Here is a 104667-nt window from a genome sequence, read left to right as displayed (position 1 = left end):
GGCTGATACTGAGGATACTGATTCAACTGCAATGATGTCAGTGATAAGAAGCAAGGTGGGTAGCATAAGGTCCTTTCTCCCTGAGTTTCTGTTTGGATTATAAGGCAATCCAGATTCCGCTTGCCATGACACCATTGACATTTACACAACATGTGTTAGACACTTGCCCAACCATAAACCTAAACCCATAGACTGCTGACATTGTTCCTTATGGGCTCCTTCATCTCCTTATGAGGCACATCACCTCCAGCAATGGGCATTAACAGATTGATTAATTGATCACTTAAGAAACTGCCTGCACATCCACAGGAATTCTTACTCAGTTTGGGATCGAATGTTGCATTTACCTTGTGTTCTTTAACAGCAATATTAATATTTAAAGATATGTAAATGATTGCCATTAGTGGAAATTCAACAGACTGTTGGTGAAATAAAACTGTGGATCGAATATATCTTCCTTTATTCTCAATCTGTTTTGGATTAAAGACAAGAAAACACCACATTAGCAAAAGAAAATTTGCCCTAAATGTGAGAACAGTTAGTGTATATATATATATATATATATATATATATATATATATATATAATTGTTAGGTATTCACAGAATGGCAAGGAGCCAGGAAAGCACTCAGTGGAGTTTTCCATTGCACTCCCCACGTCTTGCTTGCAGAGTGTGTATTTTTTGTCTTAAAGTGCCATGCTCCCAGGCTGAGAGAGATAGTCTATCTTTCTTATTTCTGTGTAAATAAAACAGTTAAATATGAAACAAGCAGAATTTTGATTTGAAGAACAGATAAGTACGTTAATAAATGTTAAGCTAATGGAACTGTTTTCCATCAAAGACCTTGTCCTTGTTAGGGCTGACAGTCTGGTCCTATCCCCAACACAGCTGAAAGCTAATTGACTTTGTCATTCCCCAAGCATGAGAGCCAGGCTGTTGAAAAGACCAGGCTCAGAATTCATGCTAGGGATGGAATGGGTCTATGTTTCTTCTACTATAAGTGTGAGATTTAAAAAATTCCCTTTGAACTAAAAGAGATGTATATGACACAGCAATAAAAAGGATGAGAGCTACTGATATATGCAACAAAATAGCTGAATATCAAAAGATGACACAGAAGAGTGTATACCAGGGATATCAAACTCATCTTCACTGGGGGCCACGGCAGCCTCTTGGTTGCCTTGAAAGGGCCGGATGTAATTCTAGGACTGTAAAAATGTCACTACTCCTTAACTAGGGGCAAGGGGCTCGGTGCTGCTGCCAGGTAGAAACACGGTGCGGGGCTGGATTCAGCCCAAGGGCCTTGTGTTTATCACCTGTGGCATATACTGTGTGATTCCATTTATATGAAGTTCTAGACAAGACTAATCTGGAGAGTTCAGGACAGCAGTTGCCTGTGGGAGGGGCGTACTGACTGGAAAGTAACACAAGGGAACTTTCTGCAGTGATCTGGGTGGTAGTTATAGAGGTGTACACACATAAGTGAAAAGTCATTGAGCTAGTCCTTAAGATTTATGCATTGTATGGCATGTAAGTTTTATCTCATTCATTTTTTTAGAGAGCATAACATTTAGGAGCCATCTGAGTACACATTTGTAACAATAACTATGATTAATATATGAATAACATTTGCCAGGTTGCAAAAGACTTTCATATGCATTGTCTCTTGATTCTCAAACTCTTTGAAATTAGATGAGGAAGGTGAGACTCATGGAAATTAAGTTCACAAGGGTGTCCCCTCTACTCCCCATTTCACCTGCTCGGGGACACTGGACTGCCTCAGCAGCAGTGTTTCTCAGTGGGAGTGCTGCTGATGGCATTTGGTCAGGACATGTTTTCAAAGTGTAAGTATGTTCCATGAATTGCAGAACATGTGCCATCCATGGCAAATGCCCTTTCCTAAAGGCCAATGGGCTGACCAGAAACACATCTGCACATTTTCAGATGCCTCTGGAAGGATACTATAGGCTTTGGTTGAGAGCACTGATGTTTACTGTATCCTTGGATAGGGGGGCTTGATTGCCAGTTAATTCCTAACTCCCAGAGGACCTGGAGCCCTGAGGAGGGCACTTGTGTTTGGGCACAGATGCAGAATGAGATGTTGGTTGGGTCACCCAGTTAAACCACTGTTCCTGCATTGGCCTGAGATCCACTACACAAGTCACTTTATCCATGAGCCCACCACTGCACATCCATAAATGTGGCATTGGGGTAGGGCTTGAGCTCACAGTCTGTTCCCTGGAGGTCCAATCCTCTAACCATGTTTATTTTCTCTGTTGCTCCACTAGGATCAATTATCTGGAACTCCTTCTATCCCTGGAACACAAGAGATTAGCCAGGATCCCTAACACTGCTCACCTCCTCCCCAGAAGTGGAGCCTTCATTGTCACAAAATCTCTAGCAGGTCCTTCTGTGCTAGAGGAAACTGCTGAAGGGTACATCACCAAAATGACCAAGGACTTCAGCCCAGTTCTCCTCAAATTTTGCTCTTAATCCACTACCACCTGTGTTGGCAAACTATGGCCCATGTTCCAAATCTGGACCCCTGCCAGCTCAAGGCTTTTTTAAAAAAATGTTTTGATAGTTATATTTAAAATGGTTACATAAATATCTACACAAAAATATCCTTGATTTTGCCTCTTGGTCCACAAAGTCTAAAATATTTACTATCTGTCCTTTTACAGAAAACTTTTTGTGACACTTGCATTGCCACTAGGCTTTATTCCAGTGGGTATTTTGTAGATTTCTGACAGGGTTTATGAATGAAAGCTCCCCTTTTGGGGGCAATTGTGATTTCTGTTATACTGTAAGAACTAGACAAGGGGCATGAAAGAAATCAACTTTATTAAGATATCAGCCAAGCTTATTAAGAAACAGAGGGTTAAATGAGGGTGTTGAGATAATCGATCACAGACATGTCCTATCATTTTAAATCAAATGATTGTATGGGGCCATCTCACCTGTGCCCTTCTTCCCCATGAAAGCTTGATGACCAGATTCTATACTGACATGATTGACATTAAGAAAATCACTCGTGTCAGGAGAACACTGATACAAAACTTTAGCAATCTGCTTAACTGATTAGATTTTTGCCTTGGGGTTCTTGAGGCCACAGACCATTTGTTCATCCATCAACAAACATGAGGATACAGTAAGAGAGAAAAGAAGAGACCCCTCTTTTGAGGAACTTACTGACAGTAAACAGATGTTTCCCTAGTAGATGAGATAGGAGTAAGAGGAGAGGCACATGACCTCACTGGAATGGAGAAAATGAAGCCCAGTCTAGGTCTTGGAGGATGAGTTCATCTGCCAGGTGAGCAAAGATGAGGAGAAGGGCATTCTAGGCAGAGAAGAGTATGAGCATCTATTATGTAAAAAGAAATAAAGGCATGGTAGCAAGATGAAACATGAGGTGATAGAAATCAGTGAAGAGTCTGGTACAGCAGGCACTAACAATGAAAGTGAGAATAAGAGATGCTTATAGAAATAGTCAGGGGCCATATCCTGAAGGCTTTTGTAGGCTGTTGTCTTGGGTTGGAATCCCCTAGAAGCAGACCCTGTTACAAGGTGAGGCAGATTAGGGGTGGCCACAACTCTTTGCTACTTCTTTTGCTGACAAGTGGAGGCTTATTTTTGACCTCTTGAACCTGGGCTGAACTTAGTGACCTACTAGACCAATAGAATGTGGTAGAAATGACATTCTGGAACTTCTGAGACAAAGTCATAAGAAGCTTTTCAGCTTGTGCTTGGGTGTCTTGGAACACCTTCTTTCTGGGACCTTTAAACTACGTGATGACTCTCAAACTTCCAAGTTAGGCCCTCTGGGTAACTGTTCCAACTGAGTCCAGCCTTCGAGCCATCCCTGAATCCCTGCCAAAGTGCCAGATACATGAATGAAGGTATCTTGGATACTCTGGGCTTACCCACTTGTCAGTGTAACCTTAGTCAACACCACATGGGTGAGAAGGCTTGCCCCACTGAGCCTGGCTCAAATTCCTGACCCAGAAAGTTGAGATAAAAGACAATGGCTGTTGTTTTTCTCACTAAGTATTGAGGCAGCTATGTATAGCAATAGATAACTGCATTAGTTTCCTAGGGCTGTCGTAACAAAGTGTCAGAGACTGGGTGGCTTAAAAAAACAGAAATTTATTGTCTTATAGTTGTAGAAACCAGAAGCCAGAAACCAAGGTGTTGGCAGTGTCATGCTCGTTCTTAAGGCTCTAGAAGAGGATTTATCCATGCTTTTCTCTTAGCTTGTGGTGTTGTTGGAAATCCTTGGAATTCCTTGGCTTGTAAGACATAGCATTACAATCTCTGCCTCTGTCATTACATGGAGTTTTCCCTGTGTGTGTCTCTTCTTATTATGAAAAAAGTCATTGGAGTGTAGCCCACCCCATTCAAATGTGACCATATCTTAATTATGTCTGTAAAGACCCTCTTTCCAAACAAAGTCACATACACAGGTACCTAGTTTTTAGAAATTCAATATATATTTTAGAGGGACAAAATTTAACTTACAACAATAACACAAACAAAGATTTGAGCACTAGTGGCTTATTGGAGAATGTTTCTAGGAAGCATTGGTGGGGGAGTGGAGAAGTTAAGACAGAAAAGAGAAAGAATCCAGAATAATGTTCATTTTAGAGCAAATGGCTACTGTGGGCAATTAGAGTCAATTCCACTGAGAATCTGAGAGATAGTATGGAAAATACCTCAACATTATTACCTCCCTATTTCTCACTCAAGGGCCAGGAAGATGAAGAATTTATCCTTCGATTCCCATCCATCATGGGCTGAGGGCTACTCCCTAGGAGCACCAATTCCTGGCATTTTTGGCCCACTGCCCACAACTAAGAGAAATCCCTTAAGTGAAGAGTAGCAGATGCTTGAGATAGGATGCTGTGGGCATGTTCTGGAACAGTGGGTGCTGAGGGGCACGATATGAGTGGGACACTTGCAGCCTTTGCTATAGCCAAGTGAAGGAGGTTGAATTTTATTGAGGTTGTGGGGGCTGGAGGGAGTGGGGAGTTGAATGATTTACTGCAGCAGAGCTATGTGTTCAGCTTTGAATTATAAATTGCTCTGATGGGAACTGAAGGGAGCTGGACACTCCAGTTAGGAAGCTGTGCCTGTAATCCAGGAAAGAACTCATGAACGCACAAATAAGTACAATGGGAGGTGTGATGGAGGGGAAAGGATAGACTCAAGATGTATTTCATAGATAGAATAAACAGGACATACTAAAGAAAGGTAAGGACAAATTTGAGGAGCTTCTGGAAGCCTAAAGGAACTTTAAACACTGAGCAAAGGTAAGGTGAAATCCTATCTTTCATACAGATAGAATATAGATGTGATAGCAACCTGCTGCAGGGCCCTTGCATAGGCTGTCTCTTCTGTCGGCAGCATCTCCCCACAATCACAAGACCCCCCTCCTAGGCATGTTGTGGCTCTTTGCTAAAAGAGCTTCTTCTCAGTGGCCTTCCCTGACTACTTAACTTAAAATTGTAAGCTACTACCCCACCACTTCCCCTTATCGTCCTCTCTGGCTTTATCTTTCTCCACTTGTCACATGCTGACATATATTCATTTTAATTGTGTGGTTTTGTCTGTTGTAGTTACATCTCAGCGACTAGAGTCACAATGAAGTTGGTAAGTACTTGTCGAATGAATGAACAATTCAAAAACTTGTGGGTAAGCACAAATGGACTCTTTTGTCTCATCAGGAGTGATGGTGACACAGCCTTTACTGCAGCAGAAATCAAATTTCTATATCACTCCCTTTCTTCTGTAAGGACTGTGGGATGGAGAAAAAAAGGCAGGGTTCTGGCAATGGCCTCCCACTTGGGCAGAATGAAGGCAGCACTTTCAAAGGTGCAAAGGGAAGCCTATTGTTCAACGGGTGTAGCACGAGAACGGGGGCTTGTGTGCATTGTTAGTTTTGAGAAGGAAATAGTTCAAAGAGATCAGTGAGGGAACCTTCACTCAGTGTGGTAGATTGGGTAGAATTGCCACAGGGCTTTGCAGAACAGGTGTCTCAGACTTGGTTTTATGGCATTTGGAATTTCTACTGTGTGAACTCTATCTCCTCAAAAACCTACTACAAGTGCAGGCCTTATGTGAACTTTTGGAGGAAAGTGAGGAAAGGACCTGAGTTTGACACACTATAGATCAGGAACAGCCAGCAGAGAACTTGAGATGCTACAAAAGTGGGATTCAGAAGAATCAGAAGAATGCAGCCAGGAACAACCCTCAGAATAGAGGGTGCTGAGACTGCAGAAATTTTGAAAATTGTTTTGGAGTGAACAGTCACTTGTTGGACCAGTCATGTGGATTGCCATGATACACTGCATTCACATGGCACTTCATCATTCACAAGACATTTTCACAGATATTATGTTATTTGTATCTGTGTTCTGTACAACAGAGCAGTCAGGTCATATGTGCAAGACCCACCTGAGCGTCAGCTGGAGTTGAAATCAGACCTTTGGACTGCAATTCAAACATGTTATTACATTACTTCTGGCTTTTGCAGATTTTAGTTAAACTTTCAACTATTTGAGAGGTTCTGGTGGTGCAGTAACTTGATGCCTTTACCTGGGCACAATTGGAATCCTCTGTCCTGGGAAGGTGTTCAGCAGGAGGAAGCCCTGAGCTGGTATGTGAGCCTGGCTGCTTGTCCAGTAAGCACAGCTCTGCTCCCCTCTGTTTTTTACCCTGGGCAGCATACTGGAGGTTTTGTGGAGTTAAGAGGGTCTTGGAATCTAACTAAGGCAAAGGGCAAAGGGCTAAAACTTTTCTTTTTTCACATGTTTTCAGAAGGGGAACTTAGAGGGTGGTTTTAAAGAAAAAAGCGATGTCCTTTTCTCATGCCATATTTGGGTCTTCTGTGGCTTAGAGCATGAATGGAGCCTAAGTCTGGGTTTGGAAAGTTCAGGAAGCTGTATTTCCACAATCCTTTCTTTAGTTTAAGCTGTTGCTATGACATCTTACCCAAAGTATCCTGACTCTCTTTTAAGAGATTGCTATATTGGGAAAAAATGCAATGATACCCGCATTAGAAATTGAGTGTGCCATAAATTACTCTTCACTCTGCTTCTTTGGGCTGAAGGGAGGAGGTATTTGTAGTTCTGGTTATAATTGAAGCAAAAATATTTTATATGGACTCAAATTAAAGTGAGGAAGAAATGTCACTTGAAATTTTCTGTTAACATAATATGCTTATGAATCAGGTTTGTAGAATGAGAAATGAGCACACTTATTTTTTCATCCAAAAAATAATCCACAAATAGAATCCAGGGTGGCAGTGGCATGAAATTTAATTATTTACTCAGAACCATTACAACTGTTTTCTCCTCCTTTTTGTGAATGGCTTTGGTGTGCTCTGAACCCCAAAGGTAAGTTTGTAGAAAATTAACACTAAATCAATTTCTGGTTAGTGAGATCGAGTAAGTGGGATATGGGGTGACTTTGCTTTTTTTCTTTGTCCTTTTCTGTATTGCTCAATTTTAAAAATTAGAAGTATGTATTAAATTTCAAAACGACAAAGCTATTACAAATTAAATTGTTACCATTTCTATCAGGGTGCAGTCAGGAAGGCAGAACCACTCTGAGTTATGGAATGCGGATCTGATACAGGAAGTAGACCTTACAGGACAGCAGGACTGCTGGGAAAGTGAAAGCTTAAAGGGAGGGTGGGGGATCATAGGAGTCAGCCTGCAGTCAGAAGCCAAGTGCATCCAATCCCCCGAGGTGAGACCACCAGGAAGCAGAGGTGGAGAAGCTGCTGTTTTTGAGCTCTCCACAGCCAGTCATCTGGTGATGGTCCAGAAAGCAGGAAGAACAATTAAGTATGGAGTACAGGAGACAGAACAACATGAAACCCACCAGCCCCTGTAGGAATGTCTGTCACTATGTCTAACCTTGATGACCTTCCAAAAGTTATGGCCATTGCTTCACTTCCTCATGCAAACTCCTTTTTTGGACAGCTCTAACCTGGACCCACACAGGGAGGAGATGCTGGGAAACAAGCTTCCATCTTAACAAAGTTGACAGCAGATGCCTGTCACAGACACCATAGAGCATCATATGTATTTGATTCTGATAAAGACCTTTAATTAAATTAAGCTGGTGCCCTGGCTGGTGTGGCTCAGTTGACTGAGCGCCAGCCTGTGAACCAAAGGGTCACCAGTTTGATTCCCAGTCAGGGAACATGCCTGGGTTGCAGGCCAGGTCCCCAGTAGAGGGTGTATGAGAGGCAACCACACATTGATGTTTCTCTCCCTTTTTCTCCTTCTCATCCCCTCTGTCTAATAAATAAATAAATAAATAAATAAATAAAATCTTAAAAAAAAACAAATTAGCTGGGCATAAGAAATTCCTCAGTTTACCCCATTCTTTATAAATTTAAACCTCTGGCACAGAATCTCATATGCATACACCTTGTCTGTCACAACTTGTCATGATTGGAAAGAGGCAGTTATTGAACAGTGGCTGTTTCTATTATGGAAATAGCATTTTTTTCTACTCATTGTGTGTAGATGAGGAAAATCTAAACTGACAGACTCAAGTTTTTACCCTCTTAATGCTGTAGAGTCAAAACCTCATTAACTCCAAAGCTGTTTCTATTTTGTTCATATATCATCTACCAATCAATGTCAGATCACAGGAATTTCATCATAAGATACACAATGGGAGTAGCCAGAAAAAATGTCTAACTTCTGCTTTATTTTCATCCTGCTGTTTAGCACAGTGGTCACCCAACTATCTGATAAAATAACAGAAAATAGTTGGTCTTTCAATATCACTCATTTGTTCCATATTTATTAAAGCACCATGCAAGTGTATACATTTAAGATTAAAGAACTGAGGATAAGGAAAAATTTTCAACATGATACAAAATAAGAGAAAAACCCCAACGATTCAGCTTGGTTGTGTGTAAAAGTCATTTCCATCACAGTCACTTGAGAAATCACCAAGACCATTATCTCACTATGATATAATTAGGAGTGTCATTAGTACATATCAGATTAATTTTAATCATGTTTTCTTTAGTTACTCAGTTATACTTACTTTGTGCTTCATCTACTCTTGCTTGAGAAAGCATTGCTATGTACTTAGAATTTTAAAAACTTTAGGAGATTCTAAGTGTTGTCATAAAGAGGGACTGGCTTTTGCTATGAAAAGAGCTTTATTATTTTATAATTACATAATGAGTTCTTGAAACATTCTCTTTAAAAGGATAGATGCCATATTGCAACAAAATAACATTATTAAAATTTCATAACCTGAAAACAGCCATTTGTGGTTTTTTCCATACTTAGGGCTCCTTCAAGATAGTACTTGCATTTCTCCTCAAGTGCATCAATTTATGACCATAAGGGAAGAGTAAAGAGCTCTAAGTTATTAAAAGAAATGTTGACCAGTACAATACAAACAATGTGGTAGCTTATGGATTTTCCTAAGCTTCACCTTCTTTCTGGCCCCACAATATAGTGGAAAGAATGAGCTTCAGAGCCACGAGATTTGGCTTCAAAATCTTCTACTCCATTCTTTTTTAGCCAAAAGACTAATGGCACATTATCTGCTCCAAGGCTCAGATTCCTTATCTATAAAATAGGAATGATTGTTTTTAGTTTGAGCCAAATGATATTGCTGCTACTCAACCATTTTGACCTACAAAAGCTACAATTTTATGTGGTTCAGCCTAGTATATGCCTTGTAGATTGATAGGAGATGAAATAAATGTTCCAAAAGATAAACCACTCGACTTCCCACCCAAGTTGTGGTCAGCGCTCACTGGATGTTAATTCTTCTGATGGTGCCTTTTAATTGGCCCGACTTTGGGAACACTTATTTGTGTGTCTGCATGTGTTTCTTCAGGTTAAATCACCTCTGAGCTTCTGGTTCCTTTGAGCCTTACTTTGACCTCTTCCTATCTATTAAGGCCTCAAAGCAAAACCTTTATCATCATCTTGAAATGATCTTCCTAAACCTATGATCAATTTCACTCCGAAACCCAAATCACAAGTTATAGGATCAGAAAAAACAGAATGTCAAGCTGGTGAGAGTAGCTACATAGTCTCAACTTCAGAGGATATAAAGTGCAGAAGACATAGGAGCATTGGTAAAATCTAAGTACAGCAGAACCCACCCCATGCTGTAAGTGTGGATAAAACATTTAATTCCATAGAATGCAGGCTGTTATTGGAAGTCAACAAAGTGAAAGCCTCTGGGCAGGATCCCAGCCCCTAACCAGCCCCCACCCATCTCATTTGCATTCTGTCCATTTTCTGTTACTAGGAGGTTCATTCCTCAGGGTATCTGAGAGAAACTTCAGCCAAAGAGAGGAGACCTTGGCTCTTCCTTCTCCTCAGCCAGCTGTGGAAGGCGGGCTTCCAATTCCTCATCTGTATTGGGAGTTAGAGACTCTCTTACCTCCTTCCGATGCTACCTGGGTTTTCTAGTTCATTGCAGTCAGTATGTGTTTTGCCAAAAAAAATGTAGCAGTCCTCACAGTTATTCAGAAGGTAGTAATTAGGCTCAAATCTGCTTTGTGAAACTCTAAGTGCTGGGGAAGGCCAGCAAGTATTCATTCATTCAGTGAAATGTTTGTGTGCCTGTTATTTGCCAACCACTATTCTTGGGACATATTAAAGTGAACCAAACTCCCTGTTCTTTATATTTGGGGGTGTAGAAAGTAAGCCAGTAAACAATAAATAAACTTAGTAAACAAAGGGAAACTATATTAGAAGATGTTGGGTACTATGGTGAAAATAGAGCAGAGTAAGGGGCAGGAAGCCTAGCAGTGACACAAACACTTCTGGCCACTTCTTGTAGCATTCCCAAGACAGGTCCTTGTTCTAACTGAGCTTCCCTTCTAACCCCACTGTGCATTCAGCAGCCACCAGCTCCTGGCAGCAGCTTTGGTGAGTGTGCAATGCAGGCACCATAAGGCAGCAAACATTTGTTTACACGAGGCATTAAGTATGTGTGCTCAGCAAAGACAAGGACATCATTTCCTAATATTGTGAAAAGAATGCCCTTAATTTTGAGTTAAAAAAATAGCCTAGGGAGTTCTAAGGAAGTTCTTAGATAGTCTCAAAGCTACCAAATCGTCTAAATGTTGCTCTAGCCAGTGGTTCTCAAAGGGTTCTCCTTCCATTAGCAGCATCAGCATCACCTGGGAATTGGTTGGATCTGCAAATTCTCTAGCTTACCCCAGACTAACTGAATCAGAAACTCTGGGATGGGGCCCAAGAACATGCTTCAAAAGCCCTTCAGGTGATTCTGATCCAAGAAAATGATAGAAAGCACTCTTAGATCATACTTAAAAAATAGATAAAAAAATATTTATCATTTTAGAGAGGAAAGATGATGGAAGAATGAATGGTAGCCATGCTAACCTTCTCCCTGGACCAATACGGAATTATGACTAAATCATAGAGAAATCACCCGGAACAAACAACAATAGCATGAGAGAAGCCTTATGACCTCGGACAGACAGAAGAATCAGTTTCAGCACAACCTGTCTAGTAAGGAGCGAGGTGGAGACTCAAGAGAGCTAGCTGGGCACCTATAGGCAGCAGTGACAGAGGGATAATTAAGTGGCTGGTTGGATCCCCCTGAGAAGGATGGGGTCTAAACCCTAAGCTGGGATCATCAGCCTAGAACACCAGAGCCCCAAAAGTACACAGATAAACTGGCAGCAAAAAGCAGCAGGGTTGATTTCTCCAGAAAAGGACAGCTGGGGACGTGAAGAACGGTTTAAAGGGCCAATGCACAAATTTTCATTTGCAGCCACTAACCTAGGGCTCTGGCAAAGGTGGGGCAGAGAGGACTAGAGACTAGTGAGGAAAGACTGGGGATGGGAGCTTTGGAGAGAGAACTGAGAGAGTAGATGCTGGGATACCAGTGCTGAGTCATCACCCCTATGGCAGCAGCTATCCTGTTCTGGCAGAGCACTCCCCTCTGAGTGACAGCAGCCTGAAGGGAAACAGTAGTCCTAACCTATGGGGCTTAAGCCTTACAGCTGAGTGCAGAGTGACTAGATTAACAACTGAAGGAGATAGCCACAGAGAGTGGACCCCTGGCAGTCTCATAGTGGCTACCTAAGATCACATGGCATCAACATCTGACATCACCAGTGGCAGATACACAAAGAAAAATCAGTGGAAAATACTAGAGGCTACCGGGATGAAATCCACTGTGGTATTCTCCATGGTTAGTGATATTTTCTTTCCTGCAAAGCTTCTTAACATTCATTTCTTGTCCAGCAAGTTTGTGCATATTAAGTCAGCAGAATTTATACTATAGTTTATTTTCCTCCTTTCTTATAATAGTCTCAATATCTTCACACCCTTATTAATATTTGTTCATTTGCTATTGATACTGAGATTTTGGGATAAGGGGGAGATATTTTTGTGAATGTGGGTTTGTTCTCTGGGCTTTGTGGTTTTTTTCTGGCAGCACCTACCCAACCGCATACAAGATGTGGTGGGTGGAGTGACCCTCAGTCCACCAGCTGGAGGGAAGGACCTGCCAAAGAATGACCCCAAAATGATCAAAACACAGTCACATCCAACAAGAGAGCCAACATAAATGGCATAAAGGGCAAAGCAAGAGCACCAAGTTCAGGAGAACAAAAAGACTGCACCACTGAATCCCACAAACTTCCTACCATGTACGTTCACACCACAAACTTGGGGAGTCAGAATAGATCAATTTAAAAAGCACAGGCAAACAAGAAGACTCTCACAAACAACAGGAAGACAAAGAAACAACCCCCAAATGAAAGGAAAGGAGGAAGCCTCATAAAGAATGCTAAATGAAACAGAGGCAAGTCAACTATCAGATATTGAGTTCAAAGCAATTGTTATAAGGAAATTCAATGAGCTCACAGAAAATTACCAAAAACTACAGGGAAACTACAACAGAAGTGCTGCAAACTATATTGACATGAAAAAGGACATAGAAACAATCAAAAAGAGCCAAGAGGAAATGAAGAATACAATTTTTGAATTGAAGAATACAATTTCTGAATTGAAGAACACAGTCAAAGGAATCAAAAGCAGGCTAGATGAAGCAGAGGATCAAATCAGCGAGCTGAAGGAAAAGGTAGAAAAAAATTCCCAGAAAGAGCAAGAAAAGGAAAAGAGACTCAGAAAGAATGAAGAGGTATTAAGGGAACTTCAGGACAATATGAAATATAATAATATTCATATAATAGGGATACCAGAAGGAGAAGAAGAAGAGCAAAGGATAGAAAACATGTTTGAAAAAATAATGATGAAAAACTTCCCTAATTTGATGAGAGAAAAAGTCACACAAGCCCAGGAAGCAAAGAGGGTCCCAATCAAGAGGAACCAAAAGAGGTCCATGTATAATTATACATTATAATTAAAATGGCAAAACACCAAGACAAAGAGAGAATCTTAAGGGCAGCAAGGGAGAAATGGGAAGTAACATAAACAGGAACTCTTAAAAGACTAGCAGCTGACTTCTCAATGGAAACACTGTAAGCCAGAAGGGAATGGCAAGAAATATTCCAAATAGTGAAAAGCAAAGGCCTTCAAACAAGACTACTGTACCCAGCAAGGCTCTCAATGGAAAGTGAAGTAAGGAGCTTCACTTTGTTGTCTTCACTTCATTTTGTCTTAAACAAAATAAGGCTGAAAGAGTACACCTCCACCAGACCAGCACTGTAAGATATGCTAAAGGGAGTGCTTTAAGAAGAGGAAGATAAAGATTGAGAGAAACACAGGTATGAAGGGAGTAAAATGGCAATGAATAAGTACCTACCAATAATAACCTTAAATGTAAATGGATTAAATGCTCCAATCAAAAGGCACAAAATAGCTGCATGGATAAGAAAACGTTAACTGCACATATGCTGTCTACAAGAGACCAACCTGAGAACAAAAGACCTACACAGACTGAAAGTACAAGATTGGAAAAAAATATTCCAAACAAATGGACAGGAAAAAAAAAAAAAAAGCTGGGGTAGCAATACTTACATCAGACAAAACAGACTTCCAAACAAAGGCCATAAAGAGACATAGCACTTCCAGCTAAAATAGAGGCACAGGTAGACACATTGTGCCTCCTTGCATAACCAAAAATAAGGACAACAACAATTTCAAAACAAAAACAACCAGAACTGACAGAAAATCAAACTATATGGAAGTCTGACAACTAAAGAGTTAAAGAAGACACATTCATCTAGACCAGTAGGAGGGGCAGAGATGGGCAGCTGGGGCTGAGAGGACTCCCAGCAAGGCAGCAGCTGGAGGACCCAGTGGTCCCACATTCACGTGCAGATGAACCAGGTGAAACTGGGGAGCAGGACGGACCACACAACCCAGGGTCCCAGCTCAGACAATAAAGCCTCAAACCACTGATTGTAAACACCTGTGGGGGTTGAGGCAGCAGTGAGAGAAACCCCTAGCCGCACAGGAGAGTTTGTTGGAGAGACCTACAGGGTCCTAGAACATATACAAACACACCCACCTGGGAATCAGCACCAGAAGGGCCCAATTTGCTTGTGGGAAGCGGGGGAAGTGACTGAAATCTGGCAGAGAGGAACAAGCAACATTGTTCCCTCTCAGACACCTTCCCCACATACAGTGACACAGCCCAGCAAGATGGGTTACCCCACCTGGGTGAGTACCTAAGGCTCTGCCCCTCACTATGTAACAGACCCATCAAGACAAAAAAATGGCCTAAATGAAAGAACAGTTCAAAGCTCCAGACAAATACACATAAGCAACCAAGAGATAGCCAACCTATCAGATGCACAGTTCAAAGAACTGGTGATCAGGATGTTCACAGAATTGGTTGAATTTGGTCACAAATTAGAAGAAAAATGAAGGCTACACTAAGTGAAATAAAGAGAAATGTACAGGGAACCAATAGTGATGGAAAGAAAATGGGACTGAAATCAATGTTGTGGACCAGAAGGAAGAAAGAAACATCCAATTATAAAAGAATGAAGAAACAAGAATTCAAAAAATGAGGAGAAGCTTAGAAACCTCCAGGAGATCTTTAAACATTCCAACCTCCAAATTATAGGGGTAATAGAAGGAGAAGAGGAAGGGCAACAAATGGAAAAGTTATTTGAATAAATAACAAATGAGAACTTCCCCAATCTTGCAAAGGAAATAGACTTCCAGGCAGTCCAGAAAGCTCAGAGAGTCCCAAAGAAGTTGGACCCAAGGAGGAACACACCAAGGCACATTATCATTACATTAGCCAAGATGAAAGATAAGGAGAGAATCTTAAAAGCAGCAAGAGAAAAGGATAGAGTTACCTACAAAGGAGTTACCATAAAACTGTCAGCTGATTTCTCATAAGAAACCTTACAGGCAAGAAGGGGCTGGAAAGAAGTTTTCCAAGTCATGCTACATCCAGGATTGTTCTATCCAGTAAAGCTTTCATTTAGAATGGAAGGGCAGATAAAGTTCTCAGATAAGGTCAAGTTCAAGGAGTTCATCATCACCAAGCTCTTAGTATATGAAATGTTAAAGGGATTTATCTAAGAAAAAGAAGATAAAAAATATGTACAGTAAAATGACAGCAAAGTCACAATTATTAACAACCACACCTAAAACAAACTAAGCAAACAACTAGAACAGGAACAGAACCACAGAAATGGAGATCAAATGGAGGATTATCAACAAAGGAGTGGGAGGAGGAGAGAAGAGGAAAAGGTACAGACAGGAAGTGGCATAGATGGTAGGTAGAAAATAGACAGGGGAAGGGTAAGAATAGTGTGGGAAATGTAGAAGCCAAAGAACTTATAAGTATGACCCATGGACATGAACTAAAGGGGGAGAATGTGGGTGGGTGGGGGTGTGCAGGGTGGAAGGGAGTGAAGGGGGGAAATAGGACAACTGTAATAGCACAATCAATAAAATATATTTTTTTAAAAAAGAGACACAGAGGGACACTTCATAATATTCAAGGGAAGAATCCATCAAGAAGACATAAACATTATAAACACATTTGTACCCAACATAGGAGCACCTATATATAAGGAAAATCTTGGAAGACTTCAAGAAAATATCAACAGCAACACACTTATACTAGGGGATTTTAACATCCCACTGTCAAAAATGGATAGATGTTCTAAACAAAATATCGACAAAGATATTGTGGAATTGAACAATGCCCTAAATCAAATGGACTTAGTTGATATATATAGGACCTTTTGTCCCACAGAAACAAAGCACACATTTTTTTCAAATGCACATGGAATATTTACAAAGAGAGACCACATGATAGAACACAAAACAAGCCTCAGTAAATTCAAGGAAATTGAAATCATATCAAGCGTTTTCTTGGACCACAAGAGCCTCAAACTAGAAAAGAACCTCAGGAAAAAAACACTCAAAATCATGGAGATTGTATAGCATGCTATTAAACAATGAATAGGTTAAGAATGAGAGCAAGGAAAAAATAAAAAAGTTTATGGAAACCAATGAAAATGTACTCACAACAGTCCAAGAATTGTGGGACACATCGAAGGCAGTCCTGAGAGGGAAGTTTTTAGTGATATAGGCCTACCTAAAAGAGATAGAAACACTTCAAATAAAAAACCTAACCCTCCATCTACAAGAATGGGAGGAACAATGACAGACAAAGCCCAGGGTGAGTAGCAGGAAGGGAATAACCAAGATCAGAGCAGAATTAAATGACATAGAGAGTAAAAGAACCATTCCAAGGATCAATAAACCCAGGAGTTGGTTCTTTGAAAAGACAAAGAAAATTGACAAGCCTTTAAGCAGGCTCATTGTGAAAAAAAGAGAGAGGACCCAAATAAATAAAATGAGAAATGCAAGAGGAGCGGTCACAACTGATACTACAGAAATACAAAGGATTGTAAGAAGTTACTATGAAGAATTATATGCCCAGAAATTTGGAGCCTAAGTGAAATGGACAAATTTCTAGGAAAATATAATCTTCCAAAACTGAATAAAGAAGAAGCAGAAAGCCTGAACAGACCAATAACAGCTGACAATATCAAAACAGTAATCAAAAAACTCCCAGCACACAAAAGCCCTGGACCCAATGGATCACAGGAGAATTTTACAAAACATTTCAGGAAGAGCTAACACCTGTTTTTCACAGGCTATTCCAAAAAACTCAAGAAGAGGAAAGACTCTCAAACTCTTCATCTCAGAACCAGATAAAGATGCAACAAAGAAAGAAAACTACAGGCCAATATCGCTAATGAATATAGGCACTAAGGTCATCAAAAAATATTGGCAAACTGCATCCAGCAATACATTAAAGAGACCATACACCATGGTCAAGTGGTATTCATCCCAAGCATGCAGGGTGGTACAATATTTGTGATGTAAATACATCACATAAACAAAAGGAAAAACAAAAATCACATGATCATATCAATAGATGCAGAAAAAGCATTTGATATGGCTCAGCACCCATTTATGAGAATAAGCCTAAGCAAAGTGGGAGTAGAGAAAGCATATTTCAACATATATAGGGCCATATATGAGAGACCTACAGCCAATATCATACTTAACAGGCAAAAACTAAAAACTTTCTCACTAAGATCAGGCACAAGACAAGAATGTTTGCTTTCACCACTTATATTCAACATAGTATTGGAAGTCCTAGCCATACTGATCTGACAAGAAAAAGAAATAAAAGGCATCCAAATTAGAAAGGAGGAAGGAAAACTGTAATTGTATGCAGATTGCATAGAAAATCCAATAGACTCACCCCAAAAACTACTTAACCTAATAAGTGAATTTGGCAAAATAGCAGGATACAAAGTGAATATTCAGAAATCAAAGGCATTTTTGTACACCAACAATGAAATAGCAGAAAGAGAAAACAGTAAAAAAAAATCCCATTTGGTATAGCAACAAGAAAAAGAAAGTACCTAAGAATAAACCTAACCAAGAAGGTAAAAGATCTGTACTCAGAAAACTACACAACACTGAAAAAAGAAATTAAGGAAGGCACAAATAAATGGAAGCATGTATTGTGTTCATGGATTGGAACAAGTAACATCATCAAAATGTCCATACTACTCAAAGCAATTTATAAATTCAATGCATCCCTATTAAAGTACCAGTGATATATTTCACAGATATAGAACCAACATTTCAAAAATTTATATGGAACTATAAATGACCCCAAATAGCTGCAGCAATTTTGAGAAAGAAGAACAAAATAAGAGGAATCACAATACCTGATATCAAACTGTATTACAAGGCCACTGTAATCAAAACAGCCTGGCATAAGAATGGACACATAGATCAATGGAACAGAATAGAGAGCCCAGAAATAAACTCAAGTCTCTATGGTCAATTAATATTTGACAAAGGGGGCAGAAGCATAAAATGGAGTAGCCCCTTCAACAAATGGTGTTGGAAGATCTGGACAGCTACACGCAAAAAAATGAAGCTTGACCAACTTACACCATGTACAAATACAACCTCAAGATGGATAAAAGACTTAAATGTAAGTCAACACCACAAAAGTCCTAGAGGAGAACTTAGGCAGGAAAAATCTCAGATATTCCATGCAGCATTATTTTCATTGATATGTCTCTTAGCTCAAGGGACATAAGGGAAAGAATAAACAAATGGGACTTCATTGAAATAAAAAGCTTCTGCACAGTTGAAGAAAACATCAGCAAAATGAAAAGGGGACCAGCTATATGGAAAAATTTATTTGCCAATGATACCTCAGACAAGGGTTTGAGCTCCAAAATATGTAAAGATCTCACATGAGTCCACTCCAGGAAGACAAACAACCCAATTAAAAAATGGGCAAAGGACCCAAACAGACACTTCTCCAAGGAGGACATACAAAGAGCCCAGAGACATATGAAAGGATGCTCAGCATCACTAGCCATCAGAGAGATGCAAATTAAAATCACAATGAGATACCATTTCACACACTTGTCAGAATGGCCATCATAAACAAATCAATAAGCAGTAAGTGATGGCGAGGTAGTGGAGAAAAGGGAACCCCAGTACACTGTTGGTGGGAATGCAGACTGGTGCAGCCACTGTGGAAAACAGTGTGGAGTTTCCTCAGAAAACTAAAAATGGAACTGCCTTTTGACCCTGAATTCCACTGCTGGGATTATACCCTAAGAATCCTGAAACACCAGTTCCAAAGAATCTATGCACCCCAATGTTCATAGCAGCACAATTTACAATAGTCAAGTGATGGAAGCAACCTAAGTGCCAATAAGTAAGTGAATGGGTGAAAAAAACTATGGTACATTTACACAGTGGAATACTATGCAGCAGAAAGAAAGAAGGGGCACCTACCCTTCACAGCAGTATGGATGGAACTGGAAAGCATTATGCTAAGTGAAATAAGCCAGGAGGTAAAAGACAAATACCATATGATCTCACCTATAAGTGGAACCTAATCAACAAAACAAGGAAGCAAAATATAACCAGAGACATTGAAATAAAGAACAATCTGACAGTAACCAGGGGGGAGGTAGGTTGGGATAATGGGTTAGGGAGAACAGGGAAGAGTCATCAAGGAACATGTATAGTGGACACATGGACAAAGCCAAAGGAGGACAGGATCAATTGTACTTGAACAACAATATAAAAGAGAGAGAAATAATATTTTATCATTTTAATAGTTGTCTCATTTGAGCTGTATTATGACAGTGCAGGCAGCCTAGCAGACATTATGCTCATGAAAAAATAATAAAATAAAAAGAAGGCAAACTTAGGCTCAGAGAGGCTAAATGAGTAGCTGTAGATCAGATAGTTAGTAAGCACTGGAGAAGTAGTGCTCTGTTTCTTTGCTCCTTCCAAGCTCTCTCCCTTTGGCTCTTTCTCAGCCCTTGCATCTTTTATCTACAAACTATACACTGGAACTTAGATGCCTGCTTTAAACCCTCAGATTAACCCGGGACACAATATAGAGGTTATAGTTGATATATTGATACTGTAACACAAATATCTAAAGTCAGAACTGTTAAGTCCCTTTAAATGGAGAGTGTAGAGTTGCATTCCATTGTTTCTGTCTTTACCAAGAAGAAAGGACCTTCCAAAGTGGGAAAATATTTACTACAAGTGTCCTTCCCAGTTATTTAGTGGTCTGACTGCTGTATCTAGGATCCTTCACCAAGGCCTGGAGCCCAGGATGTTCCCTGTTCTAGAAGGCTTCACATGCTGCAGAGGGGATGATGTGGTTTTTATGATCCACACTGCCATCTCCTGGGGAATCTCACCTATAGCCAGCTGTTCAAGTTTTAGTGCCAGTGCTCTAGCTTAAAGGTGGGTCCACTTATCTCCACTGGACCTATTCCAAGGAGCTGGAATGATGATGATGATGATGATGATGATGATGATAAAATGCTGGGAATTCTGAGGTTTACAGCTGTTCTCACTGTTTTAAAACCACCTCCCATAGGGTATAGCTGATTAAACAATAAAAGAGAAGAAAATATGTAAGAGAGTTGTCACTAGTTTGGGAAGGCAGGAGTGGCTGGAATGGCCATGGTGAGTAAGTGAAGAAAACTTGAAAGTATACAATCCACAGTGATTGGCTGTGGATCATGAATGCCCTGCAAACTCTTTTCTTTGTTTTCCAAAATTTGTACAGTAACAGGTTGAGGGATATATTGAGCTGTATTAGTTTTCTAGGGCTTCCCTAACAAACTACCACACAATGGGAGTCTTAAAACAGCAGAAATTTATTGTTTCACAGTTCTGAAGGCTAGAAGTCTGCAATCAAGTTGTCAATAGGGCAGTGCTCTGTCTGAAGGCTCTAGGGAAAATCTGTTCCATGTCCTTCTCTCAGCACCTGGTGTCACTGGCTGTCCTCATTGCCCCAATCTCTGCCCTTTCCATCATCATGTGGCCATCTCCCTGTACTTCTCTGTCTCTTGTCTTCTCTTTTCCTCTTATTAGGACATCAGTCATATTGTAATAGGGGCCAGCCTACTCCACTATGACCTCCTCTTAACTAATTACACTTGCAATGACCCTGTTTTCAAATAAGGTCACATTCTGAGGTTCTGGGAAGCACAAGAGCATTGGGTTCAGATCTTGGCTGAGCTACTAATTAGCTATTTAACCTTGAGCAAGCTATTGGCTTCTTCTGAGCATTTATTTTCTCAAATATAAGGGGAGGACCAACCGCACAGGATTTAGCTCAGGAGACAGTGGGTTGTATAGTTAACTGATACTTTCTCCTGTATGTGACAACAGTTGGGTCTATTTTTGTCTTAAGTGGTTGCCTTGTGAGAGTGACGTTATTTTAAAATCTAATAGTGCCTATAGCTAGCTAGTCCCCTCCCACCCCCAACCCCCAGCTCTGTGCAAGCCTGACTTTCCAGGACTTGACTCCTCAACTCCAAGTATGTCCAGACCTTGGTGTTAATAGAAGGGGGCTGTAAGATCTACTGGGCAGAAAGCAGCTCTCTCTTCAACCTTAGTAAACTTCTCTTCATTAAGGATTTGTATGGAGAGCATGGAGATGTTTTCTGGGAAGGCCATGATATTGACTTATTAGAAATTGTTAACATTTAAGATGCATTCATTTTCCAATAAATTAGAAGTACAAGGGGCCAGGACTTTCTCATGGGAGGAAGGAGGCTCTCCCTGTGGGGGACATTTTTACCTGAAGGGAGGTAGTAAAAATGAGCTACCTAAGAATTTCTTAATGGTTAGCGATTTGCCAGCTGAAAAAAACGGCCCCGAGTCATCAACTTTCGTATTTGCATGAGCAAAATGTTCTATGTGCTTCCCTGAAAATGTGCATGTGGCTCTGTGTATACATGTGTTTACAGAATGTGTAAATAAATATGAGTAGAATATGAAACACATGGACCTGTGTTTATAAAATATGCATCTACTTATGCTAATGAAAATACTTCCATCTGAGAACAAATGGTTATTATCTACAGAAGTGCTATGAACTAGGGAGATTACTGTAGTTTTTGTCCTCATACATGGAGAAACTGAGTCACTAAAGAAATCTTTTTGTCATAAAAGGAAGGAAATGTGGCTTATGTCAACAATGAAAACTTTATCGTTTAAGGAGCATATAAGGTAGAAAGAAAGTTATCTTCAGACATCTTATTTTCACAACAGAGGAACTTTGATATCCAAGTTCACTTCCAGTGTTCAGTGTAATTGACATCCTGTGCACTAATGTCTCCAGTTTTAGCAAACTTCTCCAAATCTCCCAACAACTTGGTGAGCATTTAAATCTTTAGGGAGCTTAAAATGTTTAAAATGCATATTTCTGAACCCACCTCCCAAGAGTCTAATGAAATAGGTCTCAGTGAGTACCAGGAACATGTCTCCTTAGCAAGTGCCCTAAGTGAGTTGTATGTGAGGGTGAGACCATGCTCCAAGAAACACTGCTGCAATATTCCAGGGGTGGAATGAGGAAGAGTTGTCTTTTTTTTTAATAGGAGTGTGGGTGGGGTGACTCAATGCAATCTCTGAAATCAGACTTCATTGGTGGCTCATGGATTTGAAGGATTTGACATTGCAGAGTCCCAGCTGGTGCAAATATAGGTCTGCACAGGCCAGGGGCTTCAGACAAATCAGTTCATATAGCCACATCCGCCTGCTGAGCCAAAACCCACCCTTGGTGAAATAGAGCTTAACATTTCAACTATGGGTTGTGACCTCATGATACCAATTAAGTGGGTTTTGAGTAACTTTTTTTATCCTCACCTGAGGGCAATTTTTCATTGCTTTTGGAGAGAGAGGAAGGAAGAGAGAGCAACATTGATGAGAGACAGACAAATCAGTTGGTTGCCTCCTGTAAGTGGCCTGGACTGGGGATAGTAAGTGTCTGGACTTGGACCAGGGATCAAACCTGCAACCTAGGTATGTTCTGTGACCAGGAATCAAACCTACAACCTTCTGGTTATGGGACGATGTTCCAACCAACTGAGCCATACCAGCCAGGGCTTGAGTAACATTTTTAAAATCTTTTGTTTTTTAAATAATTAGAGATGTACAAGAAATAGCAAAAAATAGTTCAGATAGGTTTTATGTGAGGTCCCATGTTGTCATTCATCCAGCTTCCCCCAATGGCAGCATCTCACATGAGTATAATATTTTATTAAACCCAAAGGTTGACATCAGCATAGTACATCTGGCTACCACCAATGACTGACCTTGCTCAGACTTCACCAGCTTTTGCTTACACACCTTTATGTGCACGTGTGTAATTCTATCACATGTGTAGATTTGTGTAACTGCCACCACCATCAAGACACAGAACTCTCTCTCACCACAGAAGTTGACGTTACCCCTGTATAGTTACCCTCTCCTCCCACCCATCCTGTTCATATCCCTGGAAACCAGAGATCTGTTCTCCAGTTAAGAACATTTTAAATAATGAAACAGAACAGAGCAAATGGAAGATAAAATATCAGAGTGCATTTCAAAGTGGATGGGGAAGTATTGATTTGGGTAACTTTTGTTCTGTTATATACACATATGGATATGTATTGGGTTGTGTTAGGAAATATAACACTTATGGAGAGTTGCAGGTAAAAAAAACAATGGAGAAATACCACAATACAAGACAGCCTGCAGCATCAGCAAAACCTTCCCAGCCCCAATGGGGCTCATAGTCATGGAGTAGAGGCTGTTTCCCTCCTCTGAGAGCAGCTGTTGTCCTCCAGGCCTTTAATCGATGACTATCTTCTTCACATTTGGGTAGAAGGTCACCATCTGCATGCTAAGTGTTGTGGATTTTCCTGCTTTGACCTGTGGAAGGGGGACAAAGGGAACAAAGAGGCAAAGGGGCTTAAGCACTGTACAAGGCTTCCCCTGGCCCAGCCTCTCCTGGGGGTTAAGAGCTAACAGAAACCAAGTGATAAGCCCCTCAGCTCTGCTGACTCCCCAAAGGCTGTTCAAAGGAGCAGATAATCATGTCCCTGGGACATTTTTTCATCTATGAGCCATTTAATGGTATGCTGTGCACAGTCAGGTGATTTCAGAAAAACCCGATTTACCACAATTTTATATAAAAATATTTGTTAACCTTTGTATTAAATTTAAGAGAAGTAAGCCTCTATTTTCTTGTTTCACAAATAAAACTGGCTATGTCAGTGTTTTTGATGATTAAAGACCAAATCCCTTGTTCCTGTCCCACTCCTCTGACTCTTCCTTTGCTTCCATGTTGGTTGGGGCTGCAGCAGCAGGATGGGCAACAGTGGTGGCAGCAGCCACAAGGGCAGCGGCTACAAATGCAGATGGATCAGCCAAGAGGGCCTTGGACTTTTCAACAAGTGGGAAGGTGTAATCTGCCTCCAAAGGCAAAGCCTGAACCCACTTGTATTTGTTGATGGTAGAATGGGGTACTGATGCAACAGTTGGCTAACCAATCTGCAGATGTGCCCCGGGAATATTTCCAGCACTCTGCAGGAAGTGAGAATGCAGAGGTTCCTCAGGGATGTTAAGCACTTCTGGACTGTAGATGCCGCCATTGTCAAGCACCTGCTGATTGATCTGCTCAAGGGAGAAGGAGAAGGCAGGGAGGTGTTCAGCAGTGTGGTCGTACTGGTTCCACTTTGTCTCCAGTTTTAAAAGCTGCATGTCACTCAGGATTTTAATGGTGTTTCTGGGGATTTTAGTGGTGCAGCCTAAAGCCTGGGAGAAGGAGGTCTTCTCGGGCCCCCAATCAGTGTTCTGAGCTGGCACAGTGACTTCACATTGAGGTTCTCCCTGCTCCACAGAAAACTTACATTTCTCCAGAGCTGAGTTGTTTTCCTATGCTTGGGACAGCCCCACACATTCTGCTTCTTGCCCATCAGGATCACAGCCTTCCTACTCAGGAATGTGCAGATCTGCTGCATCTGCTTGCAACCATCATTGTCTGTTCCCACAATGAGGTGTTTTGGATAATCATCCAAGAACTAGATCTTAAAGAAGAAAAGGGCTTCCAGGTATCCCTGTCTTCCCTGAGCATCACAAAGGTGCATTTGAGATTGTCACACAGGTTTAAAGGAAATGTCACTCTCACAAAGATGTCTGGTAAGAGGAGGCATTAACATTCTAAATAACAGATTTCATATTAAGGATAATATTTTGTAATATTTTACAAAAAGTACATCTGGCTAGAAAGTAAATGGATGGACGCATGAATGAGGTTCCCATTGATTTTCTTTCTTATTCCTTATTTGCGATGAATTAAAGCATCCTGACTCAAAGGCATAGGTCATTTCAAATGGCAAGTGTTTGGTGAATTTGTCAAATCCTTTCAAAAACTATGAGAAGCTGTCTTCCTAGGATGCCTCTTAGCATCCTGTAGTTGTTAATGGGCTTGTCCTGCTCAAAAGCTGAGAGATGGACTGTTTCAGCTTGGGAGATAGTGGTGAATTAATGGGTGCCTAATCCATTCTTAGGTTGCAGATAGCCCTGAAAATAATATCTTCATGTTCTGTTGCAACATTGGGATATGAGTTTTAAACATGTGCAACCATATGCCTTTGATCTATTTCACCAATGAGCAGAGTTGGAAAGAGTCCAGCTTTCAAGGCCTGAGCCATTAGCAATAGATCTTGGTTGTCTTATGAAGTCTGGACAGCCTATTATCAAACCTAAGAATTTTTATAGTTTGGGCCTGAAATGATTGATTCTGGTCTCTCAAGATATTAAAAATTTGCTGCCAGATGTCAGTTGAACCAGTATCTTGAAATCACAGAAATGACCTTTAATACAATTACCATTCTTTACTTTAAAACCTCATGTGAGCATTCTCTACTTTGACAGCCAGCATAATTCATTTTGGAAAAGCAATGTCTCATGTTGGTTACTCCATTTTTCCTATAACAAAAATTGCACTGATAATCCAAATGCATGTACTGAAAAAAAGGATATTCATGTGGATGGTTGGTACGATTTTCTCCATTTTCTTTTCTTTTTTTTTAACTTATAAATCCTTTGATTTTGTGTAAATTTGGTACAGAATATTTTTTTATTTTTGTCAGTGATTTTCTTTTTTTAAAATATATTTTATTGATTATGCTATTTCAGTTGGCCCATTTTCTCCCCTTTATCCCCTTCTGCCCTGCACGCCCCCTCCCACCCACATTCCCCCACTTTACTTCATGTCCATGGGTCGCACATATAAGTTCTTTGGCTTCTACGTTTCCTATACTATTCTTAACCTGCCCCTGTCTATTTTGTACCTACCATCTATGCTAGTTATTCCCTGTGCCTTTTCCTTCTTTTTCTCCCCACCCCCTCCCCACTGATAACCCTCCATATGATCTCCATTTCTGTCATTCTGTTCCTGTTCCAGTTGTTTGCTTAGTTTGTTTTTGTTTTTGTTTAGGTTCAGTTGTTGATAGTTGTGAGCTTGTTGTCATTTCACTGCCCATATTTTTTATCTTCTTTTTCTTAGATAAGTCATTTTAACATTTCATATAATAATGGCTTGGTGATGATGAACTTCTTTAATCTAACCTTATCTGGGAAGCACTTTATCTGCCCTTCCATTCTAAATGAAAGCTTTGCTCTATAGAGTAATCTTGAATGTAGGTCCTTGCCTTTCATGACTTGGAATACTTCTTTCCAGCTCCTTCTTGCCTGCAAAGTTTCTTTTGAGAAATTAGCTGATAGCCTTACAAGCACTTCTTTGTAGGTAGCTGTCTCCTTTTCTCTTGCTGCTTTTAAGATTTTCTCCTTATCTTATTCTTGGGTAATGTAATGATTATATGCCTTGGTGTGTTCCTCCTTGGGTCCAACTTCTTTGGGACTCTCTGAGCTTCCTGGACTTGCTGGAAGTCTATTTCTTTCACCAGATAGGGGAAGTTTTTCTTCATTATTTGTTCAAATAAGTTTTCAATTTCTTGCTGTTGTTCTTCTCCTCCTGGCATCCCTATGATTCAGATGTTGGAACATTTAAAGTTGTCCTGGAGGTTCCTAAGCCTCTCCTCATTTTTTTGAATTCCTGTTTCTTCATTCCATTCTGGCTGAATGTTTATTTTGCCCTTCTGGTCCAAACTGTTGATTTGAGTCCCAGTTGCCTTCCTGTCACTGTTAGTTTCCTGTACATTTTCCTTAACTGCACTTTTCATAGCCTTCACTTTTTCCTCTATTTTGCAAGCATATTCAATCAATTCTGTGAGCATCCTGATTACCAGTGTTTTGAACTGTGCATCTGATAGGTTGGCCATCTCTTCATCGCTTAGTTGTATTTTTTCTGGAGCTTTGATCTGTTTTCATTTGGGCCATTTTTGTTTGTTTGTTTGTTTCAGCATGCTTGTTACACAGTAAGGGGCAGAGCCTTAGATATTTGCCAGGGTGGGGCAACCCATGTTGCTTCATTGTGGTGCTTTATATGGGGAAGGGGTCCTAGAGGGAACAATGGCACTCGTTCAGCTCTCTCTTGGCTTTCAGTCACTGTTGCTGCTACCCACAAGCCAATTGGGCCCCTCTGGTGCTGATTACTGGGTGAATGGGTTTGTGTACATTCTAGGACTTTGTGGGTCTCTCCAACAAACTCTCCTGTGAGGCTGGGAGTTTCTCCCACTGCCTCAACCCTCAGAGGTTTTTCCAGTCAGAGGTTTTGGGGCTTTATTGCCCCGCACTGGAACCCTGGGTTGCATGGTCTGTCTAGCTCCCCAGTTGTTTCTCTTGGTTTATCTGCATGTAAATGTGGGACCACCCACTCCTCCAGCTGCTTCCTTGCCTTGTCCACCAGCCACCACCTTGCCCACCCTGGTCCTCCATCCACTGGCTTGCTGCAAATCCTCTCCACCCTGGCTGCCCATCTTTGCCCTTCCCACTGGTCTGGATGAACATTTCTTCTTTAACTCCTTGGTTGTCAGATTTCCATACATTTGATTTTCTGTCAGTTCTGTTTATTTTTTGTTTTTTAAATTTGTTGTTGTCCTTCTTTTGGTTGTGAGAAGAGGCACAGTGTGTTTATCTATGTCTGCATCTTGGCTGGAAGTATTTTTTTCATTTTTTGTTAGCTCTATTGTTTTCTTTTTTAAATTATATTTTACTGATTATGCTATTACAGTTGTCCTAACTTTTTCTGTTTGCCCCCCTTCACCCAGTACCCTGCACTCCCTGAGGCAATTCCCCCCACCATTGTTCATGTCCATAGGTCTTGTGTATAAGTTCTTTGGCTACTCCATTTCCTACACTGTACTTTACATCCTGATGACTACTCTGTAACTACCTATTTGTGTTTCTTGATCCCCTCACCTCTTCATCCATTACTCTACACTCTCCTCCCATCTGGCAACCTTCAAAATGCTCTCTGTATCCATGATTCTGTCTTTCTTGTTTACTTAGTTTATTTTTTTAATTCAATTGTTGATAAATTTGTATTTTAGGCAGTTTTATTATTCATAGTTTTGATCTTCTTTTTCTTAAATAAGTCTCTTTAACATTTTATATAATAACGGTTTGGTGATGATGAACTCCTTTAGTTTTTTCTTATCTGGAAAGCTCCTTATCTGCTGTTCTATTCTAAATGATAGCTTTGCTGGGTAGAGCAATCTTGGTTGTAGGTCCTTGCTTTTCATGACTTTGAATATTTCTTGTCAATCCCTCTTAGCCTGTGAAGTTTCTTTTGAGAAATCAGCTGACAGTCTTATGGAAACTCCTCTGTAGGTAACTAACTTCTTTTCTTTTGCTGCTTTTAAGATTCTCTTACAATCTTTAACCTTTGACATTTTGTTTATGTGTCTTGAAGTGGGCCTCTTAGCATCCATCTTGTTTGGGACTCCCTGTGCTCCCTGGACTGGCATGTCTATTTCCTTCACCAAATTAGGGAAGTTTTATTTCATTATTTTTTTCAAATAGATTTCCAAATTTTTGTTCTTTCTCTTCTCCTTCTGGCACCTCTTTGATGCATATGATAGAACTCTGGGAGTTGTCCCAGAAGCTGCTTATACTATTCTCATTGTTTTGGATTCTTTTTTCTTCTCCTTGTTATGATTACTTGTTTTTTGTTTCCATGTGTTCCAAATCATTGATTTGATTCTTGCTTTCATATACTCTACTGTTGTTTCCCTGTAAATTGTTCTTTATTTTAATTAGTGTATCTTTCATTCCTGATTGGATCTTTTTTATGCTGCTGAAGTCCGTGCTAAGTTCTTTGAGCGTCCTTATAACCAGTGTTTTGAACTCTGCATCTGATAGATGGCTTATCTCCATTTTGTTTAGTGCTTTTTCTGGAGTTCTGATATGTTCTTTCATTTGGGCCATGTTTCTTTGTCTCCTCATTTTGGCAGCCTCCCTGTGTTTGTTTCTATGTATTAGGTAGAGCTGCTTTGACTCCATGTCTTGGTAGTGCAGCTTAATGTAGTAGGTGTCTAGTAGGATCCAATGGCACAGCCTCCCCTATTACCCAAGCTGGGTACTTGTGGTGTCCCTTTGTGTGGGCTGAATACATCCTCTTCTTGTAGTTGAGCTTTTGGCATATCAATGGGAGGGATTTATCCAGGCCAGTCAGCTGCAAGGATGGGATGTGAACACTAAACCACCACTCTCCACCCTCCATGGAGGATCAGCTGTGCAGGGGCAGGGTGGTGGTGCTCTGACGTGCTTTGTGGCTGTCCACTGGGTGTGCTGACCCTGAGGTTTCCCTGGTGGTTCAGGACAAGGTCAGCCCCAACCTGTGTTTTGCCCAGGGCCACCCTGCCTGAGCTATAAAACAATCTGAGATGGCTGCTACTTGTTCTGGGCTTAGAGATTCCTAGGAGAAGCCAAGCTGTGAATCTAGGCTGGTTGCTGCTAATGCCTGGCCTGGGGCTCACTGAGGCCAGGTGTTGCTTGTTTGATAGGATTTAGGAAGTTTTGAAGCATGAGCCAAGAGCAGCCATTCATATGGAAAAACAACTTGGGTGGGCTCATAAACTGGGTGGAGTGGAGTCTCTGGGGATCTCCAGGGCAGGTCAAACCATGTTAGCCAGGCTGATGGAGTCTCAGATATGACAGCAGCTTGCTGACTCTGTGGGGGGAGGCTTTAGAAAGGGGACAATGGTCTCTGCTTGCCTTGATGCCAGACACTTCAGTTTCTCCCTGTTTACCACTAGGCCTTCAAGCTGCTACCCTGGTTCTGGAGCTCAGAGGGAGTGAATCTGATTAGGTGAGTCTTTTTGTGGGTTCCTTAAAAGAAACTTCTTGGGAATCCAGCAGTTTCTTCCATCACCTCAGTCCCTGCTGGTTTTTGCAGCTAGAAGTTGTTGGGACTTATCCGCCTGGTTCTGGAACCTTGGGCTGTGGGGCCTGGGACTCCTCGTTCCTGAGATACCCCTCCTGAATTTATACCTACCACATGCAAGCGAGGAGCCAGCCTGTTCTGCATCTGCATCCCTTCTACCAATCTGGATGGATTTGGTTTGTTTAATTCCGTAGTCTTCAGACTTCCATTCAACTTGATTTCTTATTGTTCTGTCTGTTCTACATTTCAGTTGTAATTTTTTTTAAAGATTTTATTTATTTATTTTTAGAGAAGGGAAGGGAGGGAGAAAGTGAGGGAGAGGAACATCAGTGTGTGGTTGCTTCACACACCCCCTACTGGGGACCTGACCTGCAACCCAGGCATGTGCCCTGACTAGAAATTGAACTTGTAACCCTTTGGTTTGCAGGCTGGTGCTCAACCCACTGAGCCACACCAGACAGGGCTTTAGTTGTAATATTGATGTGGTTGTGTAAAGAGGTGAACCATGTCCGCCTATACCTCCATCTTGATGGGAAGCCCATCCATTTTCTTATACACTGATTCAAGATCAAGAGAATGTCATCAACCATTGGTTCTCCTGTGGGGATAACTCTGGTGTGGATTGACATTCAGATGTACCCTTTTTTCTTTACCTGGTAACACCCCCACATGTGGACATGCCAAGATTTGCCATCATCAGTAATGATTCATGGCAGGTCTTTTAGGTCACATTACATCTTTCAGGTTATTTAATCTAACACATGCATGTCAGTTCCCCATAGTGTGGGTTCTCACTGGTAACTAGCAATGACAGTTGTTAATTCTTTTTCCTTGTGCAGGCAAGTACTATGGCAGGGACAACTGTCCCCACGTAGTTTCCTCCTGGCATTTCCCAAAGTGTCATGTGCAGGCCAAAGTATGTAAGAGCAGGTATGCCTTCTCCGTCTCTTCCCATGCTGCAATTATCTTGGAAGACCTGCTGTACAGGCCTAGCCACAACACAAAAGGGGATAACCCAGCTGCATCAGGGTTAATAAAAGCATGGTTTCAAGGTGTATCTGTTGTTCCATGTAGTCTAGCCTAGCTTGACTTGTACACTTGTACACGCCAAAAGTTGATTCTTACTTTGGACATGGCATTTTACTCCAGCTATATAGTAAAATAGCTGCTCATACACATATGATAGTGATGGCCTTTCTACGTTATATGCCTCCACAGTTTATGTGATGTTCACAGACATGTTCTATACAGGAATTTTGTGAATAAATTTTTTTCCTGGCATAACATTTTAAATTTGGGTACTGGTTTTATCACAGTCTTGAGAAGAAAGCAAATTACTTATTTTTATTAAAAGGAGTGGGACTTTGAATACTGTCTCTTGACAGTTTTGGTTTCTTCTTTGTCCTTAACAACAATATTATGTACTGCAAAGCATTATCTTGTACTTGTCCTAGAAAAACTCAGTTGTTCTACCAGAAAGGTTAGAGTATGGTGTCTGAAAATAATGCAAAAGTTTGACAAAGTTTCTTAGAAGAGAGTACACATTCGACTTGACTTTTCCTTTTCTGTTTCTTAGAGAAATAATCATTTGTTTGGTTCACACAGACTCATATTTCATACTCATAAGAGGTTCCTACCCACTGCTTATATGTGGGGTGATTTTCTGAATTGTTGTAGTTTATATTACTATGCTCATTACCCTCTTCATGCCTCAGGTGACTATTTTTAAAACAGTAACCCAGTGTTCTAAATTGGGAATATAACGTAACTGTCTTACCCCAGGTCTTCAGGAAAGCAGAGCCTGAGGCAAGGATTAAAGTTCTGATATTTTCTTTGGGAGGAGCACACCTAGGGCAGTGAGGGTGAGGAAAAAGGGGCTGAGCCAGGAAAACAAGTGAATCAATGTGATTTATCACATTACTGTCCTGGCTATGGCATCATTATCAGCCAGGGAGAGAGACAGTGGACTGTGCAGCAGGCACATCCACTCCCCATGCTGGACTTCCCCAAAAGGGTTATAACTCCATGGAAAAGATGGAATTTATCTGCCAACTCACCCTGTTTTCTGTATCCCTGGGTGGGTATACACCCTCCTGGTGGTTGTAGGGCCCTCACTACTGGGTTGCAGCCACCCCTTGGTGGCTTCTTAGGCTCAATTCTGTACTCTATTAAATGAAGATAATGTAAGACCTCCCTTATGAAGTTCTTTGAAGATTAAATTGGATAATAAATTTAAAACCTTAGCCATCACATGTACTCAAATAAATAAGTACTCATGTAACAGGGTGCAGCCAAGGGGGGGCAAATAGGGATTTTTAATGGGGTCCAGAACTTAGGGTGTCCAGGAAATACTAGAAAAAAATATAGGATGTCCTCACTGCCCACCCCCTCAATAAGTCTGAGTTGGGGGATGGGCCACATGGAGCAGGACCATTGAGAGCTGTTTTGCATAGCAACAGCTTTGTAGCTAACCTCTGGAATGGTCATTTAACATATCTATAACCTTTAACTGGTTTCATAGATAAGTTAAATAGCTGTGGCCATGCTTTGAGCCAGGGCAATGGAAGTTACTTCCACCCAAGATGTAACTAGGAGGCAACTTCCCCTGGTTACAGCACCTGTGGGAGAGCTTGGAGATGATCAGCTCCAGGCTATGGGGCCATGCCTGCCCGGACTTACTATGGCAGCCCAGTAAAGCTGGAAGAATAGGGAATGCTGGCAGGTGTAACTGATTGTGAGAGGAGTTGGAAATGGGGCTGCAGAGGAAAATTGGCATGGGGATTTAAACCCAGGTGCAGCAGCCATACCAAGGGAGGATTATGCAGCTTTGGAGGAGTTTGGACCACACAGCTTTGGCAGAGTGGAGACCATGTGGCTTGGGTGAGAGTTAGGACCATGCGGCTCTGGGGTGCTCCCTTTTGCCACATGGCCTAGGAAGGAGGACAGACTTTGCCTGGAAGAAAAGGGGTGAAAGGACTGTTGCTGGTGGGCCATGAGAAGGTGCCACATGGCTTTGAATTAATTGGAGATCATGGTGGCAACACAGCTGATGGTGCTGGGAGCCTGAATCACAGACTTCTACTTTTTTCCTGAGATATGGTACCCCAGACTGGGCAAAGGGGAGGAGGAAGGACTGTGTGCCTTTGTGAGTATTCTAAAGAACTTTAGTATTTTAATGAAGACATTAAGTCATTACTCTAAGTCGGTATAACTTTTAAATAAATAATTCCTTTCCTTTGCACTAATCTCTGGCATTGAGAGACGTCTTTCCTTTGGCGACAGGTAAATTGAACCTAGTCTGGGGGGGAACCCTCAGAGAAAAAGGGGGGATCCTTTTGGTAATAGTATATCATTCAACACCCCTCCCCCTGGTCTGTTCTGTAACACTGAGACTTGGACCACAGAGTTCCCATTCATCTGTGAAATGACAAGGAACTTGTGATCAGCAGCCTGAAAGGAGTAGTGGAGACAGCTGGGTGTGGTGACAGACTTAGAACTTGGTCCAATACTGATGGCAGCTAGTTTGACCACATTTGTGAGAGTGGAGGGAAAGTATGGAATCCAAAAATGTTTCTGCAGGAATAACACTAAGCAAAAATTAAATGACTTAAGATGGAAAAGACCAATGGCCAAACACAATAGCTTATAATGGCTCCCTCAGGAAAAGGTCTACTTCAATACTGTTCCAGGAATTCAGAGAACGTTGGAAATCATTTATTCCACTTTTTTTCTTTTCTGTAAGTATCATGTGGACCAAGAGTAAAAGTTGACATCTCCATCTGTTGTCTCACTGGGGCAGTTACTCCTTTAAGTCTGGGAGGTAAGAAAATCAAAGTTCCAAGAACTGGCCCTCAACTTTTCCCCACAAGGAGTCCTCTTATTTTGAGTGGCACAGTTACAGGTTTCACTACAGAGCGGCAACCTCACTACATTTCAGCCAAGAAGCTGCTGCTTAAGAAAAAAAATCTCAAGCCCTTCTGAAAACAGATCCAGTGTTAACAGAGTTGAACCCTGAAGCCAAGACATTTAAAAATGGTTATTCTCATGTTGCTTGTTACTTCTTCACATGGCACACAACTGAATACCTTAATTCTCTGTTGAGTCCCTTAAGGATGCAATTTTTAAAATATATTTTATTGATTATGCTATTACAGTTTTCCCATCTTTTCTCCCTTTTATTCCTCTCTGCCCTGTACCCCCCTCCCACTATCATTCCCCCACCTTAGTTCATGTCCATGGGCCATATGTATAAGGTCTTCAGCTTCTACATTTCCCATATTATTCTTACCCTCCCCATGTCTATTTTCTACCTACCATCTATGCTACTTATTCTCTGTACCTTTTCCCCCTTTCTCCTGCTCCCACTCCCCTGTTGATAACCCTCCATGTGATCTCCATTTCTGTGGTTCTATTCCTGTTCTAGTTGTTTGCTTAGTTTGTTTTTGTTTTTGTTTTAGGTGTGGTTAATAATTGTGAGTTTGCTGTCATTTTATTGTACATGTATTTTATCATCTTTTTCTTAGATAAGTCCCTTTAACATTTCGTATCATAAGGGCTTGGTGATGATGAACTCCTTGAACTTGAGCTTATCTGAGAAGCACTTTATCTGCCCTTCCATTCTAAATGAAAGCTTTGCTGGATAAAGCAATCTGGGATGCAGGTCCTTGCCTTTCATGACTTAGAATACTTCTTTTCAGCCCCTTCTTGCCTGTAAGGTCTCTTTTGAGAAATGAGCTGACAGTCTGATGGGAATTCCTTTGTAGGTTACTGTCTTCTTATCTCTTGCTGCTTCTAGGATTCTCACCTTCATTTTTACTTTGGCTAATGTAATTATGATGTGCCTTGGTGTGTTCCTTCTTTGGTTCAACTTCTTTGGGACTCCCTGAGCTTCCTGGACTCCCTGGAAGCCTATTTCCTTTGCCAGAATGGGGAAGTTCTCCTTTATTATTTGTTCAAATAAGTTTTCCACTTGTTGCTCTTTCTCTTCTCCTTCTGGTACCCCTATAATTTTGCTGTTGGAATGTTTAAAGATGTCCTAGATGTTTCTAAGCCTCTCCACATTTTTTTGATTTCTTATTACTTCATTCTTTTCTGATTGTATGTTTTTTTCTTCCTTCTGGTACACTCCACTGATGTGAGACCCAGCTTTCATTCCATCACTATCAGTTCCCTGTTCATTCTTCTTCATTTCACTTATTGTAGCCTTCATTTTTTTCATCTAATTTGCGACCAAAATCAACCAATTCTGTGAGCATCCTGATCACCAGAGCTTTGAACTTTGCATCTGATAGGTTGGCTATCTCTCAGTCACTTAAAAGTACTGGTTCTGGGGATTTCACTTGTTCTTCTGTTTGAGCCATCTTTTTTTTTTCCCTTTGGTCTGGTCTTGCCTGTTGCATATGAGGGGCAGGGCCTTAGGTGTTCACCAGGGCGGGACACCCCAATCACTGGGTTGTGACGCTGTATGTGGGGGCAGGGTCTGAGAGGGAACAATGGCACTTGCTCTGCTCTCTGTCAGACCTCAGTCCCTTCCACGGCTTCCCCCAAGCAAACTAGGCCCCTCTGGTGCCAATTTCCATGTGGGTGGGCTTGTTCACCCTTGTGGGACTTTCCAACAACCTCTCCTGTGAGGCTGAGAGTCTCTCCTTGTGCCTCAACCCCCTAGAGGTGTTTTGAATCAGTGCTCTATTTCTCAATGCTGGGCTCCTGGGTTGCACGCAGCACCTTGCTTCACACTGGCTGCCTCGCTGGGTCTGCTGGTTGCCATTCCTTGGCCAGTGTCTTCCAGCTGCTGTTTGCGCACCCAGGGTCTGCCAGCTGCGGTCTTGCGTGCCCTGGATGCCTTATGCGCCCAGTCCCAGCTGCTCTCTGTGCCTGGACCCATGCCCGCTGCCCAACTCCACCCCTCCTACTGGTCTGGGTGAATGTGTCTATTTTAACTTCTTGGTTGTCCAACTTCCATACAGTTCAATTTTCTGTCAGTTCTGGTTGTTATTCTGTTTATAAATTGTTGTTGTTCCTATATTGGTTGTGCAAGGAGGCACAGTGTGTCTACCTATGCCTCCATCTTGGCCAGAAGTCTAAGGACGCAATTTTTCAGTCAGCGAATACCTCTTGAGATTTGGGGTAGGACTAAAAGCATTAATATGCAAGCATTGCATGAGCTTCCTACACTCAAGGAGCTTACACTTTGGTTGAAAACATGTGAATTAACTAACACAGTGGTGAAAAGGATATTCTAAGGTTGTATAAGATTCTGAGCAAATGAGTGATAAAGATAGCTAAGAACAAGACAAAATCAGTAGAGATGTAGACTTGAGGCAGATTTTGAAAGGATGGAAAGAGGTCAGTTGGAGAGAAGGGGTTGAGAGAAGCAGACATTCTAGGCCTGGGGAATGTCATGAGTAGAGGTATAGAGGGGAAATGTCATGCCACAGTCAAAGAGCAGAGTGGGAAATAATATCAGCAAGTGTTTACTGAGTGCTTACTGTCCATTTGGTTGTGCCAAACCCTTCAAAATTATTCTTATGTAGTCCTCTAATAGCCCCACAAAATAGGCATTCTTAATCTCATTTTACTGAGGTAACTGACCTTGGAGAGTGCCTTGCTCAAGATCAAAACATTAGTTACTAGCTGGCAGGGATTTGAACTCAGGACCAGGATTCAGGTTAGAGCTAGACCTAGGTGGGGTAATGGGTTTGCAGAAAGAATACAAGGAACAGTGAGCCTTGGTCCTCAGATTTATAGCCTAGTTTGGGAGGAAGATTAGGTCTCCAAGCAATAGAACAGTGGAGTGCAGGATGGACTGGGGCAGGGACTCTAGGGCCAATGAAGGTTTGGAAATCAGATTATCAGGCAGCACCCCAGAAACTCTGGGGGTGGGTGACCAGTAATTGGTGTTTTCCCAGGCCCTCAGGTGACACTGGTGATGCTGCCAGCTGAGAACCATCTAGCAATAGCTGTGGGAATGAAAAGGGCCAACTTGTGAAATGTTACCAAGGCAGGTTAACAAGAAATCTGTATCAGTGGTGAACGTCTATCAGCTCATGTAGTCTGCAGCTTGGTGACTGGCTGGCTATACAGAAAAAGAAAGGGAGGGGGAATCAAAGTTCCCTCAGGCTTCAGGTCAGGGTGATGGAAATAATCATGGTCAGATTTGGACCTTTTAGACCTGGGTTTGAGTCCTGGACCTGCCACATTTCTTCACCTCTTTGAGTCTCAGTGCCCTCATGTAAAGTGGAAATAGCAATAACAGCCACCTCTCAAAGGTCTTGTGGGTGTGAAATGAGGCCACACAAGAAAACATGCTAACTAGCACATGTAAAAATATAGATTGTTATTAGTGACATACAGGGAGGTAAAGGGAGGCTATGTTTATGACTTCATTTTATAAAACATGAACTCTCTGTATGTATAGATAAAGTGATGGGGTCTTCACTAACTGTGAATGTCCTTGTAGACAGTTAAGGATCCCAAAGTCAGGGGTGAAAATACAGATTTAGGAGTCATTGGCAGAGAGATAAGCAAGTGCAGGGTTGCTTTTTGTCAGAAAGAGGGTTAAAAATAGAGAGTCTATATTTATATAAAATATCACACCTCACAAGCTTCAAAATTGTGGGAAGATAAGGCACATGACATCCCCAAAGTTGCTTTTGGCACAGCTAGGGTACCCTGAAGAAGGAGATGGCTGGGGAGAGCAAAAATTATCATATGATAATTTCTGGCTAGAGGATGAAACAAGATTTTTTAAAATTCACTTAGGATGGTATTCAGAAATGCTGGTAAGTTTTTTTATCCCTAAAATTACCCAGAAACTCTAAATATAACATAGGAATCTTGAGGATGCACAGTGCTGCTGAAACCATTGAGGGAATGAGTTTAAAAATTAAAATAGGGGATGCAACAGAGTAGACTGATACTCTGTAATATAGTTGTAATTAGTATAGTATTCAAGATACAAACTCAGTCTGCAAGAAATGTAACATTTAATTAATTTATTTTTTGCTTGTCTGGTTTATTTACTATTAGAGCTTAATTTGAGAAATGTTTTTGGAATAATAATTTAAATATGACTTGATACAATTCAGAGGTTTGTAGTATAGTCACACAGTTGAGCACCCATTACCGCTATCTAATTACTGAACATTTTCATCACCCCAAAGAGAAATACCATACCTTTAGCTGTCACTCCATTCCTTCAACCCTCAGTACTTGGCAGCTAGTTACTTATTGTGGACATTTTATGTAAATGAAATCAGTATGTGGCCTTCTGTAACTGGCTTCTTTCACTTAACAAATGTTTTTCAAGTTTTTCCATATGGCAGCATGAATCAGTACTTCATTTCTTCTTATTTGTGAATAATGTCCCACTGTATAGTCATCAATTTAAGTAGTCATCAATTCATGAACATTTGTATTGTTTACACTCTTCGGATATTTAGAATAATGCTGCAATGAGCATTTGTGCACAAGTTTTTGAGTGGACATATGTTTTCAGATTTCTTGGAACTGAATATCTATCTAGGAGTATATATCTAGGAGTGCAATTATTGAGTCACATGTTAACTCCGTTTAACATTTTGACTAACTGCCATACCCTTTTCCAAAGTGGCTGCACTATTTTACATCGCACAAGTAGTGTATGAGGGTTTCAGTTTCTCCACATGCTTGCCAACCTTTATTGTCTATTTTTATTTTTATTATAATTATCCCAATAGTTGTGAAGTGGTATCTCATTGTGGTTTTGACATTCCATTTCCTTAGTGACTAATGCTGTTGAGCATCTTTTCTTGTGCTTATTGGTCATTTGTATATCTTCTTTGGTAAATATGTGTATTAAAATCCTTTGCTTATTTAAGAAAATGGGTTATTTGCCTTTTTACTGCCAAATTTTAAGAATTCTTTTTTTTAAAGATTTTATTTATTTATTTTCAGAGGGAAGAGTGGGAGAAAGAGAGAGAGAGAGAGAGAGAGAGAGAGAGAGAGAGAGAAACATCAGTGTGCAGTTGCTGGGGGCCGTGGCCTGCAACCCAGGCATGTGCCCTGACTGGGAATCGAACCTGCGATGCTTTGGTTCGCAACCCGCGCTCAATCCACTGAGCTATGCCAGCCAGGGCTTAAGAATTCTTTATATACTTTTGATATAGGTACCTTATAAGTTATATGATTTGCATATATTTTCTTCCATTCTATGCATTATCTTTTCACTTTATTAGTACTGTCTTTTACATTATAGCACAGAGGTTTTTAATTTTTTGTTGAAGTCTATCTTTTTAAAATATTGCTTATATTTTTGATGTAATAGCTTAAAAAATTGCCTAGTTTAAAGTCACAAAGATCCATACCTATATTTTCTAAGACTTTTGTACTTTCAGCTCGTACAGTTAGGCATTTGACCCATTTTGAATTAGTTTTTGTATGTGCTGTGAGGTTGGTCCCAACCTCATTGTTTTGCATGTGGCTATCTGGTTGCCCCAGCATCATTTGTTGAAAAACTATTTTTGACTCATTGAATTGTCTTAACACACTTGTCAAAAATCAGTTGGTCATATATCTAATAATTTATTTCTGGACTTTTGATTCTATTCCATTGATCTATTTGTCTGTCGTCAAGCCAAGATTGTACTATCATGACTACTATAGTTTCCTTTTTTCCCTTATTTTTTTGGTATATTTTATTGATTATGCTATTATAGTTGCCCCATTTTTTTTCTCCCCATTATTCCCCTCCACACTGCATCCTCCCATCCTTAATTCATGTCTATGGGTCATACATATAAGTTCTTTGACTTCTCCATTTCCTATATTATTTTTAACTCCCACCTAATTTGTACCTATTAATTATGCTTTTCATTCCCTGTACTTTTTCCCCCATTCCCTTTTCCCCTTCCCCACTGATAACCCTTCATGTGATCTCCATTTCTGTCATTCTGTCCCTATTGTAGTTGTTTGTTTAGTTTGTTTTTGTTTATGTTCAGTTGTTGCTAGTTGTGAGTTTGTTGTAATTTTACTGTTCATATTTTTTATCTTCTTTTTTTTTAGATAAGTCCCATTGACATTTCATATAATAAAGGCTTGGTGATGATGAACTCCTTTAACTTGACCTTATTTGGGAAGCACTTTATCTGCCCTTTCATTCTAAATGATAGCTTTGCTGGATAGAGTCATCTTAGATGTAGGTCCTTACCTTTCATGACTTGGAATACTTCTTCCCAGCCCCTTCTTGCATGCAAAGTTTCTTTTGAGAAATAGATGAGTCTTGTAGGAACTCCTTTGTAGGTAACTGTTACCTTTTCTCTTGCTGCTTTTAAGATTTTCTCCTTATCTTAATCTTGGATAATGTAATGATGATGTATGTGCCTTGGTGTTTGCTTCCTTGGGTCCTACTTCTTTGGGACTCTCTGAGCTTCCTGGACTTCCTGGAAGTCTATTTCCTTTGCCAGATTGGGAAAGTTCTCCTTCATTATGTTTTCAAATAAGTTTCCATTTCTTGCTCTTCTTCTTTTCCTCTGGCACCCCTATGAGTCAGATGTTGGGATGTTTAAAGTTATCCTGAGAGTTCCTAAGCCTCTCCTCATTTTTGTGAATTCTTGTTTCTCCATTCTGTGTTGGTTGTTATGTTTATTTCACCCTTCTGGTCCAAACCATTGATTTGAGTCTCTGTTCCCTTCCTGTCACTGTTGATTCCCTGCACATTTTCCTTAATTTCAGTTTTCATAGCCTTTACTCTTTCCTCTATTTTGTGACTATACTCAACTATTTCTGTAAGCATCCTGATTACCAGTGTTTTGAACTCTGTGTCTGATAGATTGGCTATCTCTTCATTACTTACTTGTACTTGTTCTGGAGCTTTGCTCTGTTCTTTCATTTGAGCCATATTTCTTTGTTTCAGCACATCTATTAAGTAGTGAGGGGGGCAGTCTTAGGTATTTGCCAGGGTGGGGCCACCCAGGTAGCTGTGTTGTGGCACTGTAGTGAGGGTGGGGTATGAGAGGGAACAATGCTGCTTGCTTAGCTCTCTGTTGGCTTTCAGTTACTTCTGCTGTTACCTACAAGCAAATTGGGCTCTCCTGGTGCTGGTTCCTAGGTGGGTGAGTTTGTGTATGTTCTAGGAACCTGTGGTTCTTTCCAATGAACTCTTGTGAAGCTGGGAGTTTCTTCTGCTGCCTCAACCCCCACAGGTTTTTTTCAGTCAGAGGTTTTGAGGCTTTATTTCCACACAATGGGACCCTGGGTTGCATGGTCTGTCTCACTCCCCAGTTGTTTCTCCCAGTTTATCTGCATGCAAATGTGGGACTGCCCACTCCGGCTGCCACTACCTCACCCAGTACTCCAGCCACCATGTTGCTGAGTCCTTTCCACCCTGGCTGCCCATCTCCATCCCTCCTACCAGTCTGGATGAATGTTTCTCCTTTAATTCCTTGGTTGTTGGACTTCTATACAGTTCAATTTTCTTGCAGTTCTGGTTATTTTTTGTTTTTAAATTTGTTGTACTTCTTTTGGATGTGCAAGGAGCAAAAGTGTATCTACCTATGCCTCCATCTTGGCCAGAAGTCATAATTTTTTTTTTTAAAAAGAAGGAGATATATCCTTTTATTTATTCATATATTCTTTAATTTATTTTTTCAATATCTTAGAGTTTTCAGAGTACAGGTTTTCACATCCTTGGTTAAATTTACTGCTATGTATTTTATGCTTTGATATAATTGTAAATGGGATTGTTTTTTAAATTTCTATTTTTAATTGTTATAGAATAATAATTATTATAGAAACAACAGATTTTGCATGTTGATACAGTATACTGCAACTTTACTGAATTCATTTATTAATTCTAATAGATTTTGGTGAAGTCTTGAGGGTTTTCTACATATGGTATCATGTTGGGCAGCTTCTTAATTCCCTACCTTTTTGGTGATGACTATGAAGGTGCAGCAGCTTCTGGAGGGCTGTTCTCCTAAGCCTTCTGGTGATTTTGTAAACATATAACTCACAGTATTAAACTCCTTTCTGCTTAAAATGCCTAGGGTACTTCTGTTTTCTGTTGCTGAACCCTGACTAATACATTTCACATTTCTAAGTGTGAAGCATACATTTACAATAACTTATAGTAGGAAGGAACTTTATGAAGAGCTAATTTTTTATTCTCTCTGAATACTAATGCAAATTATTTAAAACATAAAAAAACATTTTTTATAATGTACTCTCATTTTAGTATGTACATTATGCCATCACCTGGACTTTCTGGAACTGTAGGATATTAAAACATAAATATTGTCATAGCTCAAAACTCTTTGCATCAGAAGAAAATGCCAGAGGTTTCATTCAATTTGAAATAGAGGTGCTTGCCAAAAAAACAGTCTTGACTCAACACGAGTTACTAGGGATTGGAAAACTTTAATTTTTTCTTCTTAAATTCTATATGCAACATTTCTAATGTTAAGTAATTTCTTTCTTCACCACTGTATAGCTTGCATTCATTCTTAAGACACAGTTGGCACAGAAGATGTTCCATAAAAAGCCCATACAAAGTTTCAAATTAATTATTTAGAGAAGAAATTATTGCAAAATTCTAGCTTATTTTAATAATAATAATATAAATAACTGCTATATAGTATGATTTTTTATGCTCCAGCTGCTATGCTGAATGTATTTTATCTCATGTGCATTATAGGCTTGAAAGTTCTCATAGTAGGTGTTATATTTGTATTATTTGTATTATTATCAGTACAAATGATAACTGATATTCAGTGATTAAGCATCTTGCCTCAGGTCCACACAACTAGTAGTTGCAAAGCCGTCATTTACACCCAGATCCTTTTGAATCTGAAGCTCATAGCTTGCCCCACCTTTTTTTCTCCCCATATAGAAACACCTGAGATACCAGGACATTTAGGGGTTCATGTAGCTTTAAGACATGCAGGATGTCTGCTGCAAATTCTAATGTAACTAAAGGATGATAAAGGGATTTTAAAAAATCTCATTTTCTTTCCTGGTGAAAATTTGGTCACGTAAAATTTTTATGTCTTAATTCATGGAGTCTAGGGAAAGGAGCCAGTAATGGGTACTCACAAAAAAGGTAAATTTTACTACCTGAGGGTTCTGTTCTACCTTTTGTCAAAGTTTGTACAAACCTGACATTTGCTGGGTCTCACTCCTAGTGAGAAAAAGACTCACACAGAGAAGAGGGTATGGTAAATACATAACTGTCATCAGGAAAGCCCTCTTCCTCATTGTCACCCCTCCCCAAATAGCTGTGCATACATCCCTGCAACATTCCATGTTCTCAGTGCTGTGCTAAGAAGCACATCAAAGTCTCCCTTGTCTGTTCAAATGATATTTCCTGTTTGCTCAATATTTATGACAAAAGGGATTGGAGAAGGCAAAACTCTGCCACCCACAGCAAAGGACTTTATTCACCTGGGCATTAGATTCTAGGCCTTGGCAACTGGTGCTGAAAGACTCAGGGCTGGGTTTAATTTTGAATGTTGCCCAATCCCCAACCTAAGCAGTTACCTGGTTTGCAAACAAATGCTGGCTTCCCTTCCCTGGGTACAAACGTCATGGAAGGGTCAGAGGTCCCAGGTTGTTCAGTGGTGGTGTCATCAGCTTTTCTCAGGAAGAACTGAGACCAACTGCTATTTCTTGGAGCACAGCCTCGAGGCCCCCAAAGCAATGAGGCCTCCAGAAGCTCTACAACAGGACTTCCGCCCTGAATCAAATACAACATGCTCGGCAGCCAGAAATCAGCTGATTCAGCTTTTGCTGACTCTTCATACTGGACCTTCCTCCTATAATCTCTAAGCTTGTTTTTAATAAATGTTTAACTTCTTGGTTAATTTCCTTGATTTCAGAGGGTAATTTTTTACAATTCAGATAAATGCTTGCTGAGCTGTTGGTGCATTAGGAACAGTAAACGATTCAGACAACATTTTGTCTCCCTGACTCTCTCCCTTATTCTGTGGGCTTGCATCATCGATGAAGTTTTTTCTTATATTCTTCCTGCCATCTGCATAATTGCCAACATTTCATGAGGCTTGTTTCTCTTTCTTTGCCTCTGGGAAAAGAATTGTTTGTTCAGCCATCACTAAACTGATATTTTCTGGCTTCATATCTCTCATTTCTTGAAAAGTGGTATATAATCAACTCTAAGATTTTGATGGTTTTCACACTACTGCCTTTTCTTTGGCAATTCACCTGCTTTCTACTTCCTTCCCCACCATCTGTTTATTATAAAGAGGGGGACTTCTCGTCCACATTCTTATTCCATTTACTTTTTAAAAGGCTCTGTGGTTCTTTGGAAAAAGAATATATTATCTGCTGCCCTAGAGCCTGAACTGTCTCCTTTGTCATTTTGCCTGAGCTCCCAGTGGCACATCCCCCAACCTCGGTACTTGGGTATTAGACTTGGAGGTGCCAGTGTAATCCCATAATGGAACCACATTTAAAAGCTAGATAGATTCCTCAGAGTACTGCTGCTCTAATACATTTCCATTACCGGTATTTGTCAATATGTGCATGAAACAGCAAAACTACTGGGAGGATTTTTGAAAATGGGAGAGGAGGGCCAGGATGATATGGATCTTGGCATATTTTTTGCAGTGTTTTTTTCTTCTCTTGCCATACCTTAAACAGGTTTTCTTTCATTTTCTTTTTTTTGCTCTCCTTATTATGTTGAGCTTTTTAATACTAGCAAATGATTTAAACTAGAAACCCTGTGCTAAGATTTTGGACAATGGACCCTTTATAGTATAGGCTGCTTCTGCTAGGTGAGTGTTCTAGGCACCCATCTGTATCATTGTATCAGCTGGCATCGTTGTGAGAGGCTACATTGAGCTTCAGTGAATTTTTGTTTTGAAGACTCTTTCAACGCATTTTCCTATTTTATCATGGGTAATTAATGAGTGCACCTGCTCATACCACACGTGTTCAGCAGTTTTTGACCAAAAAATGGTGTGACCCCCATGCCCCACCCTCCCCATTCACCTGATGTCACCCTGCATGGCTTTTTTTGTTGAGGATGATGAGGATGAAAAAAGTCCTTGAAGGGAAACATTTTGCTGATGTGGAAGAGGTGAAAAAAAAAAAAAAAAACCAGCAGAAGCACTAAAAGGCACCAAAATTGACGAGTTCAAAAACAGTTTTGAGCAGTGGAAAAAAGTGTCTTGATAGGTGTATTGCATCAAATGAAGAATATTTTGAAGATGGTTGAAGTTTAAACATGTAAGAATAAACACACAATTTTTAATAAATCAATTCCATTTTAGGGAGATATATACATATATATCCTTTCACATAACTTTTCAGAGGCCCGATTTTCCATTTTAGGACCTTGTCTCGGGTGTCAGTAAATCCCCTGTGCTGGCACAGTGCCATGCCACTGGTTGTTCCATCAACATTTCTGGACTGGACTGGAATGGAAGTGATGCATTTTACGGAAAAAGTCCAATAGTAGATTGGGATAGCCAAAGATTTAGGAGGACTAGATTCTGAGCATCCAAAGGCACTTAGTTTCCTGTTTTTCCTGTTATTGTTGTTGAATTTCTTTAGAACAACCTAAATCATTTTCAAGCCCCTGATCAGAGTAGTGCTGAGTATTCTCCTCTCACCAAGGGAGACAGGAAACTGGCCCTCAGGGCCAGCATCAACATGTAATTTAGATTTTCTGTCTCTGAGATGACTGAGGTGTGGACCTGCCTGGAAGTCTGCAGGTTGGACTAGACATCCTATTGAGGCCTTCACCAACCCTGTGGTTTTATAATTCCAGGGCAAAATGGTAGAATGACTAACTCACACCTGCTTTAAGATAAAACTCAGAAGACAGTGGAGATATGAAGAGCAGTTAACCTGGGTGACCTAAAATCGTACAATGTGACTTTCTTTCACAAATGAATAAGAATATTGCTTGAGTATCATGATATATGCCTCCTATCCAGGGCAAGTATCATGATATTTTAATAGCTCTGGAGATTATAACTTTGAAGTGTATATCATATCTGTCTTCATTTATAATATTCCACTGCCTTCTCCTTGCCAGTTGGATAAAATCTAAACACTTCATCATGGCTCTGTATCAGTGCTTCCCCTCCCCACTATCTACATTTTCCCATCAATGGACCAACACCTCAAAATCCAAGCCAAGAACAGAAGACACAGATAGAGGGAGGACTAACTCTCTCATCCACCCAGGTCCTACCATTTGACTTCCTGCTTCCTGTCTGTGGATTGCCTGCTTATCCAATAGTCAATCCCAGATACAGACTCATCTTTAAGAGAGACCTCCTCCCCACCCACAAGTGTGCCTGCATGTGACAAGCTCAGCAGGGTGACCATGTCAGTACATGAAAAACACAGTCCAGTGTGCTCAGCTCCTGCAAGTTCTGAATACTTGACAGGTAGTCTAAATTTCTGACTACTGCTTTCCAAGTGTTATATATATATATATTTATACACTTACATAATATATTGTTATATATACTAAGCATCCCTATGTGCAGAGCTCCCTGTGTGTTAAGCACCCTTGGTTGCCCTTCTGACCTTGCTGGTTTTTACAATACTGTGGAAGCCCCTTTCCCACATCTGGCAGTTAAGCACCAACACCCAACCTCTCTTGTTTCAAGACCCTGTAATCCCCACACAGACGAGTTCTGTGACTTCCTCTTCTACCCTCAGCCCTGCCAACAGGGGTGACTACATGGAACTTCATCCTGATGCTGGTGTCCCCTCACCAGTCTGTGCCTGATGTGAAAAGTGTGCCCCCTAGGATCTTTCATGGAACATGGGGCTATCCAGGGGCTATCATGACCTCACATCCATTCCACACTTACTTCTTTGACTTTTATTCTTTAGTGGAAATTCACAGAATGTGAAATCCACCGTTTTAAAGTACACAGCTCAGTAGCATTTACTACAGTGATAATGTGCAACTACCACCTTCCTCTAGTTCTAAAACATTTTCATCTCCCTGAGAGAAACCCTGGACCATTAGGCAGTCACACAACATCCCTTTGCCCTGCAGCCCCAGGTACCACCAATCTGATTTGTATCTCCATAGGTTTACCACTTTTAGACCCATCACACTGAGTGCAGGAATTGCACTGGCCTGGCTTCTGCACTGCTTTTGTAGGAGACCACACTATGGCCAATTTACTGGAGTCAGCTCAAGGCTGACTTGTTAAAGTCACACCGAGCCAATGAACTTTGGCTAGGTGGGGGGATGGGGAGATGCTGAGGAGGTAGACAGGGTCATAGGGCCTCCTAGGCAGGGGCTGTGGACTGTGTACTTTCCTTTGGAAGGAAGCATAAGAAAACATGCCAATATGATATCCCTAGAACAACACTTGAAAATAATTTGTGCAAGTCTCTTTGCTAGGGTGAGAACTGAGAAATCTAAGAGACAAGTAGAGGAAAAAATATGAAGAAAAGGAATACTGAGGAGAGAAGTTTTACAACTTAATATTTTTCTGATTGCCTGGACTGGGTGGTCCACAAGACCTTTCTACCATGAAAGCTTCTAAACTTTGGTATACATCAGAATCTCTTGTATAGTGGCTTAAAAATGCACTATAGGTTTTCCAGATTCTGATTCTTTGGGTTCTAGAGATGATGTGTTGGCAATCTAACTAACATATTTCTAAAATATGCTCCTCTGATGATTATGATATACATAAGAATTTAAGAACAAACCTATAGAAATTTTCAATAAGAGGATAATGAAAAACAATAGAAAATCAAGCCTCTTTCCTGGTCAGAAAATTCCTTCTCAGCTGCCTCCCATCTGCCCTGGCTCTGGAGGGTAATTGTCACAAATGTGAAATTATAATTCATTTCAAAGCTTAATAATGATAATAGTAATAACAATCAATAAATGATATAATAAAAAGGCAAATAGATTCTAGGAATGGAAAGGGATATAGTCATGCAGGAGAAGAAAGGAATCCAAATTTTAATTAGGAACTTTCAAAGACAGTCTTTGGACTTCCAAGCCAAAAAGGAGTAACAGAACTGGGTTTACCTCTCAGCTGAAACACCTGGAAAAATTTGGACAAAATATCAAGGTTGCAGGATATGAGATCAATATAAAATCTCAGATTCTCTATATACCAGCCATGAACCATCAAAAGTTGCAATGTAAAAAAAATATTATTTACTATAGCATCAAAAATTATGAAATGTTGAGTAAATCTGACAAAAGTTGAGTAAGACAGGTACATTTGAAAAATACAAAACAATGCCCTGGCCAATGTGACTCAGTTGGTTGAAGTATTGTCCTATAGCCAAAGGGTTGCTGGTTTGATTCCTGGATGGAGAACATTCCTGAGTTGCAGTTTTGATCCCTGGTCTGGGTGATCGATGTTTTTCTCTCACTTTAATGTTTCTCTCCCTCTTTTTCTCTCTAAAAGCAATGAAAAAAATATTCTTGGGGAAGGAAGGAAGGAAGGAAGGAAAGGAGGGAGGGAGGGAGGGAGGAAGGGAGGAAGGAAGGAAACATTGCTGAGAGAAATTAAAGGATATCTAAATCAATTGAGAGTTATGCTGTATTCATGGGCCAAAATATCAATCAGAATTCTTGCAGAATCTTGTAGAAATCGATAAGCCGACTCTATAATTCATATGGAAATGCAAGAAACTAGCATAGCCCAAACAACTTTAAAAAGAACAAAACTGGAGGACTAACATTACCTGATTCCAAGGTTTATTTTAAAGTTACAATAATCAAGACATGATATTAGTGTAAGATAAACAAATAGATCAATGGAACAGAAAGGGGACTCCAGAAATAAGATGTACACATACATGGACAACTGATTTTTGAGAAAGGTACAAAAGCAATTCAATGGAGAAATGTGTATGGGAGGGTGCTCTGCTCACAGAGCTCCCTCCCCCATTCATCTACCATGGATGAGAATAAGTCTACTAAGACATGATCTGCTTGGGGAGGAGAGGTAGCCAATCTCTCAAAGGAGAAGGGCCAGGAGCCTGTTCCTCAATGGGCTTTTATTGGGTTCAATTTGCACAGGAATATAGGTAAAGCTCATCAATCATTGTCAGGCAGTAAGAATCAAACAATAGATAACATATAAAGAACTATGAGGGCTTACTCTGAGTCAGGGTCAGTTAGCTAAAAAGCCATAAAACTTTGGGAAACAAACTCATTTCATGCTTGTACCCTTATCAGAAAATTGAGAACATTCTCAGCAAAGCAGTTTTCACAGGGTTAATGCATTCTTTCTTAGGCCTGATTGCCCCAGGGAACCAGCCCTTTCCAGCACAGGGCTGCACCTACGTCCAGCATTGTTTCAGGCTTAAGTCAGGCAGGGGAAGTGAAGTAGCCAAGAGATTAGGAGACTTCTTACAAACAGAATGAGGACTCAGGCTATATCAAAGCCGAGGGGTGAGGGTCCATCACCCCCTTTTTCTATAGCCCCCCAAGTCCTTCCTTGAGGGATCCTTCATGACCATGCCTGTCTTAGGTCATTCCTTCCTTGGGGAATCTAACCCATCATTGGCTAACCAGTCATCCACCCAGGGCCAAGCAGGGTGAAGTAAAAGGGGGCAGAGGTGGTGCCCCTATAAGGAAGATAAGCTTTGTCTCCTTAGTGGCTTATGGTCCCAAGGTCTCTTTTTCAGACTTAGCCATGGGGAGGTTACAGCTTCTGAAACCAGGCAGGCAAGTTGCCAACAGAGAAATGAAGGTGCTAGACAATTTCCATGTACAAAAAAATTGAACTTCAATATGTACCTTGCACCATATATAAAAACTAACTCAAAATATATCATAGACCAAAATGTAAACCTAAATCTGTAAACTTCTATAATAAAATACAAGAGAAAATCTTGTGAATTTAGGTTAGGCAAAGATGATTTTTAGAGATTCCAAAACACAATCTATTTAAAAATATTGATCAATAGGTTTTCATTAAAATTAAGAACTTCAGCTCTTCAAAAGACACTGTTAAAAGAATAAAAAGATAAACCACGGTTTTGGAAAAATATTTGAAAATCATATATTTAATAAAAGACTGGTATGCATAATATGTAAAGAACTTTCAAAACTCAGTAAGAAAACATTCAACCCAATTTTAAAAATAGGAAAAAGATAAACAGAAAGTTCTCCAATGAAGATATATGGTTGACAAAAAAGCATGTAAAAAGATGTTCAACATCATCATCATTTTGGAAATCCAAGTTAAAAAGTCACAATGAGATACCACTATACACCTAATAGAATGGCCAAAACTAAAGACTAATTAATTAGAGACTAACTAAACTAAGTTCTGGAAAAAATGTAGAGCAAATGGAACTTTCACATACTCCTGAGGGGACATAAAATAGTACAATGGCTTTGGTAAATGGTCTGGTGGTTTCTGAAAAGGTTAATCATACATTTACCATATAATCTAGCCATTTTACTCCTAGATATTTTCCCAAGAGAAATAAAAGCATGTGGACATATAGCCTGTAGCAGCCCAAAGTAGCAACAACATAATTATACTGTGAGAATGAGCAAAACAAGAGTATATACTGTCTGATTCCATTTAAATGAAATCCTAGAATATACAAAGTAATTAATAGTGACAAAAAAACCAGACCAATAGTTGCCTGAGTTTGTGTGGGGTGGGAGAGAGAGAGATTATAAAGGGGCATGAGAAGTTTGGAAGGACAGTGGATATGTTGATTATTTTGATTGTGAAGGTAGTTCCTCAAGTGTGTATGTGTGTGTGTGTGTCAAAATGTATCAAATTTCACATTTTAAATGTGTGAAGTTTATTGTCTGTTAATTATATCTTAATGTAAAGTTGTTTTTTTAAAAAGCAAGATCTTGTTAGGATTCCTAAGTTCCTATGACTCTTCCATAGGAGCTGAGAGAATTGGTCTAAAGCAGAATATGGTGACAGAGTAGCCTGGGTCACTTGCCCAGCTGCACACACCACTGAGCATCTCTCAGGATCCAGTCACCTTCAGTACCTGCTGAATGGAGAAAAAACTACCAAGGATGGCTCTGGTAGTGTCTGGATCATAATTAAAGCTGCAAATAACCCAAAATGAATTAAGTCACTCTGGCTAATGTATCTTTCCTAATTTCAACAATTGGATTCTGAATGAGAGCCTCAGCCTGCCTCAGAGGCAAAATTGTCCAAATGAAGTGGACTTAAATTGCTAAGGAATTGCAAACTGGGGGGCTTTATCTTGGAAATAATTGCTATATTTCTTTTATTCCTTGCTCAAATGGATTATTAGCTCACTATCTTTACCACTATTGGACTTTTATGTGGTGCCCCATGAAGCACATAAATAAAGTATTTTACAAGACAGACCAGGGCAGAGGGTGCACTTTTCTTGGCCTAGAAGAACAGTTGATTATTTTAACTTTCTCAGTGTTTGCAGAACCTTAAAGGATATTTCATGAACAAATGAAGAGCCTGTGCCATTCATTTAAACAATTAACAACTTACTACCCCTTGTATTTGGAGACATCAAAATTTTTTTAGCACCAGGATCTAGGCTATGAATTTTGAGGTCATCCTATTAAACCAATCTCTTTACTGTTAAACAGTCTTGACTTTGAGAAGCAGCTGTCTACCGGGCAGATTTCTTGAGCAAAAATTGTTGGGGAGGGTTAACGAGAAAGAAACCTGCATTCTAGACTGTTTCTCATCAGCTGTATGATTTGGGCATATTGTTGGACCTCTCTGAACCATGACAGACAGATTCCATGGGCAAAGTATGAGCTTTGCAAGAACCTGCTGCTGCTGTGCTCAGCTACTTATTCTCAGGCAAATTACTGAACTGCTTTGGGTTTCACTCCCTTCCTCTGGAGCTTCTGGTGGCTCCAGACTTTTTGGGGCTACCTTTTAGAGTGGCTGTGGAGTGAGTGCAGTCAGCTATGTGAAACATTTTATACTTGCTAAAATTATTATTTTTCTCATCTATAAAATGAAGGCATCCATCAGGGGATTCAATACTCCCTGTATTAGTTTCCTGTACCTGCCATAATTAGGTACCACAAAATGGGTGGACTTGAAACAACAGAAATTTATTCTCTTACATTTCTGGAGGCCAAATCTGAGATCAAGGTGTTGACAGGGCTGTGCTTCCTTTGAAGGCTTTAGGGGAGGATCTTTATTTGCCTTTTCCAGCTCCTGGTAGCTCTAGGAGTTCCTCGTTTGTTGGCTACATCACTCTAGCCTCTGCCTTCTCCTTAATATCACCTTCTCTTCAGTGAGACTCAAATCTCTCTCTGCCTTCCTCTTAAAGGCCCACCTGGGTAATCCTGGAGGAGCTCGTCTCAATACCCTTACATCTGCTAAGACCCTTTTTTCAAATAAGGCCACATTCAGAGGTTCTGGGTGGACATATCTTTCAGAGGCAGATACCTTTAAACCTACTATAATCCTCTTTAGCATAATTACCCTAATATTTTATTCTGGATACCAACATTTGGTCTAAATTTAAATGAGTTTGACTTGAATACTGAGTGGTATGAAAGCTATGACCAAATATGACATTCTCATATTATCTGAAAATACATATTTTTCAATACTTCTACATAAAAATGTATTCAATAATTTGCTATGGTGGGAGTAGGAGCATATATAGGACAAAACCTTATCAATGACAAGTTCATGCCATCAAGACTAAAAATAAAATTTTGAAGCAGTGTGTGGTACCATAACAACAACAATAACAAAAATTTTGGCTAACAGGGAGTTGGATTTAATTAAGACAGTTACAAGAGTGACTGTCACCACTGAGCCAAGTTTATCAGAATTGGTACCCCTGGGTTAGTGACCTTGGATTTTCCCTTCAGCTGGTAGATGCCTCCCAGTCTAAAAAGTTACATTTGAGGGTAGAAAGAGAAAGATGTTAGAATGTTCCTCATAGACAACAGTGGCTCATTGTACTTCCTTTGCAGATAGTCATTAAAATTATGCAACCATTGAGATATCCCCATGTTCTCTGATCCTAATTTTAGAGATTGAGCCACTGAGGAGATCTAAGGATATGTCATCAGAGCCACAGCCACCAGATTTAATTCTGCATGAAGTGGACCATAGGTGAACTTGTCTATTCTCAGAAAATCTGTTGTAAAGTATAGAATTAGGTCAATAGCATAAGTCATCAAGGCAGCCAGATTTCATATTATCTGCAGCGTGTGGACTACTAAAGTCAGGCCAGACTCTCCTTCCTCTTACTCTAGGTCCTCCAAGGCACAGATAAGTGGAAGTTGCTGGGTTGGTGACCTACTGATATGACCTTCTCTGTACTTCCTGTGTCCCTTGGACCACTCCGTAGTTTCAGAACATTTACTCATCACTAGTTAGCTGGCAGGAGAATCTTAATTTCTCTGATGTCTGTTCCATGAAGGTGGTATAGGCACAGTCAGTCTGCATTCTCTGAGGGCAGTGGAGGTGGCAGCCTGGACCTGGGAGAGCAGACCTTTGGCTCTGAAGGTTGTGCTCATGGGACTCATGCTCAGTGTCTTTAGTTTGCACTTACAGTTCCATTCTCTATCCTTCTCCAACTGCTGTAGGCCCTGCAGGCTGGCATCGAGGGTTCATTTGCCCTCTGCCTTCCAGCTGGGTGTGGCCAATGCAGAGCCTCAGAGAGAAATGGAGGAAAGTGAGGTCAGGGCATTTTACTTATGTTACTTCAGGGTCACCATGGGCAGGCCACATGCTTCTCAGCCCAAGATCACAGGTCTTGACTGGCAGCCACTTCTACCCTGTCCTTTGTGTGTAGGTTCTGGTAACCTTCAGGCCTAGGGGTAACAATGAAGTCCACCCAGCCCCTACTCACTGTGGGGCATTGGATCTTCTCTTGTATCTTACTTTCCCCCTGCCCACAGCCTTGCCAATGTCCCTTTATGTAATTCTTCTGAAACCTTCCTACATTGAGTGTGCCATCTATTTCCCATAGAGACCTTGACTAATGCTATTCCTTCATTTATAAAAATTAAAAAATAATGCCCATCTTTGGTGTCTTCAGGGTTAAACAGGATAACACAGAACAAGCACTTAGCATAATAATGAGCGCATAGTTATGTGCTCTGTAAATCATAGCTCAAGATCTATTTCAGAATGAAGCAGATATTATGCATCAATTCAAATAAATTCAATTTGGTCCTACCAATATTTATTAGTTCCCCACTAGGTGAAGTCATGAAACCAGCCATTTCCCAGGTTACAAAGGTGCATTAGCAAATTCATCACAGCCTATTCCTTCAGAGAACTCATGACCAGCAGCTTCATTTGTCTCTTCCCCCCACCCCCCACATTCAGTCATCATTTGATAAATACTCATTGAGTGCCTACAGTGTTCTGGGTCCCATGTTAATACTTGGGGATAAAACAGCAAAATAGAGATACCTCTGATCATAGAGAGTGAACAGTCTAGTGGGAGGAGAGAGGCATCAATCATAATTACATAAGCGGGTCTCTTTTGCAAACTGATAGTAAAGGTTCTGAAGGAAGAAAGCTTGTCTCTGTAATGTACAAAACCTGGCCCGACCTATGTCAGAGTATACTTTGCTAATGACATGATATTCACCATGATAAAAATATGAGTAAGGCTGAGCCAAGCAAAGAGTAGATATACCCAGAAAAAAAAAAGCCATGTATAAAGACCCTGTGGAGGGAGGGAAGTACCATTGATGTGGACTAGAAATAGGGAAGGTGGAACTGGTGGTAGAAAATGGGAGAGATGACACTGGAGAGGTGGGGAGGGGCCAGGTGGCTCAGGCTCTATAGGCCAGGGTCAACATTTTGCTGTTTATTTAAAATAAACATAGGAAAAACAAACCTCTTGGGATATTTTGAACATAGGGGTTTCATGATCATTTCACGATTTGAGAAAACATCACTTTGGCTGCAACAACGATAAGGTAGATATGAGAAGACCAGTTAGGAGGCTTTTGCCATCGTCTAGGTAAAAGGTGATATAGCTTGGGCTAGAGTGGTATCAGAGGAACTGAAGAAAACTGGACCAATCCAAAAGACATTAAGAAGTCAAAATGAAAAGGAAAGTTGGTGGTCAGTTACATATAGGGGATAAAAGAAGGAGATATCAAAGAAGCATTCCAGGTTTGATTGGTCATGGTATCAACCAAGAGATGAAATATTGGATAAGGATTTGGTTTGGTGTGGAGGGGGTGGGAAGACCATAAGTACAGTCTTGAGTTTGGCATGCCTTTTGGTACATCTAGATGAAGAAGACAAGAAACAATGGGAACTGACAACACCAAATGTTGGCAAGGATATGAAGCATCAGGAAATCTCACATGTTGCTGGTGGGAATGCACAATTGGTACAGACCCTCTGGAAGGCATTTTGGTGGTTTATTGCAAAACCAAACATAGTCTTACCATACAATCCATCAGTTCCACACCTTGGTATTTACTCAAAGGAGTTGAAAACTTAGATATCCACACAAAACCTGCAGAAGGATGTTTATAGCAGCTTCTAAAACTTGGAAGCAACAGAGATGTCTTTCAATAAGTGAATGGTTAAATAAGCTGTGGTAATTCCAGACAATGGAATATTATTCATCATTAAAAAGAATTATCAAGCCATGAAAAGACATGGAGGGAACTTGATGCACATGAGTATTACTAAGTGAAGGAATCCAATCTGAAAATTATGTAGGATTCTACACTATGTGGCATGCTGGAAAAGACAAAACTATGGTGACAGTAAAAGATCAGTAGTTGCCAGAGGTGTAGTTGGAGGAGGTGTAGGCAGAGCACAGACAATTTTTAAAGGTGTGGGGATATTTTATATGATATTATAATGATGAATATATATCACTATATGTTTGATCCAAACTCATAGAATATACAACACCAAGAGTGAAGCCTAATGTAACTATGGACTTTGATGATACATCAATATAGTTCATCCTTGGTAACAAATGTACCAGTCTGGTGTGTGATGTTAATAATGGGATAGGCTGTGCATGTGTGGGGCAGAGGGTATATAGGAAATCTCTATATCTTCCTTTCCATTTTTTGTTGATCTAAAACTGCTCTAAAATGTCTTTAAAAATGAAGCAATTTAATATAGGGGTCTGCAGCTCCCATGGGTGATCTGAGATGGAGATTAGAGTTTAGTAGCCACTAAAAAACAGATACTAATTAGAGCTATTGATTGATCTTGGGAAACTACTTGCTGACGGGGTCCTTAAAAAACTGCAGAGAGGTACAAGACAAAGCAGGAGGGTGTGTGACAAAGAAGCCACAAGAGTGTTGTAAGAGAAAGGGAGGAGCTGACAGTGTCTAATTTTCCTGAGAAGTCAAGAGGAGAAATGAAAAATATCTGTTGAGTTTAGCAACATAGAAATCATCAGTGACTCTAGCAAGAGTTCTTTTATTGGGCAAATGGAGGTCAAAGCTAACTTGCAGTAGGGTGAGGAAATGGAAGGAGTTTTTATATTCCTTGACCCTTTTTCCATTTTCTCAAGAGATTCAACTGTGAAGTAGTAGATGGAAAGGTAAGGGGGTCAAGGGAAAATTATTGTTTTTCTTTTTTCTAAGATGTGAGGAATTTGAACATATTTAACTGGTAACAAGACAGATCCATTTGACAGAAGGTAGTTGGATATGCAAGGAGACAGGTAAACATGGGGCAGGTTTGCTGAGAAAGCAAGTGGGTTGGCTCCAAAGCTCAGGTGCAGGATTGCTGTTAGGAAGAGGGAAGCAGGATCGGATGGGGGCAGATGTAGTGAGATTTCTAGCAAAGGCAAGAGAAGTTGAAGATCCCTTGCCTGAAGCTTGTATCAGTGAAATTGGATGTGAGGGGATTTGGTAATAGGTGAGTTGATTGGAGAAAAGTCCAACAAAGTTGAGGGCAAAGTAAGGCTTTATGAATTGATGTTGAGCTCCATGTATAAAGTTGGTGTGACTTGCCTAGAGTGTCATTGAAATGAAATCTTGTGGGTTCTATGCTGGAAAAGGCTGGAAGAAACTTGAGTATTGGGTTAGGAAAAAGTAAAGTATGACTAGCCACCTTGAACTCATCTCTGTAGTTCCTCCTCGAACATTTCCACAATTATCTGGGGGGAGAAATGATTCTGCCTTCCTCCTGGTTCATAAGGCATCCAGGTATGGATCATCTATCATCTGATATAATAGTTATCAATATTTGTATTTATGACACTCAACAAATATTTATTGAATCTACTATGTGCTGACAAAAATAAAGTGAAGACCATCAGAATCATACTGCAATATAATAATAATAATAATAATAGTAACAAGCTGAGTTTATTTACTTGCCAGACAAGGGAAAATACCAGTGAAGAAATTCACTGATATGTTTTCTTGGAGGAGACAACTCAGGGTTTTTGTTTTAAGAATGACAAAAAATAGGTTTCATGGTGACTATGCTAATTAAGGTTTGACAACATGCACACTGGATAGGATGGTCCAGAAAAAGACTCACTTTGTTCATGGATCACAAAAAAGCCTTCAGTGAGTTCCAATATGGGTCTAGCACCCTCAGTCACTTCAGCTAGTTAGAAACAGTTGAGGTGAAGAAGCATTCAGTTTTTCTATCTCTTCAGCAAATGCTGTTTTAAGTGAAAGCATTTTCCTTTCACAGTGCAATGTGATTCTCTATGCTTTGGGGAAGCCAGGCCAGTTCCTGCCCCCTTGGAGCTGATAACCATGTGTGGAGGACAGAAAAGTAATTGGATGGGTATAGAGATGTGAATAAGTAGATGATAGAGGAGGTCCACAGGCAGTGGGGGCTCACAGAAGAGTAGCTAACCCAGCCTGGGAATCTGGCCCCAGAGGGGAAACCCGTCTGGTGACCAGGAATTAATCAATACAAGTGAGCTTGGGGAGAAGGGTGAACTGTGTGTGGGGAAGGAGCAGCAGGTGGTTCAACCTTGAGGCAAGAGAGTATTTGGCCTGATGCATGACCTGGACTTGGAGATCCTGGAAGCCAAGCAGGCTTAGAGCAGGGACTCAGAGTCAGCTGGTCTGAGTTAAAACCTTGTTCTCTTGCTTATTAACTGTGTGACCTTGGGAGAGCTACTTAACTTCTCTAAACAGTTTCCTCATTTGTCAAAGGGGAATCATAACTGCACTTCTTTATAAGGGTGAGTAAGATCAAATGAGATAATTTGTTTAAAAATGAGATGCTAGATATGTAATAAATACTCAACAAACATCAGCTGTTACTACTCAGAATCAAGGAATGCAAGAGAAGTAAAGAATTTTGTAAAAACAGCTCCTACCCTTTGTGACAGCATGAATGGAACTGGAAAACATTATGCTAAGCAAAATAAGCCAGGTGGTGAAAGACAAATACCATATGATCTCACCTTTAACAGAAACCTAATCAACAAAACAAACAAACAACCAAAGTATAACCAAAGACACTGAAATTGAGAACAGGCTGACAGTGACCAGAGGGGAGAGGGGAGGGAATTTCAGGGAAAATGGGTGAAGGGTTTGCAGGAACAAGTATAAAGGACACATGGACAATAAGTGGGGTGGGGGGTTGGGGGAGTGGAAACAGAGGAGGGAGGTGGGGATACCTGGGGTGTTGGGGCTGGGGTGGGGGAAAAGGCAGAAAACTGTACTTGAACAACAACAATAATAATTTTAAAAAACCCCTGCTAATTTGAAAGGCAAAAAAAAAAATAAAGAATTTTGTAAAAACATTTAGCTCCATCTCCTTATTTTACAAATGAGAAAGCTGGACCCAAAGAGACTGACATTCCTAAAATGAGCGGGTTTCTAGTAGAACTGATCCTAGAATGTGGGTGTTCTCTTTCTTTGTCTCATCTGATGATAAAGAAGCAACGTGTTTAGTGCCTAGGTTTAAATCCCCACTCTTCTACTTATGACTGTATGGTGTTATGCATGAGAGTAAATCTATCTAAATTTCAGTTTCTTTTGCAATAAAATCCTCATTAGGTTGTTGGGGCCTATTAAACACATCAGTACCTACATACCCAAGTCATTATAATCCCCCTTATACACTGAAGCTCTGATGTAATCAAGACCCTGGTAGAAAAAGAAGCCTCAGCCCTGATTCCTTTCTTCTAAGGAGGGATTGAAATACACGGTAGGCAGCCAGGACACATGTAAGAAACCCAGCCTATGGGAGCTCATTATGCCCGTTTTCTGAGCTTTTCTCTCATTTGTTGAAGTGACAGAGGCATCATTTGGTGTGCACTCAGGATGATAGTAAAATGGTCAAGATTTCCTTATACATCCTTTAGGGCAGTGACTGTGGGGGGTTTGTCCAAGTTATTAGGCATACATTTATCATCACAGAGTGAGCTGTGGAAGGAAAGGCAACAAAAGTTCAGGGGGCTGTTTTGAAGCAAGCATGGCAGCATGGGAGCGGGAGCAGGGGGAGTTTCAGCTGAAATGTGGGGTTCGGTGACATTCAGTGGTAGTCTTACTTTTCCTGCTCAAGAGTTGAGTTATTTTATCCCCAAATGGGTGTCATGAGAAGTTTTGTAGTGAGAAAGGACAAGATCTTATTGCCTTCAAGAGAAACATTAAGGGCAGAGATAGAAAAGAAGAGGACCAAAATTGGCAAGAAGGGAGGACATGGGACAGCTGTTTCAGAAGCAGAACAAAGGTGAGCTGATTAGATGTGGGGACCAGGCATGTAGCAGCACCACAACTGTGCTGAGGCTTGGGGTCTGTATGATCATATAGGTGGCATTGTCATCTTGCCCAAATACTGTCCTCACAGCTCTGGATTTACTCCACATGGTGTCTGAGGTGTAGGAGCCTTTGGGTAGATCATTGCCTATATATTCAATTCATTATAATTCTCCGTACACATTCAAGACCCTGGTAGAAAAAACGTCCCTCCTTTTCACCAACTCAGCTTCCACTGGCCTTTGCTGACTCCCACCCATGTAGTCATGGGAGCCCCATGCTCAGTGTGGCTTCCTCCATTTCCTCTCTCCTACAGTCTACCCTAAATATTCTCTCTAGGAAAACTAAAATCCTGTAACATGACATTTGTCAAAAATATGATGGCCCTCTGCCTCTGTGGTGCTTCTCAAACTATCTCTGGTGAAGGAGCAGTTTTAAAAAAACCTTTCCAATGCATCATGAGCCATTGTTTTATAAAATACAATAAAAATGGATTCTAGAAAAATGAAATGAAGAAGACATGCAAGTCCCAATTTTTTATTATTAGATTCTATATATGTGTACACTTTTTGCTCAGTCAAATTGCTATAACCTTTTACTCTTGATTTCTGTATTTATTGTGGACAGGTAACAAATACTGTAGACCATACCCTACCTAGAGTAGCAATGGTCTATAGAACAACATCCACACTCATTACTCTCAAGTTCAATCCTTCTGTAGTCTCTGGGCTTGCTGACTATTTTTCTCACATTGAAACTCTCCATGTTGTCAAATGGTGGTTTACTCACTGTCCCTTAAACTCACCTTCTATTTTTTCATGTCAGTTCACATTCCTCCTGGCCCCAGAATGTTCTATTTTGACTACCAAGCCTCCATACCTATCTACATCCTAACAACAATAGCAGCAGCAGATTTAGGTTGAACATCTACTAATTCCCAGGCATTTATGATTTCATTAACTCTGTATAATAGGTAAAGTGCTAATGTTTGTAATTATTTACATCTTTTATAAACCATAGCAGATTTAGTGGTATCTCTATAATAATCATTCACTAAGGAAGAGTCATCTATCTGGGCCAGTAAGAATCCAACATTGGATTTTTTGTTGGAACCAGGGGGAAAAGCTAAGCTGGTAGAACGCAGGTCTGAAAGTGCCTGTGGCCATGCATGCTACTTCAAGGGAAGAAATGTTTGAGAGTGAGGTCACCAAGAGAGGAAAGCCAGCAGATGTAGAGAGAGACCCCTGCCTTTTGCCCCAGTTCTAGTCTTTTCTTGTTGCAGTGGATACTGTGGCATGCCACCCAGTTCCTCTTGAAAACAAAGAACTTGTTTTGCAGCTTCTGGGACTATTGCCTTGAAGAAAAGAGCCACCTCTCTCATGTCATGCCCCTTCTCAAAGCAGTCTGTAACCAGTGACAAGCTGACATGGGGATATAGGTCCTGGCCCCCTTACCCCGACACAAGACAACTCTGAAATGTTACCCTAGCTTTGGAGATCCCAAAAGGGCTGGCCGAGCCCCTTGTTGTCACTGCATCATAGCTCAACATCCCCCTCTGTCCCATCCTGCTGCTGCAAAAATCAGCCTGTTCCTAGTGTTAACAGCAGGGGTAAGAAAAGAAAGCTAATTTTTCAGATGGGAGAATGGACCACTGTGACATGGGGTGGAACAAATGGAGAAGAAAAGAGAATCATAGAAATAGAACAGGGTGTAGGGAAGGGCTGCAAATAGTTGATGGGTGCAAAGTAGGAGGGGAAGAACTTCAAAATCTTGCCATATGAGCAACAGTTGAAGGAACTGAAAATACTTAGTGAAGAAGTAAAGATTTATGAAGAATATGACATCAGCCTTCACATGCAGGGCCTGGCACAAATAACACCCATTTTTATTACAAAATCATAAGCATGTAATTCTGTAACATAACAATTTTACACTCAAGCACAGCATATGACATCTTAGGTGAAATCTTCAAATTAAAACTATAAATTATTACACTCATATTATTACCCTACAAACCATACTCAAGCAGGTGTTACTTCTGCCAGCCCCTGTATTTCACAGGCAATCAAGTAGAAGATGGATGAAACTCATTCTGCTGGGTTTCCCCTCTTTTGCATTACCTCCTACAGTCCATTTCCACACATTTAGATCAGGTCATATCACTCTCCAGCTTAATACCCTCCAGTGCCTTCTCACCACACTAGGAAGAGGACCCAGGTATCTTGCTATGACCTGTGAGATCTTTCATAATCTGGCCCTTGCCTTCCTTCCCAAATCCATCTCTTGTGGGTCTTCCTTCACCTACCCTTCTGGCCACACTGGCCATCTTCTTGCTGTTCCTTGAATACACAGCCTATGTCTACCTCAGGGCCTTTGAACCTGCTGTTTTCTTTGTTTTTATTTTTTATTTTTTTCCTATATGTTCTATATGCTCTTTGTTCCCCCCATTTTTTCTGTTGCTCGGTCTTAAGCCAAAGGTCATTTCCTAAGAACTCTCCCCTGATTAGTTTCTACCTCAATGCCATTTTATGTTCTCGGTAGCACTCTTTGCTCCCTGAAATGGTTTTGTATCTCTCTTTATTATATGATTCTGTTTTTTGATTATGTCTTTCACAAAGAATGTAAGCCTCACATGAACAGAGATGTATCTGTCCCATTCACCACCATAACCTCAGCATGTGCTGTGGTTTGGGCACATAGGAGGTGGTTAATAACTAATTGTTAAGAGGAAAAATGAATGACCACAAGCTTAAGAAGTAGCTCTAGAGCTAATGGGTGGACAATTCATAGAGCAGATTTTTGAAGCTGTAGTCTGAAGGCTCAGAGCCTTGCCATGTCTTGTTCCCACAAGACAGTGGGAACATGGGGTTTGGAATCAGACAAACCAGGGTTTAAGTCTTGGCTCTGTTGCTTCCTGGCTGGCCACAGGCCTTAAAAAGGTCTTTTAGCCTTCAAAAACCTCAGCCCCCTTATCTATAAAGACAGGAGCATGAGTACAAGCTACCTCATGGATTCTAGGTTGATTAAAGTTAAGTGCTGGACATATAGCAAGTGCTAAACAGGTGTTTGCTCTACAGCTTGGAGGTTTAATTTCCACTGCTCCAGAGAGTACAGGTCCTGTCTCCATTGCCAGCATGAGGCCTCTCTGGCCACAGGAGCTGGGACTAACCTAAGGAAGGGCTGCTACAAAACCTCTTTTGAGCAACCACTTGGCATTTCTTTTCTTGTCGCACTCATTAACTGCCCTCCTGGGAAAAATAAGCAGAAGTGCCCTGGGTTCAGGGAGTGGGTGCTGGGGGGAGGCGGGACATGAGTGATCATTCTGACTGTTACTTCTCAACTTCCTGCCTCTGACACAACCCAGAGCTGACCTCCTGGGGTTAGAGCCCATGAGGAACTGGGTGATCACTCTTTCTTCGCAGGATTTAAAGCAGTCATAAAATTGATAATATCACACACAATACTTAAATCTGCACTATTGTGTGAAGTGGAGTGTGTTTCTGATGGGAGAGGAAGAGGAATCATTGAAGTTGGTGAGGAGCAGCTGTGCAATGGGGTGGGTGGAGGTGGGAGGGAGAGTCCCATGTGTGGAACACCTTCCTCAGTCTCTGGTTAACTCTCAGGTTGTGGGTTTATGGATCCTGACCCTGAAAAGTGCTAGTCACAGTCATCCCACAAGATGCAGGGGACATGATTGCATAATAGGCAAATACAGCCAGAGGCTATCCATTCCCATGTCCTTTTTTGATGAAAAGGGAACTTGCTTTCTTCTGCTACCCACAGGGATATGGAGCCCACCACCTACAAGGCAACCATCACCTTAAGAATAGGCCACTTCAGATGAAAATAAATAGTTGACACTATCCACATAATAAAGGTAACTCTTACATAGCATGAGTTTACTGCAGGATGGGCATGGCTCTTAAACACTTTACCTGCATTGCCTGTATAATCTCATGAGGTAGCTACAATCTTTAGCACAAATTCACAGGTAAGTGAGATATTGCTCAGCAAGGTTGGTAACTTGCACAAATTTACACAGCTAGTAAAGGGCAAGGCCAGGACTCCAACCCATCACCTTGTAGGTGGTGGGTTCCATATCCCTGTGGGTGGCAGACAATAATCACTGAGCTAGACAGAGCTCTCTCCCATGTATTTAGTGTGTCCTCCGTGTCTGGGTCAGAGGTGAGCACTCTGCAACATCATTTCACATCATGTTCATGCCACCTCTGCCACCTAGAACAATCATCTCATTTTGCAGACAAGCAAAACTGGAATTAGAGAGAATGCATAATGGCTGAGGTCTCCAGGTTGGTGAGGGCCAAACTGGGAATCCAGCAGACCTTCCCAACCCAAATCTGGAGCTCTTCCCTTTTACCAGGGGTGGTTTCCAAGGGATTAAACTTCAGGAGGGCTGAGTTGGACTAGTCAACTGGCTGACATGAGATCCCTAGGGACTAAATATCAGACACATAATGGCCTAAACTCTTGAACAAAGCTGCTATAACTAGTCATTAAGCCAAAAATATTAGTCATCACCTTTCGAATTTTATATTTAGGGAAATATTTCTCTTCCAAGTCTCTTCCCTGCCCCAACACTTTGCAGTGTTTCTCTTGAAAAGCTTCCCAAGGAGCAAAGAATTAAGTGAACCCTTGAGGTATCTGCTTTCCTTGTGGTGGTATCAATGTCCTCTTGGGCTACGAAGCAATAGTAACCTTCTTTCCTGTTGGTACCACTATCTGCCCTCATCCAGGGTTCCCATCTGACAATCCAGTCCAGCATCAGTACACCAACCAGGTCTCTGCCATTGACCCCAGGGGTCAGTTTTCAGGTCTGTCTTGCTGACCTTGTCTGCAGCATTTGGCATAAAGATCAGCCCTGCACCTTGATTAACATTTTTACTTGGCTCCTGAATGCTATACCTCTTGGCTTTCAGCTGACTCCTCCCTTCCTTGGCAATTTGTTCCATCCAGTCTCATGGCTCCAACCACTGTTCATCAGTGAGGTTTTCCAATTTATATTTCTAGTGTGCACTTCTCTGATTTTGGACTCACAAATCTGACTGCCTTCTTGCTATTCCCTTGGATGTCTAATAGGCATTACAAATTTAGTGTATCCAATAATTAGTTCCTAATCTTCAACTTTGCCCCTAATATACTCTCCTCCAAGGTTTCCTAGTTGAGGGCCACTCCACCTTTCCAGGTGCTCAGGCTCCAACCTTTAGTATCATCCTGAACTGTCCTTACTCGCATCTCATCTGTCAACAAATCTCTCTGCTCTATCTTCAAGCCAGAATCCAGCAAATGCTCACCATTTTCCCTACTATCTCCCTGGATTACCATCACTCAGCAACCTCAAGAGCATCTGCCTTCTTTCTTTAGTCTAATTTAAGACAGAAGTCTGAGTATGAAGACAAGGGGCAGATCATACCTTTCTTCTATTGCAGACTCTGCAATGGTTTCCTCCCAGTGGAAGTCAAGCATCACTGGACCCTCCAGGCTTTACCCCTACCACCTCCTTTTCCCCCAGGGGCCCTATCTCCTCTATTTCACCTCCTGGCCAACTCTGCTTCATCTCTACTGGTCTCCAAGCCATTCTCAAACATGCCACACACATTTTCACTGCAGGGCCTATGTATGTCACAGCTTTTCTTTCTGTGGGAAATGCTCTTTCCTTCTCCACTGGCTCCTGCCTCACATCCTTCAGCTCTTTGCTCAAATGTCACTTTCTCAGTGAAGTTTTCCCTGACTCCTCTATTTAAAACTTTCCTAACATTCCCTATTTTATTTTTCTTTATAGCACTTATGGTTTATCTAACATATTAATCTATTATTTGTTTAATTTTTCTTGTCTCTCTGTTAAAATGTAAGGTCAAAGTAGGCAGTTACCAGTTTTGTTCAGGCTCTATCCCTAGTGCCAGTGCCTGGCACGCAGTAGGTGCTCAGAAATGTTGTTTCATGAATCAGTGTATGAACTGCCTTAGTACAGCATCATTGTGGCTACAAACTATGTTCAGGATGTGGGCTACTAAGCCTCTGGCTTCAGTGTATCCTGGAGACACTTTCCAGCGTCTACCACTGTTTTCTCTGTAAAACACAGGTAGTGGAAACTAAAGTCCCCCAAAGCTCTCAAATTATAGGAATCTTTAGAAGAAGAGCATTGAACTAAGGACCCAAACATGGGCCTTCACCCGTGTGAAGGACAGCTTGAATCCTCTTCTCCTGAGGTTTGCCAGAAGAACCGTTGACAGGACAAGCAGGGGCAGACAGAGGGCGGGGAGCAGGGACGAGGTGGGGGAGGGAACCTTAGCAGTCTGAGCCACTGGAGTGACCAGCTGTGCTACACTGAGCACTTTACGTAACCCTCTGAACTTCCGTTTTATGGCAGGTCCTTGCAGGGACTGAAAGTGATAATGCAGGTGGCTCAGAAAATGCTCCACAATGCCATTGGCCGTCCTTAGGCGGGAGCGCAACAGAGAAGGAAGTTGAGGTGGTTGCGGAGGCAGAGGCGGGTGGGGATAGCAGAGCAAATGGGGGAAGGGAGATGAGACAAGTATCTGGACGTCTGTGGGGCTAGGGAGATGGAGCGGACTCTGCACCAGTTGGGGCGGGGCTGGGCGCGGAGGTGTTCCAGGGGCGGGACTGTGACCCGGCACCCTTAGGCGTCCCCGGGGCTCTATAAGACTGGGAGAGCTGTCTAGGGCTAGTTACGCTCAGATCTGTGCTTACACTCAGCAGCCGCATTTCCGCTGTGTGCCAGCGCGTCCTCGCCAGCACCAGTCCCCTACAGCGCAGCAACCCGGCCCCAGCATGACCGACCAGGCGGCCTTCGACACGAATATCGTCACCCTGACCCGCTTTGTCATGGAGGAGGGCAGGAAGGCCCGCGGCACGGGCGAGATGACCCAGCTGCTCAACTCGCTCTGCACCGCGGTCAAAGCCATCTCCACAGCTGTGCGCAAGGCGGGCATCGCGAACCTGTGAGTCAGGCCTCAGGCCGCTGGGCCGCATCCCGTCTGTCTGTCCAGCTGGGGATGTGCCCGACAGTCTGATGTCTGGTCCTCAGGCCCTCCTGTTGTCAGTCTGTCTGTCTGTCCTCTCCTCTCCAGAGGTTTGTACTCGAGCCCTGGTTCCCCATTCCCCCTCTCTTGATCTTGGAGGTGCCCACCTGGGGGCCTGCCACCCCATCCACACCTGCCTTCATCCTACATCCATCCCTCTCACAGGGGCTGAGCAGCCTGCCTTGCTTGGCACCACTGTCAGCTTCCTTTGGTGAAACTGGGTGGCTGCTGGGCACCTGGCCTGCTGGCCATACCCATCCTAGCCTCATACAGGAAAGTGCTGGCTGGGTACTTTCCTCTTTGTCTTCTTTGATCTCTTTTACTTCTTATGGAATTGGGGCCTCAAGTCCAGTTTCTAATCCAGTATCTCCTTAAGCCTAAAGAAGTGCTGTTAGGAGCCACCATGGAAGCCCCAGGCAGGCTGAGAGGAAGCCTGCAGCCCAGAGCTCTCTGGAGCAGCAGTGCTGTGTGCAGATGGTGAAGTAGGCCCCATTGGGGCCTGAGAGTCTGCATTTCTAAGAAATTCTTAGATGGTGTTCATGTTACCATGTTGTTGATCTGCAGATGACTTTTTGTATAGCAAAGGAATCACAGAACATGGGAATTCAAAGGGCACCTTCTTGTGAGCCTTCTGTGAGTAACACAAATACTCTTTGTTTTATTCTGATGTGCATGATTATTTTATATTTATCTGGTCCTTACTTAGCTGAATTTTCAGATTGTCCCCACTCCGTAACATTTCACACACTCAAGGACAGTATAAAATTTGTGTGTGATGTTCAGAGATGATCTGAGAAAGTATAACCCCTGCAACCTGGCTTCCTTTTCTAGTGATGTGTTTGGCTCTGGTCCCACAACATGGATTGCTGGCTCTTAAGAAAGGAGTATATGATGACCCTTATTTTCAGATGTCAAGCAGGGATGGGCCTGGCTGGGAGAGGGACTGGATCAGGTATGTTAGGAAGGTCCTCTTAATAATACATTTTAAAGGAAGCATATTCAGTTAAAAATCTCACTTCAAATTTCATTTTCAAACAGTAGAGGTGGACTCATAGATTAACCTGTCTTTGAGAACTAGGGGCCTTTAAAACAAAAGAGTGCCTGTCATTTCCTACATTATTTTAAAGGTGTGTCTCTACCTTTTACACCCCCAAAGAAACTTGGAAATGCAAGATCTGCTTTGAGTTGTATATTTCACACCTTTTAAGAAACTTCAGCGGGACCTGGACAAAGAGTACTAATTTTGGCTGTATGAAATATGTATATATTTTTAGACTAAATAGTGGTGAATACCGGGTTTAAAAAATATTGTTGTTGTTATCATTATAAACTACTTAATAAGAGTCACTCATTGACAAAAATTCAAACCACTCAAAAGAACCACTAAGGGAAAGGTGAAACTCACCTCTATCCATTCTCTGGGGTGTCCTCCACTAATAATTTACTGGCTATTTTCTTAGATACTTGTTTATACTCATACAAGTTTATAGATGGATATATTTACATGTATCTATATGTAAGTAGCAAACAAAATGGGATCACAGCATATTCTTCTGTAGTTTGCTTTCATCATTCAACAATATATAATGACCATTCTTCAATGTCAGGACATATAAATCCACCTCCTTTGTTTTAACTGTTGCCTGGTGTTCCATTGCATGGGTATACCATGAGTTGTTTTATTCTCCCCCTGTGTTAGCACATTTCACAGATGTGTGACTATTTCAAAGAGTGTTGTATTCATGGAACATGGATTGATGCTGGTCATGTGGGCAGTTGACACGTAGGACCAGAACTGAGAAGAGTTTGCTGTCTCAGTATGATATGTAGTCAGGAAGGCAGCAGTTAGACAAGATCTCAAGTCAGGGCTCCAAATTATATTCATTATTGGCTTTGATGCCCTGGATGAAAAGGCTAGTGCGCCTGCTGATAGCTTGTTAGTGTGAAGACCTGCCCTAGAAGGACGTGCGTCCAGAATGACAAGATGATTGCTGGTTTGCAGGAACCTCACAGGAACCAGTTTTTGGAGCTCAGCCATGATGTCTCATCAGGGAGACTTCAGAAGTTTCAGCAAAGAGCCTGCTGGAGTGCTTGTTCTCTCTCTCTCCTCTCTCTCTCTATCAACCAATAGTTAATCTTTAGCTACTTTTCTTGTTCTTAATAAGATATTCATAGAATTATAGAGTTTTTAAACTGAAAGCCTGGGGAGTCACATGGCCCCACCCCTCTTTGTACAGGCAAGGATCCCAAGGCCAAGGAAGACAAGGTGACCTGGCCTTTGGCCCAGGTTGGGCTCTTCTCACCAAACCACACATCTGTTCCTTTACTTTTTAGAAATCAGTTAAAGCTGACCCGTCTCTAAGTCTCATCTATTAATTACATTTTTGATGTGAATTAAGATTTGTATCACAAGAAGCCATCTCCTTAGAGCCAACCTGCACTTGAAGCCTGTGTCTGCTTCTGGCCTCCACCCACTGTCAGCATAGATGAGGGACAACCAGTCTTTTGTTCTCTCATGAGACCAGTCAGCACTCTACAGGGGGACCTGATGAGTTCATGGTTCAAATTCCAGTGTTCCCCCATTTTTCTGTTTCCATTCCTTTAGACAAAAGTGGTCCTCCAGTGGCTTAGGCTTTTGCTTTAGGCATGTTCAGTTGTCTTTCCTTTGTGCATGTTTCCAAATCACTGTTTGAAGAATTCACTCATTTTATGCAATTCAACAAAATGTTATTGAACACTCACAATATACAAAGCTCCAAAAGAGCCTGAGAGATGAAAACAACACAGGGCTTATACTGTAGAAAAAATACAAGTATAGAATTATTTATAAAACACAATAGAGATTCTGAAAGATGCTTTCAAAGAGGTGCCAAAAACATGATGTGGATATAAAGGATCCTGGAGCATCAGGTGGGCATCTCTCACAGACAGGAACAGATGGTCATAAGGCCTGAGGGCTGGAGAGCATTTCAGGCTGGACCATTATATGAGGAAAGGTACCAGGTGGGAAAATGTTTCTGGAAAAGTTGCTCATTCAGTTTGACTGAAGCATGGTGTACATGTGGCGGGGGTTGGTGTTTGTGGATGTCTCATTGTGGATGCATTGGGGAACATCAAATGGCAAGGGTGAATGCTTTATATTTTGTGGGTGTGCAAAGGGGAAAGAGTAAAGGGGTTTTTGAGTAGGGCAGTGCCAAGATTACAGATCAATCTGGGGAAGATATGGCTAGAAGTATAAAGTTGGACAAGGGAAAGCTAAGACATGGGGAAAGGCAGATGATAGGGATTCTGCATGTGGAACAGTCACAGGAAAACCAGTCTGTCTTTGAACGGGGTGGGGGGGGGGGGTTGGGAAGAGGTGCTGGCCCAGGAGCCCCAAGAACTAGAGCTGGCTTTGCAGGGTCCTCCCCTCTGGGTCTCCTCTTCCCTTATTTCACAGCTTCCTGAAAAGGGGGAGAGCAAGAAAAGTTCAACCATATCTAGAGCATAAGCAGGAGGAGGGGGAGGTCCTGGGAGAAGTCTGAGTGTGGATTGGGTGAGCAGGGCAGCTTTGAGAAGAGTGGGTCCCAGCAAGTGACAGCAGGGTCCTGCCTTTGAAAACAGAGCTAAACGAAAACAGAATTCCAAAGGAGGAGCTGGTTTTTGAGGCAGGGAAGGGTGAGAGGATGATTCTGACATTTTGGAAACATTGAACTTTAGGTGTTAAAAGACTACCCAGGTGGAGATGCGGTCCATTCAGTAGTTGGATGTACCAGTTTGGAATTTGGGCATGAAGCACTGACTAAAGATTTGGCCACTAGGTTTTGGTTCATTCTGCCCCTGAGGTAGGAAGAGGAGAAAACCAGGACAAGAACAGGAACATGCAGGGCTTAAGAACAAATTTCAGAGAATTATGGATCTGGGCTCAGATTCCTGGCTCTGCCATTTTTTGTAAGAATTTGAGAAATTGATGTACATCTCTAAGACCCATTTCCTCACTTGTAAGATGGAGACAGATGTCTTTTTCAACCTCAGACTTCTGTGAGGATGAACTGAGTTCATTAAATGGGTACTAATATCATCATTTCTTTCTAGGCTGAAGATTATTATTTTTTATAAACTAGTATCTTTTTATTTTGCTTTTCATTCCTTAGTAGTTGCCCACATCATATAGAACAGGCATGTATTTCAAGCTAGACCATTATATATTAAAACAATGTTGGACCCTCAGATAGGTTACAGGAAATATCCTCCCATCATGCTCATGTGGTGTCCAGAACAGTTGCTTTTATATATGGGGCCGTCTCTGTATAGATGGAAGAAAAAAATAAGTAACTTCAGTTCTAATTTTGGAATTACAGGTCAGCTAATACATGCTTCAGTTAATCTTCAAATTTTCAGAGTTTATGGCATTAAACTTTCATAAACTATCCAATTTATATTGTGTATCTTGAATTAGCTTCTCCACATTTCCAGAGACTGAATTGTAACTTCCTTTTTATACCAGAAACAGCCAACCACACTCCATCATATTTGCCTATTTTGGCTGGCATAAACTCAAGTGAAGTCTGGGGATTGTGACCTTTAAAAGCTGCTCTGGTTGGTGCCTCTCCAATGTATTTCTGATGTGACCCTTGGACGTTCCCGGCTGGGTGACCAGTTGGTTGGTCATTTACCTTGGAATCAATTAGTAACAAGTCAGTGTCACCTTGGACTTTAGTGATAAGGATTAAATCATAGTCTGCCTCCCTTTTTCTTTGGTTGAGTGTTCTGAAAATGAGCTTTTCCACTTATTTCTTTTATGTACTATCTGAAGTGCCACCTGCTGTCATGGCTGTCATGTTGACATCAGGAGGAAATGACCTTATGTTAGCAAATCAAGGAAGTTATTGAGAATTTTTCCCTAATTGTGGCCCTGACTAGGGTCCTTGTATCTAGGGCTGTGCTTCAGAAATCATAAATCACAGACTCTATGGCTGGGAAATGGCTCAGTCCATTCCAGAAAGCAGATGCTAGTTTAAAAACAATGTTAATATTTAATCCAAATTTCTAAGGATTATAAAAACTGGCCAAATTAAGGAGTTATTATTTATTTTAAGGAGTTTCCCATCATATGAATTAAAATGATGGGTTTTTTTTTTCAGATTTTCATTGAAGTTTACAGTAAAAGTAAAAAAGAGATATATTTTCAAATCAATTTTTGCTCTCCAACTCCAGAAAGAGAACTTTTGTGTCTCTAGGGATTTAAAGAGGAAGAGCCATAGGGGTTTAAACCTTGAAGGAATTTCCTCCAACCCCAACTTGACTTGGGCTGCAATGTCAACTAAATTGAATGAAATGTTATAAGCATCGCAAATGAAATAATATTTACGGTGAGACTTTAGTCATATGTAAACTTGGAGCACTTTCTTTTGTTGCTGGTTACCTGTAACACAGTTCCGCCCTGGCTGTCTTCCCAGGACTTGCCTGTAAAACTGGTTTAGAGGTCTTGGTTTCTGCTCCCCCCATCAATCAGCATTTACTTAATGGGTGCCTGGGGAGCTCCGTGAAGAACAATGGTGGCTGCCATTAGGCTGCTGGGAACCAGGTGCATCATGCAGATCAGCCCTCATTCTTATAAAGCTTGAAAACAGAAACAATCCATCAGGTAGGTGAGACACCTGGACACATAATCAGTAAAAGGGAAAGGCCGAATTAGGACCCAGGTCTCAGGTGCTGTGTTCTTGTCGGGACCTGCCTTGTGTGGTTGTGTGATTGCCAGGGGAGTTAGGGATGAGCAGGGACAAGAGCACTTCTTGCTCACCGGCCATGCTCTGTTCTAGCTGTTTACCCATTATCAAATCATTTACTGCCCCTCTCTATATGTATGCTATGATGTAGATATAGTGATACTAAATCCCTATTTTAACAGGTGAAGAACCACAGGTCACAGATGTGAAGTGTTTTCCCAAGGGTTGCTTAGCATGTGGTGAGCAGAGCTGGGATTTGGACCCCAGTGGTCTGGAGTCCCAGCTCATGGAAAAAAGCCCATGATGATGCCTTCCCTTCTGTGATAACTTACATTTAGGAAAAGCTTCCTCAGCAGATCAAGTCACTGGCTCAGTCACAACTAAGGTCCCTGTCTTGCTTGATCAGTAGGGCTCCAAGATCCTTTTCTGAATGGGTAGGGGAGGGAGCCAAGCCTTGAGGTTTACTTCGTGCTCAGGTCAACCCATTTCTTCAACCGTTCAACTTGTTTTTCTTTATTGATTGTAGGGCACAGTTGGCCCTGGAAGACTTTTTGGATAGGATTGTGTGATAATTTATGCACATCTCTGCAGCCTTATTTGCTGACTGATTCTGGCCCAGAGGAGCTGCACATTGGGAACTGATCTGAGAATGAGCCATGAGTGGGGTGGTGTGTGAAAGGCACTGCTGAACTCCCATTGAAGATCATTGGTACCATCCTCTCTGTTCACGATGATAAGCACGGAAGCTCCGTCCAAACCAGGACAGCCCTCCTGACCCACTGGGCTCTCCTTGAGTCTGCCTAGAACTCAGTAGAATAAGTTTCCAAGCCCTGGGTCAAATGGGCCCAGCAAAAGAGAGGGCTGTGTCACCAGGAACTGAGGCCCATATCTGCTCTTGTTTCTGTAGATGGTTACACTGCTCTTCCGAGAGGCCACTGAAATATAAGGTGAAGGCTCTTGTTCATCTATCCTTTGAGGAATGATGACTGATCAGAATGCAGACATTTATTGTTTCTAAGGGGGGTTCTGAAAACTTGCGGAGAAAATAAACTCCATGTGTTCTTTAGTTACTTAGTTCCCTGAGGATATTTCCGAGGGCTTTTTTTTTTTCCTTTGTCAGAGTCATCAGAAGCTTGACTGCTTCTGACTTTTCACTGACCTGTGAAAACAAGTTACCTTGGGAACAGCTTGCTGCCTTCTGAGTGTCCCTCTGAGGCATGTGGGGAGAGGCCCTATGAAGCATATGCCTAGCCCAACTCATCATGACTAAGCAGAAATGCAGGGCTGTGCATGAAACCCTAGTCACAGATAGCTTTGTGAACTGAGATGCAATGCAAAGACCTTGTGGTAAAGTATATAAACTCAGATGGCAGTTTGGGAACTCATTCTCCTGAACCCTGTTTCTGCCTTAGAGTCACTCTCCTGTGTTTTCATGGTGGCTTTCCTAATACCAGGTTTTACCAGGGGAACTCTCCTCATGAGATGTCCTAGAAAAGTAATCAAGTGCCTGAATTTTGAATTCGAGTGGTACAGAATAATCAATCTCCATGTTTTTTTTTAAATGTTATTCTTTACAAGCAACTGGAAGGTAATTGAAGAAGATTCTTTCTGGTTAAAACAAAGGAAGGACCCTCAATTATGGGGGAAGTTAAAGAGAAGGCAGGGAGGAGTAACCACCTAACCCTGAAGGGAGGCGGAACCTGAGAAGTGGCCAGTTGTCTGTGATGGGTCATTTCAGTGTCAGGTGTAGTGAGTGTCCCCACAGTGTTCACCCCGCAGCATTTTATGTGCTTCACCCAACTCCCATCATAAACAGGCGGTGCCACTCTTTGTGGCCCAAAGGCAGGAGCCACCTTAGAGTCTTGGAGCAGCAGTGAGGAATCCAACTGGTAGTCTTGACTGGACAAGTCAACTACCTCGACACTGCTTATAACTCCTTATAGCCCACATCCATGGCATGATCTGGGACTAGAGAACTTGCTTCTCACTTTTGTTAGGCTAGCTGCTCAGTATGCAAACTCAGAAAATGTGATCGGTCTCGTACATCAGGAACTCTGCCACTTTCATTCACTTCCTCTGAACAAATGGTGGAGATTCTGCATGTGGATCAGTCACAGAAAAACCCATCTGTCCTTGAACTGGGTGACAGGGGTGGGAGGTAAGGCTGGGGGGTTAGGAGAGGTGCTGGCTCAGGAGCCCCACAAACCAGAGCTGGCCTTGTGGGGCCCTCCTCTCTGGATCTCTTCTTCCCTCATTTCAGAGATCCATGAATCCATGGGAAAAAGACCCTGAGGTTTAAAAAGTTATGCAAATGTGCACAGAGTACCCTCTCCCATTTGGACATGTGTGAAAAGCAAACTCCCTGTTGTTTATGGATACATTTCTGACATGGAGCTATTCTGTGGAGTCATTACTGGTGGACTTATTTGGGTTCCTTTTGGGCATTTTCATACCTTCTTCTTTTTAATAAAAAAATATTCAAGATATCATTCAGCTTAAATGGCCCCTTTACAGTGAGGCATTCCTTGACCATCTAATTCCCTCCCCAACCATCTTTAAGCATCTTGTTTCATTTTATCAGAGCACTGGTTGCTATTTGATATTATCTCATTCATTCAAAGGTACTTGTTTTTTGTTTGTCTCACTCAGTAGAAAAAAAGATCCATGAGGCCAGTGATATCATCTGTCTTGTTCTGCACTGTAACCCCAGCAGTCAGGATAGTTTGTGGGGGCACATTGGGTGCCCAATAAAATACTTGTGGAATAAATGAACACTCATGCAGCTCCTCGAAGAGCTGGCTGGCCTTCTCCCATCTTGCTGAGTGAAATACTTGAGCTAGTGGAATGTGGGCCAAAGTGTGAAACAGTCCTTTTCCATGCCTTCTTTGTCCCTCTGCCCCAGCCTCTGGGCCTCCCTGGAGCTGTCCCAACAGGCCTGACCCTCTGGGGACTATGTGAGGGAGGAGCGGCACTCCAAGGTGTGGAACAACCTTAGAAGTTGTCACTCCTGTTCTCATTCCTTCAAGCACAGTCTCTCCTCTCCTCAGTGAATGCCATTAATTTGGTCAGCAAGTATTTATTGAGGACCTACTATGTGCTGGAAACTGGGACACTAGGGAAAAACATGCCCTCTGTCCTCATCCTCCTGGAAGGAAAGGACAAACAATCATGCCAGCATATAGTGGATGAAGCCTTGGGGGTTCCCTGAGACCCCCATTCCTCTACATGCAGATCCTTAATAAGCTCCCTCTAGAGATCAAGGCAGGAACTAACATTAGGGGCCCAGGGCTGGGCTAAGCCTGTTATTGCCTGCAGTCCTCTCACAGCTTCTTGTGGAACTTAATGCTCTCATGGACAAAGTAAAAAAGGGAGGCTCCATGAGGGTGAGGGGCTTGCAGAGCTGTGGTCCAAGCCAGGTCTCTGCATCATGTCCACGTTCTTTCCCTCAGCCCTACCTGTTGTCCTGGATTAGCAGTGACTTTAATCCTAGAAACCTCTAGCTGGGAAGGGGAGGTAATTGGTGCCAGTAGAGCCAGTTAGGGAGATGTATTTCAGATGGTGGGTTGTGCCAAGACCCTCCAGCTCCACCCAGAATTTGGCTGTCTTTTTTCTCCACCAGTGTTGGTCTTAAAGTTGAGATGAGGAAGAGATTATATGGGATGAGAATGAAAAGCTCAGACAGAGCATCATTCCCTTGCCCACCTGGGCATCTGCCTGATTCAACCACAGAGATTCAACCACAAAGGTGTGCTGGGTGCCATAACAGGTACTGGGCAGGTGAATGAACAGCATCTCATTCCTCTAGTCTTCCTCATGCTTCTTCTCTTTTCATCATCTTATTTCATGAATAAAAGACCAAGGGATCCATCAGCTTGCAGCTACAGCCTGTGTCTCTAGGAAACACTGGACAATAGGGTGATGAGATCACTGAGTTACCTCCCTGAGTCAGGCCAGACAAGACACTTGGGTTTGGACAATTTCTGGTGTTGGCTAAGGTTTGTCCAGCCAGAGACATGTAAGTTATGTTTGGAGAAAATGCATTTTTGGAGCTGAAGCAGTGCATGCCATGACAATCAGTCCCCAGGTGAGTGCTCCCAGAAATCTGACGACTGCAGGTGTGCCCTCATCACCTGCTCCCAGCCCAGCCATTTTGTGGTACCTTCTACACCTATACTCTTTCCATCTCACATCTAATCTCTTCTCTTGTCTTGTACACCCACCCTTTAAAAGCTTTCCCCTCCTTTCAGTGCTCCTATTCAACCCCAGGCTATGACAACCCTTCTCCTCTCTCATTCTAACAAACTGGCTGCATTTTGGACAAACCACTCAGATCCTGGGAATTCCACTATTATTGACTTGCTGGTACCTTGAAAATAGAGCATAAATTCCAGATTTGCCAGTCCCCCCAGCTGTTAGGACCCCTGCCAGTGGCAGTGGGGTGCCACCAAGAGAGCCCTGGCTTGGGAGTCCCAGTGAGCTTTGCACCTGTGCTCTGCTGCTCTGGTTTGGACAAACCCATTGCTGCCTGGGAGTGAGCTTCCACCTGCCTCTGTGAAATGAGGCAGTGGGACAAGTCAGTATCTTTTCTTTTAGGATGTTTTCAGCTATAAAAACAGACTCTCTTGGCTTCACTCAAATCTCAGGATCCTTTCTACCCAGGAGGTTCCCTGGCTTGCTGTGTCTCTCAACAGATTTATTAAGCATTAACCCAGCATTTGGGGGTAAAACTGATTCTGGGGAGTGGGGTGAAAAAATAAACCTTTTTGTGTATAAAGCACAGATATGTATACATACAGCACACAAACAGATATACACCATATCTTTAGTATTAAAACTAAAATTTTATGAGGGAGTGTAATTAGGAAAAAAATACCTAAAAATCGTCCTTAGAGGCCCTAATGGGGGTGGGGAAGGTTGAGAAACACAGATTCAACCACAAAGGTGTGCTGGGTGCCATGATAAGTACTGGGCAGGTGAATGACAATATTTCCTTTCCCCCAGGAGCCCATCTTCCAAACCATGCGTCTTCTTTTCTTTCTTCTAAATCCTATTCCATGTCACTTTTAGTGAGTTTATAGGTGCATTTATATGTTCTGGTGGTCACCACTTATATTTTTGTGGCTTTTCTTTCCTCTAGCTATGGAATTGCTGGCTCTACCAATGTGACAGGTGATCAAGTGAAGAAGCTGGATGTCCTCTCTAATGACCTGGTCATTAACGTGTTACAGTCATCCTTTGCAACCTGTGTTCTTGTCTCAGAAGAAAACAAGCAAGCCATAATTGTAGAACCTGAGAAAAGGGTAGGTCTGAACTTCCACCATGCAGGGTTTTAATGTAACCATTTTTCTTCCTCATTTCATAAATGAGTCCAATTGTTCAGCCAAGCTGCATTCCTAGGAATCACCCTAGATTCCTTCTGTACCATGAGTCATCATTTCATGGATTCATCCTGACTATCATATCTCAAACTGTATACTCCTGTATACCCTATCACCACAGTTCATGTCATCATCCCTCTGGTGGACTCATACATGGGAGAAACTCATATACTTATACTCATCTCCATTCCTAACTTTTCAGTGTCATGTTCAATGCCCTTCAATGTCTGGCCCTCCTTGCTTCATCTCCACCCACCAAATTCCCACCCTTCATATCCAACTCTTCTGCCAATCTAAACTGCTTGCAATTCGTATCATTGATTTGTGCATTGCAGTCCATTTGGAATCCTATAGATCTGATTGTTTCTGGAGGGCAGAGGATGACTTACATTCTTCTCTATATTCTAGCATCAGCATAATGCCTGGCCCATTGTGAGGCTTCAATAATAAATTATTGTTGCAAAAGGGAATGGAAAGAGTATATCCAGCTTTTATAGTGTAATAACAACAATCATACAATAAAAAAAACTTTTGAAATTAGAAGTGGAGTTATATGGGCTTACTTACTATCTCTCCCTGTGTGAGATAAATTGGGGACATGTGGGAGTAGAATTAGAAAAAGGCGTTCAGAAAATGAACTTATAGAGGCTGCCTGATACCCAGTCTTGACTTTTTGAAGAGGGTGGAAAGCCACCTCCAATTAACTTGTTTTACATCATTCCTAAAATACTACTACATGTCAGATTCAAAGTTCATATTGTTCTCTGTTGGGTTTCTCAAGGTACTCGGCAGTTTCACGCATGTGGACTGAATTTGTTGTTCAATATTCTCTGTCAGTCCAACTTCTGTGACTACCAAGTGCCTTACTAATACACATGTTCCCCTTTTTCAGACGACAGTTTCTCGTGCATCAGCCAGGGTGATTTGTAAAGAACAAGTGGTCAGGGAGTCAGAATTATCTTAATTTGATGCAGAAATTTATTTATTTATTTAATGCCACCTTAAATTATTTTAATCTAACAAATATTGACTATATTCTGTTTGCAAAACATTGAGTTATAGATGTGAAAAGAAGAAAGTATCCTTACACTTAGGGAGCATACTAATGGAGCAAAAACCACAGATAAGAATCTCTAACACAAGGATTTAATAAGAATGCATAATAATAATTATACCAACACAGTAATTATCACACCTCTGAACTCATCTTTTATACCCTCTTGGCTTCACCTCTTCCCAGCCCCTTTGGGGGAATCAGTTCTATACTGCAGTCAGCCTGCTTTGTACAAGAGCAATTAAACAGTGCCTAGCTTTACCTGTCCCTTTTGTTTCTTGCCTTCAGTCTATCCTTTTAAATTATATTTTATTGATTATGCTATTACAATTATCCCAAATTTCTCCCTTTGCACTGCTCCTCCCAGCACCCACACTCCCTAAGGCAATCCCCACACCATTTTTATGTCTGTGGGACATGTATATAAGTTCTTTGGCTACTCCATTTCCTATACTGTAGTTTTTATCACAGTAGCTATTCTGTAACTACCAATTTGTACTTCTTTTTTTTTAAGATTTTATTTATTTATTTTTAGACAGAAAGGAAAGGAGGGAGAAAAGGACAGAGAGAAACATCAGTGTGTTATTGCCTCTCACGCACCCCCTACTATGGACCTGGCCTGCAACCTAGGCACGTGCCCTGGCTGGGAATCTAACCAGTGACCCTTTGATTCACAGGCTGGCACTCAATCCACTGAGCCACACCAGCCAGGGCCAAATTCTCCTTCTTAATGTCCTCAACTCTTCACCTATTCCCCCACACTCCCCTCCCATCTGGCAACCATCAAAAATCTCCCCATATCCATGATTCTGTCTCTGTACTTGTTGGCTTAGTTTGTGTTTTATATTAAATTGCAGATCAATATGTATTTATTGCTATTATATGGTTCATAGTTCTGATCTTCTTTTTCTTAAATAAATCCCTTTAGTGTTTCATATAATAATGGCTTGGTTATGATGAATTCCTTTAGTTTTTTTCTAGTCTGGGAAGCACTTTATCTGCCCTTCTATTCTAATTGATAGCCTTGCTGGGTAGAACAATCTTGGCTGCAGGTCTCTGCTTTTCATGGCTTTGAATATTTCTTGCCAATCCCTTCTGGCCTGCAAAGTTTCTTTGGAGAAATCAGCTGACAGTCTTATGAGAACTCCCTTGTAGGTAACTAACTGCTTTTAAGATTCTCTCTTTACCTTTATCCTTTGGCATTTTAATTATGATGTATCTCGGAATGGGCCTCCTTGCATCCATCTGGTTTGGGATTCCCTGTGCTTCCTGAACTTGCATGTCTATTTCCTTCACCAAATTAGGGAAGTTTTCTTTCACTATTTTTTCAGATAGATTCCCAATTTCCTGCTCTTTCCCTTCTCATTCTGACATCCCTAGGATGTGGATGTTGGAGTACTTGAACATCCTTAAATGTTCATCCTTAAGTTTCCTGATCATCCTTAAAACCAGTGTTTCCTGATCATCCTTAAAACCAGTGTTTTGAACTCTGTATCTGATAGATGGCTTATCTCCATTTTGTTTAGTTCTTGCTGGAGTTTTGATCTGTTCTTTCATTTGGGCCATGTTTCCTTGTCTTCTCATTTTAACAGCCTCCTTGTATTACATACAGCTGCTTTGACTCTGTGTCTTGGTAGCCTGGCCTAATTTACTAGGTGTCCTGTAGGGTCCAATGACACAGCCTCCCCTATCTCCCAAGCTGGGTACTCAAGGTGCATCCTCCATATGGGCTGAGTACACCCTCCTCTTGTAGTTGAGCATTGGCTGCTGCTGGCAGATCAATGGGAGGGATTTTCCTAGGCCAGTCAGCTACAAGGACTGGCTATGAACACTGACCACAAATCTCTGTCCTCCATGGGGAATCAGCTGTGCAGGGGCAGGATGGAGGTGGTCTGAAATGGTCTGTACCTGTCCCCTGGGTGTGCTGACCCTGGGGTTTCCTGGGTGGTACAGGCCAAGGTAAGCTCTCACTTGTTTTTATACGAGTCACCCTGTATGAACTACAAAGCAGTCTGCCGATGGCTGCTTCTTGTGCTGGGCTTGGAGGTTCCTAGATGAAACCAAGCTGTAAACCTAGGCTGATTGCTGCTATTGCTGGGCCTGGGACACTTAGCAAGAAGTAGAGGGGCTGGAGGTTCACTGACGCCAGCTGTTTCTTGGTTGAGAGGATTTAGGAAATTGTGAAGCATGAGTCCAAATCACCCATTTATATGGAAAAGCCACTGTTAACAGCTTGGGTAGGCCCATAAGTTGGGTTGGACAAAGGCTCAGGGGAACTCTATGTAAGTAACCAAATGCTTTTAAGATTTTCTCTTTACCCTCATCTGTGCTGTTGCAAAAGGTAGGAGCTCCTTCTTTCTTTCTGCTATGTATTATTCCACTGGGTAAATGTACCACAGTTTTTTGATCCACTCATTTACTGATGAGAACTTAGGTTGCTTCCAACATTTTGCTATTGTGAATTGTGCTGCTATGAACACAGGGGTGCATAAGGTATTTCAGGATTTTTAGGGTATAGACCCAGCAGTGGAATTGCTGGGTCAAAAGGCAGTTCCATTTTTAGTTTTTGGAGGAAATTCCATACTGTTTTCCATATGGCCACACCAGTCTGCATTCCCACCAACAGTGTACAAGGGTTCCCTTCTCTGAACATCCTCTCCAACACTTGTTTGTTGATTTGCTTATGATATCCATTCTGACTGGTGTGAAGTGGTAACTCATTGTGGTTTTAATTTGCATCTCTCTGATGGTTAGTGATGCTGACCATCTTTTCATATGTCTCTGGGTGTTCTGTATGTCCTCCTTGGAGAAGTGTCTGTCAGGTCCTTTGCCCACTTTTTAATTGGGTTGTTTGTCTTCCAGGAGTGGACTCATGTGAGATCTTTATATATTTTGGAGATCAAACCCTTGTCTGAGGTATCATTGGCAAATAAATTTTCCCATATGGTTGGTTCCCTTTTCATTTTGCTGATGTTTTCTTTAGCTATGCAGAAGCTTTTATTTCAATTAAGTCCCATTTGTTTATTCTTTCCTTTATGTTCCTTGCACTAAGGGATATATCAATGAAAATATTGCTGCATGGGATATCTGAAATTTTCCTGCCTGTGTTATCCTCTAGAACTTCTATGATGTCATGACTTATGTTTAAGTTCTTTATCCCCTTGAATTTATTTTTGTGTATGGCATAAGTTAGTAATTGAGTTTCATTTTTTTGGCATATAGCTGTCCAGATCTCCCTAAACCATTTGTTGAAGAGGCTATATTTACTCCATTATATGCTTCTGCTCCCTTTGTCAAATATTACTTGACCATAGAGACTTGGGTTTATTTCTGGGCTCTCTATTCTATTTCATTGATCTATGTGTCCATTTTTATGCCAGGCTGTTTTGATTACAGTGGCCTTGTAATATAGTTTGATATCAGGTATTGTGATCCCTCCTACTTTGTTCTTCTTTCTTAAAGTTGCCGTGGCTACTTGGGTATGTTTGCAGTTCCATAAATTTTTGATATGTTTGCAAAAACCACATCTTAAAGCAACTAATTTGGAGATGGAAAAACGCCAGTGGTGTGCTGGTAAACTGGTTCTGTCTTAAGAAGAATAATCTCTGATTTTTACTAATTGTCAGTATCAATTTTGTAAATACTCCCCATAGTTGATTTCTTTTCTTTTTTTTCAAAAGATTTTATTTCTTTATTTTTAGAGACAGGGGAAGGGAAGGAGAAAACAGAGGACAGAAACATTGATGTGAGAGGGAAACAGCAGGTGGCTGCCTCTCACACACCCCCAACTAAGAACCTGCCTTGTAACCCAGGCATGTGCCCTGACTGGAAACTGAACCATCAATCCTTTGGTTCACAGGCCAGTGCTTAATCCACTGAGCCACATAGGTCAGGGTCCTGTAGTTGATTTCAAGCTATTAATGTGACATCACTGAAAGCAGAGTTGGGAAGAGATGTGCATGATTAGCTTTTGAGCATGGTTACCAGCCAGCTCCAGCATTCTAGTGAGAATCACACTGGAAGAATGAATCTTTAGTATTTCCACTGCAAAGGAGGTTTACGCCCTTTGGGAAGTCCAGTTGGGCTATTGTTAAGAGCTCTGTGCACTGCAATGGCAAGTGTCATTTATAAGACCTGCATGAGAAATTTCTTTAGATCTTAATGTCTTTGCTTCACTGAAAGAATTATGTTCCTTATTTCCCTAGTGAATGAAAATAGATAAATGACTAACCTTGTTTTTCTTCTTCATTTGGCTGCAAGGAAACACAAGCCAGAATTATGATTCAGTTATATCAATGACATAGAAAATTAAGACTTATTTATCTATATTACATTACCTTCATCTATACCTCTTATTTTAAGTTGTGTTTTTTCTGCCTAATGATGTTTTGGTATACATATATAGTCATTATTTTCATTTTGTATGACACTCACTCCTTCCATGACAGAGTATAAATAAGAGTAACATTACTTAAAGACGTGTGGGGGTTGTGGTGGTGGGAGAAACTCCCTGTCTCACAAGAGAGTCTGTTGGAGGGGCCCACAGGATCCTAGAATGTACACAAACCCACCTACCTGGGAATCAGTGCCTGAAAGGGCACAATCCACTTACGGGAAGCAAAGGAAGTGACAGAAAGTGGGGAAGGGCTGAGCAAGCTAGCAAGCAGCACTGTTTCCTCTCTGACCCCTCCCCGACAGTGCAGCTAAGTGGGTTGCCCTGCCCTGGCAAATACCTAAGGCTCCACCCCTTACAATGTAACAGGTGTGCCAATCAAGTGTGGGCCAAATGAAAGAACAGATCAACACTCCAGGAAAAATACAACTAAGTGACAAAGAGATAGCCAGCCTGTCAGATGCACAGTTCAAAACACTGGTAATCAGGATGTTCACAGAAATGATTGAGTACAGTCGCAAAATGAAGGAAGAATTGAAGGCTATGTGAAGTGAAGAAAAATATACAGAGAATCAACAGTGAAAGGAAAGAAACTGGGACTCAAATCAACAACTTGAAACATCAGAAAGAAATAAACATTCGCTGGAAGAGAATGAAGAAACAAGAATTTTAAAAAATGAGGAGAGGCTTAGGAACCTCTGGGACAACTTTAAACATTCCAACACCTGAATCATAGGGGTGCCAGAAGGAGAAGAGGAAGAACAAAAAATTGAAAACTTATTTGAAAAAATAATGAAGTAAAACTTCCCCAATCTGGCAGTGGAGCTACACATGCAAATCCAGGACACTCAGAGAGTCCCAAAGAAGTTGGAGCCAAGAAGAAACACACCAAGAAACATCATAATTAAAATACCCAAGATTAAAGATGAGTAGAGAATCTTTAAAAACCATTTTTTAATTTATTTATTTTTAAAGAGGGGAAGGGAGGGAGAAAGCAAGGGAGAGAAACATCATTGTGTGGTCACCTCTTGAGCACCCCCTACTGGGGACCTGGCCCACAGCCCAGGTGTGTGCCCCACTAGGAATTGAACTGGTGACCCTTTTGTTCGAAGGCTGGCACTCAATCCCCTGAGCCACACCAGCCATGGTCAAAGATAAGGAGAGACTCTTAAAAGCAGCAAGAGAAAAGGTAACAGTTACCTACAAAGAAGTTCCCATAATACTATTAGCTGATTTCTCAAAAACAAAAACAAAAACACCTTATAGGCAAGAAGGGGCTGGAAAGAAGTATTACAAGCCATGAAAGGCAAGGACCTACATCCTAGATTACTCTACTCTATCCAGCAAAGCTATCATTTAGAATGGAAGGGAAGATAAAGTGCTTCTCAGATAAGGTAAAGTTGAAGGAATTCATCATCATCAAGCCCTTATTATATGAAATGTTAAAGGGACTTACCTAAGAAAAAGAAGATAAAAAACTATGAACAGTAAAATGACAACAAACTCACAACTATCGACAACTGAACCTAAAAATGAAAACAAAAACTAAGCAGACAATTTCAACAGGAACCGATTCACAGAAATGGAGATCACATGGAGGGTTATCAGTGGGGAGGGTGGGGGGAGATTGGGGGGAAAAGGTACAGGGAATAAGAAGCATAATTTGTAGGCACAAAATAGACAGGGGGAGGTCAAGAATGGTATAGGAAATGGAGAAGCCAAAGACCTTACATGTACAACCCATGGACATGAACTAAGAGGGGAGAATGCTGGTGGGAGGAGCAGTGCAGGGCAGTGTGGGATAAAGGGGAGAAAAAACATGAGACAACTATAATAGCATAATTAATAAAATATACTTAAAAATACTAACACTTCTTGAACTTTCCCCTAGATTCCATTTTTTTATCCCCTTAGTAATACTATTTTGTTATAATGTGTTAATTTTTAATGTAAAGTTGTATTGCCTTTTTATCTTTTGTTCAGGGTAAATATGTGGTCTGTTTTGATCCCCTTGATGGATCCTCCAACATCGATTGCCTTGTGTCCATTGGAACCATTTTTGGCATCTACAGAAAGGTAAAATGTAATGTGTCAAATCCCTGGTTTGGGATTGACAGCAAAGTTATGGTCCAGTGGCCAGTCCTGATTCACTGTTCCAGCAGCCAGAATGTGTATCATGGAACTCTGTGAGGTTTGACATAGGTTTATGTCCCTGGTTTTGACTTTTTCACCATTAGCTGCATAGTGAAGATCTATTAAGTTGTTAAAAGAAAATGTAGTGAAGTGTGGGTAGGAAGAGACATATAATTTACTCATAAGTGTGTCCTTTATAATAGAAAATGAAGTTAATAGTAAAAGAGACTATAGAGGGTAGTTACAGTGGTGATTGTATGTGAACTGAGAATTGTGACAGTGTGACAACAATAGAGATTATTATGTCAAAATTGCCCTTTAAATGCTCCAAATCAGGGGTCTTCAAACTATGACTCTTCCCAGAGCCAAATTCAGCCAGTTGCTTGAGATCTATAAGCAAAAAAATAACCCTTCTGTATTTTTAAATGTCTGTAAAAACTAAAGGATAATATTTTATGGCCCATAACATTTACATAAAATTTAATTTTCACTGTCTAGAAACAATGTTTTAATGGCATATGGTCAACTCATTTCTTTTTATGTTGCTTTTGGCTGATTTCATGATGCACTGGCAGGGCTACATGGCTGTGGTAGAGACTGTATGACAGTAGAGCCCACAATGTCCCAATGTCACCTGTGGAAACAGTTTGCTGCATACTCCTGCAGCATGAGGAATAGGACGCCTGTCCTGACCTACCACTTGTGTGACCTGGGTAGGCAACTCTACCTCCAAAGCTTCTCTTTTCCTTCTTCTTCTGTGTCATGTGTGTCTGTGTACATACACGCACAAGTGATGCAACAATGCTCAAATATACAAACAAAATAGAGTGAATACCTGTGTTCCCAACATAAAACATGAAATCTGAAATGTCATTTTGGCTTCAGCCCTTCTTATTTAATTTGGCAATAAAACCTCACAGAAGATGTTGAAGATGAACCAGTTTCTTTACCTTAATGGACAAGGTGACAGGTCGAGCTGATCGAAGAATTTCTCCCACTTCCCTATTTTAGAATACAGAGGCCATAATTTAAGCAGTGAGACCCTGATTTTCACTTTACTATTCAAAATGACTTGTTGTCTAGTATTGCACATAACCTTCTTTCAAACATATGGAAATTAGGACAACCGTGGAATAATTCTCTTTTGTCATTGGAGTATATTTTGCTTTTGTCTGGGCTCAGAGGGAGATCCATATCAAATCAATTTGAGAATAGGTTCTAATGCTCATGTAAGAAAGGTAAATGCAAGAATTATTTATTTCTTAAGTCAATCATGAAATATACCATTTTTGTTGTAGACATGGAAACAGATAATTTTACCTGCAAAATATCACATCTTTAGTATGGTGAGGTTTGTAGCAAAAGTCCTCATGTGAAGGAAGACCGCTGGTTAATGACTCGACCAAAACTAAAGCAGCATGATGTTTGCCAGCCCTTGTCTCCACCTCAACCCCCCCAAACAAAGACTCTTTGAAGGGAAAAAAAAGAAATAAAACTAAAAAACAGAGGGACACTGGCTATTAACTAAAAAAATCAAAACTGCTTGCTACAGCAGCCTGAATTAAAGATGCTACAAGTCAGCAATGAATCTCCACACTCAGTAAGTTTGAAGTGACTCTCTTAAAAGCCTGAAAAAAAAAGAGTATGATAGTGCCTTTAAGTCATTTCAGTTTTCAAAAGGCTTATTGATTATTTGAAACCATTTGAGGGCTTATGGGGCATAAATATTGATGTGCCTGATATTTCAAAGGTAACCTTTCCTGCTTTCTGCAAGGATGTTCTGGGCTAGAATTCAGCTCCCTAGGGCACCTGCTCAGGAGCTCAGCGTCTGTAACTGGAACCGGCAACAGTACTGGCCTTGCCCACACAATGCACGGAAACAGGTTCCAAGGGGACCTTGAGAGCACATGGTCCAGTGTTCTATGTGGTTCATGCTGCAGCACTTCAGGACGCGTCATCCAGTTTCTGGCTTATTATACCCAATTCCCCTGAGGTGTTGAGCAACCATCACATTTAGAATATTTATCCAAATATTAAGTCAAATATGTCTCCCTATTGTTATTTGGCCTTTTAGAGATTCAGAAAATAAGATTCTTAGATGTTAGAAATGGCTTTCCTGCCCTCCTTTAAAAATATTTTCTTTAAGTTAAACATCTTTAATATGAGATATTAACTTTAGACATTTGCAAGCGTGGCCATCCTCTACTGGATACATTATAATTTGCAGTGTCCTTTAAAAAATTCAATCTCCATAATTCAAAGCAGAGTTTTAAAAGTGTTCTAACAGCTTCAGATTTCAACATATTTCCCTTAACTGAGCACAGAAAGATGTATTAATAATAGCTATATGTAATATTAGCTATTAATGATGGCTTCCTGACACTGACTCTAGCTCTGTGGGACTTTGGGCAAGGTAATCACTCTTTGCCTCTTATTTCCTTAAGTGTAAAGGGGAGATACTGAAAATTAAGTCTAATGCACTGAAAATAGTGCCTGGCACGTAAAAAGTGCTTAATAAATGTTAGCCGTTAATATTACTAGTGTGGTTTTCCATACTAAGATTCAGTGGACAGTGTCACAACTCTAACTTAAAGGAGGGAAGGAGGAAAAGAAAATTAGTTCACATAACTAAAAGCCCAGTGGGTAGGTATACTTCCAGTGCAGCTACATTCAGGGCTGAGACCACATAATCCCGACACACTCCCCATTTATCTCTACCCTCCTCTCTAATGGCAAAATGGCTGCCAACAGATCCAGGCTCACACCCAATCCTCTCAGCAGCTCACGTAGAAAGTGTAAGCCTCTTTTCCAACAGTTCCAACAAGAATATCATCTCTTTGGCTCTGCTTGGCTTGGCATAGGTCATGTGCCCATCCTTCAACCAATCACTATGGCTTGAAGATTGTAATGATCTGGTTGACCAGGTCGAGGTCATGTACCCACCCTGGAGCTGAAAGGGAGGGAGGCAGTATCTTAAGGAAGATTGAGGTGCAGTTATCAGTTATCAGCAGCAGGGTGATAGATACTGGCTAGGCAAAACTAACTGATCTTCAGTACCAATTATAAACTCCTTGAGGCAGTGGCATCAAATATATTTTTGTCTGCTCGGTTTCTGGGTGCAATAGTAGCTGAACAATACTGGCCAAGTTACTGGGGACTCTGCTAAATGTCATGTGAGACCTTCTAAGGAGGGTTTGGCTACCCCTCTAAGGGAAGACTGTCTGGTGACATGACAGCCCCATCACACTTCTGCCTGACTTTCTCCTCTGCCACCTTGAGTCTCCAGAATCCATGTGTCTTCCCCTATGCCCTTTATGGGATGGTGTGGAATAAAACACACCAATACGTGCAGCAGGTGGTGGCCCAGGATACACAGAGAAGGGTTTCTTCCAGAGGCTTCCTAATTTTGCCAAGTTTTTATACACATTGGCCCATGGGCATCCACATGGGAATGTAATGAGTCTCTTGGAGCAAAGGCATTTACTGCTGGGAGTTTGGAGGAGGGAATTCATGCATGGAAAAGGGGATAAGGCAAGAAGAGAATTCCTCCAAATCCATGACTTGATGGCATTATTTTCTGTTTGTTGTGAGTATGTGGATCTTAGACAGTGTTACCATTTCTTATTTCATGCAAAGGTGTCAATGGATAAGATTATTTGATGACAGGATTTCAGGGAAAGCCTATTTACTCTTGCACCTTCCCCATAGGCAGGCAGGCAGGCATGGACAGTACTAGGCAAGGTGAAATCTCCAGGGAACTCTTAGTAATGGAGAACTGATCACTCCAAGCCTCTAGCAGCTTCCAGCTAATTTACTTGTTTACATATTCCCTTTGTCTGATTTCACACTGGCTGGTGGGATAAGTGGTTGAGATAGAGGATAGTTAGAAGCCTGAGTCTTCCCACTATATCACTGGCTTTGAAGGAAGCTCGTTTCTTTTTCAAGGTTGTGCACAGGCAAAATTAGTAGCTAGGGAAAACAACTCAAATTTTCTATTTTGTGTTTAGTCTGTGTTAACCTATGCTTTCTATCCTGTGAACACAAACTAGACCAAATCAAATAACTTGACCCAGCCCAACCACCTAACAGCCAGCCACCTTGATGAAAACCATTTATTAAACACGAGGAGTGGGGATGAGGGAAAAATGGAAAGAATGGTTTTAGCAATTCTTCCTTTTACATAAGTAGTTCTTAAACTTCAGGGAGTCATCTATGATAAATGGTAAAATGCAGATTCTCAGGCTCCCTTAGAAAGTCTAACTTAGCGGGATTAGCCCACAGCCCCAGAATATGCATTTTAATGAGTTTCCCAAGGGATTCTGATGCAGATGGTGGTCTCTGGGCCACACTTTCAAAACATGTGGAGGAAATCACTGTGAATGTTTTTGTTGGAATGACCTTTGTCAGCATAATGCTGTAGGTTCCCTTACTCTCAGCTGCTGAATCTCTGGTTTAGAACAAATAAATAGAATTGGCAGAAATTGCCCATTTTCATCTCTGTTTACATTCAAGTAGAGAGTATTCAAATTAAAATACTTGGGGCTGTTTTGAGGAACAAAGAAACCAATCAACTGTTAATAAAGATGGTAATTGTCAGTTAGCAGTCACTGATTAGGAGCAATCTCCTTAGGGCAGGGGTGTTGAACTCATTTTCATTAGGGACCACATCAGCCTTACAGTTTCCTTCAAAGGTCTGAAATAATTTTAGGACGGTATAAATGTAACTACTCCTTAACTATTAAGGAGTTGAAATTTCATTTAGCCCTTTGAAGGCAACCATGAGGCTGATGTGGCCCCTGGTGAGTTTGACACCCCTGCTGTAGGGTGTTCAGTTCCTTAATATTGCACAAATGTGGGTCACATGACCCAGCGGGCTGTGTTTTTAATGGAAGAAAGAAGAAAAGATTAGAGTGCATGTCATGTTCTAAGTGTAAGTATGGTTTTGTTACATTTCTGTAGTTGTGTGAGCATGCATGCGTGTTGATATTGGTTTGTTATGGAAAATGTGTTTCTTACTGTGAGTCATGGTCAAAAAATGGGAAGCATCTGTTCTAATCTGTGATGAGTCTGAAGAGACATTCTAAGTTCCTGTATTTCTGAAAATTTTTTTGATATATAAGTGATGTTGTCCACACTGCTCACTGGGGAATGGGCTGCCACTGGCAAGAACTCATGAAATTGATGTCCTCACCAGACTCACAGCCCTGCAGCCCAGTCTTAATTTGTTTAAATGAAGATGGAATAGGCAGGTGAAAGACATTGATGCACATAATAAGATTAAATTAGTGGGAGCTGGTAAGAATGCAGGCTCTTTCCTGAAAGTGAAAATAGAGAAATGAGGGAATATCAAATTAGTAAAATTGGAGGAGGGCCATAATTGGAAAGAAGGATCCAGCTGCAGGAAATCTGGGGTATGTGGGAAGGCTGCTGTGGTAATATAATCAGGATATCACTGATTCAAGAAGAAAGGTCCCTCTAAGAAGATGCCCTATTTCATTAAGAAAGCACCTTGATAATGAATCTTGCTAATGGTTGAACTAAAAAAAGAACCACAAAGACAAAAACAAAAATGTGTTTGTTTTCTTCCTTGTCCTAGAACTCTACTGATGAGCCTTCTGAAAAGGATGCTCTTCAGCCAGGACGGAACCTAGTGGCCGCTGGCTATGCACTGTATGGCAGTGCTACCATGTTGGTCCTGGCCATGGCATGTGGTGTCAACTGCTTCATGCTGGATCCGGTGAGAGACCCAGTGGGAGGTTAGGTACTTGGTTGATGGCTGTGAGTGAATGTCTCTTCTGTGTGTGTGGAGTGGGGTGGGCAGGGGTACATAGTGGTGGGAGATAAGTTCTAGGGAGGGACAGAGATGATGTGGGGAATGAGTGAAATGGAGGACAATGTGTACATCGTGAGATTATTGCAGTGCTAAATAACATCTCTACAGACATTAAAAGGGACCCTTTGTTCCAAGATGAAATATTTAGAACAGACATTACTCAACTGACTCCAGTGCCTATCAAGGCCAGGCAAGCCATATAAATGAGTAAAATGTGCTGGGGAAGGAGGGCCGGGGTGATGTTGGGGACTGTGGTGAACTGGAGAGGAATAGCGACAACTGCCAAGGCTTCTGATATTTAAGAAACACTGTTGTTGTTTTTTAAAATATGATGTTTCTGGATTTGTAAAACAGTGTGCCAGCCAACTAAAACACATTTATGGATCAGATGGGGCCTATAGATGGTCCATTTACCACTCACTATATACATTGCTAGCTTATTTTCCTGAGTGAACAGGTATCCCACCTGAAGCATTGTTTCCTCAAAAATAGCTACCAAATTTATTTGATGTGCACATGCATGCAAACATTTAGTTAACCTTTGCAGTTTGACAAGGCTTTGATGACTTGAGGACATGAAAATCAAGAAGAAAATGAAGATAACTCCTTAGTCCACCTTATAGAGAAAAGCTACCTGATGCAGAGAAGCCAACGGTGCCATGAAAAATATTCATTAGCAGTTTTAGTTTGCGCATAATGTCTTCTACATATCTATTAATTGGAATTAGTTATTTATTGAGTTAGATGACAGTTTCAAGAGAGCAGATAAATTAGGGAAAGAAATCTTTTTAAATATCTGGTACAACTAACCACACCACCAAATACAGATTCCATAGAATAATCTTTAACAGGTTAGCACATATATTATGTGTTTGGTCCAGTGTCCCAAGGGGAAAAGAATTGGGTTTATAAACAGCTTTTAGTTTTGGAAATGTTCTTGGGGGACATTAATGAAGCATGTTATTTATTTGGTGTTTTTTGCTGACAAACTGAACACAAGGACAAACAGGCAGCTGGAGTCCTGTGAGGGACAGTTAAGGTGTGGGGCTTTTTGGCAGGTCGCACAGATTGGAGCCTAGGCTGCCTTTGTCCCTGCACTCTTGCACAATTGGACTTTGCCTCTTTGGAAGTACCAGCACTTAATAAGTAAACAAGGGAGGGACACCCGCACTAAGTGCAGCCTCCAAATGAGGTGACCTCAGGGAAAATAGTGGCAGAACCAGAGCATACTTCACTTGGAGCCCAGGGTACAATTTCAGAAATCATTGATGAGTATTGATTTAATGTCTCACCAGACACTTCCGACTTCCCTGACATTCTTCTGGTGACATCTCTGTTACCTTTATGTTAATGGGCATGTAGAAAAAATTAAATCTCTTCTTGTTTCTAAATTGCAGACTGGTGTCCCCAGGAGTAAGTTTCTGTGTGTTTGATAGTCTTTGGCTCTCCTTACACCTAATGGCCCTCAGTGTTTGGAAGAAAAATGCAAGCCCACTGTCCTATTCCCTGCTGGCTGCCCTCCAGAGATCTGACTAACCCTCTGCTGGCTGATGCTGGGGTTGAGCCTTGGACTGGCTTAACATTTTCTTTTCATTTTGGCTTGCTGAGGGGACAAGATGAGAGTTTCTGCTAGAAAGGATCCCAACCCCTATATTTGCATTTTTAGCAGGTTTTAACTTTCAAAAAGCGTTTAATCTCCTGTCTCCATGTACAGGGACTCCCCTCCACATCCTGGGTGCTCTGGTTAGGTACCTGGGTGGGGTGTCTGCAAAGCATGGCCGCATGAGCTCTGCAGCACCTGTTATGCCATGGCTTCATTTTCCAGACTTTTTTTTGGTAAAGATACTTATTTATTTTTTTACTTAGTTTTCTGACCATAAAAGAATATTTCTACATATTTGTGTTCAAAAGAGTTGGAAATACCAGAAAAAAATAAAAGAAAAAAATCACTTGCAATGACACCTCTCAATGACCACTGTTAATTCTAGTCTCTTTTCCTTCCCTTACCCTTTTTCTTTCCTATCTTCCTTCCTCCCTTTGTAGTTCCAACATGCTGCATACTGGCAGGGAGCAACCTTTGCTATGGGAATAAATGGCTGGGGAGAAACGTGTTGATGGGGCCTTTCTTCTTGTAACTCTTGCTTCCATGGAGCACCCTGCCCCAGATGAGCAGAGCCCCAATCACCTTCTTCTCAGTGACACACAGGAGTCCCAAGCAATCCTCAATCCAGAGCAACAGGAGTTATGTGACAGTTTTCCTCCAAATTCCAAACTCTTTTGAAGAACCTAAGCATTAAAGGCACCAGCTTAGCACCGGGACATTGTGGAAGGACGTTCTGAGAAATATTTTGTGAGTCACTGAGCAAAGTCACCTGAACTTATATATGTGCTGTGAACCAAAACTCAGGGTTCTACTCTTTTCTGCAGTAACACACAAAAGGAAAATGCCAGCAGGTAGAAATGGAAAGCTGAGAGCAGCCCTGTGCATGTTGGTGTGACTTAGTTGATAGCCCACCTCCTGTCTGCACCAAGTCTTTGTTTTGTTTTGTTTTGTTTTTTGAAGGCATGCTCTTGTTATGTTGCTTCAGACACAACAATTCTTATTCTCCCTGAGGGTTTGCTGCTGTTTTACCTATTTCTGCCCTCCATATTTTTTAATGTTTTCTTTCTTCTTTTTTATCCTTACCCAAGGACATGCTAATTGATTTTAGAGAGAAGGGAAGGAAGGGAGAAAGAGAGGGAGAGAAACATTGATGTGAGAGAGAAACATCATTCGGTTGCCTCTCCTGTGTGCACTGATTGGGAATTGAACCTACCAACTTTCAGTTTACTGGATGATGCTCCAACCAACTGAGCCATATCAGCCAGGGCTGTTTTCTTTCATCTTTTACTGAAACCATTTAAAAGCAAGGTCAAAAGTCTCCTCTATGTCCATTAACATCTGCAGCAGCCTCTTGTCTTTCCCAGTTCCTTTCCACTAGTTACACCAATGACTCTTCCTGGCCCTGTCCCTGCTCACAGTTGCTGGAGAGGTGGGCTGGAGGCACTGGTGTCCCAGGGCCATGAGAAACACCCTGTGCTCGTGGTCATTTCACAATGTGTACAAATATTGAATCACTGTGTTGTATACTTGAAAGTAATATAGTGCTACATGTCTGTTATATCTCAATAAGAAAAACTCACGAAACAGAAAACCGAGCTCTTGGTATTGATACATGGGTGTGACTGCTGGCCTCGTGCACCTCCCCTCAACCTAGCCAAGCCTGCTGCACCCTCACACAAGAAGGGTGAGAGGGCTCATCACCTCTACACCTTTCCCTCCTGTTTCGCAGGCCATTGGAGAGTTCATTTTGGTGGACAAGGATGTGAAGATCAAGAAGAAAGGGAACATCTACAGCCTCAATGAAGGTTATGCCAAGGATTTTGACCCTGTTGTCACTGAGTATGTACAGAGGAAGAAGTTTCCACCAGTAAGTGAGAGCTCTTTGCTACTTTCTCTTGGCAGAATGAAATCAGGATAATTAAGGCAATTGGTACCTGCTCTATAATATCTGATGGATTTCTATCAAACTGTCACAAGACTGAAGGTGTACATCTTTGTATCCCTCAGTTACTAATTACTGAATGTGAAGAAAAGAAATGACTGTCTGTAGAGCTGCTTCTATCTGGGAATGTCCAATATTGTCATACTGTTATCAGATGCCACTGATGGCTGCTGTGTCCTGAGGAGGAAGCCGAAATGTTAGCATGACATTCAGGGCCCTCAGAGTCGGCCCCAGGCTCTCCTTCCAGCTATATCATCTCTCCTTCCACTTTACCTTGGATTCCCCTCATCCCCACCCCAACCCTGGCCCCTCCCCTAGACCCAGGTAGACAGAATTTGCTTCTGTACATTGTTTGCTTGTGCACCTCCCTCTCCCACAAGATGAAAACCCACCTTCCTTAGCTTGGCAAAATCCTTCTTGCAAGGTTCTGCTAAGTGGTACCATTTTTGTGATGTCTGCCCCAGCCACATAGCCAGAGTCAACAGCACCCTCCTCAAGGCTTCTGAGAGTAATCTGGCATAGTGTAAGACATATGAGAGACTGCCTCCATTTTTCCATTTTTCTGCTCCTTGGGAACAGGATTTTCATCACATTTCCTAGAAAACACCTAAACGTGCACTGTATAGGTGCTCACTAAACCATTTTGAGTCAAATAAGTGTAAAGGGCACATGGAGAACTTCCTTTTCTGCAACCCTAATTATTGCTGGTCTTAACCTTGCAGGATAACTCAGCCCCCTACGGCTCCAGGTACGTGGGCTCCATGGTGGCTGATGTCCACCGCACCCTGGTCTATGGAGGGATCTTTCTGTACCCAGCTAACAAGAAGAGCCCCAAAGGAAAGGTAAACAGATCCTCTGAGAAGCAGTGGGTTTCATTTGCAACCTGGGGATTTGACTTAGAGAGAAAGGTTATGATAACTGTTAGACTCTGAAGTAGGATGTGAAGGGTATCTGTGGCATATTCTTGTCTAGATTAAATGTTTTCCTGGTTAAGCCAGGAAATAGCTGCTAAAAATGGTATCTGCAGAGCCCTGCCATCGCCAAAGATAAGTAATGGTGTTATGGTCAGGAGGGGACTAAAAGTGCTCAGTGCTTCCACTGGGCACAGGGTTTGGCTTGAGCAAAATAAACCCCATTTATAAAGAGAAATGAAACAGTCCAGCCCTAATTACCAAGGCAGCAAATCAAATATGTATTACAAATAGAGGTTTTCTTTGATTGCTTTTAAAGGGCATAAAATAGAAATAACTAATGAGCTGACATTTGGTGCTTGGAAAACAGTACCTTTCTAGGGAAGGAAAGAATCTCAGGGGAAACCTAGAGCTTTTAGGTAAGCTGTTAGCAATGATTGCACCAGTTAACGCCTACAGCGTTTGCACAAGCTGGGGTTGGGCTCTGCTGGCCCAGGCTGGCTAAGTGGTCCCACTTCTACATAGAGGGACAGTTTTCCTTCTCAAATATTGTCCTTTTGTTTTTCCCAATAAACAAAGTGCCTTTTTTTTTTTAATATGAGAGAAGGAATGGGAACAATAATCCCAGTAAAATAATTAGAAATCCATATATTCACATATGTTCAGATCTCTATTTACAGCACATGGTGTCCATTTCACTGAAGGCATTCTTACTTAAAATACCACTCGTGCCATAGCCACCTCCAGGATCCCAACCTGTATGATAAGCCTGCTTCATAGCGCTTTCTATAATGACTCAAAATATTGTTCCTTAGCACAAATACTGAAGTCCCTTCTTTTTTTCAGTTTTGCAAATCTGTCCATGTCACCTGTATGGAAATAGAGTCAGGAAACACCTGCAAAAAGCTGTCTGCTCAGTAGGCAGACTGCATGAAAATATATACAATAAAAAAGTTAGTATTTAAAAGTAAATGCCAAGGCATATAATACAGTAAATCCCAACCCTCAAGCCCTGGGAGAATTATAAAAGGAATGTGTGTAGAGTTGGAAACAATATTATACTGTTTGGAGGAGCCAGTATGCCTTCCAGATGTCTGCAGCCAGACACAACCATGAATTTTTGTATGCTTTTAGAACAGGCAAAGCTCCATCCAAAACACACACAGAATCACTCATTAGGTCCAATTTCTATGCTATAAAGAAAAGGGAACCATCAGTTCTGCCAGTATGTCATACAGTACTGAGTCCAGGTGGTCTGTCTCATGTTTGCATCAAGCACTCTATTCTTGCCTCCAGCTTGATGAATGGCTTAATTTAACCAAATGGCCAAATTAACCATTTGGTCTTATATGGAACCTTTGGTGGGTATGTGGGAGCTTTTACAACCTCATAGAAGGAAAGGGAAAGTATCGGCTACCTTGGAAACTTCCACTAGCTCTGCACTGTTTTGCTATGAAATAAATCCCCTTTGTATGTAATACCTTCTGGTGTGAAACCCCTGCTCTTGGCTCTTGTTTTCCAGTTGAGACTACTCTATGAATGTAACCCAATGGCCTACATCATGGAGAAGGCAGGAGGATTGGCTACAACTGGGAAGGAAGCTATACTGGACATCGTTCCCACTGACATCCACCAGAGGGCGCCAGTCATCTTAGGGTCCCCTGAAGATGTGACTGAGTTCTTGGAGATATATAAGAAGCACGCTGCTAAATGAAGGGCTGACTTTTCCCACATCAAAAAAGATTGCCTTTTATCTGGGCTTTTATCTCACATGGCACTACCCCATTCTGACTGCATTATACAGTCCTAGACAGCAGAAATAAAAAGCACAGCTATCTTTACCATCAAATGCTGTATTAACATCTAGTGCTGCCTAACCAAAATGCTATCTATATAATGCCACTGATGGTTAAGATATATTTTGAGTGGATAGAGGAAAAATAAACATATTTTTCCTTTTTCTAAAAATAGTCTTTATTGCTTTGTGTCAAATAATAGTAATAAGTAGTAATAACAGTTAATGCATATAACATTAGGTAACTCACTTAATCTTCACAGCAACCTTATGAATTAGGTGCTATGAAGAACTTATTTCACAATTACATCGTGATGAAATGGAAGGCAGAGAATTGAGGTAATCTGCCCAAGATCTCCAGCCAATGAACAACAGAGGTCTGATATGATCCCAGGCAATCGGGCCACTAAACTCAAAGTTAGCCTATTGCTTCTCCTATGTATTGTCTGTTCAGATCTGGGTGTGCAGAATGAACCTGAGCAAAGCTGTTTATGCTTGGGAGCTGGAGAGGTGATAAGTTAGTGGTGGTGCCTGTCTACAGCCACTTGGCTTCTATATGTGGGTATAATGATCTAAATTACAAATGAAAGTGTACATTATTACTCAATGGTGACTTTTAAAAATAAAAATAACACTTTATTGAACTAAGAGTCTTATAATTTCTAAGGTTATTTATCATAAGGAAGATTTCATCATAAAAGCAAAATTTATGGAAATATTACATTGTTGCAAGCAAGTATATTTCTTACTAGACTCTCTGTATAAACATTTACTCCCCTGGCTGACCCTGGTTCTTTCTGGACTAAAATTTCCAAGGTCATGGCAATTTATATCAGGTTTTAAGAAACATCTGTTTTTTCTTGGACTCTAGATTTTTTTATTTTACAATTTTTTTCAGTCACAGTTTACATTGAACATTCTTTTGTATTAGTTTCAGGCAGACAGCATAGTGTTAGACAATCATATACTTTATTCTAGATTTTACAAAAAAGTATGTATGTATGTATGTATGCATGTATTTTTACTTGCTAACTTGAAACAGGTTTTTGTGTAAACCCTCCTCCTTTTTCTACAAATACGCCTCATCAATTCCGTGGATTTCCAATAGGAAACTTAGTTTCATCTCAAGCATTGGCTCTGCTTTTGTCCACTGACTGGACCCAGTGCCAATATTCCTCCCTCTCCCACTGAGGCTGACCCTTACACAAAATTCCCCTAACTCTCAAAGCACCTTTTGATTTTTAACCAACTTGTAACTCAACTGCTGTCACTTCTGGTTCTCCAAGCACTGAGGGAGATGTGTCAGTCTGGAAGTAGACAGGAAATGATACTCCCACACCTCAGTGCTACAGTGAAACTCCATCCAAACAAATAAAAAGCTAAACAGACTGAAAACCCAACAATTCTTGGGTCCCTGAGATATGGGAGGACACAGGGAAAACCACTGCCCCTAAGATTAGAGAGACCAACAGGTGAAACAGGGATCATGGACTTGCAGAGCAGAGACTCACAAGGGGAAACCACCACGGGAACCTGTGCACTAAGAGAACCTGAACTGTAATTGACAAATTCCTGGAGGCTCAGTGTGGACAAGTCTGTGAGTTAAAAACTCATCCTGGGGGAAGAAGAACAGTATGCTGAGATTTATCTCTAGAAGCTTGACCATATTGCCATAGTAAACACCAGAGAAAAATCCCATTGGGCTTCTGGCAGGGTGTAGGGGAAAGGGGATCATTTCAAAATATACCAGAGCACTCTACTCTTCTTAATAAGGCCTGCCTTCAGGGAAAACTGATTAACTGGAGCCTAACCTGGTATTAATAGAGCCTGAGTGACCTGGGAAAGGGAAATACCTAACTCCAGTCCACTCTAGCTACTTTGTACCACCTAAGGGAGGAGAAACAAACTAAGAAACACTTGTGAAGTTCACAGTCTAGAGGCATAAGCTCACTGAAAGACTAGGGCCTGATCATAGGACTGTAGAACACTTCCCCTCCCCCTACACCACACCATACACAACAAAAAAAGCCTTTTACAGTGGTTCCTTTTACCCAGTACATCATGTCCATCTATCAACACAAAATTACAAGGCATACCAAAGACAAAAAGATACATTTTGAAGAGGCAGAGCAAGGATCGGAGCAAAGCCAGGTAGAGATGTTGGAATTATTAAATTAGGAATTTAAAACAATTATGATTAATATGCTAAGGGCTCTAATGGATAAAGTAGGTAACATGCTCGAACAGAGATGGAAATCCTGAAAAAGAACAACAACAATAAAAAGACTGGAATTTAAAAATACTGTAATGGAAATGAAGAATGTGTCCTGGCTGGTGTGGCTCAGTGGATTGAGCGCCAGACTACAAACCACAGGGTCACGGGTTTGATTCCCAGTCAGGGCACATGCCTGGGTTGCAGGCCAGGTCCCCAGTAGGGGGTGCACAAGAGGCAACCACACATTGATATCTCCCTCCCTCTCTTTCTCCTTTCTTTCCCCTCTGTCTAAAAATAAATAAGTAAAAATTGGAAAAAAGAATTGAAAAATGCCTTTGATGAACTGAACATGGCTTAAGAGAGAATCTCTGAGCTAAAGAATGTATCAAGAGAATCCTTGAAAATTGAAAACAGAGAACAAATACTGACCCCTCCCCCCGAATATTCAAGGAATATAGCAAAACTACAAAAGATGTAACATATATGAAGTGAAAATACCAAATGAAGAAAGAGAAAGGAACAGAAAAAATATTTGAGATAATAATTGTAAGGTTTTCTTAGACCCCACCGAGGAAATAAGCAGCCAATTAGCCATGGAAACAGGCAGGTGAGCTTTATTGTGGAAGTTTGTGCTCCCGGGCGACGTTTTCCCCGCCCGGAGAAGGGGCTAGGAAAAGACCGCGTGTGAGAAGGGAAAGGCTGGGAGTTTTATATGGCTGGACTTCGCGCGGGAGCCAAGGATTGGGTCTTGGTGAACAAAGAAGCAACTTAGCATTGGTGGCTCCTGGTCTGATGTCAGTCACCTCTTCTGGGTCAGAGTTCAGTTGCCATATTGCTTGTAGTCCAAATGGTGGCCATATTTGTAGACCAAAATGCTAATTGTAACTAGATGCCCACTTGTCCTACCCTGCCCATCCTGACAATAATAATTGGGAATCTTCCTCCAATTAATGTCAGGCACCAAACCACAAATCCAGGAAGTTCAGAGAATATCAAGCAGAATAAATACCAAAAAAACTACATCTTCAAACTACAAAAAAATCAAAGATAAATTAAAAATCCTGAAAGAAGCCAGAGGGAATAAATACCTTCCCTAGAAAGAACAAAGATAAAATTAGATCTCACTTCTTGGAAGCCTTGCAAACAAGAAAATAGTGAATTATAAGGTTTTCTTAGACCCCACCGAGGAAATAAACAGCCAATTAGCCATGGAAACAGGCAGATGAGCTTTATTTTGGAAGTTTGTGCTCCCAGGCCATGTTTTCTCCACCCGGAGAAAACACCTCTCGGGAGAAAGGAAAGGATGGGAGTTTTATATGGCTTGACTTCTCGGGGAGCCAAGGATTGGTTCTTGGTGAACAAAGAAGCAACATATCATTGGTGGTTCCCGGTCTTATGTCAGTCACCTCTTCTGGGTCAGAGTTCAGTCACCATATTACGTGTAGTCCAAACGGTGGCCATATTTGTAGTCCAAAATGCTAATTGTAACTAAGTTCCCAACTGTCCTACCCCACCCATCCTGACATGAATATTTAAAGTGTTGAGAGAATAATTGCACCAACCTAGAATTCTGTACTCTGTAAAATTATCCTTCAAAAGCGAAGGAGAGATAAAGTTGCAGAGCCTGAGAAGGAGCCATAGCCCAGAAGAGAAAGGATGAGGATGAGGAGGAGGAGCTGGATGGGAGTGTTGGGATTGTCAGTATTTAAACAGACCACTTTGTGAGTGCAAGCTGCTGGTCTTCGATTTAAGGGGGGTGGGGGAAATCTTCTCTGACAGTTCAATATGTCCAGAGAATTTTTGTTGAAAAATATAGCCCAGTAATAGAAGATTCCTACAGAAAGCAATCTGATATAGATTGCCAACAGTGTATGCTCAAAATGGATACAGCAGAAATAAAGCTATTTACAGTGATAAAGGATTTGTACATGAAGAATAGCCAAGGGTTTGCACTAGTATATTCTGTTACAGCTCAGTCCATATTTAATGACTTACAGGACCTGAGGGAACAAATTTTACAGGTTAAGAAAAAAGATGATGTTTCAATGATTTTGGTTGGTAACAAATATGACCTGGAAGATGAGTAAGTAGTTGGCAAAGAACAGGGTAAGAATTTAGTTAGACAGTGGTGTAACTCTGTTTATTAAGAATCTTCCACATGTTTTTATAGATGGCCATCTATAGCTGCTACGAAGGCACAGAAACATTTACTTATAAAACTCTTCCTGTTCTCCTGGCCTCTGGAATTTTTTAGATGGCAATTGTAATTTAAAGCATTGTGTTCTTACAGCCTTGGCCCAGATTAAAATTTAAGATTACAGCTTCTAATTGCACAACTATTGTTGGGAATAAGGAAATTAAGAACTAAATTTCACCTTAGTAAACAAGAACCACATTGTAGTTAAAAGGAAATGATAAGGGAGACATAGTGCAGTTAAGCAAACATCCTGTGTTGAGCAGATGCTCTCCCCTGGGTAGGCTAGATAAGCAATGCTTTGTAGTTTTTCATGAGAAAATAGGAACCTAGCTAGCTAGAGCCAGGAGATTACTAGGTTAATGAACAAACATCCTGCCTTCCCGCCTTATGCAAGAATGCTTGGCTTGAAATTCCCACACGAGGTCTTTGTAAGCGAATTGCTAACTGCCACGTCTGCTTCTGTATAACGCTTGCTTGCCTGCCCCTATATAAGGACATAGTTGTAAGCGTTCGGCGCATCTCTCGTTTGCAGCTCCTTGTGGGCACTGTGTCGCTGGACACTTTGAGAGTTCGCCCCTGCGCAGGTTAAACTTGGCCAATAAAGTAACATCTTTGATATCCTGAAAGTCTCCAATATTTGTTCTCTCGTTTGCTGGATGCTACATTTGGAGGCCCCAGGGAGATCTCCCTTCTCAGTGGAGTTTCGGTTTGGAGACCGGACGGGCAGCTTGAGCTGAGTAAGTATTCGCTGAGGATCCCCTTTTGGTTTCTGGTTTCTGGTTTCTGGGCTCTGGAGCAAATAACCCTGAGGTAGTAAGTGGGACGCTGCTGGTAGCCTACCCAGGGACCTCCAGAGGCAGGACGCCACCCCTAGAATTTGGTTTTGGAAATTAAATAGTGACCGGTCACGTTAGATTCCCTTCCCTTTTGTGCTGCGCTGCGATTGAAATATTTGAGTGTGTGAGTGAATGAGCTCGTGAATGACTGTGTTTGTAGCCCCACAGGGAAACCTACGGGGCATGAGAGGGCCCTAACCTGTGGATTCTGTGTCAGATCATACGGCATAACGGTTGGCAGTCTAACCCGGACTCTGATCGGGCAACCTTAGCCAAGATGGACATCACCTCACGAGAGGGCAGGCCAGGCGGGCGAGCGACTGTGTTCTTTGTCTTGTTTTGTCTGCGCGTTGTGTCACAAGTTGACTTCTGAATTACATGCCTAATTCGTGTGTGAGGGATATTGCCTTGTCTGTCACCTTGTTGGTTTGTATTATTTGTCTCTTCTATCTCCCGGACCTCATCAGAATGGGCCAACAGGAGTCAGTGCCAGGATTCCCACTTGATTGTCTGTTAAGAAATTTTTCTGATTTCCAGCGGCGAGCACGAGGGTATGGAGGACCCCCACCGGATTCGGAATTTTTAAGAACATTAAGCCAGCTCGAGTGGCCCACCTTTGATGTTGGATGGCCCTCGGAGGGGACCTTTGACTTGCCCACCCTTTTTGCTGTTCGAGCCACAGTATACAGGGTTCCCCATCCAGATCAGTTCTTCTATATAGATGCCTGGGTCGACATTGCCACCTAGCGGCCCTGATACATCGTGTCAGGGTGGAAATCAGAGAGGGAGGCCGGCGGTGTGCCTAGCAGCAGCGGGGAATAAGGCAAAAGGGAGGGGAACTGAGACCCCGGTCACCGCATCGGGCGGGCCCCTGGGACGGTCGAGACTGTACCCCGTCTTACCAGGGCCGCTGGAGGACCATTTAGATCCTGTGAATGCACCCCCGCCTTATCCCCGGAAGGAGGAGCCTGGTTCTTCCTTGCAGGAGATTGGAGTTTCCAGCCCGCCACATACACGAGGAGGAACTCGCTTTGGAACGGGTGCGGGGGGCACCACCATCTTGCCGCTCTGGGAAGCACCCCCAGCACTGGATGCCCCACCGCAGGCACCCCCACGGTTAATCTATGTTCCCTTTTCCACTAGTGATTTGTGTAATTGGAAACATCAGAATCCCCCATTTTCTGAGAAACCCCAGGGATTGATTTCCCTCCTAGAAACTATTTTTAGGACTCACCAGCCAACTTGGGATGATTGTCAGCAGATTTTGCAGACTCTCTTTACATCAGAGGAAAGAGACCGTATTATAAGGGAGGCGGCAAAATCTGTATTAGGACAGGAGGGGGAGACAATAGCTGGCAGAAGGGAGATTGAGGACATCCTCCCCTCTCAACCCCCTGCTTGGGACCCTAATACTACTGGGGGAAGGGATGTGCTCCTCCAGTATTGCAGGGCTCTACTCAGGGGACTCAAGGCAGCAGCAAGGAAACCTACCAATTTTAGCAAAGTTAGCGGGGTTATTCAGGGCAAGGAAGAATCCCCCGCCGCATTCTTAGAGAGACTTTTAGAGGCATATAGAGTATATACTCCCCTAGACCCTGAGGCAGAAGAGAATCGAAGACTGATAAATATAGCTTTTGTAACACAGGCTGCCTCAGACATCAGAAAGAAACTACAAAAAAATAGAAGGATTTGAAGGAGAAAATAGAAGTAAGCTACTAGAGATAGCCCAAAAGGTTTATATAAACAGAGATGATCCAGAAATTGGAAGGGCCAAGGAAGTCGCCAAGATCCTGATTGCTGCCCAACAACCCCCTACCCATGG

The 104667-nt window shown here is 41.5% G+C and overlaps 1 protein-coding gene, 1 long non-coding RNA gene and 1 pseudogene across 2 annotated transcripts; 1 reads left to right on the top strand and 2 right to left on the bottom strand.

The window, feature by feature from the left end:
- Positions 1–24102: 24102 nt before the first annotated feature.
- On the bottom strand, positions 24103–24949 carry LOC114512574 (annotated as a pseudogene).
- Positions 24950–66429: 41480 nt separating this feature from the next.
- On the top strand, positions 66430–98245 carry FBP1 (fructose-bisphosphatase 1). The gene is made up of 7 exons (XM_028531503.2): positions 66430–66766; positions 77693–77855; positions 85364–85456; positions 91110–91250; positions 94679–94816; positions 95614–95733; positions 97325–98245. Exons 1-7 carry the CDS (start codon positions 66597–66599, stop codon positions 97514–97516), a joined length of 1017 nt encoding a protein of 338 aa, XP_028387304.1. The 5' UTR covers positions 66430–66596; the 3' UTR covers positions 97517–98245.
- LOC118499640 lies at positions 74526–95653 on the bottom strand. The gene is made up of 3 exons (XR_004902146.1): positions 95570–95653; positions 78497–78499; positions 74526–74538 (listed from the first exon to the last, which is right to left on the bottom strand). It is a non-coding gene; the product is annotated as an uncharacterized LOC118499640 (long non-coding RNA).
- Positions 98246–104667: the final 6422 nt, after the last annotated feature.

The sequence above is a fragment of the Phyllostomus discolor genome, chromosome 3 (assembly GCF_004126475.2).
Source record: "Phyllostomus discolor isolate MPI-MPIP mPhyDis1 chromosome 3, mPhyDis1.pri.v3, whole genome shotgun sequence".
Classification (NCBI taxonomy): domain Eukaryota; kingdom Metazoa; phylum Chordata; class Mammalia; order Chiroptera; family Phyllostomidae; genus Phyllostomus; species Phyllostomus discolor.
Note: the sequence above shows the minus strand (reverse complement) of the source record. Positions and strands in the feature narration are given on the sequence as shown.

Bases quoted from the DNA above. Each gene is read 5' to 3' on its own strand.
- FBP1 (XM_028531503.2), top strand. From the start codon at position 66,597: ATGACCGACCAGGCGGCCTTCGACACGAATATCGTCACCCTGACCCGC. The intron at 66,767-77,692 runs GTGAGTCAGGCC...TCTTTCCTCTAG, and splicing joins AAGGCGGGCATCGCGAACCT to CTATGGAATTGCTGGCTCTA. The intron at 77,856-85,363 runs GTAGGTCTGAAC...TCTTTTGTTCAG, and splicing joins TTGTAGAACCTGAGAAAAGG to GGTAAATATGTGGTCTGTTT.